General features: G+C 31.7%; 1 protein-coding gene across 1 annotated transcript; it reads left to right on the forward strand.

The window, feature by feature from the left end:
* Positions 1 to 28,142: 28,142 nt before the first annotated feature.
* On the forward strand, positions 28,143 to 92,004 carry LOC139901122 (uncharacterized). Its single transcript, XM_071883860.1, has 3 exons — positions 28,143 to 28,212; positions 28,553 to 28,611; positions 91,414 to 92,004. Exons 1-3 carry the CDS (start codon positions 28,143 to 28,145, stop codon positions 92,002 to 92,004), a joined length of 720 nt encoding a protein of 239 aa, XP_071739961.1.
* The last annotated feature ends 52,175 nt before the right edge of the window (positions 92,005 to 144,179 follow it).

Below are 144,179 nucleotides of genomic sequence, written 5' to 3' on the forward strand. Positions count from 1 at the left end.
AAAGGTTTACAATTGGACGTACCTATAAATAACCATATACATTCGATCGGACACGATGGGCGGGAGATTTATATGTACGAATAATCGTTCAATTAACCGGATACGAGAATGGATTAATAGTTAACAGACTTATTAAAACATGGGTGAAATTATGTACAAGGACACTTGGCATAATTGTTAACAAAGTATTAAAACCTTGGTTTACACGCAGTCGACATCCTGGTGTAATTATTAAACAAAGTATTAAAACCTTGTTACAGTTTAAGTCCCCAATTAGTTGGAATATTTGACTTCGGGTATAAGGATAATTTGACGAGGACACTCGCACTTTATATTTATGACTGATGGACTGTTATGGACAAAAACCAGACGGACATATTAAATAATCCAGGACAAAGAATAATTAACCTATGGGAATAAACTAAAATCAACACGTCAAACATCATGATTATAGAAGTTTAAATAAGCATAATTCCTTTATTTTAATATTTAATTGCACTTCTAATTATCACCTTTTTATTTATTGTCATTGTATTTAATTGCACTTTTAATTATCGTACTTTTTAATTATCGCAAGTTTATTTTATCGCACTTTTATTTATCGCAATTAAATTATCGTTATTTACTTTACGCTTTAAATTAAGTCTTTTATTTATTTAATATTTTACATTAGGTTTTAACTGTGAATAAAGTTTTAAAAATCGACAAACCGGTCATTAAACGGTAAAAACCCCTTTTTATAATAATAATATTACTTATATATATTTGTATTTTTATAAGATAAAACTAATATAGCGTTAAGCTTTGTTTAAAAGATTTCCCTGTGGAACGAACCGGACTTACTAAAAACTACACTACTGTACGATTAGGTACACTGCCTATAAGTTTTGTAGCAAGGTTTAGGTATATCCATTCTATAAATAAATAAATATCTTGTGTAAAATTGTATCGTATTTAATAGTTATTTCGTTGTAAAAATAATACTATTTTCTAGTACACCTCGCACACATCAGTAATCGTATTACTCCTTGGGCCGTTTAATGATAGCTGGGCTTGTGTAGTTGGGCCAAGGATTTAGTTAACGGTTGGGCTCCTTAAAAATGGGTTAAATAGTCTTGGGTAGCATATTAAATCAGATAAGTAGAATCAGATGTATGGTTAAAAGTGTTTGCAAGTTAGCGGGAGGTCGTGGGTTCGAGACCGAGTAGGGGTGTTTATTTCTTAAAAAAAAAAAAAAGCTTGTTTCATGAGGTAGTCTTTTTATTGTAGTTTTTATTTTTATTATTATTATTATTATTATTATTATTATTATTATTATTATTATTATTATTATTATTATTATTATTATTATTATTATTATTATTATTAATTATTATTATTATTATTATTATTATTATTATTATTATTATTATTATTATTATTATTATTATTATTATTATTATTATTATTATTATTATTATTATTATTACTACTACTACTACTACTACTACTACTATACTAATATAAATATTATACTCATTAATATTATTATCATTAAAATGAACATTTGGATTATTATTACTATTATTATTACTATTAATATTATTATTAGTATTATCCTTAAATTGTCATTTTTGAAATTTTTATTATTAACAAAAGTATTTTTTATTAAAATTATCATTTTTAAAATCATTATAAGTATTATTATTTTTTATTGTCATTACCAACATTATTATTATTAGTACTATTATTTTTACCACTTTTATTATTATTATTTTTAGTATTATTATAATTATTAATTTTTTTTACAAACAAATGTTATCTATATAAAATATATTACAAATCAACTAACATTACATACTAATATGTATATTTTTTTTGTTTTTAAACTAATATATTACCATTTATATTGATAAAACTTTAATTAAATTACATATCATATATTTATTATAAGGATAATTAAATTTAAAGATACTAATTTTAATAAATTATAAAATATAATTAAATTTAGTTGATTAAATAGAATATGTGTTAATATATATGCAACTGATATAGGTTCGTGAATTCGAGGCCAACCCTATACTTGTTAAATGTCGTCATATGTATTTTTACTACAAAATACATTAGGTGAGTTTCATTTGCTCCCTTTTTAAATGCTTTTGCAATATATATTTTTGGGACTGAGAATACATGTGCTGCTTTTATAACTGTTTTACGAAATAGACACAAGTACGTGAAACTACATTCTATGGTTAGATTATTAAACCGAATATTCCCCTTTTTATTAAGTCTGGTAATCTAAGAATTAGGGAACAGACACCCTAATTGACGCGAACTCTAAAGATAGATCTATCGGGCCTAACAAGCCCCATCCAAAGTACCGGATGTTTTAGTACTTCGAAATTTATATCATGTCCGAAGGAGAATCCCGGAATGATGGGGATATTCTTATATGCATATTGTGAATGACGGTTACCAGGTGTTCAATCCATACGAATGATATTTTTGTCTCTATGCATGGGACATATGTTTATGAGAAATGGAAATATGAAATCTTGTGGTCTATTAAAATTATGAAATGATTATTTATGTTAAACTAATGAACTCACCAACCTTTTGGCTGACACTTGAAAGCATGTTTATTCTCAGGTATGAAAGAAATCTTCCGCTGTGCATTTGCTCATTTTAGAGATATTACTTGGAGTCATTCATGGCATATTTCAAAAGACGTTGCATTCGAGTCATTTAGTTCATCAAGATCATTATTCAGTCAATTATAGTTGAATGTATTATGAAATGGTACGTATGTTGTCAACTTTCAATGAAATGAAAGTTTGTCTTTTAAAAACAAATGCAATGTTTGTAAAATGTATCATATAGAGGGCAAGTACCTTGCGATGTAATCAACTGTTATGAATTGTTTATAATCGATATGGACTTCATCCGGATGGATTAGGACGGGGCATCACATAATCAACTATTATGAATCGTTTATAATCGATATGGACTTCGTCCGGATGGATTAGGACGGGGCATTTCAAACGGGTCCTTTCATTACTTGCAACCCCAAGAAGAATTTGAGATTATCTAAAATGCTCATTTTGAATTTGTTAGCCATTAGTTTGCCAAATTCTTTGCATAGGGTCGGGGACGTGGAACTAAAAATAATATCATCAACGTTGATTTGAACTAAAAAGATGTGATCATGATGTTTACAGATGAAGAGCGTTGTGTCAATTGTTCCACGGGAGAAGTCATTATCCAGCAGATACTTTATCAAGGTCTCGTACTATGGGCGCGGTGCTAGTTTTAGACCATACAAATCTTTCTCCAAGTAATAGACGTGGTTTGGATGAATCGGATCGAAAAAACCTTTGGGTTGATCAACATAAACTTCTTCTTGAAAACTACCATTAATAAATGTCGTCTTGATGTCCATTTGAAATATTGTAAACTTCTTGTAAGAAGCATAAGCAAGAGAAAGATGAATAGCCTCAATACTTGCTACCGGAGCAAATGTCTCATCGTAATCAATACCCTCTTCGTGTCTATATCCTTTGGCCACAAGTCGTTCCTTGTTTCGAACCACATTTGAAAATCTACTTAACCCTAAGTGGTTGTTGACCCCTTGGTCTCAGAACTAATCACCATACTTTTAAACGGTCGAACTCACCAATCTTTTCTTGCATTACTATCACCCAGTTAAGATTAAGTAAGGCTTGAGCAACCGAAGTTGGTTCAATCGTACAAAGAAATGCAGTATACAAACACAGATTGCGAGTAGCCCTTCGAGTTCTAACTGGACCATTAGCATCACCAAAAATGAGATTAGTTAGACTACTTTTAGTCAATCAGATTAAATATATTCATAGCATTTTTTATTACGTGTTGATGATTTAAGTTGTTAAATTAGCAGTCCAACGTTAGTAGTCCACAATTAGTAGTCCACAGTTATTAGTACAAAATAAATCAATATAATATCTCGAATCAATCCACAACCCAGTGTATACAAGTCTAAGACTCGATCACAACTCAAACTATATATATTATTTTGGAATCAACCTCAACCTTGTATAGCTAACTCGAGCATTACCGCATATTTAGTGTCTATGCTTATTCCAAATAATATATATAGATGACGTCGATATGATATGTCAAAACATTGTATACGTGTCTATGGTCTATCAAGATTACATAATATATGTTAGAATACATGTATAATACAATATAAGTTAGTTAAGTATGGTTAGTATAGATTTGTTATAAAATTTACGTAGCTAAAACTAGTAATTTTTACCAATTATGTTTTACCCATCATTTCTTCGTTTTAAATCCGTTTTGAGTGAATCCAATTGCTATGGTTTTGTATCAAACTTGACTTTATGAAAATAAACAGAAAAACTGATGGTTTATAGACGGAGTTATAGGGTACAAGTCGTTTTTGTAAGAGGTAGTCATTTCAGTCGAAAGAACGACGTTTAGATGACCATTTTAAAAAACATACTTCCACTTTGAGTTTAACCATGATTTTTGGATATAGTATCATATTCATATGAAATATCATTTTCCCAGAAGAAAAAATTTTAAATAAAAGTTTATCATAGTTTTTAATTATCCAACCCAAAACAGCCCCCCGATTTTACTACGACGGCGTATGTCTGATTTTACGGTGTTCTTCGTGTTTCCAGGTTTTAAATCATTAAGTTAGCATATCATATAGATATAGAACATGTGTTTAGTTGATTTTAAAAGTTAAGTTAGAAGGATTATTTTTGTTTGCGAACAAGTTTAGAATTAACTAAACTATGTTCTAGTGATTATAAGTTTAAATTTTCGAATAAGATAGTTATATATATATGAATCGAATGATGTTATGAGCATCATTACTACCTCAAGTTTAGTAGGTAAGACTACTGGAAGTGACAATAAATGATCTAGCTTCAAAGGATCTTGGATGGCTTAAAAGTTCTTGAAGTAGAATCATGACACGAAAACAAATTCAAGTAAGATTTCTACTCGAATTAAGATTGTTATAGTTATAGAAATTGAATCAAAGTTTGAATATGAGTATTACCTTGAATTAGAGAGATAATCTACTGTATATAACAAAGGTTTCTTGATCCTAGATGATTGCTTGGAATGGATTAGAAAGCTTGGAAGTGGACTTGCAAACTTGAAAGTGTTCTTGATGTGTTCTTGAGTAGTTGTTTTGTATGTTGATCTAGGTTAACTAGATTGAGCTAGATTGAGCTAGATTATGAAGAAAATGATGAAGAACACTTTGAACACCAAGAGAAAACTTGAGAGAAAGTAATTTGATTCAAGAAAATTGAAATGAGAATGTGTTTGTGAAGCTTGAAATTCGCGTGAATATGGGGTGGCATATATGGTCACATTAGTTTGTAATTTTGTGTAATCATTCATGCTAGTTGCCAAATTATGGTTCCCACATGTTTAGGTGACTCATTAAGGCTGCTAAGAGCTTATCATTGAAGTGTATATACCAATAGTAAATATATCTAGAAGCTGGGTATTGTACGAGTACGAATACGGATGAATACGAGTAGAATTGTTGATGAAAACGAATGAGAATGTAATTATGACCAACTTTGATAAGTATGAGTGTTTTGATATGTGTCTTGAAGTCTTCCAAAAGTGTATTAATACATCTTAATACACTACATGAATATACATTTTAACTGAGTCGTTAAGTCACCATTAGTCGTTATATGTAAGTGTTGTTTTGAAACTTTTAAGTTAACGATCTCATTTAATGTAGTTAACCCATTGTTTATTATATCTAATGAGATGTTTTTTTATCATATTATCATGATAACATGGTGTATGAATATATCTTAATATGATATATATATATATATATATATATATATATATATATATATATATATATATATATATATATATATATATATATATATATATATATATATATATATATATATATATATATATATATATATATATATATATATATATATATATTAAAACATCGTTACAACGATAATCGTTGCATATATAACTTGTTTCAAATCCTTAAGTTAGTAGTCTTGTTTTACATATGTAGTTCATTGTTAATACACATAAAATGATATATTTAATTATCATTTTATCATGTTAAACATGATGTATTAATATCTTAATATGATACATATGTAATTAGTAAGACGTTGTTATAACGATAGTCGTTATATATATGGTTTCGAGTTTCTCAATTCAATAGTCTCATTTTATGTATATAACTTATTGTTAATATACTTAGTGGGATAATTACTCATCATAATATCATGTTAAATATATATATATATATCTCTATATATTAATATATATATATATATATATATATATATATATATATATATATATATATCTCATCATAATACCATGTCGTTTTTACAAGTTTTAACGTTCGTGAATCGCCAGACAATTTGGGTGGTCAAATGACTATATAAACTCATTTCAATAAATCAAGTCTTAACAAGTTTGATTGCTTAACATGTTAGAAACATTTAATCATGTGAATATAGTTTTTATTTAATATAAACATGGAAAAGTTTGGGCCACTACAACCACCACCAACCAGGCCCGGCCCAATGAGGGTACAAAGTGTGCCTTTGTACAGGGCCCAATAATTATGAGGGCCCAATATTTTTATACCAAGACTTATATTTTTATACCTAAAACTTTTAGAAAAATGAAGATAAACCAAGTCCAAGAAGATCAGGTTCAACCTTTTTTTCAATTTGATTTTTATCCAGGGGTCTTGATTTTATAGAGTATGTTTTCTTGTATGCTTATCGATGTGGGATAGAGAACATAATAAAAACAAACTGAAGGTTAGAGGTGAGTTTCAAATTTGGGTTTGAGATTTAATGATTGCCCACTTGTGGCATCTATAACGTTTTTTAGCTCCTATTCTTTTATAAATGTACAATTTGACCTTTTTTACTTTTACAGATTTACAAGTATTAGTTTAAATCATTAGACTATTAACCTATTTTTTTTATTTATGAATTAAAAACACATACTTATATTTTATATTTATACTCCGTATTAAAAGAAGTAATAAAATAGATTTTCACCTGTAGAAACTCCATAGTCTTTAAAATTTTTTTGACACTATTACCTACTAACTTCATTAAAACTAACGAGCTTAATTATTACGCTTTAACTAATATGTAATCCAAAGTTTATCATCTTCAAGACCGGTCCTGCAACCAACGACCACCAACCACCAACCATCACCACCATCACACCAAACACCACCACCACCACCAACAACCACTACCACCACCCAACACCACCACCAACCACCACCAACACCAACACCCACCACCTACCACCCACCACCGCTCACCACCATGCCCACCACCACAACCACAACCACCACCACCAACCACCACAACCACCATCCACCACCACCACCCACCAACCACCACTACCCACCAACCACCACCCACCACCACCACCACCACCCACCACCACCACTAACCACCACCACCACCCACCACCACCAACAACCACCACCACCCACCACCACCACCAACCACCATCACCATCCACTACTACCCTCCACCACCACAAAACACCACCACCTACCACCACCAACCACCACCATACACCACAACCACCATCCACCACCACCACCACCTACCACCCACCACTACCACCACCACCTTTAACGACCCGTCCTAATCCATCTGGATGAATATATTACATTTGGTTACATCGCGAGGTACTTGACCTTTATATGATACATTTTACAAACATTGCATTCGTTTTTAAAAGACAAACTTTCATTTCATCGAAAGTTGACGGCATGTATACCATTTCATAATATATCCAACTATAATTGACTTAATAATAATCTCGATGAACTGAACGACTCGAATGCAACGTCTTTTGAAATATGTCATGAATGACTCCAAGTAATATCTTTAAAATGAGCAAATGCATAGCGGAAGATTTCTTTCATACCGGAGAATAAACATGCTTAAAAGTGTCAAACAAAAGGTTAGTGAGTTCATTAGTTTATCATAATCAATATTCATTTCCATCATTTTATAGACCACAAGATTTTCATTTCTATTTCTCATAAATATACATCTCTTCCATAGAGATAAAAATCATTCATATGGTGAACACCTGGTAACCGATATTAACAGGATGCATATAGAATATCCCCATCATTCCGGGACATCCTTCGGACATGATAATTTCGAAGTACTAAAGCATCCGCAACAACGAATGGGGCTTGTTAGGCCCGATAGATCTATCTTTAGGATTCGCGTCAATTAGTAGACTGGTTTACTAATTCTTAGGCTACCAAGCTAAAAGGGGCATATTCGGTTTCGATCCATTCAACCATATAATGTAGTTTCGATTACTTATGTCTATTTCGTCAAACATTTATAAAAGCGCATGTATTCTCATTCCCAAAAATATATATTGCAAAATTATTTAAAAAGAGAGTAATGAAACTCACTATACGATATTTTGTAGTAAAAATATTCATACGACGATACTGAAGAATGCAGGGTGGGCCTTGGATTCACGAACCTATATCATGTATATATATTAACAATGTGATATCCCCCATCTTTCAAACGAAAACCTTTTATAAACTAGGGCATGCTCGGAACGTTCTTCGAATGTTCTACAAACTGATTTTGCCATAAATAGTTGGGTCGATGAATTCTGACCGACTCTAGACAAGATTTCATCAATCATGTCTTCGGGTAGGTCTTCTAAAATATTTGGTCGCCTATCCTTAACATCCATTTTGTGTTTTTATAATGTAAAATAGACAAGGATTATATTCATAAAAGATGCTTATTAAACAATACAAGCAATTTTTACATATATAATAAAACACAAGCACACTATATTACATATATTACACCGCATGATTACCACTTACTTATTCCGACTCACTTATTTCTTCTTCTTCGAACTTAGTTCTTTTTGCTAAGTTTCTAGGGATATATGATGTTCCCCTAATACGAGCAGTCGTTTTCCACAATGGTTTAGAAAAACCAGGTGGTTTAGAGGTTCCCGGTCATTGTTACAACTTAAGGAATTCGGGGGGTTGACGATACATATAGAGTTCATCGGGGTTGGAACTAGATTTCTCTATTTTGATTCCCTTTCCCTTATTATTCTCTTTTGTCTTTTTAAATTGAGTTGCGGTAATTTCTATAACATCATTGGAATCCTCATCGGGATCCGATTCATCGGAAAATTGGTAATCTTCCCAATATTTTGCTTCCTTGGTAGAAACACCATTGACCATTAATAACCTTGGTCTGTTGGTTGAGGATTTTCTTTTATTTAACCGTTTTATTATTTCCCCCACCGGTTCCTCTTCTTCTTCTTCCGGTTCTTCCTCCTCCAATTCCTCCTCTTCCGATTCCTCTTCTTCCGGTTCCTCCTCTTCCGGTTCCTCTTCTTCTGGTTCCTCTTCGGGAATTTCTGAATCTTCCCAATATATATTCGACTCTTCATTATTATTAGGTGAGTTAATGGGATTTGTACTAGAGGTAGACATCTATCACGCAATATTAAACACGTTAAGAGATTAATATTTCACATAATATTTACATGTTAAAAATATATAGTTTCCAACAAAATTTGTTAAGCAATCATTTTTCAAGTAAACACGGTCAAAGTCCAGACTCACTAATGCATCCTAACAAACTCGATAAGACACACTAATGCAAAATTCTGGTTCTCTAAGACCAACGCTCGGATACCAACTGAAATGTCCCGTTCTTATTGATTAAAAACGTTCCATATTAATTGATTTCGTTTCGAGGTTTTGACCTCTATATGAGACATTTTTCAAAGACTGCATTCATTTTTAAAAAAAAACCATAACCTTTATTTCATCAATAAAGGTTTAAAAAGCTTTACGTAGATTATCAAATAATGATAATCTAAAATATTCCGTTTACACACGACCATTACATAATAGTTTACAATACAAATATGTTACATCGAAATAAGTTTCTTGAATGCAGTTTTTACACAATATCATACAAGTATGGACTCCAAATCTTGTCCCTATTTTAGTATGTGATAGCGAAAGCTCTTAATAATCACCTGAGAATAAACATGCTTTAAACGTCAACAAAAATGTTGGTGAGTTATAGGTTTAATTTCTACATTTATCAAATCATAATAATAATAGACCACAAGATTTCATTTTTCATAACAACCATCTCATAGCAGGCTTTTCGCATCTTACTTAGAGATAAAAATAATTCATATGGTGAACACCTTGTAACCGACATTAACAGAACGCGTCTGGAATATCCCCATCATTTCGGGACTCTCATCGGACATGATAAAATCGAAGTACTAAAGCATCCGTAACCCGGATGGAGTTTGTTAAGCCCAATAGATCTATCTTTAGGATTCGCGTCAATTAGGGTGTCTGTTCCCTAATTCTTAGATTACCAGACTAAAAGGGTGATATTCGATTTGATAATCCAACCATAGAATGTAGTTTCAATTACTTGTGTCTATTTCGTAAAACATTATAAAACTGCATGTATTCTCATCCCAAAAATATTAGATTTTAAAAGTGGGACTATAACTCACTTTCACAGATTATCACTTCGTCGAGAATTTAGACTTGGCCACGGGTTGATTCACGAACCTATAACAATATATACATATATCAAAATATGATCAAAATATATTCACAATATTTTTTTTATTACGTGTTGATGATTTAAGTTGTCCAGTTAGCAGTCCAATGTTAGTAGCCCATAATTTGTCATACATGAGTAACTTAATATATATCTTGAATCAATCCACGACCCAGTGTATACATATCTCAGTATTGATCACAACTCAAACTATATTTATATTTTGGAATCAACCTCAACCCTGTATAGGTAACTCCAACATTCACATATAGAGTGCCTATGGTTGTTCCGCAATATATATATAGATGGGTTAACATGATAGGTCGAAATATTGTATACGTGTCTATGGTATCTCAAGATTACATAATATACAATATAAGTTGATTAAGTTATGGTTGGAATAGATTTATTACAAATTTTCACGTAGCTAAAATGAGTAGTTTTTACCAATTTTGTTTTACCCGTCATTTCTTCGTTTCAAATCCGTTTTGAGTGATTTAAGCGGCTACGGTTTCATATTGAACTTAAATTTATGAAACTAAATATAAAAAGTGTAGGTTTATAGTCAGAAATACAAGTTACAAGTCATTTTTGAAAGAAGTAGTTATTTACGTCGAAAGAACGACATCTTGATGACTGTTTTGAAAAACATACTTTCACTTTGAGTTTAATCATGATTTTTGGATATAGTTTCATGTTCATAAAAAAATCATTTTTCCCAGAAGTATAGCTTTTAAATCAAAATTTTTCATAGTTTTTAATTCCAAACCAAAACAGCCCCCGGTTGTACTACGATGGCGTATATCCGGTTTTACGGTGTTCTTCGTGTTTCCAGGTTTTAAATCATTAAGTTAGCATATTATATAGATATAGAACATGTGTTTAGTTGATTTTAAAAGTGTAGTTAGAAGGATTAACTTTATTTGCGAACAAGTTTAGAATTAACTAAACTATGTTCTAGTGATTACAAGTTTACAACTTCAAATAAGATAGCTTTTTATGTATGAATCGAATGATGTTAAGAACATCATTACTACCTCAAGTTTTCTGGATAAACCTACTGGAAATGAGAAAAATGGATCTAGCTTCAAAGGATCCTTGGATGGCTTAAAAGTTCTTGAAGCAGAATCATGACACGAAAACAAGTTCAAGTAAGATTTTCACTCGAAATAAGATTGTTATAGTTATAGAAATTGATTTAAAGTTTGAATATGATTATTACCTTGAATTAGAAAGATAACCTACTGTAAGTAAAAAAGATTTCTTGATCTTGGATGATTACTTAGAATGGATTTGCAAGATTGGAAGTAAGCTAGCAAACTTGAAAGTGTTGTTGGTGTGTTCTTGTGTAGTTGTTTTATAACTTGGTTTATGTATGGATTTTTGAACTAGATTGAGCTAGATTTTGTTGAAGATGATGAAGAACACTTAGAACAAATGAAGAACACTTGAGAGAGAGTAATTTGATTCATAAAAATTGCAAAGTGAATGTGTTTATGGTTGGTGTAGAAAACATGATTATGGAGTATCCTTAAAGGCTCCATTAGTTTGTAATTTTGTGAGATATTTCATGCTAGTTGCCAAATGATGGTTCCCACATGTGTTAGGTGACTCACAAGGTCTGCTAAGAGCTGATTATTGGAGTGTATATACCAATAGTAAATACATCTAGAAGCTACGTATTCTATGAGTACATGTACGGGTACATACGTGTAGAATTGTTGATGAAAATGAATGAGAATGTAATTGTAAGTATTTTTGTTAACTGGAAGTACTTTGATATATGTCTTGAAGTCTTTCAAAAGTGTTCAAATACATTTAAATACATTACATGTATATACATTTTAATGAATTCGTTTAGCCATCGATAGTCGTGACATGTAAGTGTTGTTTTGAAACCTTTAAGTTAACGATCTCATTTAATGCTGTTAATCCATTATTTATTATATCTAATGAGATGTTAAATTATTATATTATCATGTTAACATGATATATGAATATATCTTAATATGATATATATACATTAAAATATCGTTACAACGATAATCGTTACGTATATGTCTCGTTTCGAAATTCTTAAGTTAGTAGTCTTGTTTTTACTTATGTAGTTCATTGTTAACACACTTAATGATATATTTACTTATCATTTTATCATGTTAAATATAGTGTAACAATATATTAATCTGGTTCATATATTTATTTAATAAGACGTTGTTATAACGATAATCGTTATATATATCGTTTCGAATTTCTTACGTCAATAGTCTCATTTTTAAGTATATAACTCATTGTTACTATATTTAATGAGATACTTGATTATCATTATATCATGTTAAACATATATATTTATCCATATATGTATCATCATGTCATATACAACTTATAGCGTCCGTGAATCATTGGTCAAACTGGGTGATCAAACATTTACATAATTTCTGTTTCAATTAACCAAGTCTTAACAAGTGTGATTGGTTAACATGTTGGAAAAATTTAATCATGCAAATATAGTTTTCATTTAATATATAATCACAGAAAAGTTCGGAAAATTTCGGGTCACTACAGTACCTACCCGTTAAAATAAATTTCGTCCCAAAATTTTAAGCGGTTGAAGGTGTTGGCTCATCTTCTGGAAATAAGTGCGAGTATTTCTTTTTCATCCGATCTTCACATTCCCAGGTGAACTCGGGTCCTCTACGAGCATTCCATCGAACCTTAACGATTTTTATTTTATTTTGCTTGAGCCTTTTAACCTCACTATCCATTATTTCGACGGGTTTTTCAATGAATTGATGTTTTTCGTTGATTAGGATTTCGTTTAATGGAATAGTGAGATCCTCTTTAGCAAAACATTTCTTCAAATTGGAGACGTGGAAAGTGTTATGTACAGCCGCTAGTTGTTGAGGTAACTCGATTCGATAAGCTACTGGTCCGACACGATCTATAATTTTGAATGGTCCAATGTACCTTGGATTTAGTTTCCCCCGTTTACCAAATCGAACAATGCCTTTCCAAGGTGAAACCTTAAGCATGACCATCTCTCCAATTTCAAATTCTATATCTTTTCTTTTAAGGTCCGCGTAACTCTTTTGTCGACTTTGGGCGGCTTTCATTCATTGTTGAATTTGAATGATTTTCTCGGTGGTTTCTTGAATAATTTCTGGACCCGTAATTTGTTTATCTCCCACCTCGTTCTAGCAAATCAGAAATCTTCACTTTCTACCATAAAGTGCCTCAAACGGTGCCATCTAAATACTCGAATGATAACTGTTGTTGTAGGAAAATTCTGCTAACGGTAGATGTCGATCCCAACCATTTCCAAAATCAATAACACATGGTCGTAGCATGTCTTCAAGAGTTTGTATCGTTCTTTCACTCTGCCCATCAGTTTGTGGATGATAGGCAGTACTCATGTCTAGACGAGTCCCTAATACTTGTCGCAACGTTTGCCAGAACCTTGAAACAAATCTGCCATCCCTATCAGAGATAATAGAGACGGGTATTCCATGTCTGGAGACAACTTCTTTCAAGTACAATCGCGCCAACTTCTCCATTTTGTCATCTTCTCTCATTGGCAGAAAATGCGCTGACTTGGTGAGACGATCGACTATTACCCATATAGTATCATAACCACTTGCAGTCCTTGGCAATTTAGTAATGAAATCCATGGTAATGTTTTCCCATTTCCATTCTGGGATTTCGGGTTGTTGAAGTAGACCTGATGGTTTCTTATGTTCAGCTTTGACCCTAGAACACGTAAAACATTCTTCTACATATTTCGCAATATCGGCCTTCATACCCGGTGCCCAAAAGTGTTTCTTGAGATCCTTGTACATCTTTCCCGCTCCGGGATGTATTGAATATCTTGTTTTATGTGCTTCCTTAAGTACCTTTTCTCTCACATCTCCCAACTTTGGTACCCAAATTCTTTCAGCCCTATATCGAGTTCCATCTTCTCGAATAATAAGGTGTTTCTCCGATCCTTTGGGTATTTCATTCTTCAATTTCCCTTCTTTTACAACTCCTTGTTGTGCCTCCTTTATTTGAGTAGTAAGGTTAGTACGAATAATTATATTCATAGCTTTTATCCGTATAGGTTCTCTGTCCTTTCTACTAAGAGCGTCGGCTACCACATTCGCCTTCCCCGGGTGGTAACGAATCTCGAAATCGTAATCATTCAATAACTCAATCCATCTTCGCTATCTCATGTTTAGTTGTTTTTGATTAAATATATGTTGGAGACTCTTGTGATCGGTATATATAATACTTTTGACCCCATATAAGTAATGCCTCCAAGTCTTTAATGCAAAAATAACAGCGCCTAATTCCAAATCATGTGTCGTATAATTTTGCTCATGAATCTTCAATTGTCTAGACACATAAGCAATTACCTTTGTTCGTTGCATTAATACACAACCAAGACCTTGCTTCGAAGCATCACAATAAATCACAAAATCATCATTCCCTTCTGGCAATGATAATATAGGTGTTGTAGTTAACTTTTTCTTCAACAATTGAAACGCTTTCTTTTGTTCATCCTTCCATTCAAATGTCTTCCCTTTATGCGTTAATGCAGTCAAGGGTTTTGCTATTTTGGAAAAATCTTGGATGAATCTCCTGTAGTAATCAGCCAATCCTAAAAATTGGCGTATATGCTTCAGAGTTTTTGGGGTTTCCCACTTTTCAACGGTATCAATCTTTGCCGGATCTACCTTAATACCTTCTTTGTTCACTATGTGACCTAGGAATTGAACTTCCTCCAACCAAAATGCACACTTTGAAAACATAGCGTACAATTTTTCCTTTCTTAATAATTCTAGCACTTTTCTCAAATGCTCTTCGTGCTCTCGATCATTCTTTGAGTAAATAAGTATGTCATCAATGAAAACAATGACAAACTTGTCAAGGTATGGTCCACACACTCGGTTCATGAGGTCCATGAACACAGCTGGTGCATTAGTTAAACCAAACGGCATAACCATAAACTCGTAATGACCGTAACGTGTTCTGAAAGCAGTCTTCGGAATATCGTCCTCCTTCACCCGCATTTGATGATACCCGGAACGTAAGTCAAACTTTGAATAAACCGAAGAGCCTTGTAGTTGATCAAATAAGTCATCGATTCTCGGTAGTGGATAACGGTTCTTGATAGTAAGCTTGTTCAATTCTCTGTAATCGATACACAATCTGAACGAACCATCCTTCTTTTTGACAAATAACACCGGTGCTCCCCATGGTGATGTGCTTGGTTGAATGAATCCACGCTCCAAAAGTTCTTGTAATTGACTTTGGAGTTCTTTCATTTCGCTGGGTGCGAGTCTGTATGGAGCACGAGCTATTGGTGCAGCTCCTGGTACAAGATCTATTTGAAATTCAACGGATCGATGTGGAGGTAGTCCCGGTAATTCTTTCGGAAATACGTCGGGAAATTCTTTTGCGACGGGAACATCATTTATGTTCTTTTCTTCGGTTTGCACCTTCTCGACATGTGCTAAAATGGCATAGCAACCTTTTCTTATTATTTTTTGTGCCTTCAGGTTACTAATAAGATTTAACTTCGCGTTGCTCTTTTCTCCGTACACCATTAAAGGTTTTCCTTTTTCTCGTACAATGCGAATCGCATTTTTGTAACATACTGTAGTGACCCGAACTTTTCTGAACTTTTCTATGATTATATATTAAATGAAAACTATATTTGTATGATTAAATGTTTCCAACATGTTAAGCAATCAAACTTGTTAAGACTTGGTTAATTGAAACAGAAATTTTGTAAATGTTTGATCACCCAGTTTGACCAATGATTCACGAACATTATAAGTTGTATATGACATGATGATACATATATGGATAAAGATATATGTTTAACATGATATAATGATAATCAAGTATCTCATTAAATATAGTAACAATGATTTATATACATAAAATGAGATTATTGACGTAAGAAACTCGAAATGATATATTTAACGATTATCGTTATAACAACGCCTTACTAAATATATATGAATCATATTAAGGTATTGTTGCATTATATTTAACATGATAAAATGATAATTAAATATATCATTAAGTGTATTAACAATGAACTACATAAGTAAAAACAAGACTACTAACTTAAGGATTTCGAAACGAGACATATACGTAATGATTATCGTTGTAATGACATTTTAATGTATATATATCATATTAAGATATATTCATATATCATGTTAACATGATAATATAACAATTTAACATCTCATGTGATATAAGAAACAATGGATTAATAACATTAAATGAGATCGTTAACTTAAAGGTTTCAAAACAACACTTACATGTAACGACTATCGATGGCTAAATGAATTAATTAAAATGTATATACATGTAATGTATTTAAATGTATTTGAACACTTTTGAAAGACTTCAAGACATATATCAAAGTACTTCCAGTTAACAAAAATACTTACAATTACATTCTCATTCATTTTTATCAACAATTCTACACGTATGTACCCATACATGTACTCGTAGAATATGTAGCTTCTAGATGTATTTAATATTGGTATATATACTCTAATAATCAGCTCTTAGCAGCCTTAATGAGTCACCTAAATATGTGGGAACCATCATTTGACAACTAGCATGAAATATCTCACAAAATTACAAACTAATGGAGCCTATATGGAGACTCCATGATCACGTTTTCATTCACCAACCATAAACACACTTACTTTGCAATTTTTATGAATCAAATTACTCTCTCTTAAGTGTTCTTAATTTGTTCTAAGTGTTCTTCATCTTTTTCTTCATAATCTAGCTCAATCTAGTTCATAAATCCTAAACTAGATCAACATACAAAACAACAACTCAAGAACACACCAACAACACTTCCAAGTTTGCTAGCTTACTTCCAATCTTGCAAATTCATTCCAAGTAATCATCCAAGATCAAGAAACCTTTGTTTCTTACAGTAGGTTATCTTTCTAATTCAAGGTAATAATCATATTCAAACTTTGGTTCAATTTCTATAACTATAACAATCTTATTCCAAGTGACGATCTTACTTGAACTTGTTTTCGTGTCATGATTCTGCTTCAAGAACTTTCAAGCCATCCAAGGATCCTTTGAAGCTAGATCCATTTTTCTCATTTCCAGTAGGTTCATCCAGAAAACTTGAGGTAGTAATGATGTTCTTAACATCATTCGATTCATACATAAAAAGCTATCATATTCAAAGTGGTAAACTTGTAATCACTAGAACATAGTTTACTTAATTCTAAACTTGTTCGCAAACAAATTTAATCCTTCTAACTAGACTTTTAAAATCAACTAAACACATGTTATATATCTATATGATATGCTAACTTAATGATTTAAAACCCGGAAACACGATAAACACCATAAAACCGGATATACGCCGTCGTAGTACAACTGGGGGCTGTTTTGGTTTGGATAATTAAAAACTATGAAGAACTTTGATTTAAAGGCTATACTTCAGGAAAAATTATTTTTCTTATGAACATGAAACTATATCCAAAAATCGTGGTTAAACTCAAAGTGAAAGTAAGTTTTTCAAAGCAGTCACCAAGATGTCGTTCTTTCAACGGAAATGACTACCTCTTTCAAAAATGACTTGTAACTTGTATTTCCGACTATAAACTTATACTTTTTCTAATTAGTTTCATAAAGTTAAGTTCAATACGAAACCATGGCCGCTTAGATCACTCAAAACGGATTAGAAACGAAGAAATGGCGAGTAAAACAAAATTGGTAAAAACTACTCATTTTAGCTACGTGAAAATTGGTAACAAATCTATTCCAACCATAACTTAATCAACTTATATTGTATATTATGTAATCTTGAGATACCATAGACACGTATACAATGTTTCGACCTATCATGTCGACACATCTATATATATATATATATATTGCGGAACAACCATAGACACTCTATATGTGAATGTTGGAGTTAGCTATACAGGGTTGAGGTTGATTTCAAAATATATATATATAGTTTGAGTTGTGATCAATACTGAGATATGTATACACCGAGACGTGGATTGATTCACGATATGTATTAAATTATTCATGTACGATCAATTGTGGACTTCTAACGTTGGACCGCTAACTGGACAACTAAAAACCATCAACACGTAATAAAGAAAATATTGTGATTATATTTTGATCATATTTTGATATATGTATATATTGTTATAGGTTCGTGAATCAACCCGTGGCCAAGTCTAAATTCTCGACGAAGTGATAATCTGTGAAAGTGAGTTATAGTCCCACTTTTAAAATCTAATATTTTTGGAATGAGAATACATACAGTTTATAAATGTTTTACAAAATAGACACAAGTACGTGAAATCACATTCTAGGTTGAATTATCGTACCGAATATGCCCCTTTTAACTTGGTAGCCTAAGAATTGGTGTTTTAGATAATTACCACCAATTGACGCGAATCCTAAAGATAGATCTATTTGGCCCAACAAGCCTCATCCGAGTTCGGATGCTTTAGTACTTCGATTTATCATATCCGATGTGGATCCCGGAATGATGGGGATATTCTATATGCATCCTGTTAAGGTCGGTTACCAGGTGTTCATCATATGAATGATTTTTATGCAGATTGCATGTTATTGAGAAATGGAAATGAAAATCTTATGGTCTATTATTATTGAAATTTGATAAATATATAGGTTAAACCTATAACTCACCAACATTTTTGTTGACGTTTAAAGCATGTTTATTCTCAGGTGATTATTAAGAGCTTCCACTGTCGCATACTTAAATAAGGACAAGATTTGGAGTCCATGCTTGTATGATATTGTATAAAAACTGCATTCAAGAAACTTATTTCGATGTAACATATTTGTATTGTAAACCATTATGTAATGGTCGTGTGTAAACAGGATATTTTAGATTATCATTATTTGATAATCTACGTAAAGCTTTTTAAACCTTTATTGATGAAATAAAGGTTATGGTTTGTTTTAAAAATGAATGCTGTCTTTGAAAAACGTCTCATATAGAGGTCAAAACCTCGCAACAAAATCAATTAATATGGAACGTTTTTAATCAATAAGAACGGGACATTTCACATACAACCTTTGATCTCTCCTTTTTCATCCTGTCCATGCCAATTATTACATCAAAACTCCCTAACTCTACTGGTATCAAATTAATCTTAAACGTTTCACCAACCAGTTTAATTTCACGATTCCGACATATTTTATCTGCTGACATTAATTTACCATTTGCTAATTCAAGTAAAAATTTATTATCCAAAGGCGTTAATGGACCACCTAATTTGGCACAAAATTCTCTACCCATATAGCTCTTATCCGCACCTGAATCAAATAAAACATAAGCAGGTTTATCGTCAATAAGAAACGTACCCGTAACAAGCTCCGGGTCTTTCTGTGCTTCTGCCGTGTTGATGTTGAAGACTCTCCCACGATTTTGCCCATTATTATTTTCCCGATTTGGGCACGTATTTTTGTAATGGCCCTTCTTCTCGCATCCGTAACAAGTAACATTGATATTTTCTATTACATTATTCCTTGGTCCGTAAACTTCACACTTTGCTGCACTATGACCAGTTCTATTACACTTGGTGTAAACTGTCGGGCATAACCCAGTCGGATGATACCCTTCACACCTTTTGCATGGCTGTTTCTGATTCTTGGTATTGTTGTTTGGATAGTTGCTGTTTCGGTTGTTATTGTTGTTGAAACGGTTGTTGTAGTTGTTGTTGTTGTTGTTTAGATGGTTTTTGTTGCGGTTATTGTGGCGAAAAATGGTGCGTTTGTGGTTGTAATTTTGGGGTTGGTTGTTGATACGATAGTTATTGTTGTTGTTGTATTCGTGACCCTTATCACTGGTTTCTTACCACTTTCTCTTGAGTTGTTTCGTGTTGACCTCTTCGGTCGTTTGCTTTTTCATTCTTCCTTCGATCTGGTTTACGAGCTTGTGAGCCATTCGACTTGCCTTTTGTATGGAGGCAGGTTTGTTTGAACTCACATCTTCCTGGATCCTTTCTGGTAACCCTTTTACAAACGCGTGAATCTTCTCTTCTTCATCTTCGAAAGCTCTTGGACACAATAGGCACAATTCTGTGAATCTTCGTTCGTACGTGGTAATGTCGAAACCTTGCGTTTGTAATCCTCTAAGCTCCACCTTGAGCTTATTGACTTTGTTTCTGGGACGGTACTTTTCATTTACCAAGTGCTTGAATGCTGACCACGGTAGTGCGTAGGCAGCATCTTGTCCCACTTGCTCGAGATAGGTGTTCCACCATGTTAACGCCGCACGTGTGAAGGTGTGCGTAGCGTACTTTACTTTATCTTCCTCAGCACACTTACTTATGGCAAACACTGATTCGACCTTTTCAGTCCACCATTTTAATCTGATTGGACCCTCGGTTCCATCTAATTCCAGCGGTTTGCAGGAAGTGAATTCTTTGTAGGAGCATCCGCCACGAGTTCTTGTGGCGTTTGTTCCGTTGCTAGTTTCAGAGTTATTGTTGTTATTATGCATCGCAGCCTGCACTGCGGCTATGTTTGCAGCAAGAAAGGTACGAAATTCTTCTTCGCTCATACTCATGGTATGTCGAGTAGTTGGTGCCATTTTCCTTCAAAAATAGCCAAAAGAAACGAGTTAATCATATAGAATATCAAGAGTAGTCGACAGTATTTCGTAGCATAATATGAACTTATTTATAAAAGCTCTTTCTTCATATTAGCGTTTTATAATTTTTAATTTGGGTAGTACCTATCCGTTAAGTTCATACTTGGTAGCTAATATACCATTTCAACTACTACGATTCTATACGAAAAACTAAAAAAATATTTCATATTCAAACTTTTATACAATATTTTGCAAACTTACAATACCGCTATTTTACATATAGCATGAAATATAGCACATAAAAAAAACTTTGATACAAAGTAGTTGCGAAGATAATTCTAGTTAATGCGTGAGGCGTTCCGTAAAGGCAATAAACACACGTAATTCATACGTCCAGAAACAAGTCATGCATTCTGGTTTTACTAATACCACTTCCCATCCTTGGTCTTGTGGAACATAACCGTTGTGACCGTTAGCAAGACAGCGTGTTGTAACGTCGTCAAAAGGTCGAAGGTTACGTAATGACCAACAGTCTCGTAACAACCTAAAAACCTCGTTTCTTACACCAACTACCGAATCCGTCACTTGTGGGAATGTTTTATTTAATAATTGTAATCCTATGTTCTTTTTCTCATTTTGGTGAGAAGCGAACATCACTAACCCATAAGCATAACATGCTTCTTTATGTTGCATGTTAGAAGCTCTTTCTAAATCATGAAGTTCTATGTTCGGATACGTTGAGTCAAAATAGTTTCTTAACCCGTAGCGTAAAATAGCATTTGGGTTTCCCGCATTATATGCGTTAAAGTAAACACGTCGTAACTTATGGACTTCCCAATGTGATATCCCCCATATTACAAACGAAAGCCTTTTATAAACTAAGGCATGCTCGGAACGTTCTTCGAATGTTCTACAAACTGATTTTGCCATAAATAGTTGGGCCGATGAATTCTGACCGACTCTAGACAAGATTTCATCAATCATGTCTTCAGGTAGGTCTTCTAAAATATTTGGTCGCCTATCCTTAACATCCATTTTGTATTTTTATACTGTAAAATAGACAAGGATTAGATTCATAAAAGATGCTTATTAAACAATACAAGCAATTTTTACATATATAATAAAACACAAGCACACTATATTACATATATTACACCGCATGATTACCACTTTCTTATTCCGACTCACTCATTTCTTCTTCTTCGAATTTAGTTCTTTTTGCTAAGTTTCTAGGGATATATGATGTTCCCCTAATACGAGCCATCGTTTTCCACAATGGTTTAGAAAAACCAGGTGGTTTAGAGGTTCCCGGGTCATTGTTACAACTTAAGGAATCCGGGGGTGGACGATACATATAGAGTTCATCGGGGTTGGAACTAGATTTCTCTATTTTGATGCCATTTCCCTTATTATTCTCTTTTGCCTTTTTAAATTGAGTTGAGGTAATTTCTATATCATCATCAGAATCCTCATCGGGATCCGATTCATCGAAAAATTGGTAATCTTCCCAATATTTTGCTTCCTTGATGGAAACACCATTGACCATTAATAACCTTGGTTAGTTGGTTGAGGATTTTCTTTTATTTAACCGTTTTATTATTTCCCCCACCGGTTCCTCTTCTTCTTCCGGTTCTTCCTCTTCCGGTTCCTCCTCTTCCGGTTCCTCTTCTTCCGGTTCCTCCTCTTCCGGTTCCTCTTCTTCCGGTTCCTCTTCGGGAATTTGTGAATCTTCCCAATATATATATTCGAATCTTCAATATTATTAGGTGAGTCGATGGGATTTTTACTAGAGGTAGACATCTATCACGCAATATTAAACACGTTAAGAGATTAATATTTCACATAATATTTACATGTTAAAAATATATAGTTTCCAACAAAATTTGTTAAGCAATCATTTTTCAAGTAAACACGGTCGAAGTCCAGACTCACTAATGCATCCTAACAAACTCGATAAGACACACTAATGCAAAATTTTGGTTCTCTAAGACCAACGCTCGAATACCAACTGAAATGTCCCGTTCTTATTGATTAAAAACGTTCCATATTAATTGATTTCGTTGCGAGGTTTTTACCTCTATATGAGACGTTTTTCAAAGACTGCATTCATTTTTAAAAACAAACCATAACCTTTATTTCATCAATAAAGGTTTAAAAAGCTTTACTTAGATTATCAAATAATGATAATCTAAAATATTCTGTTTACACACGACCATTACATAATGGTTTACAATACAAATATGTTACATCGAAATAAGTTTCTTGAATGCAGTTTTTACACAATATCATACAAGCATGGACTCCAAATCTTGTCCTTATTTTAGTATGCGACAGCGGAAGCTCTTAATAATCAACTGAGAATAAACATGCTTTAAACGTCAACAAAAATGTTAGTGAGTTATAGGTTTAATTTCTACATTTATCAAATCATAATAATAATAGACCACAAGATTTCATTTTTCATAACAACCATCTCATAGCAGGCTTTTCGCATCTTACTTAGATATAAAAATAATTCATATGGTGAACACCTAGTAACCGACATTAACAGAACGCGTCTGGAATATCCCCATCATTCCGGGACTCTCATCGAACATGATAAAATCGAAGTACTAAAGCATCCGTAACTCGGATGGGGTTTGTTAAGCCCAATAGATCTATCTTTAGGATTTGCGTCAATTAGGGTGTCTGTTCCCTAATTCTTAGATTACCAGACTAAAAGGGTGATATTCGATTTGATAATCCAACCATAGAATGTAGTTTCAATTACTTGTGTCTATTTCGTAAAATATTATAAAACTGCATGTATTCTCATCCCAAAAATATTAGATTTTAAAAGTGGGACTATAACTCACTTTCACAGATTATCACTTCGTCGAGAATTTAGACTTGGCAACGGGTTGATTCACGAACCTATAACAATATATACATATATCAAAATATGATCGAAATATATTCACAATATTTTCTTTATTACGTGTTGATGATTTAAGTTATCCAGTTAGCAGTCCAATGTTAGTAGCCCATAATTTAGAGTACATGAGTAACTTAATATATATATCTTGAATCAATCTACGACCCAGTGTATACATATCTCATTATTGATCACAACTCAAACTATATATATATATATTTTGGAATCAACCTCAACTCTGTATAACTAACTCCAACATTCACATATATAGTGCCTATGGTTGTTCCACAATATATATATATAGATGGGTTAACATGATAGGTCGAGACATTGTATACGTATCTATGGTATCTCAAGATTACATAATATACAATATAAGTTAATTAAGTTATGGTTGGAATAGATTTATTACAAATTTTCACGTAGCTAAAATGAGTAGTTTTTACCAATTTTGTTTTACCCGCCATTTCTTCGTTTCAAATCCGTTTTGAGTGATTTAAGAGGCTACGGTTTCATATTGAACTTAACTTTATGAAACTAAACAGAAAAAGTGTAGGTTTATAGTCAGAAATACAAGTTAAAAGTCGTTTTTGAAAGAAGTAGTCATTTACGTCGAAAGAACGACATCTTGATGACTGTTTTGAAAAACATACTTTCCCTTTGAGTTTAACCATGATTTTTGGATATAGTTTCATGTTCATAAGAAAAATCATTTTTCCCAGAAGTATAGCTTTTAAATCAAAGTTTTTCATTTTTAATTATCCAAACCAAAACAGCCCCCGGTTGTACTACGACGGCGTATATCCGGTTTTACGGTGTTCTTCGTGTTTCCAGGTTTTAAATCATTAAGTTAGCATATCATATAGATATAGAACATGTGTTTAGTTGATTTTAAAAGTGTAGTTAGAAGGATTAACTTTATTTGCGAACAAGTTTAGAATTAACTAAACTATGTTCTAGTGATTACAAGTTTACAACTTCAAATAAGATAGCTGTTTATGTATGAATCGAATGATGTTAAGAACATCATTACAACCTCAATTTTTCTGGATAAACCTACTGGAAATGAGAAAAATGGATCTAGCTTCAAAGGATACTTGGATGGCTTGAAAGTTCTTGAAGCAGAATCATGACACGAAAACAAGTTCAAGTAAGATTTTCACTCTGAATAATATTGTTATAGTTATAGAAATTGATTTAAAGTTTGAATATGATTATTACCTTGAATTAGAAAGATAACCTACTGTAAGTAACAAAGGTTTCTTGATCTTGGATGATTACTTGGAATGGATTTGCAAGATTGGAAGTAAGCTAGCAAACTTGAAAGTGTTGTTGGTGTGTTCTTGAGTAGTTTTTTTATAACTTAGTTTATGTATGGATTTATGAACTAGATTGAGCTAGATTTTGTTGAAGATGATGAAGAACACTTAGAAAAAATGAAGAACACTTGAGAGAGAGTAATTTGATTCATAAAAATTGCAAAGTGAATGTGTTTATGGTTGGTGTAGAAAACGTGAATATGGAGTATCATTAAAGGCTCCATTAGTTTGTAATTTTGTGAGATATTTCATACTAGTTGCCAAATGATGGTTCCTACATGTGTTAGGTGACTCACAAGGGCTGCTAAGAGCTGATTATTGGAGTGTATATATCAATAGTAAATACATCTAGAAGCTACGTATTCTACGAGTACATGTACGGGTACATACGTGCAGAATTGTTGATGAAAATGAATGAGAATGTAATTGTAAGTATTTTTGTTAACTGGAAGTACTTTGATATATGTCTTGAAGTCTTTCAAAAGTGTTCAGTCATTTAGCCAATGATAGTCGTTACATGTAAGTGTTGTTTTGAAACCTTTAAGTTAACGATCTCATTTAATGTTGTTAATCCATTGTTTATTATATCTAATGAGATGTTAAATTATTATATTATCATGTTAACATGATATATGAATATATCTTAATATGATATATATACATTAAAATATCGTTACAACGATAATCGTTACGTATATGTCTAGTTTCGAAATTCTTAAGTTAGAAGTCTTGTTTTTACTTATGTAGTTCATTGTTAACACACTTAATGATATATTTACTTATCATTTTATCATGTTAAATATAGTGTAACAATATATTAATATGGTTCATATATTTATTTAATAAGACGTTGTTATAACGATAATCGTTATATATATCGTTTCGAATTTCTTACGTCAATAGTCTCATTTTTAAGTATATAACTCATTGTTACTACATTTAATGAGATACTTGATTATCATTATATCATGTTAAACATATATATTTATCCATATATGTATCATCATGTCATATACAACTTATAGCGTTCGTGAATCATTGGTCAAACTGGGTGATCAAACATTTACATAATTTTCGTTTCAATTAACCAAGTCTTAACAAGTTTGATTGCTTAACATGTTGGAAATAATAATAATACTAATTATGTTACAATAATATTGTTAATAATACCTAATACTACTAATGATTAATAATAATACTAATTATGATAATAATAATAATGATAAAAATGATAATTTTACTAAGAATATTAATTTTAATAAATTGATTATTTTAATTAATAATAATAATAATAATAATAATAATAATAATAATAATAATAATAATGATAATACTTATCTTCCTAATAATGATAAGATAATAATAATAATAATAATAATAATAATAATAATAATAATAATAATAATAATAATAATAATAATAATAATAATGATGATGATGATGATGATGATAATAATAATAATAATAATAATAATAATAATAATAATAATAATAATAATAATAATAATAAAACTACCTTAAAGTAATAATCCTCCAAAATGAATATGTCACTGCCCGGGCTTGACCCGCGACCTCTCGTTCAACCAATCCCTCCCAAACCACTAAACCACTTTACATTCTTGTAATATTTCGCATTTGTATTTATTTAATATATACCAAACCGATTATTGTTTTTCTCATTTTAACATCATCATTTACTTAGCTAACGCCATCATCATTGTGATCATATGTTTATCATCATCATCATCATGTATCATCCTTCGTGATTCATCATCGAAGCCTTCATCTTTATTATTCTCGATCTTTAACTTCATCATGATCATCGTCGGACAACACCATTATCAACTATCATCATCATTAACATCGAGTTTCTCATTGTCATTATATTAATATCCTATCGTCACCATCATCAATATCAACATAAAATCACAACACTCAATATCTGATCATCATCTTTTGTTATTTCACGTCATCCACAAAAAAAAAAAAAATACAACAGCTCCCACAATTGGTTCTTGGGCTGATCTGGAATTTATTTAGAGTAAGTGGCCCGATAACTAAATCAAGCTTAGCCCAACAACACACAAGCCCAAGTAAAATAGGTGAATTTCGTTGGTGTTTAAAAATAATTGGATGGAAACAAAAAAATACATACAATTCATCACCAGTACGTGTCCACGATCATCCCACATCAATGTCCCCATCATCTCTTTGATATCATCATTATTCGTTTAATTTAATAAATAAAAAAACAGCGGTATGCACTGCAATAGAAACAGTAACGAGTAACAGGTTCGTTGAATTGTGTTTGGTCTTGCTGCGATCGATTGAAAAATAAAGGACTAGTAGTAGCAGGTGTTCGAGAAAACAAAATATACACACAACCGTATGTGGTGGTGTATAAGGATGGTGTTTGATGAAAGTGGTGTTTAAATGGGTGACTCGAATGGAGAGGGTGGTTCAAAAAGGGAAATAGCAGAACAGTTGTAGCAGGTGCCGATTGTAATGATGATTATTATGGTGATCATGGCGGCCAATAGTAGCAGCAGTAGCTAATGGAGATGGTAACCGTGGTTGATGGTGATTGATATGGTTTCCAAGGATGGTGTTTGTGATCATTAAAAGAAGAAATAAACAAAAAATCGATGATGGTGGTTCTCGCCGTACTGGCCGATGGAAGTGGTGGTTTTGTGAGGTGGTTGATCAAGAATGAGGAAGGTGATCATGGTTGTTCATAGTTCTTGATTACAAGGAGAGAAGATGAGATCGATAGGAATGGCGAGGTGGTAACGGTTATAATGGTGATAGTGGTTTGTTGTGGGTTTAAGTGTTTGGGGTGGTGATGATAACATAACGATGGTGAATTGAAGTGGTTTAGTGGTTGCAGGTTTGATGAAGGTATTAGATGGGGTTCGATCATGATTGCAGTAGCAATTATAAGATGATAGAAGTGGTGATTAGATGGGGTTCGATCATGATTGCAGTAGCAATTATAAGATGATAGAAGTGTTGTTCTCGAACTCGGTTCAATAACAACAAATGGTTTTTTTTTCCGAAGGTGTATGGGTGGTGGTGATTCAAGGTGGTGAAGGTGATGACCGGTGGCTCGACAAACAGGTAAGAAACAGAGAAATTGAATACATGAAGTAGAGTGAAGATGGTGAGGTGTGGATGGGATTAGTGAACTCCATTCATACATATATATATAAAGCATCAGTGCATATATTTTTATTCTATTCTTTCAAGTTGGCGAATGATTAGAAGATTTAACGTGTTAAAAGAATAGTATAGCTGCATCCATATTAAACTCTTATGCCGACAGTTTTCTCGGACTGTGTATCGTGCGAAATCAGTAACGGATAAAAGTGTTCAGAAAAATCTCATATTTTTAAATTAACTATATTTATTTATTTTCGTCATTATGGTATAAAATTCAATCACTAATTTGTTAAATAAAAATTACATCAACTATCCCTCTCATTTCTGGATAAAATATAAAAAGTGTTAAAACTTAACAAATAGTTCCTAAATACATTTTTAATAAGCCTAAAATTTATAGAACTCATTTTCGTATCACCGTTTATTTTAAAATTACATAAGTTTGAATTTAACTTGCTTAATATCAATCGAAACATCAAACGAGTATTACAATCATTAATATTTTTTTAATATACTTTATTTATATATAGAGATATATTTTAAATAATAACTATTATAATATCCTATTTTTATTTTATTAATTTTTTATAACAACAACATACAATACTTCAAATTATATTTCGAATTATTATTTATATGTACATACACACATATCTATTTAAAATTAATTGTTTGTGAATCGTCGAGAGCAGTCGAAGGTCAATTGAATATATGAAACAGTTCAAACTTTTTGAGACTCAACCTTACAGACTTTACTTATTGTGTCAAAGATATTAAATCGTATTGAGAGTTTGGTTTAAAATTAGTCAAAATTTTTCGGATCGTCACAGTACCTACCCGTTAGAGAAATTTCGTCCCGAAATTTGAGTGAGGTGGTCATGGCTAACAATAAAAATATTTTCATGACGAATATGAGTTGATTAATTGAGTTTTATCATCATTGAGTAATATGGGTAAAACAATTTGATTATTCGAAGAGTACGAATGAAGCTATCACAAAAGAGTGAAATGAATAAATGCAGATTCGTCTTGTCTGGTGACGTAGTCACGGTTGATTTCCAGAAATCAAGGAATTTAGAGGAAATCTTCGTAATAAAATTTGGTTCTTTGATAATTAAGGAAATTAGGATCCTCTTTGGTTCAATGCGATAATCTGTCTCAATTGCTCTGTCGGATATTTCACTATAAATCCACTCTCTTCGTTTCCTTTATATTTTGGAGTTCCATACTTTGGTTTTCTCTTCCAGACTTTAAGTTAAGCGAATAATGGTCAAGAATTCGTAGATATGAATTTTAGAATGAACATAGTTAATGTTCTAAGAAAGAAATTGAGATAGCAAGATCTTGATTGGTTAAATTACCAGAATTTAAGAGAAAAGATAGAACTATCAGGAAGATATGTTCTTGATATGTTTGGAGATTAGGTAGAATGAAAGAGTCGTATAACATGACACATGATGACGTTATAGTCTGTGAATCATCACGTTTCATTAGAAACTCAGCATGACTTACTGCAATATAATCACGTTGATCAAGTGTCATTATATTATACTAACTCATGCTTCAATTCCCAACACTACTTCAAAAACATTCATATTTTAATTTCATGTTTCTTAGAATTTAGAAACTAAAACCGTTTCCTTTCTGATGTAACACTAATATCGCGAAGAGATGAATGATTTCAGATAAGAATAGTTATGAAAATATCTTCAGAAGTATCGAGGATATTTATAATAAAAGATACGATGATATCTTAGAATTTATAATATCGATTGATGATGATGAAGATTAGTCCGTAAAGGTTTAGAGTCATGAGGAAGGTATTCGATAATGACTTCAGCAGATACTGAATCATTTGGATTCTTTGAAGGCAGGTTTAGTCTTTGTGATTTTTCCACAGCCTCCTTCATGGTTTGCTCAATCCGTTTTTCAGTTCTAAATTTTCTCATCTTTTGGGCTTCTTCAGCCACTATTCTTTATCATCAAACTTTCGACTGTTAAGGTCATTTATAGCTTTCGTTGCTTCATTCAACTTTTTTAAAATTCAGAGCGTTGATTCGTAGACTGGTTGATTTTCAGAATTTCAGAATGGAAGCTCAAAATTTTAAGAGATAGATGTTCTATGTATACATATAACTGTTGATGTAGAAATGCTGCGAGATTTAAAATACTGATTGCTGATTCCCAGTAATTGGTATGGTAAATTCTTGTTATAAGATACGGATGAGTATATGATAGGGTTTTATTGAACATATATAATGGCTTTTTGGAGAGACTTAAGCCAATGAGTAATGAAGTTGCTGATAAGTTTTTTGCTAACATGATGGGATATAAACGGTTTCTCATTAACGATGATGAATGGCAAACTTATATCAAAGTTATAATAGAGTTCATTCGAATGAAAAGTCGAAATTGATTTGCTGAAGCTGTGACAAAATTGGCTACTTTGAAAAAGGATTGCAAAGTTATTTTCAGTAATAACAATGCCAAAGGAGCTAATACAGATACGTTTTTAATGTTTACTCAGGTTCCGAGTATTTTCAGGTTCATAACTATATGCATCAATATTTTCTTCAGTAGATAAAGTGCGGTTGGTTCATCCTCTCGATTGAGGTGTTTTCAAGAATCATGAAAGGTTTGAACGCAGATTGGAATCGTCAAGATACAAATGAGGTTTAAGATGAAGTCAAGTGACAAACTTGAAGAAATGTTTAGTGTCAAATGTTATAATTAATATTTTAATTCATTTTAATTGTCCAATGTTAGTAGTCCACTGTTAGTAGTCCACAGTTAGTAATTCAATAATTCATATGTAGTTTAATATCTAATATTCGAGTTAATTAATACGTATCGTGACCCATTATATACATGTCTCAGACTAGATCACAACTCAAAGTATATATATTATTTTAGAATTTAACCTCGACCCTGTATAGCTAACTCGATCATTACCACATATAGAGTGTCTATGGTTATTCCAAATAATATATATAGATGACGTCGATATGATATGTCAAAACTTTGTATACGTGTCCCAATATTTAAATGCGTAAATAACATTATTTAAATGACGATAAATAAATTGCGTAAAATAAATAACAGAAATTAAATGACGATAAATAAAATTGCGAATATTAAAATTATGACAAATAAATTGCGATAATTAAATTGCGATAATGTAATAGGGAATTAACAGTTAGCTAGGAACAATTAGCTAGGATTTTGTTAGCGTGGATTCTTAACAAAATTTTTCATATTTAATTTGTTTGTTTCTAACAAATTTTATTTTGTCAAATGTTTTCTTCATTATGCCACGTGTTGGATTCTAATAGATTAAAATCCAAATATGAAATTTGAATGAAAATGGTTATTCTGCTGTGAATGGATACGTATATCTTTGGATGTAAGTAGGGTAGTAAATGACCGTTGAATCAGATTTGAAGAATATACATTGTAACTTATTAATGTAGTAAATGACCGTTGAATCAGATTTAAAGAATATACATTGTAACTTATTAATGTGAAATCTAAATATTCCTCGGGTATTACCTACCTGTTAAAATATTTTCACCATTAACAGTTTGTACGAAAGAATTTTTAATTACAATCTTTATGAAAATATACTTACATATATAATTTTTTCAGATGTAATCATGGATTTAATGAGTTAATATAATATTAATCTCATTTGATTTACCGTTAGAACTAGAATACATAATCTATAAAACATTATAGATTACATAATCTCCATGAAGAACGAAGATAATTGATGTAGAACGATACGTAGAACGATGATTATATTCGAGGTACAGAATGAGATGTTGAGGCATGGATTGTTGATGGTACTGGTGCTGTTTATTGATGGTACTATTGGTGCCGATGATGTTGCTGAAGCTGGTAAATTTTGTACCATATTCTCCAAATTGATTATTTGAGCGCGAAGTTCGTTGACCTCTTATATTATTCCGGGATGATTGTCGGTCGGAACGAGCGAATGAATAAGGTTTAGAATTTTAGATAGAATATAATCGTGGCGAGATATTCAGGAAGTGAGGGAGAAAATGGTGTTTCAGACTGGTTCACTGGTAAGTGCTTCAGGTTCTTCGCCAAGAGGGAAATGTGGTGGATGGAAGGAATCACCTTCTTCTTGTCTCCATTGATTAAGTTGACTACGAACCCATCCCTATTTCATCTAAAATTGATGATGGCTGATTGGTTGATCCATTTCAGTCACACTGCTTTCGGAGCTCGAGTGAAATTCCATATCGGAATCCGAGGGACTTGAACTAGTGGCGAATTCCATTTCGTACGATTGAATAAAGGATTTTTCGATATGAAATGATTTCCATCTATCGGATGGTATTCTAATTACATAGAATATATATATATATATAGAACAAAAGATTTCGTAGATTACGGAGGAATTTATGGAATACGTCATGAAAAGTTCACAGTAACAGATACGCTAAATTATGAATCAGCAGATACGCTAAGATATGAATTTTTGTCTATACACTATTCATGCAATCAATGCAGTAAGATGTGTCTAGACTTAAGAATGATACGCAGGTAATTTCCGACTAGGAATGATAAGGAAAACTTTTTGACATGCAGACCAGGTTCAAGTCCAGACTTATTAATGTATCCTAACAACTACTAGGCCGAAGTCCAGACTCATTAATGCTTCCTAACAACTACTAGTTAGACACACTAATGCAAGACCTGGTTCACTACGACCACCGCTCTGACACCAACTTTAACGACCCGTCCTAATCCATCTGGACGAATACATTACATTTGGTTACATTGCAAGGTACTTGACCTCTATATGATACATTTTACAAACATTGCATTTAATTTTAAAAGACAAACTTTCATTTCATCGAAAGTTGACGACATGCATACCATTTCATAATATATCCAACTATAATTGACTTAATAATAATCTTGATGAACTCAACGACTTGAATGCAATGTCTTTTGAAATATTTCATGAATGACTCCAAGTAATATCTTTAAAATGAGCAAATGCATAACAGAAGATTTCTTTCATACCTGAGAATAAAGATGCTTAAAACTGTCAACCAAAAGGTTGGCGAGTTCATTACTTTATCATAATCAATATTCATTTCCATCATTTTTATAGACCACAAGATTTTCATTTCCATTTCTCATAAATATACATCTCTTCCATAGAGATAAAAATCATTCATATGGTGAACACCTGGTAACCGACATTAACAAGATGCATATAGAATATCTCCAACATACCGGGACATCCTTCGGACATGATAATTTCGAAGTACTAAAGCATCCGCAACAACGGATGGGGCTTGTTGGGCTCGATAGATCTATCTTTAGGATTCGCGTCAATTAGTAGACTGGTTTATTAATTCTTAGGCTACCAAGCTAAAAGGGGCATATTCGGTTTCGATCCATTCAACCATATAATGTTGTTTCGATTACTTGTGTCTATTTCGTCAAACATTTATAAAAGCGCATGTATTCTCAGTCCCAAAAATATATATTGCAAAAGCATTAAAAAAGGGAGTAATGAAACTCACTATACGATATTTTGTAGTAAAAATATTCATACGACGATACTGAAGAATGCAGGGTTGGCCTTGGATTCACGAACATATATCATGTATATATATTAACACATATCACATATAATCGACTGAGTTTATTTATATAATATAACGTATTAAGATTATTATCTTTATATATATAGGATTGTATTAAAATATGTTTTTATATAACTAATACTTTATTTGGTAAAATAATATCTATAATAGAAAGTTGAAATATTTTTATAATAATAATAATAATAATAATAATAATAATAATAATAATAATAATAATAATAATAATAATAATAATAATAATAATAATAATAATAATAAATAATAGTAGTGATAGTAAAAATAATGATAGTAATATATAAAAATCTTGATAATGATGATATTACTAATAATAATAAGTTATTTTTATTTTTTATAAAAAAACAATAATATTGTTAATAATACCTAATACTACTAATGATTAATAATAATACTAATTATGATAATAATAATAATAATAATAATGATAAAAATGATAATTTTACTAAGAATATTAATTTTAATAAATTGATTATTTTAATTAATAATAATAATAATACTTATCCTCCTAATAATGATATGATAATAATAATAATGATGATAATAATAATAATTATAATAATAATAGTTATAATAATAATAATAATAATAATAATAATAATAATAATAATAATAATAATATTAATAATTATAATAAAACTACCTTAAAGTAATAATCCTCCAAAATGGATATGTCACTGCCCGGGCTTGAACCCGCGACCACTCGTTCAACCAATCCCTCCCAAACCATTGAACCACTTTACATTCTTGTAATATTTCGCATTTGTATTTATTTAATATATACGAAACCGATTATTGTTTTTCTCATTTTAACATCATCATTTACTTAGCTAACGTCATCATCATTATGATCCTATGTTTATCATCATCAGCATCATGTATCATCCTTCGTGATTCATCATCGAAGCCTTCATCTTTATTATTCTCGATCTTTAACTTCATCATGATCATTTTCGAACAACACCATTATCAACTATCATCATCATTAACATCGAGTTTCTCATTATCATTATATTAAATCATCATCTTTTGTTGTTTCACGTCATCCTTACAAACAAAAAAAATACAACAGCTCCCACAATTGGTTCTTTGGCTGATCTGGAATTTATTTAGAGTAAGTGGCCCGATAACTAAATCAAGCTTGGTCCAACAACACACAAGCCCAAGTAAAAGAGGTGGATTTCGTTGGTGTTTAAAAACAATTGGATGGCAGCAAAAAAATACATACAATTCATCACCTGTACGTGTCCACGATCATCCCACATCATTATCATCTTTATCTTAAACGTCCCCATCATCTCTTTAATATCATCATTATTCGTTTAATTCAATAAATAAAAAAACAGCGGTATGTACTGAAATAGAAACAGTAACGAGTAGCAGGTTCGTTGAATTGTGTTTGGTCTTGCTGCGATCGATTGAAAAACAAAGGACTAGCAGTAGCAGGTGTTCGAGAAAACAAAATATACACACAACCGTATGTGGTGGTGTTTAAGGATGGTGTTTGATGAAAGTGGTGTTTAAATGGGTGACTCGAATGGAGAGGGTGGTTCAAAAAGGGAAATAGAAAAACAGTTGTAACAGGTGCCGATTGTAATGGTGATTATTATGGTGATCATGATGGTGGTTTATGATGGCCAATAGTAGCAGCAGTAGCTAATGAAGATGGTAATCGTGGTTGAGGGTGATTGATATGGTTTCCAAAGATGGTGTTTGTGATCATTATAAGAAGAAAGAAACAGAAAATCGATGATGGTGGTTCTCGCCGTAGTAGCCGATGGAAGTGGTGGTTTTGTGAGGTGGTTGATCAAGAATGAGGAAGGTGATCATGGTTGTTCATAGTTCTTGATTACTAGGAGAGAAGATGAGATAGATAGGAATGGCGAGGTGGTGACGGTTATAATGGTGATAGTGGTTTGTTGTGGGTTTAAGTGTTTGGGGTGGTGATGATAACATAACGATGGTGAATTGAAGTGGTTTAGTGGTTGCAGGTTTAATGAAGGTGATTAGATGGGGTTCGATCATGACTGAAGTAGCAATTATAAGATGATAGAAGTGTTGTTCTCGGTCTCGGTTCAACAACAACAAATGGTTTTTTTTCGAAGGTGTATGGGTGGTGGTGATTCAAGGTGATGAAGGTGATGACCGGTGGCTCGATAAACAAGTAAGAAATAGAGAAATTGAATACATGAAGTAGAGTGAAGATGGTAAGGTGTGGATAGGATTAGTGAACTCCATTCATACATATGTATATAAAGCATCAGTACGTATATTTTTATTCTATTCTTACAAGTTGGCGAATGATTAGAAGATTAAACATGTTAAAAGAATAGTATAGCCGCCTCCATATTAAACTCTTGTGCCGACAGTTTTCTCGGACTGTGTATCGTGCGAAATCAGTGATGGATAAAAGTGTTCAGAAAAATCCCATATTTTTAAATTAACTATATTTATTTATTTTGGTCATTATGGTATAAAATTCGATCACTAATTTGTTAAATAAAAATTACATCAACTGTCCCTCTCATTTCTACATAAAACTTAAAAAGTGTTAAAACTTAACAAATAGTTCCTAAATACATTTTTAATAAGCCTAAAATTTATAGAACTCATTTTCGTATCACCGTTTATTTTAAAATTACATAAGTTTGAATTTAACTTGCTTAATATCAATCGAAACATCAAACGAGTATTACAATCATTTAATATTTTTTTTTAATATACTTTATTTATATATAGAGATTTATTTTAAATAATAATTATTATAATATCCTATTTTTATTTTATTAATTTTTTATAACAACAACATATAATACTTCAAATTATATTTTGAATTATTATTTATATGTACATACATACATATCTATTTACAATTAATTGTTCGTGAATCGTCGAGAGAAGTCGAAGGTCAATTGAATATATGAAACAGTTCAAAATTTTTGAGACTCAACCTTACAGACTTTGCTTATTGTGTCAAAGATATTAAATCTTATCGAGAGTTTGGTTTAAAATTAGTCGAAATTTTTCGGGTCGTCACACCACCACCACAATGAGCACCACCCACCACCCACCACCCACCACCACCCACAACCACCAACCACCACCAACACCCCACCACCACTACAACCACCACCCAACACCACCACTAACCACTACTAACCACCACCAACACCACCAACACCCACCCACCTCCCACCACCCACTACCCACCACCCACCCCCACCACCACCCACCACCATGACCACCACTAACCATCACCAACCACCACAAACCACCACCACCATCCACCTCCATGACCAACACCACCAACCATCACCAACCACCACCAACCACGACAAACCACCACCACCACCCACTACCACCACCACTCACCACCACAACCACTACCCACCACCACCATCAACCACCACGACCACCACCATCAACCATCACCCACCACCATGTAAAGGCCCGTCCTAATCTTCTTGGACGAACACTTCAACATTTAGTCTCATTGCGAGGTACTGACCTCTATATGATAAGTTTTACAAACATTGCATTTGTTTTGAAAAGACAAACTTTCATTTCAACGAAAGTTGACAGCATGCATACCATTTCATAATATATCCAAACTATAAATGACTTAATAATAATCTTGTTGAACTCAACCACTTGAATGCAATGTCTTTTAAAATATGCCATGAATGACTCCAAGTATATCTTTAAAATGAGCAAATGCACAGAGGAAGATTTCTTTCATACCTGAGAATAAATATGCTTTAAAGTGTCAACCAAAAGGTTGGTGAGTTCATTAGTTTATCATAAATATTCATTTCCATCATTTTAATAGATCACAAGATTTCAGATATTTAATTGTACACGTAACCCGAGTACAAAATAATACGCGTAACCCACGAATTAAAAATCATTCATATGGTGAACACCTGGTAACCGACATTAAAAAAAATGCATCTAGAATATCCCCATCATTCCGGGACTCTCATCGGACATGATAAAATCGAAGTACTAAAGCATCTGTAACCCGGATGGGGTTTGTTAGGCCCAATAGATCTATCTTTAGGATTCGCGTCAATAAGGGTTTTTGTTCCCTAATTGTTAGATTACCAGACTAAAAAGGGTGATATTTGGTTTAATAATCCAGCCATATAATGTAGTTTTAAGTACTTGTGTCTATTTCGTCAAACATTTATAAAGCAGCGCATGTATTCTCAGTCCTAAAAATATATATTGCAAAACCATTAAAAAGGGATAAAATGAATTTCACCATACGATATTTTGTAGTAAAAATATGCATACGACGGAACTGAACATTGCTGGGTTGGCCTCGGATTCAAGAACCTATATCATTTATATATATTAAAACATATAATCGTAATCGAACAATTTATATATATTTAGTTATGTATTAATATTAATATTCATATATAATTTCATTAGTACTTATAATATATTATAACATTTATTTGGTATGTAATTTAGTTAACGTTATATCAATATAAATAATATTACATCATAATATTAAGTAATATTAGTAACCTTTTGTATTAAATATATTTTTATATAAATTTCTTTTGTTTGCAAAAATAATATTTATAATAATATTAGATTAAGTATAATAATAGTAATAATGATTTTAATACTAATAATAATAATAATAATGATAGTAATAATAATAGTTTTAATAAAAATGGTAGATTAAAAATAATGATACTTTTAGTAATACTGTTAATGATAATAACTATAATAATAACAATTTACTTACTAATGATAATAATGATAATAAGTTTAAATATAGTAATACTAATAATCATATTAATAATAATAATGATAATTCTAATAATAATATTTATGTCATTACTAATAATAATAATTATTATTATAATACTAATAATAACAATAATAATAATAATCATAATAATAATAATAAAAATTAGAAAGGCTACCTTAATGTATAAGCCTTTTTTAAAAAAAAAACGCCCCTGCCCGGGCTCGAACCCTCAACCTCTCGTATAACACAAACACTCCTCACCATTGATCTGTTAGACCATTCTTGTAATAGCTTGTGCAGTTAAATATTTAACGTATACGCTCAAAAATTCATTAATATCGTCACCCTTTTATTGTAACCTCATAACCATCATTCATCATTTCATCATCATATACTATCGTGTAATCATCACCATGATCATCTTTATCATTCTAACATAATCATCATATCACGTCCCGTGATCATCATTACTTGAATCAAAATCGCCATTTTTCATTAATTATGATTTTCATCATTATGAAATCATCTATTATCATCTTCAATCTAATCATCTAATCAACTTAATTATCTAATCATCTAATCAACTTAATTATCTAATCATCGAATCGTCATAAAATCTATCATCATCATCTTTACAACCTTCGTTCTTGGTTTCGTAAAAACAGAAAAAGGAACTGCAGTTGCAGTTGGTTAATGGAGAACCACACAAGTGGTGATATGGCCCAACAAAAATACATAACTACCCTCGGCCCAATAGCAAGAATTAGAATACGGCCCAACGAAAGAACAATTTGGCTCTCGACCCCCTTCAGTGGCTCGATTAAAAAAATATAGAATAAAGAGACGTTTGAGGAAAGTTTTGTTGGATTTGGAATCCCATACACGTCCCCACATCACATTCCATTATTAATTTTATAACAGGAACATAACAGCTGGAAAAGAAAAAGGATTGCCACCTTTTTATACTTGTGTGATACCCACTTGCGTCCATTTCATTATTATTCAGTCACCATCATTATAATCAGCTTTTAGCAGAAGAAAAACAAGAAAAAAATGCAGCTGTAATAGTAGCTTCAAACGAAGGGTAGCAGTTCACGATGATGGTGTTTGCTCATAGGTGATAGTCGGTTATGGTGGTGTGGTTGAGTGGTTAAGGTGGCGATAGGTTGGGTGGTGATGAAGGTGAAAGGATGAAGTGGTGTTGGTGTGTTTTTGAGTTGACCGAACAGAAACAACAACAAAAATGCAACAATGTTTCGGTTAGCGACAGTTTCAACAGTAATTGGAGTGAGAGAGAGATGAAAGAGTGATATAGTGATTATGGCGGTTCTTGGTGGTTCTAGGGTGGTCGAAAAATGCAAGGGCAATAGTATTACTTTGATGATGGGGTTCTTGATGTTGCAGGTTTGTGATCGATGGAATGTTGGAGCAAAAGAATCGAAGGATAATGATGTTTGAATGATTCCATGTACATGAAGGAAGAGAAGAAAAAAATAGTATATAGACAATAAGAATGATGAAAGTGAATGTTAGAAATTAAATGATTGTGGGAGTAACATGTAGCACTCGTTTGTTTTATAATCAAATTATTGTGGACATATTTCATAACCCGTCCTAATCCATCCGGACGAAGTCCATATCGATTATAAACGATTCACAATAGTTGATTACATTGTGAGGTACTTGACCTCTATATGATACATTTTACAAACGTTGTATTCGTTTTTAAAAGACAAACTCTCATTTCATCGAAAGTTGACAAGTATGCATACCATTTCATAATATCCAAACTATAAATGACCTAATCTGTCATTTACTTAATAATAATCTCTAATGAACTTCGACGACTCAAATGCAACGTCTTTTGAAATATGTCATGAATGACTCCAAGTAATATCTTTAAAGTGAGCAAATGCACAGCGGAAGATTTCTTTCAAACCTGAGAATAAACATGCTTTCAAGTGTCAACCAAAAGGTTGGTGAGTTCATTAGTTTATAGTAATCATTTCATTTTCATCATTTTAATAGACCACAAGATTTCATTTTTCATAACAACCATCTCATAGCAGGCTTTTCGCATCTTACATAGAGATAAAAATCATTCATATGGTGCACACCTAGTAACCGACATTTACAAGATGCATATGGAATATCCCCATCATTTCGGGACTCTACATCGGACATGATATAAATTTCGAAGTACTAAAGCATCCGGCAAGTTCGGTTGGGGTTTGTTAGGCTCATAGATCTATCTTCAGGATTCGCGTCAATTAGTAGACTGGTTTACTAATTCTTAGGCTACCAAGCTAAAAAGGGGCATATTCAGCTTCGATCATTCAACCATAGAATGTTGTTTCGATTACTTGTGTCTATTTCGTAAAACATTTATAAAAGTTGATAATGTATTCACAGCCCAAAAATGTAAAGGGTAAAAAGGCAAATGAAACTCACCATACTGTATTTTGTAGTAAAAATACATATGACTAAACTGAACAATGTAGGGTTTACCTCGGATTCACGAACCTATATCATTTATATATATATTAACACATATAATTGTATTCGAACAAATTTATATATCATTATTAGTAATATAATTGTTATATTTAATATTTTATAAGTTTTATTAATTAACTAAGTATATTTATTTTATATATACTCTAAAAAATATTATATAGTTATGTTATATGTATTAAATATATTTTTATATAATAAATATTTATTTATTATAATATTAATAATAGGATTAGTATTAATAATAACGATACTTATAGTAATAATGATAATACTAATAATAATGTTAGTATTGATAATAAAGATGATCGTATTACTAAAATATATAAAATTATAATAATGATAGTAATAATAATAAGATAAAAAGGTTGTACTATTTTTACAATAAAAACACTAATTTTGATAAAAATTCTTAATTCTAATAATACTTAATAATAATACTTATTAATAAATATATTAATGTTAATAGTAGTAATAATAATAATGATGATAATAATTATTATAGTAATAATAATATTAATGATAATAATAATAAAATGTATTATTTTTATAATTATAATAATAATAATAATAATAATAATAATAATAATAATAATAATAATAATAATAATAATAACTCTAATAATATCAATAATAATAATAATAATAATAATAATAATAATCATATTAATAAAAGTAATAATAAAAGAGTACAACCTTTGAAGAAAGGAGCTCTAAAAATAAAACGCCACTGCCCGGACTCGAACCCGTGACCTCTCGTTCGACAGCAACACTCTTAACCGTTCCTCTATTCGTTCATTTATAAAATATTCCCAGTTTAATTCCTTTTAATATTTCCTGTGTGTTCCTCATCTAACATGCCTATGATCCTCATCAACCTCAATATATCACAATATCATTATCATCATTTAATCATGACCGTATCATTATCAATATCTTTATTATACCCTAATCCTAATCATCATTATCATATATCTATCTTACGATCATCTCCACAATCCATTAACCTCATCACCTCATACAATGTTATCATCATCATCGTGGTCGTCATGCAACCGAAACATTCATAATAGTAGCCGTATCCCATCTTCATCGATTAATTCATTCAGAGGGACGAAGCAGTAATAGAATATCAACAAGTATCAATAGCTAGTGGATTTTGGGCTGATTTATAGCAGATTTAGATTAGATGGCCCAACAACAGAAGGAGGTATTCGGCCCAAGAAAACTGAAGCATACGGCCCAACACTAAATCAAACTCAACAATGGTTTCACGAGCCCAACAACTAAATTTAGGTTTACGGATCCTATTTTAAGCTGTACGCTGGATTGAGGTATGGTAGGGACTTCAATTTATAAAAAAAAAATAAAAGGCAAACGGTATCTTTAATCACTCAATGGTCGGCCATAAAGCAAAGGAAAAAGGAATTTAACCCGTGAGCTGTAGCAAAAGTATGTGCTTGAGTCTGTGATTTAAAAAAAATATACATGATGATAACGATGGTTGGTTGTTTTTGTGCTCGGACAGAAACAATGAAACAAAATAAAATCGCAGGTTTCATGGTTTAAAAGGTGGCTTGGAGTGGTGTTTTACTTGGCGGTTTACGGTGATTGTATTGGTGGTGGTAATCGACAATTAAACAAAAATATGACAGCAACAATTGCTTCGAATTAACATAAATAAAGCAGCAGTTACAGTGGCATTCCAATGGGGTGTTTGGGTTCATGACTTCAACGGAAAGAAAGAAAGAAAAATAAAGTGAAGAGAGAGAGAAGAAAGAGAGATAGCGAGGGTGGCGGTTACATGGTGATGTTATTTAATGGTGGGTTCACGAAAGAAACATCAGACTAGTTGATAGTGAAGAGTGTTCGGCTAACAATCCCAAAGGTGAAGGTGGTGTTGCTGACGAATCCTTAGAAGTAATAAAGATGACTCGAAAATAGTAGCGGTTTACGTGGTTTCTGATATAGGTGATGGTTGTGGAGGTTTGGTGGTCAATGAAGATGTAGGGTGGTGTTAAGGTGGTGATCCGAAGAGAAAACAGAAATATAGCGAAGTGGGTTTGTGTTAATCAAAGGTTTGGTGTGGGTGATGTTTTTGTTATGAGTCTTCGATTCACAGGGACATAAGTCGGATAGCAAGATAATTGTTTTGGGTGATACTAGATTGTGTCGATTGTGAAAGTGGTGACAGTTTAATTGGTGGTGAGTTGTGATGATTCGAAAAGAAACAGAAAATAATATCTTGAGATGATGAAGAAGGTAGCTCGTGTTAATGGGAGATGATCAAGGGGATGGCTAGTTGGTAGATCACGATGGCTTTCATATTGATGAAGGTAAAGAAAATGGCAGATAGTGTGCAGCCGTAAAAAGAAATGAGGATGGTGTTTAAGTCTTGGGTTTTATGAGACTCAATTATATTTATGTTTTGTGCATATGTCTGCGTATCCATATATGCCCATGTATATAGAAATTGTTTGTGGTTTTGATAAGACAAGAAACAGAATTAGATAATGGGAGACAAGGAAAAAATAAATTCTCCTTTAGTGATTTAATCACAGATGAAAGATGAATGAACCAATGGATGTTGATGGTTTGTGTCTGTACGTGTAAATGCACTCTAATGTATATGTATTATATAATATAGATAGTTTGTTTTCTAAATCATATAAGCATGTGAATATGTATGGTATTATATATAAATGGTTATGTTTATATAAAGATAGAGAATGAGTGATTGATTGAAAACTGATCACACTAAATTAATTGAACCTTTTTTAAATAGTAACGAATAATATGGTGTCTATTAATTTCACGGGTGAAAGTGATGAAAGGAAATATATAATATAATTTTAGTATGTAACAATCAATTACATTACATGAATCGTGCATGAAACTTTTCAAAATAGTAAAGCAGATTGAATCTCAATTATAATATTAAATTAACTACTTCTTATGCAGAGTGTGACATGAACTTTAATTCAATAATTTCAGTTCGGTTAAACATTCCATCACATTCAATCTAGAATAATATAATGTAATAATATTAATAACATAATAATAAATTTAATATTTATTTTTTTAATATACATTATTTATATATAGATATATTTTAAATAATAATCATTATAATATCCTATTTTTATTTTATTTTACATAATTAATTTTAATAACAACAACATATAATATTTCAAATTATATTTCCAATTACCATGTATATATATACACACATATCTATTTACAATTAATTGTTCGTGAATCGTCGAAACTGGTCGAGGTTAAATGAATACATGAACACAGTTTTAAACTTTTTGAGATTCAACTTAACAAACTTTGCTTATCGTGTCAGAAACATATAAAGATTAAAGTTTAAATCTGTTCGGAAATTTCCGGGTCATCACAGTACCTACCCGTTAAAGAAATTTCGTCCCCGAAATTTCATAGAGGTCATCATGGTAACAATAAGAATGTTTTCATGACAAATATGAGTTAATAAATAGAGTTTTATCATCATTGAGTAATATGGATAAAACCATTTGATTTTGTGAAGAGTACGAGTGAAGCTATCTCCAAAGAGTGAAATGAGTATGTATGGATTCGTTTTAACTGATGACGTAGTTATGATTGATTTCTGGAATTCATGAGATTTAAAGAAAATCTTCGTAATAAGATTTGGTTCTTCGGCGAATAAGAAAATCAGGATCTTCTTTGATTAAATGCAATAATTTGTTCCGATTTTCTCTGTCGGATATTTCACTATAATTCCATCCCCTTCGTTTCCTTATTTCCATATCTCACATCTTCTATTCTCTCTCCTTACTCCATACTTTATAGTATTTATTAATATGCTCCATCCCGTTTTGATCCTTGATATACTTCTAACCTTCATATCTGTCATTCTTCTCTTTCATCTACCACCAGAGGATTTTATTTACTTCTACTATTACCTTGGGGTTATAGTGTTTTTAATTTTTCCCTTGCCTTTAAGTGGCAATACGTATTGATATGCACGGTTTGTAGTTTATGTGTTACTGTCGAACTTTATATTTTCTTTTATATTCAAGAGTTCCATACTTTTGTCTCCTCTTCCCGACTTCAAGTCAAGTGAATAATGGTCCGGAATTCGTAGGTATGGATTTTTGAAGCGAACTTAGTTAATGTTCAAAGAAAGAAATCGTAATGGCACGATCTTGATTTGATAAATTACCAGAATATCCGAGAAGATAGAACTATCAAGAAAATATGTTCTTACTATGTCTGGAGATTGGGTAGAATGTAAGAGTCGTGTAAATGGAACATGATGACGGCATGTTCTGTGAATCATCACGTTCCATTAGAAACTCAAAATGAATTAATGTAATATAATCACGTTGATCAAGTGTCATTATATTATACTAACTCATGCATCAGTTCCCAACACTACTTCAAAAACATTCATAATTTAATATCAAAGATTTATAGAATATAGAAACTAAAACAGTTTCCTTTTATGAGATAACACAGATAGCGTGGAGAGATAATTAATATTGGACGAGAATATTTATGAAGATATCTTCAGAAATATTGAGGATATTTACAATGAAAGATACGATAATATCTTGGAATGTTAGAACTAAATTGTGATGAAGAAATTCATTCACGATGATTTAGAGCGGTTAAGGAGTAAGGTATTCGCTAAAGATTTCATTAGAAACAGAATCATCAAGATTCTTTAAATACAGGGTTTGGTCCTTGTATTTGTCCTTGGTCTCCTTCATGTTTGCTCGATTCATTTTTCAGAACTCAGAGATCTGATTCGTAAGCTAGAGTGCTTTTCAGAATTTCAGAATGAAAGTTCATAATTCTATGAGATAAATGTTGTATGTATACATATAACCGTTGATGTAGAAATGCTATGAGATTCAAAATACTGATTGCTGATTTCCTGTAATTGATATGGCAATTCTCGTTATAAGATATGGATGAGTATATGGTAAGGTTTCAATGAACATAATGATTCTTCGGAAGTCAGAGATCAATGAAGTTGCTGATAAGTTTACTGGTAATGTGGTGGAATATAAACAGTTCTCCGGTAACAATAAAAGAGTACCCATATATATCAAGGTTATAATAAGGTTGTTTCGAACGAAAAGTCGAAGTTGACTTGCTGGAGCTGTGACAAAATTGGCTAATTTGGAAAGAGATTGAAAAGTTATTTTCGGTAATAATAACGCTAAAGGAAATTAGCACAGCTACGCGTTAAATGTTTACTCAGTTTCTGAGAGTTTTCAGGTACATAACTATACGCATCAATCTTTCCTTCCATAGATGAGATGCAGTTGGTTCATTCTCTAGATTGAGGTGATTTCAAGAATTATGAAAGGTTTGAACGCAGATTGGAATCGTCAAGATACAAATGAGGTTTAAGATGAAATCAAGTGGCAAACTTGAGGAAATATTTAACTGTAGTAGATGTAATTTATTTACGATCTTTTAAGTCGAAATGTGTTATATTTAATATTTCCTACTCTTTTAACACTTTTTAATTGTCCATGATAGTAGTCCAATAATCCAATAGTTCAATAGTTCCACCAAAACTAGTATATTTTAAGGAAATAGTCATATAGGAACAGTTAGCTAGCATTTGGTTAATATAGTTTTAAAGTTTTTACGTAGTTAATTAATTGGTTACTAATCAATTTTTTTTTTCATTATTTTCTTCATTATGCCACTTGTCAAATCTTGACTTGGATTCTGATCGGTCAAAATCCGAATATGAAATTGAACTTGGATGAAAATAGTTGTTCTTTGGTGAACAGCTACGTATATGTGAGGATTTGAGCAATATTGTTAATGACTGCTGAATCTGAATTGAAGAATGTATAGTGTGACATATTAATGTGAAATCTAAATATTCCTCGGGTATTACCTACCCGTTAAAATATTTTCACCATTAACAGCTTGTACAAAAGAATTTTTAATCACAATCCCTATGAAAATATATATACATATATATTTTCTTCAGATGTAATCATGGATTTAATGAGTCAATATAATATTAAACTCATTTGATTTTTGTTTTGAGCTAGAATAAGTAATCTCTAAAACTATTAGGATCCACTTATTCTTCGCAGAATATTAATGAAGTTATAGATCAATACTTCATCGTTCATTGCTGTTGGTACTCCTTGGTATCTATGGTGCGTATGATGTTGATGTTCGTGGAACAGATTGTGATGTTGAGGTGTGGGATGCGGATGTTGCTGTTGGTGATGGTGGTACTGTTGATATTGCTGAAGCTGGTAAGTTTTGCACCATATTCTCCACATTGATTACTCGAGCGTGAAGTTCGTTGACTTATTACTCCGGGATGATTGTCGGTCGGAACGAGCGGATTAATAAGATTTAGAATTTGAGATGGTATATAATCATAGCTAGATATTCGGAAAATGACGGTGAAAATGGTGTTTCTAATAGGTTCACCGGTAAGTGCTTCAGGTTCTTCGCCAAGAGGGGAATGTGGTGGATAGAAGGGATCACCTTCTTCTTGTTTCCAATGATTGAGGAGGCTACGAACCCATCAGATGAATTGGGGATGGCTGATTGGTTGATTCATTCTGGTGCTGTTTCTTTCGGAGCTAAAGTGGGACTCCATATCGGAATTCGAGAGACTTGAACTAGTTGTGAGATCCATTGCGTACGATTGAATAAAGGATTTTTTGATATGAAATGATTTTCGGATATCGTATGATATTCTAGTTACATTGAATACATATACATAGTACAGAAGATCCCGTAGATTACGAAGGGAATTAAGGAAACGTGTCAGATAAAGTCTACAGTAACAGATACGCTAAGATATGAATTAGCGTATACGCTAAGATATGAATTTTGTCTATACACTATTTATGCAATCAATGCAGTAAGATGTGTCTAGACTAAGAATGGTAAGCAGATAATTTTCGACAAAAATGATAAGTAAAACTTTTGACATGCAGACCAGGTTCAAGTCCAGACTCATTAATGAAACCTAACAACTACTAGGTCGAAGTCCAGACTTACTAATGCATCCTAATAACTACCTGTTAGACACACTAATGCAGACCAAGTTCGCTAAGACCACCGCTCTGATACCAACTTTCATAACCCGTCCTAATCCATCCGGACGAAGTCCATATCGATTATAAACGATTCACAATAGTTGATTACATCGCGAGGTACTTGACCTCTATATAATACATTTTACAAACGTTGCATTCGTTTTTAAAAGACAAACTCTCATTTCATCGAAAGTTGACAAGTATGCATACCATTTCATAATATCCAAACTATAAATGACCTAATCTGTCATTTACTTAATAATAATCTCTAATGAACTTCGACGACACGAATGCAACGTCTTTTGAAATATGTCATGAATGACTCCAAGTAATATCTTTAAAGTGAGCAAATGCACAGCGGAAGATTTCTTTCAAACCTGAGAATAAACATGCTTTCAAGTGTTAACCAAAAGGTTGGTGAGTTCATTAGTTTGTAGTAATCATTTCATTTTCATCATTTTAATAGACCACAAGATTTTATTTTTCATAACAACCATCTCATAGCAGGCTTTTCGCATCTTACATAGAGATAAAAATCATAGAGATAAAAATCATTCATATGGTGAACACCTGGTAATCGACATTTACAAGATGCATATGGAATATCCCCATCATTCCAGGAATCTACATCGGACATGATATAAATTTCGAAGTACTAAATCATCCGGCAAGTTCGGATGGGGTTTGTTAGGCCTATAGATCTATCTTTAGGATTTACATCAATTAGTAGACTGGTTTACTAATTCTTAGGCTACCAAGCTAAAAGGGGGCATATTCAGTTTCGATCATTCAACCATAGAATGTAGTTTCGATTACTTGTGTCTATTTCGTAAAACATTTATAAAAGTTGCGCATGTATTCTCAGCCCAAAAATGTAAAGGGTAAAAAGGCAAATGAAACTCACCATACTGTATTTTGTAGTAAAAATACATATGACTAAACTAAACAATGCAGGGTTATCCTCGAATTTACGAACCTATATCATTTATATATATATTAACACATATAATTGTATTCGAACAAATTTATATATCATTATTAGTAATATAATTGTTATATTTAATATTTTATAAGTTTTATTAATTAACTAAGTATATTTATTTTATATATACTCTTAAATATATTATATAGTTATGTTATATGTATTAAATATATTTTATATAATAAATATTTATTTGTTATAATATTAATAATAGGATTAGTATTAATAATAACGATACTTATAGTAATAATGATAATACTAATAATAATGTTGGTATTGATAATAAAGATGATAATATTACTAAAATATATAAAATTATAATAATGATAGTAATAATAAAAATAAGATAAAAAGGTTGTACTATTTTTACAATAAAAACACTAATTTTGATAAAAATTCTTAATACTAATAATACTTAATAATAATACTTATTAATAAATATATTAATGCTAATAGTAGTAATAATAATAATAATGATAATAATTATTATAGTAATAATAATAACAATAATAATACTAATGATAATAATAATAAAATGTATTATTTTTATAATTATAATAATAATAATAATAATAATATAATAATAATAATAATAAAAATAATAATAATAATAAAAATAATAATAATAATAATGCTAATAATAATACTTTTATAATAATAATAATAATAACTCTAATAATATCAATAATAATAATAATAATAATAATAATAATAATAATAATAATAATAATAATAATAATAATCATATTAATAAAAGTAATAATAAAAGAGTACAACCTTTGAAGAAAGGAGCTCTAAAAATAAAATGCCACTGCCCGGACTCGAACCCGTGACCTTTCGTTCGACACCAACACTCTTAATCGTACCTCTATTCGTTCATTTATAAAATATTCCCAGTTTAATTCCTTTTAATATTTCATGTGTGTTCCTCATCTAACATGCCTATGATCCTCATCAACCTCAATATATCACGATATCATTATCATCATTTAATCATGACCGTATCATTATCAATATCTTTATTATTCCCTAATCCTAATAATCATTATCATATATCTATCTTACGATCATCTCCACAATCCATTAACCTCATCACCTCATACAATAGTATCATCATCATCGTGGTCGTCATGCAACAGAAACATTCATAATAGCAGTCGTATCCCATCTTCATCGATTAATTCATTCAGAGGGACGAAGCAGTAATAGCATATCGACAAGTATCAATAGCTAGTGGATCTTGGGCTGATTTATAGCAGATTTAGATTAGATGGCCCAACAACAAAAGGAGGTATTCGGCCCAAGAAAACTGAAGCATATGACCCAATACTAAATCAAACCTAACAATGGTTTCACGAGCCCAACAACTAAATTTAGATTTACGAATCCTATTTTAAGCTGTACACTGGATTGAGGTATGGTAGGGACTTCAATTTATAAAAAAAAGGTAAACGGTATCTTTAATCACTCAATGGTCGGCCATAAAGCAAAGGAAAAGGAATTTAACCCGTGAGCTGTAGCAAAAGTATGTGCTTGAGTCTGTGATTTCAAAAAAATATACATGATGATAACGATGGTTGGTTGTTTTTGTGCTCGGACAGAAACAATGAAACAAAATAAAATCGCAGGTTTCATGGTTTAAAATGTGGCTTGGAGTGGTGTTTTACTTGGCGGTTTACGGTGATTGTGTTGGTGGTGGTAATCGACAATTAAACAGAAATATGACAGCAACAATTGCTTCAAATTAACAGAAATAAAGCAGCAGTTACAGTGGCATTCCAATGGGGTGTTTGGGTTCATGACTTCAACGGAAAGAAAGAAAAAAAAATAAAGTGAAGAGAGAGAGAAGAAAGAGAGATAGCGAGGGTGGTGGTTACATGGTGATGTTATTTAATGGTGGGTTCACGAAAGAAACATCAGACTAGTTGATAGTGAAGAGTGTTCGGCTAACAATCCCAAAGGTGAAGATGGTGTTGCTGACGAATCCTTAGAAGTAATAAAGATGACTCGAAAATAGTAGCGGTTTACGTGGTTTCTGATATAGGTGATGGTTGTGGAGGTTTGGTGGTCAATGAAGATGTAGGGTGGTGTTAAGGTGGTGATCCGAAGAGAAAACAGAAATATAGCGTAGTGGGTTTGTGTTTATCAAAGGTTTGGTGTGGGTGATGTTTTTGTTATGAGTCTTCGATTCATAGGGACAAAAGTCGGATAGCAAGATAATTTTTTTGGGTGATACTAGATTGTGTCGATTGTGAAAGTGGTGACGGTTCAATTGGTGGTGAGTTGTGATGATTCGAAAAGAAACAGAATATAATATCTTGAGATGATGATGAAGGTGGCTCGTGTTAATGGGAGATGATCAAGGGGATGGCTAGTTGGTAGATCACGATGGCTTTCATTGTGATGAAGGTGAGGAAAATGGCCGATAGTGTGCAGCCGTAAAAAGAAATGAGGATGGTGTTTAAGTCTTGGGTTTTATGAGAGTCAATTATATTTATGTTTTGTGCATATGTCTGCGTATCCATATATGCCCATGTATATAGAAATTTTTTGTGGTTTTGATAAGACAAGAAACAGAATTAGATAATGGGAGACCAGGAAAAAAAATAAATTCTCCTTCAGTGATTTAATCACGGATGAAAGATGAATGAACCATTGGATGTTGATGGTTTGTGTCTGTACGTGTAAATGCACTCTAATGTATATGTATTATATAATATAGATAGTTTGTTTTCTAAATCATATAAGCATGTGAATATGTATGGTATTATATATAAATGGTTATGTTTATATAAAGATAGAGAATGAGTGATTGATTGAAAACTGATCACACTAAATTAATTGAACCTTTTTTAAATAGTAACGAATAATATGGTGTCTATTAATTTCACGGGTGAAAGTGATGAAAGGAAATATATAATATAATTTTAATATGTAACAATTAATTACATTACATGAATCGTGCATGAAACTTTTCAAAATAGTAAAGCAGATTGAATCTCAATTATAATATTAAATTAACTACTTCTTATGCAGAGTGTGACATGTGATGACCCGGGAATTTACGACCAAATTTAAACTTTAATCTTTATATGTTTCCGACACGATAAGCAAAGTCTGTAATGTTGAATCTCAAAAATTTTGAAATTTTATGTAATCAATTATCCTTTGACTACGCCGAACGATTCACGAACAATTATGTGTAAGTAAAATATATATATATATATATATATATATATATATATATATATATATATATATATATATATATATATATATATATATATATATATATATATATATATATATATATATGTATATAAATAAATATAAAAAAAAGTATATATATAATGATTTAAAAAAATAAATTATAATTTAAACAATAGAATTAATTATGTAAATAAAGTACAAAATAATTATGTTGTAATTTAAGATGAATCTATATATAAATAGATATAATTCTGTGTGTAATTAAATGTATATGTTGTAATATATATAGTGTATAAATATCCAATTATATAATATATAATTTGTAAACATTGAATAAATAAATTAATATATTAAAAGTATGTACGAGATAGAATATGGTTATTAATATTATTATTACTTTATTTATGATTAAAAATAAATATTAATATCAATATTAATATCAGTATTATTAATATTACAAAATAACATAGATATAAAAATTGACACATGTAACTTGCTACATTATCATTATTATTATTATTGTTTTGGAATTATTATCATTATCACTAAAAATCATTATATTTTTTTATATAGTTATCATAATAAACAATACATTATGTTATTATTATCATAAATAATATTATTATTAGCATCTTTATAATTATAATTATCGGTATTATTATTAGTCATTATTATTATGATTAATAATATTATTGTTATAAATCTTATAGTTAATATCAACATTATCATTAATAATGATACGATTATTATTATTAATATATATTATTATAAATTTTTAATATAATTATAATTATTATTTATAATCATTATTATTATCCTTTATTATTATTAATACTAATAAAAAGTATTATTATTAACATATTTATATTATTAACTAATTAAAATACAGTAAATAAATCAATTAAAGAATCAAAACACAGTTAACATCACAATCGACTTTTTACACTTTTGACTTCTGTCTCTGAATTTGTACTAACTTGTAATCAACTCTCAATAAGAAAACAAATTCTGTTAGGATAGTTTGGAATTTTCTAATTTTTCTTTTGATTTATTTATTCAAATCGTACCAATTAGACTAGCAAACAAATGTTAAATGATTTACACTAACTGTAATCATATCTGTTTACTTTTACATAAAATCCTACTTGTGCAAATCGAATGAAAGCAGTAAAATCATAATTCAATTTGAAGTAACACAACGAAATATCTCTGTTCTTCACTTTTTAGTCAAAATGTCAAATTAAGGTTTTATTTAAAAATCTGTAAATGCATAGTTGTTAGAAAACCTCCGTTTAAACTACTTGCAAATTCTCAAATGCCAATTTTTCTTATTGAATCCGAATTTGGAGGTCAAAGTTCTAAGTATAAAAAGTCAACCTGTCGTTCATCATCAAATTTGGATTCAAGAAGATGTTTTAGCTTCAATTAAGATTACAGGAAGTTTATAGGTATGATTTAAAACTTTTTTTATGAAGGAATCATGAACTAAAACGTTCTAGAATTCAAAGTCCAATTTTTTTTTAAAAGTAGCAGCGACAGCAGGAAGGTTTTAAATTTTTTTTTTATTTTTTTTTTCGTTTATTAAATGATTCAAATACAGCATAAAGGTTCTGTTTTGATTTTAAACTCTAAACTTAACTGGTAACAAAATATTTGGTTGAGGAATTGATTTTTATCGATTTGAACTGAGAATGAAGAAGATGAACTTAGTTATACGGGTTAAAAGAAATAAAAAATCACTTTAAATCAGAAACTGGGCAAACAGCTCGACGGTTCAGAGTGTTAAGGTTATTCGAGAGGTCTCGGGTTCGAACCCGGGCGCGAGCTATTTTCTTTTTGGAACTCATTTCTTTTGAGGTAGTCTTTTGTATTATTATTATTATTATTATTAGTATTATACTTATTATTATCATATTTACATTTAAAGTATTATAATTATTGTATCATGAAAATTATTATCATTTTAGTATCATCCTTAGGTATTATTATTATTGTTATTATCATTAATTACTATAAGTATTATTAATACTATTGTTATTTAATGTTACCATTTTAGTGTTAATATTATTATTATGATTATCGATATTATTATTATCATCACACTTATCATTTTTGTTATTATTATTATTATTATTATTATTATTATTATTATTATTATTATTATATTATTATTATTATTATTAAGTGTTATAATTATTAATATTATTAGTATTATTAATATTAGTTATTACTATTATTATTATTAAATCATTATTATTATCAAAACTATCTCTTTAACCAGACAAATATTTTGTATATAAAATATACTTATTACATATACTGTAATTATATTTCTCATAACTATATACATATATCAAACCTATCAATATCATATATATATTATATATATATATATATATATATATATATATATATATATATATATATATACTTACATATAACCAACTAATGATTTTAAATATAATACAGATCATATAATATATATAGATATATTGATACAACTAAATATATAATATTAATCATTTTAAATATATCTACAAATATATATATATATATATATATATATATATATATATATATATATATATATATATATATATATTTGTAGATATATTTAAAATGATTAATATTATATATTTAGTTGTATCAATATATCTATATATATTATATGATCTGTATTATATTTGTAGATATATATATATATATAATGTAAGATATAAAAATTGTAAATGTTTTAATGGATTTTTAGAATAAATTCTATATAACTAAAATATATAAATAACAAATAATAATAATAAATGAAATTATGTGAATCCATTATATATTTTAATAATTATACAAATGATATAGGTTCGTGAATCTGAGGCCATCCCTGCATCGTTTAGTTGTTCAATGTCATTATATGTATTTTTACTACAAAATACAATACGGTGAGTTTCATTTGCCTTTTTACCCTTTATATTTTTGGGCTGAGAATACATGCGAACTTTTTTATAACTGTTTTACGAAATAAGCACAAGTAATTGAAACTACATTATATGGTTGAATGATTGAAATCGAATATGCCCCTTTTTATTAAGTCTGGTAATCTAAGAATTAGGGAACAGACACCCTAATTGACGCGAACTCTAAAGATAGATCTATCGGGCCCAACAAGCCCCATCCAAAGTACCGGATGCTTTAGTACTTCGAAATTAATATCATGTTCGAAGGAGGATCCCGGAATGATGGGGATATTCTTATATACATATTGTGAATGTCGGTTACCAGGTGTTCAATCCATATGAATGATATTTTTGTCTCTATGCATGGGACGTATGTTTATGAGAAATGGAAATATGAAATCTTGTGGTCTATTAAAATTATGAAATGATTATTTATGTTAAATTAATGAACTCACCAACCTTTTGGTTGACACTTGAAAGCATGTTTATTCTCAGGTACGAAAGAAATCTTCCGCTGTGCATTTGCTAATTTTAGAGATATTACTTGAAGTCATTCATGACATATTTCAAAAGACGTTGTATTCGAGTCATTGAGTTCATCAAGATTATTATTAAGTCAATTATAGTTAGATATATCATGAAATGGTATGCATGCCGTCAACTTTTGATGTAATGAAATATTGTCTTTTCAAAAATGAATGCAAATGTTTGTAAAATGTATTATATAGAGGTCAAGTACCTCGTGATGTAATCAACTATTGTGAATCGTTTATAATCAATACGGAATTCGTCCGAATGGATTAGGACGGGTCCTTTCAGTTGGTATCAGAGCGGTGGTCTTAGTGAACCAGGTCTTGCATTAGTGTGCCTAACTGATAGTCATTAGGATGCTTTAGTAAGTCTGGACTTCGACCGTGTCTGCATGTCAAAAGTTTTACTTATCATTTTTTGTCGGAAATCATCTGTTTATCATCCTTAGGAAATTACCTGCTTATCATTCTTAGTCTAGACACATATTACTGCAATGATTGCATGAATAATGTATAGACAAAATTCGTATCTTAGTGCATCTGCTAATTCATATCTTAGCATATCTGTTACTGTAGACTTTGCCTGACAACTTCCGTGGATTCCTCTGTAACTTATGGGATTTTAGTATTATATATACATATGTAAATTATGTATTGCAGGGTACTAATCTATATCCTATAATCTATTTCTTATCAAAAATCCTTCATCTGATCGCACGAGATGAATCCCTCAACAAGTTCGACCCCTCAGATTTCGATAGCTATTCCGATAGTTATTCCGATAGCTATTCCGACATGGATGTTCACCTAAGCTCCGAAAGCAGTGTCACCAGAATGAATCAATCAATCATCCATCCCCAATTCATCTGATGAGTTCGTAGTCTACCTAATCAATGGAGACGCAAAAAAAGGCGATCCCTTCCACCAACCAAATTCACCTCTTGACAATGAAGCTGAAACGTTTACCGGCGAATCTATCCAAAACACCATTTTCAGCCTCATTTCCATAGTAGTCGACACGATTATATTCTATCCACAATTCTAAACCTTATTCATCCACTTGTTCTGACCGACAATCATCCCGGAGTAATACAAGAAGTCAACGAACTTCGCACTCGAGTAATCAATTTGAAAAATATGGTGCAAAATGTACCAGCTTTAGTAACAACACCATTACCATTAACAATCCATGCCTCAAAAATATCTCATTCTGTACCTCGAGTATAATTATCGTTCTACTAATTGTTCTACATCAGTTATCTTCGTTCGACATGGCGATTATGTAATTTCTAATATTTTAGAGATTATATATTCTTATTCTAACGGTAAATCAAATGAGTTTAATATCATATTAACTCATTAAATCCATGATTACATCTGAAGAAAATGTATATACATATATGTTTTCATAAAGATGGTAATTAATAATTCTTTTGTACAAACTGTTAATGGTAAAAATATTTTAAAGGGTAGGCAATACCCGAGGAGTATTCAGATTTCATATTAATAAGTTACACTGTACATTCTTCGAAACTGATTCAACAGTCGTTTGCTATCCTATTTACGTCCACCGATATACAAATCCGTTCACCACAGAATAACCATATTCATCCAATTTCATATTTGGATTTTGATTTAAAAAAAAAAAACAAGTGGCATAATAAAGAAATAATGGACACAATAAAAATTGATTAGAAACAGACTAATTGACAATATGAAATTTTGTTAAGAAACCACGCTAACAAAATCCTAGCTAACTGTTCCTAGCTAACTGTGGACTAATCAACTGAGGACTACCAATAGTGGATAATTAAAATGAATTAAAATATTGATTATAACATATGAAATGATGTGCAGCGGGGTGTATATAAAATAGCTTATATTTTACTAGGAAAAACTATTAAATACGATACAATTTTACACAAGATATTTATTTATTTAGAGAATGGATATACTTAAACCTTGCTACAACACTTATAGGCAGTGTACCTAATCGTACAGTAGTGTAGTTTTTAGTAAGTCCGGTTCGTTCCACAGGGAATCTTTTTTAAACAAAGCTCAACGCTATATTAGTTTACTTTTATAAAAATACAAACATATATATATAAGTAATATTATTATTATAAAGGGGGATTTTTACCGTTTAATGACCGGTTTGTCGATTTTAAAACTTTAGTCGCAGTTAAAACCTAATGTAAAATATTAAATAAATAAAAGACTTAAATTAAAACTTAAAGTAAATAACGATAATGAAATTGCGAATAATAAAAGTGCGATAAAATAAACTTGCGATAATTAAAAAGTACGATAATTAAAAGTGCGATTAAACAACAATAAATAAAAGTGCGATAATTAGAAGTGCAATTAAATATAAAATAAAGGAAATTAAATATGAAATAAAAGAATTATGCTTATTTAAACTTCCGTAATCATGATGTTTGACGTGTTGATTTTAGTTTTATGCCCATGGGTTAATTGTCCTTTGTCCTGGATTATTTAATATGTCCGTCTGGTTTTTGTCCATAACAGTCCATCAGTCATAAATATAAAGTGCGAGTGTCCTTGTCAAATTATTATTATACCCGAAGTTAAATATTCCAACTAATTGGGGATTCGAATTGTAACAAGGTTTTAATACTTTGTTTAATGAATACACCAGGTTATCGACTGCGTGTAAACCAAGGTTTTACTACTTTGTTAACAATTACACCAATTACCCTTGAATGTAATTTCACCCCTGTTTTAATTATTCTAGTGGCTATTAATCCATTCCCGTGTCCGGTTAAATGAACGATTATTCGTACATATAAATACCCCGCCCATCGTGTCCGATTGAGTGTATATGGTAATTTATAGGGACGCCCAATTGTAAATCTTTATTTAACATTAACAAACTATCATTTAGTTAAACAAATATAAAGCCCATTAATAGCCCATATTCTAATTTCCACAAGTGTCGTTCTTTTGTCCAAATCCCAATTATGGTACAAAGCCCAATTACCCAATTTTAGTAATTAGCCCAACATCATGATTACTTCGTTTTAAATAAGCATAATAATAACTTAGCTACGAGACATTAATATAAAAAGGTTGAACATAACTTACAATGATTTAAAAATAGCGTAGCGTTACACGGACAGAATTTCGACTTACACCCTTACAACATTCGCTAACATACCCTTATTATTAGAATTATAATTAAAATTAAAATTAAAATATAAATTATATATATATATATATATCGTATATATGAGAGAAGAGAGAAATAGATTATGAAAAATGATCAGAATTCGGTTTGCTTTATAGGCAGAGTCGTTTTTTGGGGCTCCGCGACTCGCGGCAAAATCCTCTTCAAACTCCGCGAGTCGTGGAGAATGAATTTACAGCTCAGTCCTTGGAGTCTTTCTCTGCCGACGGTTTTTTATTTATAAATATAATATATATATAATTAATATAATTAATTATATATTATATTATATTTATATACATAGTTAACTTGTAATTTTTAGTCCGTTGCGTCGAGCGTTAAGAGTTGACTCTGGTCCCGGTTCCGGATTTTCGAACGTCCTTGCGTACAATTTTATATTTTGTACTTTGCGTTTTGAATCTTGTACTCTTGTAATTTCGAGACGTTTCTTATCAATAATTGGAACCTCTTTGATTGTCTTTTGTTCTTTTGAGCTTTTTGGTCGTTTGCGTCTTCAATTCGTCGAATCTGTCTTTTGTCTTCACCTTTTATTATTTAAACGAATATCACTTGTAAATAGAACAATTGCAACTAAAAGCTTGTATTTCTTGAGGAATAATGCTATGAAATATATGTTCGTTTTTAGCATTATCAAATATTCCCACACTTGAGCGTTGCTTGTCCTCAAGCAATATTGTCTTGAAATACTAGAATCACTTCTTTATTCTTCACACTTTGTACATCAGTGATTTCTATATGGCGGTATAAACAATGGTAGTAACGATATGGTTTACAGTACCACATGACTATAAAAAATTAGATCCATTAAGGAAATTGGATCTTTATGAAAACATTTGATCTAAATTAAATCTAGTTTTTTTACCCTAGATAAGTTTTCCGGAATAACCCTTTACCGGTGTTTGCAAAATATTTTTGTGGGTTTGGTGGGTTTTAGATTTGAAAATTTTAGCTCAAAACTTGCGGTTTTGTGTCACCCACTTGCTAACCTTGTATTAGGAAAGCAACACGTCCAGTTTACTTGTTCCGTATATTACCTTTCGGCAAACTACCGTCCGGTTGTAAAGGAAAGCGTTGAACAAGCAACTGTTAAGGCAATGTCCCGTGACATGCTTTTGATTATGGTCTATAACGTGTCGGACGCAATTACTATCCTTGGTAGGAGCAATAGTAAAGCTCACCCTTATAATTTTTCGGTATGGCACAAGGTCCTGTCTTTGACCACTATGCAACCACCGTTCTTACGGTTGACACCCGATTTAGTTCAGGTGACCTAATGAATTCCAGGTGAATTCCTAGGATTTTACGTTCAATGGTAATGAACGCATTGAAAATAGGGTTTTCAGAAAACAAATCGGTTTGTAATTTTGATCAAAATATTTTCTCGTTTAAGCTCGAGTTTAGATATCATCGAATTCCATGAGTTTGTAATTCTCAATCTTTAAGGTCAATCTCTAGGATTGAGTAATATCAGTCTTAAAAGCTGATTTTTAATCTTTAAGGAGATTATCCTTTCTGGGGATCTGATTCATTAGTCTTATGAAGCTAATTTGCACGGTGCCCCCCCATTATACGAGATAAATCCTTCTCATGGTTAGGATAAATCCGACCACTTGGCGACCCTGTTTAATGCTGAGGTCCGTGGATTTCCTGCTGATTTTAGTGATGACTTTTCTAGATTTTTCGTCAACCTACAGCTGGTCTGGACGACAACTTCATGACCTAAATCAAGAAGCGCGTGTCTTTTTCGGAAGACTTTACTTCCTTTTAATGATGGAATTGATTCATCGTGTAGATCCATCTCTTCTTTTCTTTCATCGGGTAAAACAGTTTAGTTTAGTCCAAAGCAAAAGTATTTTCAGTTATTTGTTACAGATATATGTGACATATGTTTAAGATAACTTGGTAAATTTTCCCACACTTGGCTTTTATTTTCCTTTTTATCGTCCTCTATTCCATTTTAAATGAATTTTAACATTTTGGTTTGTTTCTCAATTTATGTCCTTTCCGAGGTAACAATAATTTCGGTGTTAAAACCTAGTTTTATCGTTCATAAATATGTATAAACATGATTTTGAATTCATTTAATTGAAAATTTTGAAAATTTTTACTAGAATTGGGTAGTCAGTATATAAGACTAGGGCTGTTCTTTTTTATCAGAGAGCACTAGATTCTAATACAACTACTGCTTTACTAGTATTTTTTAATGGTAACCAAGTGTATAAAGTAAAAAATTTTAAAATCCGAAAGAATTTAACCCCTTCCCACACTTAAGATCTTGCAATGCCCTCATATGCAAGAAATCAGTAACAATTTAAATTATTGAGGGCGATTTGTGTGAAAATGATTAAATTTTACCAAAGTTTCCAAATATATTGGCGTTTGTTTGCTGAATGATAAATGGTGAATATCATTTGTTCATTCCGTCTTGTTGTTATTTCACATATATTTTGCATCTTGTCGTCAAAATTAGTTGCTTTTGCTGAACTTAATGCCAGTCTTTGAAAATGCGTTGTTTTACCCTGTTGTGTACATAAGATAAACTGCAAACATATATATATATTTTTGAAGTTTGGTATATTACCCCACATTCAAAAATTATTAAAATCTAAGAATAAAAGTTAGACAATTATAAAAATGATTACAATATTAACAAAAGTATTAAACGTATCAATAATTACAAATTACAAAATAAAATAAAAAATAATAAGTAAACTAAGGATGATATTGGTACCAATAGGGGTTCCAGGCATAACCATAAGTGTTATAGAATGCTTCGGCAGGGTCATACGTAGGATATGGTGGCTGCATCTCTATAGACCAAGGAGGGAAGATGGGTTTCGGTGTAGGAATATAGTTTCTACCTATATGTTGGTAATGAGCTATGATTTGGTTCTGATGAACTTGCCAATCTTCAAATGCTCTCTGTCTAGCATTTTCGTATTCCTGAGAAGCTATAAACCTATGCATTTCTTGCATCTCATTCCCCCCTCCTACATTACCTTGCTGCTGGTTTCTCTCCACCTGTGGATGTCTACCATGGTATCGTACTGCGGCGTTATTTCGCTTCTTCAAAACTTTCGCACCATGGTATACATTTAAACCTATAGTATCGCGGGGTTCCGGCTCTTCTACTAATAATCCCCCCCGACTTATATCCACACCGAGATATTCACCAATCAAAGTAATAAAAATTCCACCTCCTATTATGCTATGTGGTCGCATCCCCCGAACCATAGCTGATAAATAATAACCCACACAATATGGTATACTTACAGCGCTTTGTGGGTCTCGAATACACATATGGTAAAACAAATCCTGTTCATTTACTTTTTCCTTGTTCTTACCCCTTTGTGTAATCGAATTAGCTAAAAACCTATGTATCACTCTTAATTCGGCTCTATCTATATCCAAATAAGAGTAATTTCCCCCTTTGAAACGGTGATGGCTTGTCATTTGACTCCACACACCGTGTGTATCAAAATTTTCATCTATCTTTCTACCATTTAGTATCAATCCTCTACAATCGGCAGACGCTAACTCCTCAGGCGTATATATACGTAAAGCCTGAGCCATGTCCAGTAAAGACATGTGGCGCATCGAACCGCCTAACAAAAATCTAATAAAAGAACGATCGGTTAAACTAGCTACCCGATCATTCAACTCTATACTACATAACAATTCTTCACACCATACTTGATATACAGGTCTACGTATGGTGAATAAACATATCCAGTCATTAAAAGAAGAATTACCATACCTCTGTACAAGTAATTCCCTAATTGGCCCGGCCAATTCTACAGCTTTTAAGGGTCCCCATTCTATGACCCTCGGTACCTCAACAACCTTAGAATGAAGAGTATGCAAACCCCGTTGATATTTTGGATAATCTATCCAAAGTCTGTCAAATCTCAGGTTCGGGTGCAACTCTTCCAAGTGCATATCGGAAAAGGTCATGACTGGATGAGGTATATCCTGCTTGTAGTAGTTATCCACCTCCTGTTGTTCCAAATTCTCAGCAGGAGCATTGCGGGCTTGGGATGAAGATTCACCCCTTTCATTCTGCAAAACACATCAAACACAATTTTTGTGCATCCAAATATGCATTAGTGTCAGCAAAATCATCAATCAAAATAATTACAATGACATTATCAATTTATATCAAACTTAAGCTTATTTTCACATTTTTATCAAATCTACACTTTTTCAAATAAGCATATACGAAAATTTTCGCCAAGTTCATAAGCATTCAACTCAAATAACATGTCAAAATAATCATTACTAGCAATTAAACAAGTCTCAAATGGCATTATCTTTCAAAAATCAAGTTCATGAATTTTAGACTTGAAAAAGTCCACTTTAATTCTCAAAATCATGTTTAGGCTCAAAGTTTGGATCATTTAACTACCTAGACATGTTACACTACTTAATTTAGCAACAATTCATGACAAAAATCGGCCATAACCTGTTTATATCAAAAAGCCCCAAATTTGCTCAAGAACACAAACCCTAGATTACTCAAAATTTGAAGTTTAAGGCTTCTAATCATGTTAAACAGCATCAATGTAGGTTATACAAGCATAATACATAAACAATTTAAGCTTAATTACACTAAAAAGCATCAAAATCAAATTGGGGAAAAAATAGCTCAAGAACATCAAATTTCGGATTAAATGGTGTTTAGGTGTAGAAATTTACCGTTTTTCTTGAGTAATTCTTAGATAGCATCCTTCTCAACATCATTTTAGCAAAAAATTTGGTGATTAACGGTTAAAAATTGGTATTTTTGGGGTTGTTTTTCGTGTATTTTCGGGGTTATGTTCGCAGTATTTTTGGGTGTGGAGTGTGAAACTGAGCTGTTGCAGCTCTTATTTTTTTTCTGTAATCCGGTCTCTCCGCGAGTCGCGGGGATTAACCCTCCAAACTCCGCGACTCGCGGAGTTTGGTATTTTTTTTTTTTTTTATAATCATTAACTTATTAAAACAATTAAGTAATTAATTTTAAAATTTTGTTTCCCTTGTTATTTAGGACGAGGTCATTTCGGATCGATGTCCTAGTCCGTCCTTCGACAAAATTTTAAAATTTGTCTTTTTGTAGCGATTGTTTTAAAAGCTAAGATTTTTTTGGGTTTTTTCAATGTTTTTGGCATACTTTAAATCAATAAGATTAAAAATAATGATAATAAAAGTTCTCGTCCCTCCCTTGGGTAAAGCAATTTCGGTTCAAAGACCTAGTCTTCAACTTACGACGAATTTTAAAAATCATATTTTTAACTTAATGAGATAAAGTAAATTTTTGTTTTTAAATTCACACAACTTAAATATAAAATTCAAAATTATTATTAAAAATTCACACCAAACTTAAAATTTAAAATGCATAAAATTAAAAATTTATATTTTAAAAATTCATAAATTCATATCAAACTTATATTAATTTTTCAAATATTTATAATTTTAAATATATTGTTTTTACAAAATTTACAATATTAATTTAAGATTTAAATATTAATTTTAAAAACATGGTAAAAATAAATTTAAAAATCTTTTTGTCTTTTTATCCCACTTTAATCAATCAAATATTATCAAAAATATGCGCCCCTCTTTTCGGTAAAGTAATTTCGGTTCCAAGACCTAATTTAACTCATGACGAATTTTTGAAATATTTTGGGTTGATTGATTAAAGATATTTATACCTTAAGAATAAACGTTAAATTTCGCAGTGATGTAATAAATTTTTGAATGATATCAATAATTTCGGTCGCCAAACCTAATTTTATTTAATACCAATTTAATACTTTTTAGCGAACAAATTAGCGTTTATTATCAAAAGGTTAAAAATAAAAATAAAAATAAAAACTGTACAGACATACCTGTGAAATAGATTTCTTAGTTATATGATCTATTCCATTCATAAGATAGTCGGTTTAATTGATTTTCCATGGCTACATAGGCGTAACCTCGAGCATTCAGTGTCTTTTCTTCTAAACATATGAACGGTCCGTCTCTGCATAAAGTAACAAATTCGGTATTTGAATAGGTTTGATTATTTGAACATTTACCTCCATGTGACCATTTTCCGCATTTGTGACATCTTTCTAGGTGTCGTGCTCTTCTTTTCGCTGCGGATTTTGATTTTCCTTTACCAAATTGTAACTTATTATCTTCGCATCTGGATTCTTTTCTAACTCCGTCCATTCTTTCTCTGATTACTGATACTAATTCACTCGGTAGTATGTCATTATTACGTTTAGTGATCAAAGCGTGTAGCATTAGACCATGGTTTAGTTCACATGCAGTCTTCATTTTGTAAAAACCTAAAAAAAATAAAAATTCAGAATGGGGGGAGAAGACTAGTTCTTTAGGGTCTGCTAGGGAAAGACCATTCGGGTTCCATTTTCGAGAACTACACGAAAACAGACAATCTAACTCTAACAGAAATACATATTATCCTTTAAAGACTTGATTCTCCCCACACTTAGTTAGCTGTGGTGTCGAAATTGTGATTAACTTCGTTGTCGACTTCCATCGGACCATGTATGTAATGTTTAACTCTGTGACCATTAACTTTAAATTCAATCCCATTTGAATTTATCAATTCTATCGTTCCGTATGGGAAAACTCTTTTGACTATGAATGGTCCAGACCATCTTGATTTCAATTTTCCAGGAAATAGCTTGAATCGTGAATTGAAAAGAAGAACTCTGTCTCCTTCTTTAAATTCTTTTGAACTTCTGATTCTTTTATCATGCCATTTCTTCGTTCTTTCTTTATAGATTAACGAATTTTCGTATGCTTCATGTCTTAATTCTTCTAATTCATTTAGTTGACTTAATCGTAGACGTCCGGCTTCATGTAAATCAAGATTACATGTCTTCAAAGCCCAAAATGCTTTGTGTTCAATTTCTACTGGAAGATGACATGCTTTTCCATAAACAAGTCTAAAAGGTGTGGTTCCAATTGGAGTTTTGTAGGCTGTTCTAAAAGCCCAGAGTGCATCCTCCAATTTAATGGACCATTCCTTCGGATTTGATCCTACGGTTTTTTCTAGAATACGTTTTAAAGCTCGGTTGGTATTTTCAACTTGTCCACTTGTTTGTGGATGATATGCGGTGGAGATTTTATGAGTTACTCCATATCTTTTAAGAACTTTCTCAAGTTGATTATTACAGAAATGAGTACCCCGATCACTTATTAAAGCTTTCGGTGTTCCAAACCTTGCAAAAAGACGTTTTAAAAAGTTGACTACAACTCGTGCATCGTTAGTTGGGAGAGCTTGTGCTTCCGCCCATTTAGATACATAATCAATGGCTACGAGTATATATAGATTATTATGAGATTTTGGAAATGGACCCATAAAGTCAATACCCCAAATGTCAAATACTTCACATACTTGGATGACATTTTGTGGCATTTCATCACGTTGACTTATTTTTCCGGCCCTTTGACATGCATCACAGGATTTGCAAAGAAGGTGTGCGTCTTTGTAAATTGTAGGCCAATAGAATCCAGCTTCATAAACTTTTCTTGCTGTTAGTTGAGGCCCATAATGCCCTCCTGTTGGTCCTGTGTGACAATGGTTTAAAATTTTACTAGCTTCATCTCCAAATACACATCGGCGTATTATGCCATCGGGACAACTTTTAAACAGATGTGGATCTTCCCAGAAATAGTGTTTTATATCACTGAAGAATTTCTTTCGTCTTTGGTACGATAATCCTTTTTCAAGGAATCCACAAACTAGGTAGTTTGCATAGTCTGCAAACCATGGGATTTCTTTATAATCTATCTTCAATAGATATTCATCAGGAAAGTTGTCTTGTATTGCCGATTCATTTAGAACTTCTAATTCGGGATTTTCAAGACGAGAAAGATGATCAGCGGCGAGATTTTCTGCTCCTCTTTTATCTCGGATTTCAATATCAAACTCTTGTAAGAGTAAGATCCAACGGATTAATCTTGGTTTAGCATCTTGTTTTGAAAATAGGTATCTAAGAGCAGAATGGTCGGTATAGACCACCGTTTTTGCTAGAACAAGATATGATCGAAATTTGTCAAAAGCAAAGACAATAGCAAGGAGTTCTTTTTTAGTAGTTGTATAATTTGTTTGTGCTCCTTGTAACGTCTTACTAGCATAATATATAGGTTGAAATCGTTTTTCAATCCTTTGTCCTAAAACGGCTCCCATTGCAAAATCACTTGCATCGCACATTAGTTCAAATGGTAAATTCCAATTTGGTGTTATCATGATCGGCGCATTAGTGAGTTTCTCTTTAAGAATATTAAAAGATTTGATACATTCATCTGAAAAGATGAATGGCGCATCCTTTTCTAGGAGTTTATTCATAGGAGTGGCAATTTTAGAAAAATCTTTTATGAAACGTCGGTAAAAACCGGCATGCCCTAGAAAACTCCTAACTCCTCTAACATTGGTGGGATGTGGAAGATTAGAAATTACATCTACTTTAGCTCTATCCACTTCAATTCCTTCTTTTGAAATTTTATGACCAAGAACGATGCCTTCTTTAACCATGAAATGGCATTTCTCCCAATTAAGTACTAGATTTGATTTTTCGCATCTAATTAGCATTCGTTCCAGATTAACTAGACATGATTTAAATGTATCACCGAAGACTGAAAAGTCATCCATGAATACTTCCATGCATTCTTCTATCATGTCGTGAAAAATCACCATCATACACCTTTGAAAGGTTGCAGGGGCGTTACAAAGTCCAAATGGCATTCTTTTGTAAGCAAAAGTACCATAAGGGCACGTGAATGTGGTTTTCTCTTGGTCCTCGGGTGCTATTGGAATTTGAAAATATCCGGAAAATCCATCTAGAAAACAATAGTAACTATTTCCGGCTAATCTTTCCAACATTTGATCTATGAAAGGTAAGGGAAAGTGATCTTTTCTGGTAGCGTCATTTAATTTTCTATAATCAATACATACACGCCATCCTGTTACAGTCCTAGTAGGAATAAGCTCATTTTTCTCATTTGTAATGACAGTCATGCCACCCTTCTTAGGTACGCATTGAACTGGGCTTACCCATGGACTATCAGAGATTGGATATATCAAACCTGCATCTAGCAGTTTAATAATCTCTTTCTTAACTACATCTTGCATATTCGGATTTAGTCTTCGTTGGCGTTGCACATACGTTTTATGACCTTCTTCCATAAGGATTTTATGTGTGCAATACGAAGGACTTATTCCTTTAATATCATGAATCTTCCATGCAATGGCTGGTTTATGAGCTTTCAACACAGAAATGAGTTGTGATTTTTCATTTTCAGTAAGAGAAGACGATATTATTACAGGTAATTCAGATTCACCATGTAAATAAGCGTATTCCAAATGGTTTGGAAGTGGCTTTAACTCTAATTTCGGAGGTTCTTCTATCGATGATTTATATCGATATCTGTCTTCTTCTTTTAGCATTTGAATTTCTTCTGTTGTTGGTTCATATCCATTAGCTATAAGTGTAGCTAACATTTCAGGTTCATCAATTGGTTCATTACCTTCTCCTAAAGAACATTCTCCTGTTCCTTGTAATTCTGGAAATTCTTCTAATAATTCTGCATGTGCATCTATAGTTTGAATATAATAACATGTATCATCTGCAGATTGTGGTTGTTGCATTGCTCTATCAACTGAAAAGGTAACACTCTCATCCTCTATACTTAGGGTCAATTTCTTACCGAACACGTCTATCATTGCTTTAGCCGTGTTTAAGAATGGTCTTCCTAATATGAGAGGAACTTGAGAATCTTCTTCCATGTCTAAAACAACAAAATCTACTGGAAATACTAAAGTACCAACTTTAACTAGCATGTTCTCCATTATCCCTCTAGGATATTTTATTGATCTATCGGCTAGTTGTATGCTTATTCTGGTTGGTTTCAATTCTCCAAGGTCTAGTTTAGCGTATAGTGAATACGGCATTAGATTTATACTAGCACCTAAGTCTGCCAATGCTTCTATTGAACTAAGACTACCCAGAAAACATGGAATTGTGAAACTTCCTGGATCAGATAATTTTTCTGGTATCTTATTCAACAGCACTGCTGAACAATTAGCATTCATAGTAACAGCCGAGAGTTCTTCCATTTTCTTTCTATTTGAGATTAGATCTTTCAAGAATTTAGCATATCTTGGCATTCCTGAAATCACATCAATGAAAGGAAGATTTACATTTATCTGTTTAAACATATCCAAGAATTTGGATTGCTCGGCTTCAAGTTTCTCTTTCTTCATTTTACTCGGGTAAGGAAGTGGTGGTTGGTATGGTTTAACATAAGGTTTATCCTTAACTGTGCTATTTTCATTAACCTTTTCAACTACCGGTTCTTTTTCCTTATCTTGATCAGGTTGTGGTTCTTGTGGAGTAGGAATAGTTTCATCAGAAGTTACAGGTATTTCAGGTGGTTTAAGTGTTGTACCACTTCTTGTGGTAATAGCTTTAGCTGTTTCATTCCTGGGGTTAGCATTTGTATCACTAGGTAGACTTCCTGGTTTTCTTTCACCTATTAACCTTGCTAGGTTACTTACTTCTTGTTCCAGATTTTGAATAGAAGCTTGTTGATTTCTAAATGCTTGAGCATTTTGTTCATTACTTTGTTTTTGAGATGTGAAAAACTGTGTTTGAGTTTCAACTAGCTTCGTCATCATATCTTCTAAATTCGGCTTTTTATCATCGGTTTGTTGTGGTGGTTTGTTTTGAAAATTAGGTCTTTGCTGATTATAAGTATTATTGGATACTTGTTGATTGCTAGGACCTTGTTGGTTGTTGTATGGAATATTTCGGTTATAATTCTGGTTTTGATTGTAAATCGGTCTTGGCGGTTGATAATTATTCTGATAATTATTTCCAGGCCTTTGGTTTATGTATGAAATATTCTCTCTTTGTTCCATTGTTAATTCAATACTGAGACAATCTTTTGTCAAATGTGGTCCTCCACACTGCTCACAACTAATTCGTATTGAGTGAATATCTTTAGTCATCTTTTCCATTCGTCTCTCCACAGCATCTATCTTTGCGGAAATGGAATCTAAGTCATGGCTAGAATCAGCTCTAGCTGCTTTAGATGATCTAATGATATCTTTTTCTTGGTGCCACTCATGTGAGTGGGAAGCAGTATTATCAATAATTTTGTAAGCATCAGTTTCGGTTTTCTTCATAATAGAACCACCAGCTGCTATATCTATGCCTTTTCTTGTAGTGATGTCGCATCCTTGGTAGAATATTTGTACTATTTGACAGGTGTCTAAACCATGTTGCGGACATCCTCTTAATAACTTTCCATATCTAGTCCACGCCTCATATAGAGTTTCATTTGGCTTCTGTGTAAACGTAACAATTTCTGCTTGAAGTCTTACGGCTTTAGATGCAGGAAAGAATTGTTTAAGAAATTTGTCAACTAAAACGTCCCATGTATCAATCGCCCCTTCAGGTAACGATTCCAACCAATCTTTGGCTTCTCCCTTTAAAGTCCAGGGAAATAACATGAGATATATCTGTTCATCCTCCACTTCTCGGATTTTAAATAGTGTGCAGATCCTATTAAAGGTACGTAGATGTTCATTTGGATCTTCCTTCGGCGCACCACTAAATTGGCATTGATTAGTCACCATGTGTAGAATTTGTCCTTTGATTTCATAATCTGGCGCATTAATGTCTGGATGAGTAATTGCGTGACCTTGGCCAGTGCGTTTAGCTCTCATTCGGTCTTCCATACTTAAAGGTTCCAGATTCTCCATAATTGAATTTGTTGAATCGGTATCACTAGATGATTCTGTTTTAATGGTTCGTTCCTCAACAATCTCTGTTTGAATGATTGGTGGCTCCGGAGGAAAGTTTAGTGGTTCAGGATCTACGAACCGTTCCTGAATATTCTCCGGATTCTCAATTGTGAGGTTGGGTTCAAAAAATGGATTATCGGAAATTTGAACTGAAGTACTTGGTCGACTGGATGACGATTCTAAAGAAAAATCAACGGCGGTTATATTTGCTAAATGTCTTGATCTAGTTACAGGTGGTGAACGTACAAAAGGTGATGAACGTCTTGCTCGGTGCATTCACTGAATATCCTATTAGTTTTTAAAAAGGAAAGAAAAATTATAATAAGTTATCCAATCAATAGACTTTTCTGATTTTGCCCATGTTTCGAATAGCCAAAAGATGCAGCAGAGGGGCATGATTCGTTTGGTCTCAATATAATTGAGGACTGTTTGGCTCCAATAACCCGGTCCACGTACAAATCCAACTATTACTACGAACCAGAAAATTTTGATGTCTATTAATTTAACCACTTAAAATAAATTTTCGTAATTTTAAGAAATTTAGATAAGAAGTAGAAAAAATTCTAAGTCCTAAAAACTAGAATGGCGAGAAATGAGAAAGAAAAAGAGTTCGTCGAAAAAGGTCGAAAAAGAAAAAAATGGTTGAAAAATAAAAGGTGACGGAAAAATAAAAGAAACTTATAAAAACTTAAAAATACTTAACTAACCTAACCTTATTACTACAACTAACTTAAAATTATAATCGCAAATTGAAATTACTAATTGGAATGATAATTGATACATAGTAAAAGGTCTAAAAATATTAAAGCTTACAAGGAAAAACTAAATCCCAAATGGAAATAACTTAAAAAGAAACTAAAACTTAAAATGGCGTCGCAAAATTCTAAAGTACCTAAATCTTAGTCTAAAGAAAAAGCACTTAAGGAATTCTACGGCAAAGCCTAAAAATCTAGGAGTAAAAATAACTATAGCAAAAACTAAGTTTAAAATTAAATATGAGAGAAAAATACAAATATTATGCTACAACGATTAAAAAGGGACAAAATATAAAAATATACAAAAAGTTGTAAAAAGTACAATTTTTATAAAAATATTATTTTTTATATTATTTATTTAATAAAACTATTAATTTTACAATTTAATTAAACTAATTTAACTAAATAAAACAAATTAAATAAAAAGTAAATCTTAAAATAAAACTAATAATAATAATAATAATTATTAGGGTTAAATAATAATAATAATTAATTAATACCCGTAATTAATGCTGAATTAGGGCTTTTGTCCGTGTGTCAGGTACCCTCCGCGAGTCGCGGTAATTATTGCATCAAACCCCGCGAGTCGCGGGGTTTCAAATTTCAGCTGACAGGTTTCAAATTCGACGCGTTTTTTCTTTATTTATTTATTTTTTTTTTATTTTCTGTTTTCTGTTTTTTTCTATATATAAAAGATATTTAATAAAATTTATATTATTATAAACTAAAATAAAGATAAAGAAACTTATAAAACTTTTAACAAACTCTTAAAAATATATAAATTTTTGTTTTTCTTTTTATATTTTCGAATTTTTAAAACGTATTTTTATAAAAACGAATTTTCATAAAAGTTAACTAAAAATCTTTTTTTTTATATTAGCGTTGCGCTTCCGGCGTTTAAGAGTGTCCCCGGCAGCGGCGCCAAAAATACTTGATGTGCAGCGGGGTGTATATAAAATAGCTTATATTTTACTAGAAAAAAATATTAAATACGATACAATTTTACACAAGATATTTATTTATTTAGAGAATGGATATACTGAAACCTTGCTACAACACTTATAGGCAGTGTACCTAATCGTACAGTAGTGTAGTTTTTAGTAAGTCCGGTTCGTTCCACAGGGAATCTTTTTTAAACAAAGCTCAACGCTATATTAGTTACTTTTATAAAAATACAAACATATATATATAAGTAATATTATTATTATAAAGGAGGGTTTTTACCGTTTAATGACCGGTTTGTCGATTTTAAAACTTTTGTCGCAGTTAAAACCTAATGTAAAATATTAAATAAATAAAAGACTTAAATTAAAACTTAAAGTAAATAACGATAATGAAATTGCGAATAATAAAAGTGCGATAAAATAAACTTGCGATAATTAAAAAGTACGATAATTAAAAGTGCGATTAAACAACAATAAATAAAAGTGCGATAATTAGAAGTGCAATTAAATATAAAATAAAGGAAATTAAATATGAAATAAAAGAATTATGCTTATTTAAACTTCCGTAATCATGATGTTTGACGTGTTGATTTTAGTTTTATGCCCATGGGTTAATTGTCCTTTGTCCTGGATTATTTAATATGTCCGTCTGGTTTTTGTCCATAACAGTCCATCAGTCATAAATATAAAGTGCGAGTGTCCTTGTCAAATTATTATTATACCCGAAGTTAAATATTCCAACTAATTGGGGATTCGAATTTTAACAAGGTTTTAATACTTTGTTTAATGAATACACCAGGTTATCGACTGCGTGTAAACCAAGGTTTTACTACTTTGTTAACAATTACACCAATTACCCTTGAATGTAATTTCACCCCTGTTTTAATTATTCTAGTGGCTATTAATCCATTCCCGTGTCCGGTTAAATGAACGATTATTCGTACATATAAATACCCCGCCCATCGTGTCCGATTGAGTGTATATGGTAATTTATAGGGACGCCCAATTGTAAATCTTTATATTAACATTAACAAACTATCATTTAGTTAAACAAATATAAAGCCCATTAATAGCCCATAGTCTAATTTCTACAAGTGTCGTTCTTTTGTCCAAACCCCAATTATGGTACAAAGCCCAATTACCCAATTTTAGTAATTAGCCCAACATCATGATTACTTCGTTTTAAATAAGCATAATAATAACTTAGCTACGAGACATTAATATAAAAAGGTTGAACATAACTTACAATGATTTAAAAATAGCGTAGCGTTACACGGACAGAATTTTGACTTACACCCTTACAACATTCGCTAACATACCCTTATTATTAGAATTATAATTAAAATTAAAATTAAAATATAAATTATAAATATATATATCGTATATATGAGAGAAGAGAGAAATAGATTATGAAAAATGATCAGAATTCGGTTTGCTTTATAGGCAGAGTCGTTTTTTGGGGCTCCGCGACTCGCGGCAAAATCCTCTTCAAACTCCGCGAGTCGCGGAGAATGAATTTACAGCTCAGTCCTTGGAGTCTTTCTCTGCCGACGGTTTTTTATTTATAAATATAATATATATATAATTAATATAATTAATTATATATTATATTATATTTATATACATAGTTAACTTGTAATTTTGAGTCCGTTGCGTCGAGCGTTAAGAGTTGACTCTGGTTCCGGTTCCGGATTTTCGAACGTCCTTGCGTACAATTTTATATTTTGTACTTTGCGTTTTGAATCTTGTACTCTTGTAATTTCAAGACGTTTCTTATCAATAATTGGAACCTCTTTGATTGTCTTTTGTTCTTTTGAGCTTTTTGGTCGTTTGCGTCTTCAATTCGTCGAATCTGTCTTTTGTCTTCACCTTTTATTATTTAAACGAATATCACTTGTAAATAGAAAAATTGCAACTAAAAGCTTGTCTTTCTTGAGGAATAATGCTATGAAATATATGTTCGTTTTTAGCATTATCATGAAACTAAACAATTCTTCAAGTTTGCCACTTGATTTCATCTTAAACCTCATTTGTATCTTGACGATTATAAACTGCGTTCAAACCTTTCGTAATTCTTTAAAACACCTCAATCGAGAGGATGAACCAACCGCACTTCATCTATTGAAGAGAAGATTAATGCATATAGTTATGCACCTGAAAACAATCGGAACCTGAGTAAACGTTTAACACGTAGCTGTGCTAATTCCTTTAACGTTGTTATTACCGAAAATAACTTTGCAATCTCTTTCCAAATTAGCAAATTTTATCACAGCTCCAGCAAGTCAATTTTGACTTTCATTCAGATTAGCCTTATCATAGCCTTGATATATAAGTCTGCCTTTCGTCATCGTTGTCGGGGAACCTTTTATATTTCACTACATTAGCAGTAAAATTACCATCAACTTCAATAAATTTGGACTTTACGAAAAATCATTATATTCATTGAAACCCCATCTTGTGTTCATCTATACCCTGTAACAATAATTGTCATACCAACTACCGGGAATCAGCAATCAGTATTTCGAATCTCGTAGCATTTCTACATTAATAGTTATATGTATATATATAACAATTATCTCCTAGAATTACGATCTTCAATTCTGAAATTTTGAAAAGGCACCCAGTTTACGAATTGATACTCTGAATGTTGAAAAAGCTGAATGAAGCAGCAAAAACTGTAGGCAACCGTAAACGACCTTAGTCATCGGAAGTTCGATGATAAAGAATAATATGTTGGAAAAGCTCAGAAAAGTTAGAACTAGAAAACGGATAGTGTTAAACATGAAGAAGACCAAGGACAAATACAGGGACCATACCCTATATTCAAAGAATCCAGATAATTCTGGATCCGTTGAAATCTTTAGAAAATATCTTGCTCCGAATTCATGTTAAAATATTGCGGAAAATCTTTCTCCATCAACCATCGAACTTAGAAATTCCAAAATATCATCATCAATATCTTCGATATTTCAGAGGATATTTTCATAAATATTTTCGTCCGAAATTATATACCTCTTCATGCTTCCTGTGTATCATTATATTGGAAACATTCAATAGAAAATTTAGTACCGAAAAGCAGATTATGCGAAACTATGAAGAAAGCCGTGGACAAATCACAAAGAATAAGTTTGACTTCAAAGAATCCAAATGATTCAATGTCTGCTAAGGTCTTTAGTGAATATCTTGCTCCTTACTCTAAACCCTTGCAGACAATAGTTTCTATCATCCTCTGATCTTAGATATTCCGAGATATTATCGTATCTTTCATTATAGATATCCTCCATATTTCTGAAGATATTTTCATAACTATTCTTATCTAAAATCATTAATCTCTTCGTGCTATCAGTGTAACATCATATAGAAACTGTTAGTTTCTATATTCTGTAAACTTTCGAGTTTAAAATACGAATGTTTTGAAGTAGTGTTGGGAACTGATGCATGAGTTAGTATAATATAATAACACTTGATCAACGTGATTATATTACAGTAAGTCATGCTGAGTTTCTAATGGGACATGATGATTCACATATCATAACGTCATCATGTGCCATGTTACATAACTCTTTCATTCTGCTTAACTTCTGAACATATCAAGAAAGTATATTCTTGATAGTTCTATTCTCAGTGATTCTGGTAATTTGATAAATCAAACCGTGCTATCATGTTCCTTCCTGCTTAAAATATTATAATCATTCGAAACTCTATATCTACAAATTCTGGACCATTATTTGCTTGACTTGAAGTCAGGAAGAGAAAACAAAAGCATAGAGCTTTGAAATATAAGGGAGAATATAAAGCCCGATAACAACACATAAATTACAAACCGTGTATATCAATGTTTATCGCAACATAAAGACACGGGAGAATTAAAAACATTATAATCCCGAGGGCGAAGTAGAAGAAAGCAAATTCCTCTGGTGGAAGTTGGAAAAGAAGAATGATTGTTGCAATAGTTAGGATGAGGACAAGGATCAGAACTGGACTAAGCATTTTCATAATCGTTTGGATGTATGAACTAAGAAAGAAGGTATAGGAATGATGAGAATAATAGAATGAAAGAATTTAATTTATAATGGAAATAGCAGACAGAGTAATCGAGGCAGATCACCGTATTTAATTATAGAGATCTTAATTTCCTTATTCGCCGAAGAATCAAATCTTTTAGATTTGGAAAATTTTCTTAAAATCCCTTGAATTCCGGAATTCAACCCTCCACGTCAAAAGTTAAGATACATCTTATTTTCTAAATTCAAACATGGCTACGTCAAAAGTTATGACGCACCTTATTTTCTAAAATCAACCATGGTTACGTCAAAAGCTAAGGAAAATCTTATTTTTCTTCAATTCATTTTTTTGCGATAGCTTCATTCGTATCCTTACAATAATCAAATTATTTTATCATTATTATTCAATGATGATAAACCTCTAATAATCAACTCATATTGGTCATGAAAACATTTTTATTGTTAGCCATGACCGCCTCACTCAAATTTCGGGACTAAATTTCTTTAACGGGTAGGTACTATGATGACCCAGGAATTTCCGACCAAATTTAAACTTTAATCTTTATATGTTTCTGACACGATAAGCAAAGTCTGTAATGTTGAATCTCAAAAATTTTGAAATTTTATGTAATCAATTATCCTTTGACTACGCCGAACGATTCACGAACAATTATGTGTAAGTAAAAATGTATGTATATATATATATATATATATATATATATATATATATATATATATATATATATATATATATATATGTATATATGTATATAAATAAATATAAACAAAAGTATATATATAATGATTTAAAATAATAAATTATAATTTAAACAATAGAATTAATTATGTAAATAAAGTACGAAATAATTATGTTGTAATTTAAGATGAATCTATATATAAATAGATATAATTCTGTGTGTAATTAAATGTATATGTTGTAATATATATAGTGTATAAATATCCAATTATATAATATATAATTTGTAAACATTGAATAAATAAATTAATATATTAAAAGTATGTACGAGATAGAATATGGTTATTAATATTATTATTACTTTCTTTATGATTAAAAATAAATATTAATATCAATATTAATATCAGTATTATTAATATTACAAAATAACATAGATATAAAAATTGACACATGTAACTTGCTACATTATCATTATTATTATTATTATTATTGTTTTGGAATTATTATCATTATCACTAAAAATCATTATATTTTTTTATATAGTTATCATAATAAACAATACATTATGTTATTATTATCATAAATAATATTATTATTAGCATCTTTATAATTATAATTATCGGTATTATTATTAGTCATTATTATTATGATTAATAATATTATTGTTATAAATCTTATAGTTAATATCAACATTATCATTAATAATGATACGATTATTATTATTAATATATATTATTATAAATTTTTAATATAATTATAATTATTATTTATAATCATTATTATTATCCTTTATTATTATTAATACTAATAAAAAGTATTATTATTAACATATTTATATTATTAACTAATTAAAATACAGTAAATAAATCAATTAAAGAATCAAAACACAGTTAACATCACAATCGACTTTTTACACTTTTGACTTCTGTCTCTGAATTTGTACTAACTTGTAATCAACTCTCAATAACAAAACAAATTCTGTTAGGATAGTTTGGAATTTTCTAATTTTTCTTTTGATTTATTTATTCAAATCGTACCAATTAGACTAGCAAACAAATGTTAAATGATTTACACTAACTGTAATCATATCTGTTTACTTTTACATAAAATCCTACTTGTGCAAATCGAATGAAAGCAGCAAAATCATAATTCAATTTAAGTAACACAGCGAAATATCTCTGTTCTTCACTTTTTAGTCAAAATGTCGAATTAAGGTTTTATTTAAAAATCTGTAAATGCATTGTTGTTAGAAAACCTGCGTTTAAACTACTTGCAAATTCTCAAATGCCAATTTTTCTTATTGAATCCGAATTTGGAGGTCAAAGTTCTAAGTATAAAAAGTCAACTTGTCGTTCATCATCAAATTTGGATTCAAGAAGATGTTTTAGCTTCAATTAAGATTACAGGAAGTTTATATGTATGATTTAAAACTTTTTTTATGAAGGAATCATGAACTAAAACGTTCTAGAATTCAGAGACCAATTTTTTTTTTTAAAAGTAGCAGCGACAGCAGGAAGGTTTTAAATTTTTTTTTTATTTGTTTTTTTCGTTTATTAAATGATTCAAATACAGCATAAAGGTTCTGTTTTGATTTTAAACTCTAAACTTAACTGGTAACAAAATATTTGGTTGAGGAATTGATTTGTATCGATTTGAACTGAGAATGAAGAAGATGAACTTAGTTATACGGGTTAAAAGAAATAAAAAATCACTTTAAATCAGAAACTGGGCAAACAGCTCGACGGTTCAGAATGTTAAGGTTATTCGAGAGGTCTCGGGTTCGAACCAAGGCGCGAGCTGTTTTCTTTTTGGAACTCATTTCTTTTGAGGTAGTCTTTTGTATTATTATTATTATTTTTATTAGTATTATACTTATTATTATCATATTTACATTTAAAGTATTATAATTATTGTATCATGAAAATTATTATCATTTTAGTATCATCCTTAGGTATTATTATTATTGTTATTATCATTAATTACTATAAGTATTATTAATACTATTGTTATTTAATGTTACCATTTTAGTGTAATATTATTATTATGATTATGGATATTATTATTATCATCACACTTATCATTTTTGTTATTATTATTATTATTATTATTATTATTATTATTATTATTATTATTATTATTATTATTAAGTGTTATAATTATTAATAGTATTAGTATTATTAATATTAGTTATTACTATTATTATTATTATTAAATCATTATTATTATTATCAAAACTATCTCTTTAACCAGACAAATATTTTGTATATAAAATATACTTATTACATATACTGTAATTATATTTCTCATAACTATATACATATATCAAACCTATCAATAGCATATATATATATATATATATATATATATATATATATATATAACCAACTAATGATTTTAAATATAATACAGATCATATAATATATATAGATATATTGATACAACTAAATATATAATATTAATCATTTTAAATATATCTACAAATAAATATATATATAATATATAATGTAAGATATAAAAATTGTAAATGTTTTAATGGATTTTTAGAATAAATTCTATATAACTAAAATATATAAATAACAAATAATAATAAATGAAATTATGTGAATCCATTATATATTTTAATAATTATACAAATGATATAGGTTCGTGAATCTGAGGCCATCCCTGCATCGTTTAGTTGTTCAATGTCATTATATGTATTTTTACTACAAAATACAATACGGTGAGTTTCATTTGCCTTTTTACCCTTTATATTTTTGGGCTGAGAATACATGCGAACTTTTTTATAACTGTTTTACGAAATAAACACAAGTAATTGAAACTACATTATATGGTTGAATGATTGAAATCGAATATGCCCCTTTTTATTAAGTCTGGTAATCTAAGAATTAGGGAACAGACACCCTAATTGACGCGAACTCTAAAGATAGATCTATCGGGCCCAACAAGCCCCATCCAAAGTACCGGATGCTTTAGTACTTCGAAATTAATATCATGTCCGAAGGAGGATCCCGGAATGATGGGGATATTCTTATATACATATTGTGAATGTCGGTTACCAGGTGTTCAATCCATATGAATGATATTTTTGTCTCTATGCATGGGACGTATGTTTATGAGAAATGGAAATATGAAATCTTGTGGTCTATTAAAATTATGAAATGATTATTTATGTTAAATTAATGAACTCACCAACCTTTTGGTTGACACTTGAAAGCATGTTTATTCTCAGGTACGAAAGAAATCTTCCGCTGTGCATTTGCTAATTTTAGAGATATTACTTGAAGTCATTCATGACATATTTCAAAAGACGTTGCATTCGAGTCATTGAGTTCATCAAGATTATTATGTAGTTAATTATAGTTAGATATACCATGAAATGGTATGCATGCCGTCAACTTTTGATGTAATGAAATATTGTCTTTTCAAAAACGAATGTAAATGTTTGTAAAATATATCATATAGATGTCAAGTACCTCATGATGTAATCAACTATTGTGAATCGTTTATAATCGATACGGAATTCGTCCGGATGGATTAGGACGGGTCCTTTCATGACATGAACTTTAATTCAATAATTTCAGTTCGGTTAAACATTCCATCACATTCAATCCAGAATAATATAATTTAATAATATTAATAACATAATAATAAATTTAATATTTATTTTTTTAATATACATTATTTATATATAGATATATTTTAAATAATAATCATTATAATATCCTATTTTTATTTTATTTTACATAATTAATTTTAATAACAACAACATATAATATTTCAAATTATATTTCCAATTACCATGTATATATATACACATACATCTATTTACAATTAATTGTTCGTGAATCGTCGAAACTGGTCGAGGTTAAATGAATGCATGAACACAGTTTTAAACTTTGTGAGATTCAACTTAATAAACTTTGTTTATCGTGTCGTAAATATATAAAGATTAAAGTTTAAATCTGATCGGAAATTTCCGGGTCATCACAACATAAGGAATCAATCAGCAACAGAAAGTGGAGAGAAAAAAATAAAAAGAGAAATTGATATGTAACTGAATTTGTTTATATTCAGTTATTAGATTTTGATTGGTACTAGTTTAGAGACAATAAAACAAATTTTATACAGTTTGATTGCTACTGGAAACGGATTCTGATTCCTATTTAATATATTTATGATTTTATATAAATAATATTTATAAATATTAACATTAATAATAAAAAATAATAATAATAATCATATTAACAACAATAAAATGTATTATTATCTAATGAATATTAATCATAACACTAATAATAATTACTTTAATAATAACTATAATAATATTAGATAAATAATAAAAAAATAAAAAAATAATGATAATAATAATATTATTTATAATACTAATAATAATACTAATTATAAAAATAATAATTTTATTAATGATAAATAATAATAATAATAATAATAATAATAATAATAATAATAATAATAATAATAAAAATAATAATAATAATAATAATAATAATATAACAATTTCTATATGTCAAATACCATATTATAGTTTTAATGATACTTATAATACTAATAACAACAATATTTATATAAATAATAATTATAATCTTAGCAATAATGATAATAATAATTATTAACAACAATTTTAAAATTGATGTTACTAATGATAATAATAAATTGTGTTATTTTTTATATTAATATTTATATTATTAATAATGTTTTTAATGATAATGGTAATTAAAAATAATAATAAAAGTCTTAATAATTAAAATCATAAATTTTACTACTATATATAATAATACTGATATTAATAATGATAAAAATAATATTATTAATCAAATTTTATGTGTTTAATTGTTATGTTTAAATTATATTCTATATTTACAATTTATTACATATATATATATATATATATATATATATATATATATATATATATATATATATATATATATATATATACATATTTATTTACAACCAATTGTTCGTGAATCATCGGGAATAGTCAAAGGTTAAATGTTTTCCATGTAAACAGTTCAAGATTTTTGAGACTCAGTTTAATAGACTTTGCTTATCGTGTCAAAACCATATAAATATTAAGTTTAAATTTGGTCAAAAATTTTCGGGTCGTCACAGTACCTACCCGTTAAAGAAATTTCGTCCTGAGATTTGATTGGGATTGTCATGGCTGACAATAAGTATGTTTTCCTGACGAATATGAGCTGATAAATAGAGTTTTATTACTATTGAGTAATTTGGATAAAATAATTCGATTACTCGAAGAGTACGAGTGAAGCTATCACAAAAGAATGAAATGAGTAGATGCAAGTTCATCTTATCCAGTGACGTAGTCACGGTTGATTTATGGAATTTAAAGATTTAGAGAAAATCTTCTTAATAAGATTTGGTTTTTCGGTAATTAAAGAAATTAGAATCCTCTTTGGTTAATGCGATGATCTGTCTTGATTGCCCTGTCTGATATTTCATTATAATTCCATTCCCTTCGTTTTCTTGTTTCCACATACCTATCTTCTATACTTTCTTTCTTAATTCATACTTCTAAAACATTCGTCAATATGCTCCATGCTTTCGTTTTCTCTTCTCAACTTTAAGTTTAGCAAGTAATGGTCCAGAATTCGTAGGTATGGAGTTTCGAATGAACATAATTAATATTCTAAGAAATAAACTGTAATAGCACGATCTTGATTGGTTAAATTACCAGAATAAAAGAAAAAAGATAGAACTATCAAGAAATTATGTTCTTAATATGTTTATATATTATATAGAATGTAAGAGTTGTGTAACATGGCACATGATGATGTTATGGTCTGTAAATCATCATGTTCCATTACAAACTCAGTATGACTTACTGTAATATAATCACGTTGATCAAGTGTCATTATATTATACTAACTCATGCTTCAGTTCCCAACATTACTTCTAAAACATTCATAATTTAAATTCGAATATTTTTTCCAGAATTTAGAAACTAAAACAGTTTCCTTTCCGATGTAACACTGATATTGCGAAGAGATTATTGATTTCAGATAAGAATAGTAATGAAGATATCTTCAGAAGTATCGAGGATATTTATAATAAAAGATACGATGATATCTTAGAATTTCTAATATCGATGGATGATGAAGAATATTTGTCCATGAAAGTGTAGAGTCAGAAGCAAGGTATTCGTTAATGACTTCAGTAGATACTGAATCAGTTAGATTCTTTGAAGGCAGGTTTAGTCTTTGTAATTTATCCACGGACTCCTTCATAGTTTGATCAATCCATTTTTCAGTTTCAAACTTTTTCTGAGCTTTGTCAACACACTATTCTTTATCATCAAACTTTTGACTGTTTTGGTTGCCTACAGTTTCTGCTGCTTCATTCGGATTTTTCAAAGTTCAGTGTATTGATTCGTAGGCTAGGTACTTTTTAGAATTTCAGAATTGAAGATCATAATTCTAGGAGATAAAGGTTATATGTATACAATATAACTGTTGATGTAGAAACGCTGCGAGATTCAAAATACCGATTGCTAATTTCCGGTAGTTGGTATGGTAATTCTCGTTACAAAATGCGAATGAGCACATGATAGGGTTTTGATAAATATAATGATTTTTCAGAAAATCAAAGATCAATGAAGTTGCTGGTAAGTTTACTGCGAATGTGGTGAGATATAAACGGTTCTCCGGTAACGATGATGAAAGGGTAATCGTATATATCAATGTTATAATAGAGTTACTCTGGAGGAAAAGTTGAAGTTGTCATGTTGGAGCTGTGACAAAATTTGCTACTTTGAAAGGGGTTACCAAGTTATTTTGGGTAATAATAATGCTTATAGGATCTGATACGGATTCGAGTTAAACTTTTACTTAGTTTCCGATAGTTTTTCCAGGTGCATGATTATTGCTCAAATCTTTCTTCTCGTAGATGAAGTGCGGCTGGTTCATCTTCTCGATTGAGGTGCTTTCAAGAATCATGAAAAGTTTGAACGTAGATTGTAATCGTCAAGATACAAATGAGGTTTAAGATGAAATCAAGTGGCAAACTTGAAGAAATGATTAGTTTCATATGTTATTGATATGCCACTAACGGACGGTTTTTATTTGTACGGTGTCGTTAGGTCGCAGGATGTCCGATTTGGTAGCACACAGTGTCTTCATTTATTTATATTATGCGGGGCCTAAATTTACTTTTACTTTCTGAGGTGTAGAAGGTGTAAGTTAACCTAGTGTTGAATTTTATGCTAATTAACGAATTGAAGATCAAGTGGATAATTGTCTTTTAGTTAAATTACCTGGATAAAAGATAGTAGTTGATTTTAGCTAAAGGTCCTAAATGCAGAAAAGTAAATAAAGTGGAAGGATATCCGGAGTATGCAGATCAGGGAAATGTTGACCAAGATATCTGTATTGGGTTAGGGAAAGGTAATTATGCTTATGTTAAGACTATGCTTGGATTGATGTAGATCTTGTTGGATGAGCCAATTACACAGACCTACTTATCTCTGAACTCTCGGAGTTCTCTTTGAGCAGTGAGAAGTATGTCACTTGGTCGTATAACTGAAGTGTAACAATACCTCGAAGGTTATCCTCAGTAAAGTACTAGGTTTATTAGTGAGTTAAGCTCTAATCCTAACCCTCGTTATCAGTTTAGGTAACTGAATAACAACGTGTCGTGTTGATTAAACACTGATCACAAACGGAAGGAGTTCGTTGGTTTAAGTTGGCAAAACCTTAAATGAAATCTAACAACCATTCCATCATACTTATGAGATCACAAAAAAATCAAACATTATACCGCATCACATTTAATATACTGATAGTAAAGCAGATAGAAACCTAATGAATACCTAAACAGTTGATATGACTAAGACCTAAGGCAACAATCAGACAAGAACATACAATAGGCTTGGATCATAGAGTAAAGGCACTAATTAGAACTTAACAGCTCCTAAGAGGTCTCTTCGGAATAGTCAATAGGCATACTAGGTCATTCATGTCTCAATTCCTAAGTTCCGTGTCTTAAAAGTGCATTAAATGCCTCTCGGGAACTCTGGCCATACCGAGTTTATAGAATCTTCAGATACAGTATAACCAGGGGTCTTAATCCTATGAAGTAGCTAATTTCATATAGGTGGACAAGTCTTGATCACAACCTAGGTTGGTCAATCCTTAAGATGCTAGCATACAAATCTATGAGACTTCCTAGTTCAGTATTATAACAGTAATCGTACTATATTAACATAATTACGCTAACCCAAACTTCTATCATGGCAACTTACAGATAAATTAAGCTATCATGGCAATATCGGAATACATTATTAAACATAAAAAGTAAGAATACATGTTTAATACAAAAGACAAGCGTTTCGAATAAAAACCTGAAAAGGCCGAACAAATCTGCCCGAGATCGCAGGGACTCGCCGGGATATCCTCCAGAAAATAAAAGCTAAGCTAACTACTACTAAAACTAACTAAAAAGATTGAAAATATAAAATGAATTGCAAGTTGAGTGTGTGTTGGAATGGATGGAGAAGGCCCTTTAAATAGACCAGATTTTTGCCAGAATACGGCTGGCAGGCCGTATGGCAGCCCGTTTGGTGGCCCGTATTTGGCATGCCGTTTGCATGGCAGGCCATTTTAAGGGGCCGTTTGCTGGACCGTTTGGCAGGCCGTACTCCATACTGGCAGGCCGTATCTGGTGCTGGTCAACCTTGATTCACTGGATCGTAACTTGATTTCTTGTCTTTCACCGTTTTCGCTCTAGAATCTTCGTTTTAGCACCATTTTGCTTGATTTTTTTGCATCGCCTTTGTAATTACTTAATCTACAAAATCAACCGAAAAAGCGATAATTTTGCCGACAAAGTTTTAATCTTTATTATTTAAGGGCTTAATTTAGGGGGTAAAAATGTGACTTTTTGCCCGATATCAAATACCCCACACTTACCTTTGCTTGTCCTCAAGCAAGAAAGCGGGAATATAAGGATCTTTCTAATAGATTCTCCCTTGCCCCACCCGTAGATATTTTTATTATGCCTTCATCAGAAGTTGGCACATCTTTCGAAAGTATTAGAAAAAGTTTCGAGCTTCGATGATTTGGTCGCTAGATTTCAATTGCGTCCATAGTGGAAAAGGCGTACTTTCCAACTATCGGATGTAGAGTATACATGATCAGGCTCCTCACTGACGGATCACTCGTATCACTCAAGTGTTTAGGGTGTCCTTTTCTAATTGTATTGTCGCTCAGAAGACAGTCGTGTAACAGTTCTCATCATAAGCTTGGTAAAGCATCGATATCTCCACCGGTTAAGTAAGGACGGAACTGATCTTCTTCCTAAGCATTCTTTCAAGAGGAAGACGGGTTATAGGGTTTGGTTGGAAATTTATGAATTTCGGTGAAAGGTATCCAGATCGTTTGATTTTTTTTTGAGAGAATTGATAGACTTTGATTCTTCAGAGTATCCATTTTGGATAGATAATGGCTTAGAATTCCGTAAAGTTTTCTTCGGAAGAGGCGGATTTTAATAAGACTTTGTCTAGAATTTTTCTTTTGCTCTTCCATCATTCTTCTTTAGGGCATCTCCTCGGGTTTCTTTTTGCCTTATTAGAGACTTTGCTCTTAGAGACTTTGCTCTTTCATAATCATAATTTTTTTTTTTGGCATACCCTTTCTCCATAACTTTTGTCTTTCGTTCCTAGTGCCCAGAGAGGAAGTGATAATTCACTGAAAATAGGTCTTTAACCTATCAAAAACAGTCAGGGGTTCAGAATCTTTCAACTAGTGCTTTTGAAGCGAATTTGATCGATCTATCGCTTTATTAATCTATGGATCTTTGGATGAATGGAAAGGGGAGTGAATGTTATATGGTGTATTTTGGGAGTGAATTTGGGGTGAATATTTCTGATTCATCAACTCTTTATGTGAGTTGGTCAGTTTAAATTGCGTGGAGTGGAAATGGAAACGGATGGCTTTTTGTCTTCTCTATTCAGAATGATTTCGGAAGGAGTATCGCACCTGCACCACGTATGGCGCTCACTAACCATTGGTCTCGAAACGTATGTTGGAACTAAGTTCTAACTTGAACCGTACACCGGCACGCTCATCAATTGAAATAACAAAGTACTGTAGATTTGATGGGTCTTACAGATACTTTTGGTCAAAGATTCCTCACTTTTTTAGAGTAGGGGTAGTGCTTGATCATGCGTAGCCTTTTACATATTTTCTTAAAAGAAATCTTTTGACACAAAACATTAGTTTCAGCTTAATCGTTCCGTTCTATTAAATGTTCTGAAAACCGATTTCTAGCAATTTTATTAGATCTTTTGGGCAAAAACAAGGTAAGAATTTTTCAAAATCACCCAATATCCATTGCTTAATTACTTTTTGGACAAAAGAATTTTTCAAAACTTGGCGTTTTATGGTTACTTAACTTTAAAACTTCGACCTTCAAAAACCTTACCCATTACCCTACACTTAGAAGAACAGTGTCCCTAATGTTCTCTAGAAAGAATATTTTGATAATTTATAAATTAAGGACGTTGACTTCTAAAATTCTAAGTTAGTTGTGGGGGTTACCCCACACTTAGAGATTTTAGTGCGTTATAATTGAAATAGGTTTGAGGAAGGATTACTTCCCTATGGTCGTGTTACTTTCCTAGTGATGGGCCTTCCTACCGTCAATCTCCTACGTACTAGTCTCTTTTAATAATATTTCTGCATGAAGAACAAAAAGAGAAAGGCAGCATTTCCACTATATATAACTTTTTTAGTACAATGCTAAAAAAAACTAAAAGATAAAATAAAGATAAAGTAGTCTATGGGATACTATCCTGGTCAATGCGCTGTGTTGGCTCTGCGAAGTATATGAAGATCTCATCATCCTCTAGGTTCGGCAAGTACTCGAGAGGTTTCCCTATATCCAACTCAGGGCCTAGTAATGAATCCAGACATAAGTCTGACGGCATCTCCAGGTGGGATAAGTCTGGGAAAGGCTCCTCGTCAGGTATGCTCCCAGTGATCTCAAATGCCTGGGCCGTTGGCAGCTCCACTGAAATAGGAATAGTGACTAGGTGACAACCCTCTGGTAACTCAGTGACTACAACTAGCTCGGTGACTGGAGCAGGCGGTGTGATGGGAATAGGAGTAGCGTGTGCAGGCATAGCAGCTGAGACAACTGAGTGAACTGAGGCCGGTGTGGAATGCCTGGGCGTAGCTCGTCGTGTCGGCTGAACACGGCATGCTAGCCTAAATGAAGATAGGCCTAGAGTAGTGTGTGGCATCCCCTAACATTGGAGGTATGCTCTCAGAGCTCTGTAGAGTCTCTGCTGATCTCTGAGTAGTGCCCATGTAACATCAGGGTCACTCAAAGTGGCTCCGTAATGTATCACTATCTTTGGCTCATGCGTATCTGGCAACTATGTATGCTCGGCTGGTCTCCTGGCTAAACGTCTAAATCGTCGAACGGGAGGAGCTGGAGGTGCTGTGCCGATATCCTCCTCAACGCTCTCTAATATCAATCGTCTTGGGCCTAATTGCCCTGTTGATGGCCTGTTCTGATCAACACTGCTTCCGGAAGAGTAAACTACAGGAGTCCTCCTCCTGTGAACGAGAATATAAGCTGAAGCTCCTGAACTTGGCATTTTGCCTGAACACATTCAACAAACTTGTAAGTACTAAGCGCAAGTATGGCGTTTAGTTATTAGTACTGAGATAATATCTTAAGACTGAAAATAATTGAAAAGAAAACAATAATAAGTAATAAAAAGGATAAACAAGGGGTGCCGCCCAAGAGCGCTTTGTTTATCAAGTCATTACAGCTTGACTTTTCCTTGTTAGATCTTCAGAATGGATCAAAGGAGAAGACGTGCTCCTCCTTATCATGGTCTTCTAGATAAGCTTTTAACCGGTGGACATTAACTTTGAAATTACCAGTAGGTCCTTCCAATTCCACGGCTCCGTGTGGAAAAGCATGTACAACTTTGTATGGGCCACTCCATCTTGATCTAAATTTTCCCGCGAACTTCTTGAACCGAGAATTCAAGAGAATAACTTTATCTCCAGGGGCGAACTTTGTAGGGATCAATTTTGCATCATGCGTAAGCTTTGTTTGTTCCTTGTAGATGTATGACGTTTCATATGCTTGGTCTCTCAATTCGGCGAGTTCGTTCATTTGCATTTTCCTATGTCTTCCGGTAACTGAGGGATCGAGGTTGCAGGTCTTCAGCGCCTAGAGAGCTTTGTATTCGATTTCTAGCGGAAGGTGACAAGCTTTTCCATAGATCATTCGGTAGGGTGTAGTTCCTAGAGGATTCTTGTAAGCAGTCCGGAATGCCCACAGAGCATCATCTAGCTTCTCGGCCCATTTATTTCCATGATGGCCGACAGTTCATTCTAAGATTCTTTGGAGTGCTCTGTTCGTGACCTCTGCTTGTCCATTAGTCTGCGGATGATAGGAAGTGGACATCTAGTGGGTAACTCCGTATTGTTGCATCACGTTCATAAACTGAGTATTACAGAAGTGTGTACTTCTATCACTTATTATCCTACAGGGAGCTCCAAATCTACAGAAGAGTCTCTTCAGGAAATTTGTGACGACTTTGGCATCATTAGTCGGAAATGCTTGAGCTTCGACCCATCTGGAGACATAATCTACTGCTACGAGAACATATTCTTTTCCGTTAGACTTTGGGAATGGGCCCATGAAGTCTAATCCCCATATATCGAAGATCTCGCAAGCTTGGATATTAGTCCGAGGCATCTCGTTTTTCATAGAGATAATACCTTGCTTTAGCATGCATCGCAATGCTTTACAAGCTCTTGCACATCTCGGAATATAGATGGCCAGTAGAATCCTGATTAGTAGACTTTCCTCGCGGTTAAGTTTGCTCCATGATGACCTCTAGTTGGTCCATGGTGACATTGGTGAAGAATCCCTGCTGCTTGCTTTTCATCTACGCACCTCCTGATTATCTGATCAGGGCAAATTCTAAACAGGTAAGGATCTTCCCAGTAGTAGTACTTGGCATCCCTGAAGAACTTTCTTCTTCGGGAGGTACTCATTCCCTTTTGTACTACTCCGGCAACTAAGTAGTTGGCCATGTCGGCATACCAAGGAGTGTCAGTAAATTGTGATCCTATGTGAGTTTGTCCTAAACTCATAAGCTGTTCTTCCGAAAATTTCTCTTTGATATCTTGTTCAGCAAGTTTTTCCATCGTTGGGTTCTCCAAACGACTAAGATGATCTGCTGCGACGTTCTCTGCTCCTTTTTTATCTTTAATCTCAACGTCGAATTCTTGAAGGAGTAAGATCCATCGTAGGAGTCTTGGTTTCGCGTCTTGCTTTGTGAATAGATATTTGAGGGCTGAATGATCTGTATAGACTGTAGTCTTGGACAGGATGAGATAGGAATGAAATTTTTCGAAGGCGAATACTACTGTTTGCAGCTCCTTCTCCACGATGGTTAAGTTGTTAACGAAGGATGTACATCATAGCATATTAGTAATATGAATTTAACCGAGTAGTATCTACACTTTTTCAATTCATACATAATAGCTTAGTACCAAAGAGATTTATTTTGGTGCTCCTCGTTTATTTTACCGGATGCCATAATTAAGGAGATTGAGAAGTTGTTGCGGGGGTTTTTATGGTGTCAATGAGAGCTAAAAAGGGGCAAGGCGAAAGTGAAATGGGATGATGTTTGCTTGCCAAAAGAAGATGGTGGTTTGAGTATTAAAAGGCTCAAACTTTGGAATGTGGCTCTTATGGCTTTTCATCTTTGGATAATACTAACTCTTAAAAATTCGTTATGGGTTAAATGGATCCATACATATAAACTTAGTAGCCATAATATTTGGGAAGTTTCGATTGTTGCTGGGTCCTCATGGAGTTGGCGTAAATTGCTTCAAATAAGACCAATGGTAAGGAAATTTTTTATTTATCGGTTGGGCAATGGCAAAACGGCCTCCGCTTGGTTCGATGAATGGTGTGTGTTGGGTCCTTTATGTGAGCTCATTTCCTTGGTAGACATCAACAATGCAGGTTTCTCCAAACAAGCTAAGGTTAGTGATATTGTGGTGAGTTCTGGATTTAATTGGCCTCATAATTGGTTAGCAAAATACCCTCTTCTAGCTACTGTCCAGGCTCCTTATCTTAACAATATGGAGGATAAATTGGTGCGGAGAGGTATTGATGTAATTGACTGCAATGCTTTTGTTTCTTGCATATGGGAATCGATAAGACCGTGTGCTTAAGTGGTAAGTTGGTTTGATGTAGTGTGGTTCACACAATGTATTTCGAAACATGCATTTGTTATTTGGTTATTGATGGGTGAGCGGCTCAAAACACAAGATAGATTGAAGCCATGGGAGATAAGAGCTAATCCGGTTTTGAAGTGTTTATTGTGCAACGACACCATGGACTCTCACGAACACCTCTTTTTTCAATGTACTTACTCGAAAAAAGTTTGGAAAAAAGTAATGGGTCTGATTCGAGTAGACTTGGGGGGTTATGAATGGAAGTTGTGTCGAGATGCGATCACTAGAGGAGATAGAAGAAGGTCTGCGATTGGATTGTGGTGAAGCTTTACTTTGGGGCCAGTGTATATTCTATTTGGCAAGAAAGAAATTCGAGACTTTTCAACAAAGGCAAAAAGACAGAAGAGCAGCTATTTGAGTCTGTTCGATCGAACATTGGGTTGAAACTGATGGCGACTAATTTCAAGAGCTCAAAAAAGGTGGAGCAAGAGTCACTTGTAGCAGCTGTGCTTCTTTGCGTTGTAATCCTTTGTTATCATTTATAGCATTTGCCGGGGTAACCCTTTACCCAAAAAGATTTATTTTGATCTCAAAATTCATATATATATATATATATATATATATATATATATATATATATATATATATATATATATATATATATATATATATATATATATATGTATATATGTATATATGTATATATATATATATATAATATATAAAATTTCTTCAGAGGGAATGAGTTAATGCTTCATAACTCGTTGATACAATATACGCGTTGTTGATTTGTGATGATGTTGGTGATTATGAAATTAGCGGTGCTTGTAGTGCTACAGGTTTTGCCGGTGTTGGTGATACTGATGGTGATGCTGGTGGTACTACCAGTGGCACTTGTATAACCAGTCTAGCTTGTAAATCACGCACCATCTTTGTCAGGGTTTCTACTCTTCCTTCTATCATCTCTATTCATTCCACTCATCTGATTTACGGTTAGAACTATAAATAGTAATCTTTAAAACTTTTAGAAACTACATATTCTCTGCAGAACATTTCTTCAATGAAGTGATAAATTAATACTTCATTGTTTGTTGTTGTTGGTACTTCTTGGGATCTACGATGCGTATGACGTTGATGCTCGAAGTACAGATTTAGAAGTGATATTGAGGTGTGGGATGCGGATGCGGTTGTTGGTGGTGGTAATGATCCTGTTGATGTTGATGATGGTGGTGCTGTTGATGCCGGTAATGCTGCTGGTGTTTGTGGTATTGAGGCTTACGATGTGGATGTTGCTGACGGTACTGGTGTTGTTGATGGTGCTTGTAATCTTTGCACCATATGTTCCAAAGCCACTACTCGAGCGCGAAGCTCGTTGACTTCTTCTATTATACCGGGATGATCGGTGGTTCGGACGATCGGATAAATAAGATTTATGATATGGGATAGTATATAATCGTGATGAGATACTCTGGAAATGAGAGAGAAAATGGTGTTTCGAATAGGTTCGCCGGTAAGTGCTTCAGGTTCTTCACCAAGAGGGAAATGTGGTGGATGGAAGGGATTACCTTCTTCTTGTCTCCTATGATTAAGTAGATTACGAACCCATCCCCAATTCATCCAGAATAGATGATGGTTAATTGGTTGATCCATTCCGGTTACACTGCTTTCGGAGCTCAGGTCAAATTCCATATCGGAATAGCTGTTGGAATCTGAGGAATTCGAACTAGATGCGGGATCCATCTTGTGTAATCGGGGAAATGAATTTTTGGTATGAAATAGATTATAGGTCTTAGATTTGGTATTCTTCAATACATAATTTACAATTGTATATATAATACCACAATCCCATAAATTACGGAGGAATCTTTGAAAGATGTCAGGCAAAGTTCACAGTAACCGATATACTAAGATAGGAATTCGTCTGTACACTATTTATGCAATAAATGCAGAAAAACGCGTCTAGACTTAAGAATGATAAGCAGGTAAGTTTCGACAAGAAATGATATGCAAAACTTTTGACATGCAGGCACGGTCGAAATCTAGACTCACTAATGCATCCTAACAACTATCAGTTAGACACATTAATGCAAGACCTGGTTCGCTAAGACCACCGCTCTGATACCACATGTCGTGACCCGTCCAAATTCATAAGGACGAATACAATAACATATGATTACATTGCGAGGTATTGACCTGTATATGATACGTTTTACAAACATTGCATTCCTTTAAAAGACAAACTCATTTCAAAATATAACCTTTCAATACGAATGATATATGTTTCCCCTAATATGAATGACTAATCTGTCATAATAGCCTTTTTGAACTCAAATGATTTGAATGCAACGTCTTTTATAATATGTCATGAACGACTCCAAGTAATATCTATAAAATGAACAAATGCACAGCGGAAGATTCTTTCAAACCTGAGAATAAACATGCTTACAAGTGTCAACCAAAAGGTTGGTGAGTTCATTAGTTTATCATAATCAATCAATTCCATAATTTTAATAGACCACAAGATTTTCATTTCCATTTCTCATAAAAATCATTCATATGGATTGAACCCCCTGGTAACCGACATTAACAAAATGCATCTAGAATATCCCTAACACATATCCACTCGTCTGTAGAGTTAAATCGAAGTACTAAAGTAGTTTAAAATCTCTGACTGGGGCTTGTCAAGGCCCACAGATCTATCTTTAGGATTCACGTCAATTGGTGGCAATTATAATAAACACCAATTCTTAGGTTACCAAGTTCAACAAGGGCGATATCCGGTATAAAAATTCAACCATAGAATGTAGTTTCGATTACTTGTGTCTATTTCGTCAAACATTTATAAAAACGCATGTATTCTCAGTCCCAAAAATATATATTGCAAAAGCATTTAAAAAGGGAGCAAATGAAACTCACAATACTGTATTTCGTAGTAATTATGCATATGACGGCACTGAACAAGTGCAGGATTGGTCTTGGATTCACGAACCTATATTAAGTATATATATTTATATGTTGGTCAATATCCAACTAACAATTTAGGTCAAGACGTAGTGTATCACAATCCTAATGCTCGAGATTATCATGCAAAAGTCAACAAAGTAAATTTGACCAAAATGACTTCCAAAATCTATACGTGATTATTATATAACTTAAATATAGTTGTTTTATATATTTAAATATATTTAACAAATTTTATTAAAGTAATTAATAAAAGTCATTTATTAATAAAGATTTATATTAAAATATATATATGATAAAAATATACTTTTATATATCTTAAATAATAAAATTTATAAAGTTTGCTTAATATCATAAAAATATAGTGGTATATATTATTAATGTAATTATATAACGTGTGATGAAAATATATTTGTATCACATATTTAAATACTATAGATAATAATAATAATAATAATAATGAATAAAAGTGGTATTATTTTGAAATAACAATAATTATTATTATTTTACTAGTAACAGTAATAACAATATTTATTTACTAATGATGATATTAATTCTTAAAAAAATATAATTCTAATAATGATAATTTTAATAATAACGATACTTTTCAATAATAATGATATTTCTATTAAAATGTTAATTTTAATAAAAATGATAGTTTTAATATTAATGATGCTTTTAATAATAATAATGACGATAAAAAATAATAAATTGATAGTTTTGATAAAAATATTAATTATTTTAATAATATTAGTAATAATAACAATAATAATAATAATAATAATAATAATATTGATTATTAAATAATAATAATAATAATAATAGTGATGATAACGACGATAAGGATAACGATAACCATAACGATAACGATAACGATAACGATAACGGTAACGATAACGATAACGATAATCATTTTAACAATAATACTTTAAAATTATATATAATTCAGTTGTCTATATCTTTTAATCCGTTCATTGAAACCATTCGCTTTCTAAATGAAAAGTTATTAATTTTTCGCCAGCTTTCCAACGACATGCATATCATATACCTTATATCAGTAATATATGTATTAAATTCGTGATTCAACATAAACTATCTAACGACACAATTAAGCATACAAGCATGCATGATCATATATACTCGAGCACTAGTCCGGGATACACTATTAATATATAAAAGATATAATAAGAATGCTCACGTATCAATATTGAGATTCAATATTGCAGAAAAGTATGTAGACGTAACGGAAAAGATAAACACTAGTGTGACTCATGAGCAAAACCCCTGAACCATACCCATAACCTCCATAGCTATAACCCATAATTTCCTTAGCTCTATCCCACTCATAAAACCCGATTTGAAAACACGTGAGTAGAACCTCGTCTAAGTATTTTATGTATAATAATACTAATAATATTAATACTCATACTACTACTAATAATAATAATGTAATTAATAATAATAATAATCTTAATAATATATAATATATATGTGTGTGTGTGTAGTGAGATCGAAAGATAGATTGAAAATGAATCAGAAATGAAAAATGCTCGAGCTTTTAAAGACTTGGCCTGTCTCCCATTTCCATGCGATCGCATGGTTCCAAAGCCCATTGGCCATGCGATCGCATGAATCCTGAATCCAGCTCACAATGTTTTAACTCTTCTTTCCGACACTCGTATAATATTATTATATAAATAATATAATTAAATCATATAATTAATTATATGTTATATTCTATTTACGTGCATAGTTAAATTGAAATTTTAGGTTTACTGACTCGTACGTGGCCGTTCGACTAATGTCCCAGTTCTAGTTTATCGAACGTTGTTTCGTACGCTTTAAAAATCATGTACTTTACATTTCGTGTATAGTACCTTTATTAATGACAAGACTCAAATCAATAAAAAACTATCTCACTCAAAGTGTAACTTATTCATTCGAGTGTTTTGGACATTTACGTTCTTAAATCAAAGTCTTGTTATTTATCAAAGTATATTTTTAAATCAAAACGTTTTATATCAAGGTTAATATTTTATTTTATCATTTTGTAATATATATATATATATATATATATATATATATATATATATATATATATATATATATATATATATATATATATATATTCATTTTGAAATAAAATTTATATATATTAGAAATATCTATTTAAATATATATTTAGTTTTTCAAAACAAATTATATTTCAAAGTATATTTTAAGATCGTTTTCATAATCGAAAATATTATATCATATAAGGTTTACGCTTTAAAACATAATTTGATATAATTCCTTTATGCGCCAGCATTTATTTTAATTTCCTTAAACTTTCTAATTAATATAACTTGATGTCAATCGAATCAAATAAACAAGTGTTACTATTGTTTACATAACTAATTTGAAATCATATATATTTTAATATACATAAACACGTTTTAAATACATGTTGCAAGTTATTTATATATCTAACAACCAATATTCCAACTTACGTTATTTAAACAAAGACATTTTAATAAACGAGTTATATTATATCGAAAAATTTTTTCGCACATTTGAAAATAGATCAATCAAGTATTATGAAATTCAATACTCCACTAACTTTTGTCTAACCATCGTCAATTGACACCTTTGTTCTTACTTGTAAATCACTTTACCATTTATTCCGAATACCGTTAAAAAGAACAGATTTCTTAAATCAAATTGGACCTTACTACAGAGATCCGTAATCATATCACAATGTATCTGATAATTCAATCATTTGATATTATCTTTTAATTTCGTCAATAACTACTTTGAACAAATATCGAAACAAATACATTCATGTAAAGTATTATACATCTAATACTTTGTTAACATTTCAATTAATAAGTATATATTATATATACATATCTATATACACATAAATGTTCGTGAATCGTTGAGCACAGTTAAAGGGTAATTGATTACATGAATATAATTTCAAAAATTTTGAGACTCAACATTACAGACTTTGCTTATCGTGTCGAAAACATATAATGATTAAGTTTAAATTTGGTTGGAAATTTCTGGGTCATCACACGCTCATATTATTATCAATTTCCTCAACTAACTCGAAATCACCAATTTTTAAGTTACTTACACTTTCACCCAAACCATAAACCCCCAATTTCACACCCATTTAGGGTTTGGCTACTTAGCATGAACCAAATATGAACACTAACACAATTAACTTACAAAATTTGGTTTAAAGACTTACCACACACTTGATAAGATGATAGAAGGTAGAAACATGAAGGATTGGACCCGATCTAGCAAAAACCCACTTGGAAAGCTTCAAGATCTACTTTCTCTCACTACTCTCTCTACTTAAAGTGGAAAATGATAAGGTTGGTGAATGAGGTTAATGAGCCTCATCCACCCTTTTGATAGCCTTAAAACCAGCCTTAAATGAAAAGTCCACAATACCCTTCCTTAAAATTTAAATAAAGCAAAAGAATCAACATCAGACGCTGGTCGCGTCGCGGCCTCCTGCTTGAACTGATGCTGGCCGCTTTTATCATACACACAATTATGTACCATTCGAACTTGGGTCTTACATGGTGGTAATAAGGTTGATCAGACATCATTACCATCACGAGTCATTAGAACTTTGATATGACTTACCGTAATATAACCACGTTGAACAGCCATCATTATATTACATTAACTCATACCTCCATTCCAACATCACTTCATAAGGTTTAAGAGAATATAATCATGGAGAATGAAAGTGCACAAGGCATAATGTTATCTCGAATAAAATCTTGTATTTAGTCAAAAAGAGTTTGTGCCAATCTTCCAAACGTAAGTGTCTCTCAAAGAACGAATGAATTGTAATTCATGTCAATGTGTTCAAAGACGATTGGTAATGTCTTTAATGAGTAGTGAATAATTATTATCGCAGTGGATAGTAATAAAATTAAGTGTAGTGAAGACGAAGAACACATGTATATGTACACCTATATGGTCATGCAAACAGTATAACAGTTATCAGTCGGGTTGTAGTCTAGACTCACTAATGCATCCTAACGACCCAGACAGATACACTAATGTAATTCCTAGATCCCTACAACCATTAGCTCTGATACCATCTGTAACACCTCACCAAAATCGCCATTGACGCGGATGTTAACTCTGGTCCCAGTGCTTAGCTTGACCCCTAAGCAATAGCGAAGTTCTTGCGGAAGCAATAAATACCTGACAATAAACATGCTAAAGCGTTAACACAAAGGTTGGTGAGTTCATAGGTTTTTGTACAAGGTATAATATTTACGAATGTTTCACAGTGATATGGCTGAAACGGACGGTTTTTATTTGCGCGGTGTTATCAGGCCGCGGCTCGCCAGAATCAGCCACTCGTGGGAGAGGGGTACTATTTTGAATTAATATTTAGCGGGGCCTAAATCTTACTACTCCTTATAAGTAAGGGAAGTATGACCTAGGGTCATATTTTTGATATATCAGTAGAATCGAACTTATATTTAAGCCTAAGATATTTAGGGAGTAGTGAATATTTATTTTTTTGGACTTTCTAATTTAATAAGACGGATAAAGTAAATGCGATAAAATTAGTAATTCAGATAAGGTTAAAGTGAGTGCATACTATGACTTCATCAGTTATCCTGTCGGGATTATGGAATGCTGGCTCATGAATAGGCAGAGGCCTTGTATTCATTACACTGGTCTAAACGCCCCTGTCATAAGACATGTCACTGGGTACTGTGTTAGGGTTGAAGATTCTGAATAGACAGCAACGTCCCATACCCCCGATGCCCGTGCAGTTTGACTACAGGCATACACGTTCAGACGGCTCATCCAATTGAGCGACTTGGTTGGGTGACGTATTAACATTCCAAGATGGTCTAAACTTTCTAAAGCATAATAGAATACATGGTTTACCATATCCGAGAGACATGATGTGTTTCAATGCTTTCGTTAATGATTGGTAAAAGATAGTTAGGCCCTTAAAAAGAGTTCAACCATAAAGAACACCATGGCCAAGTCGAGCTGACTTCCAAGAACACGTTCGGTTATCCTAACGGTCCAATCCTTTATGTGTCTAAACAAACAGTTCCTTAATTAACTAAGAATCCCTCAAGCGAGGTGCAATGCTTGAGACCGCGTTATGGTGCAGTGTACTGGTCAATATTAATCGTGCTCCATGGCCTTACTTAGAAGAGGTATAGCTTACAACAACCGCTGTGCTTCGGCGTGCACGTACGAAGCTTATATGCTTGGTGACTACACTAGCATGGTCTAGGACCGACAATGTACTAAGGGTCTAGTCAGATGTTTCACTACAAAAGAGTCCTCGGTCGGAATCCAAAGCTTGATAGACTTACTACAACCGGTGTACCTCAGTCGATCTTACGTTGTATCCGATAGACTTCTCTTACCAAGGGGTGACACAGATAGTGTACTCTGAATCGGGATTCGCGACTTCCCAATAACAGAGCCTATAACTACGTTCTATTAGTTGGAAAAGCTATTGAGTTTAAAGCATAATCGGAAAGCATTTCGACAGCAGACACAAACCATAATATTATTTCGGCATTATAACTGCTTATATCATAGCATACACTAAAGATAACTACACGCTAATCATAGCAACAATATCATAAAACATTATATAAGATAAAGGATAGAAGTACCAGTAGATTAAACGAGTTCTGAATACAAAAGTGACAACTTCAAGACTCCAGACCGCTCCTAATACAATCTTTAGCGTTCTTCTCCGGGTACAAGGTTTCCCGCACAGAGTCGAAGGCCTTGAGAGTATGACTAATATTGTACAAGAGAGAGAAAAAAGTGAATTAAAGTGTGTGTTGGAATGAATGACAAAGACCCTTTAAATAGACTAGAAATTTTCCAAAATACGGCCGGCAGGCCGTTTGACAGGTCGGATGGTGGCCCGTATTTGGCAGGCCGTATTGCTGACATCCCGTTTCTTGGGGTCATTTGCTGGGCCGTGTGGCAGGCCGTATCCCATACAGGTAGGCCGTATGGCAGGCCGATTCTGATGCTGGTCAGCTTTGATTCCCTGGATCATAACTTGATTTCTTGTCTTTCACCGTTTTTGCTCTAGAATCTTCGTTTTAGCTCCGAGTTCTCTTGATTCTTTTTGCACCGCCTTCGTAATTACTTGTTCTTCAATTCTAACCGACGAAGTGGGTATTTTTTTGACAAAGTTCGAATCTTTCTTGTTTTTGGGGCTTAATACCGGGATCAAATATCCCACACTTAGACTTTTCTTGTCCTCAAGCAAACTCTCATTTTCTTAAGAATCTTTTCGGTGTTTTTTTTCTAATAGCCTAAGCAGTTTGCTTTTATTATAAGAGCAAAAAGATAAGGTGAGTCATCTATGTTAGGATTGAAATTATCTCTGCAAGCATGCGAGGAGGTTACATGACATAGGCTAGCTTTCACGGGTCACTCAAATCACTCAAGTGTTTAGGGTTCCCTATAGATCTAAGAAATGAATACACTCATAGCCAGTCATGCTGCACCCATCGTCATAAGCTTGATAAAGACTCAAATCCTTGCTGCTAATGCGAGAACATTAGTAATCTCAGCTTTATAGGTCATTTGTCAATGATGGGAAAGGAATTTTAGAGTGGTTGTTTTTGAGGGGTGAGATGCAGTCTTTATACAGACTTTTATTCAGATAGATAGGAGTGCTGAAACATTTTGAGAAGCACTTTTGAACTTTTCTTCATTTGATAATCATTTTCGGTCGAGTTCCCTTTAGAATTTCTCTTATTTTGTTCTGCTCCTTTTTCAGAAATAATTTTTTTTTTTTGAGATTTCATCTCGAGAAACTTTTTGCCGGTAAACTTTTTCAAGATCTTTGCCATGATACTTGAGAGGTTTATAACATCGGGTTTTCGAAAGGAATCTCTTTTTCTAGATTTTTTGAGAAACAATAAAGCTTATATGGATGAGGTGGTGGAGTAGAAGTAGTGGAGGTGCGGAAGGCTTATGTTTGACAAATGGCTAGCTATTTCAATTACAACCGAATCATGTTTCGCTGCTTGGAGATGTAGATCTAAAGCAAGTTCTAATTCTGAGTACAGACATCAGCACTCTCAACGAAAAATAGTAAAGCATTAAAAATGAATGCTGGTCTTATTTAGGGTGCCTCACCATAGTCAATTTAGGTCGATAATGCCTTAGTCATGCAATGCTCTATTAGAGATTTCAATCTAACAAGATTTCCACTTTCTTAAGCCTTATTTTTATTGACAAACGTTTTAGGTTTTCAAAAATACTCTTTCGAAAAGGGTTACTTTTGCAAAAATTTTAAAATTTGGCTTAAGGATTTGGAATCTTTGTAATGGGTTATTATAATATAGTATAAAAAGATACCAATATCCCACACTTAGACGAACATTGTCCTCAATGTTCCTAGTGTATCCCACACTTAGGAGTTTTAGTTGATGATTTTGGGAGTATTTGTCAAGTGTTTTAATTGGGTGTTATCCCACACTTAGTGATAAGCTAGGATATGGCATATTTTGAATCTTGAGCTAGTAGCGAAAAGAAAGAAAACCCCTAGCAGATGTGGCTGCTTCCAATCCTTGCGTCTTTATCGGCTCATTTTTCATCCTTTATTCTTCTACTCTACTTTATTGCACGGGTTGCCTCCCGAGAAGCGCTTTTGTTTAAGGTTGTTGGCTCGACCATAGTGATGCTTCAAAAGGCAAACATTCCTCGTTGATGGTTGTGATCTTGGTCTTCTCGAGAAAATGTGAGTCTTGGTGGATAGACTCTGAGAAAGTGTCTGACCAATAGTGATAAAAGATCCGGTACTTCTCTTGAAGATCTTCTGAAGGATAAGTAGTGCGCAGTTTTAGCTCTTGACAAGTCTTAAAGTCCGATGAGAATATGATCCACAGCTCTGCTGGTTGACCCATGAATGTCGATCATAGAAGTAGTGCTGGTGTTGATTATTTCTCTGACGGGATGCTCATTTCGGAGGTCTTCAAATAATGTCAGAAACTGTATCTTTAGAATCTCGAAGTCTTCTGAGCGGTAATATCCACAGTAGGAGTCTGTAGCTTTGCACAGATTAGTTAAGAGACGAAGCTGGAAAGAAGTGAACAGCAATCCTGATCCGAGTATTAATTTCACCGTCTTTGAGTATATCTCCCGACATCCAGCTTTAAATGTGAAACTAGGATCGTGAATTCGTGGAAGATACGTGATAGCTGCTTCGTAACATAGGTGGCAATGTTGACTCGATCTGGTTCAAGATGAGAGAATGGATTGTTTCGCCTTGCTTCCTCCATAACAACGTCTTGTAACTCTTTAATAATCAGATCAGCGTGGTGATCAATTGTTACGTAAATCACTCGTCTGCCTGGGGTTCTTTCAAAATTATCTCTATCCAAGAGAGCGAAAAGGCTGTGAATATCCTCGATCATTTGCAAATCAGAGTGATAAGTTGGGCGTCTGGTGGAAAGATCCATATACTTCTGGATTAGAGTCAGTAGGGCTCGTTGGTTTCGTGAGAACGGAAGTGCAGATCCGACTAAGGCGTTATAAACCCTAAAGTAAATGATCTTCTGATCTCGACAGAATCTTGTCTTAAGAATAGTGCAAACCACTGAATTATGATCTCGTTGCCTTTCTTCGTGATAGATATGATCGTGAAGAGAATTGATAAAGTCTTAAATGTGTTCTTCTAGGATTTCAACATCATTGTCTTCTCTTCCGAGGTAGAGGTGGTGTTCTTCTTGGATAGCCATGATTCGTTCTGTTAAGCATAGCGAAAAATCAATGGTTAATTTTCGGATGGCTTCGAGAATGTCTTCAAATTCATCGGTATCATTGATGAAGGTTATCATGTCTACATGTGTGGATATAACTGGAATTCGATCTGAAGAAGAGTCCCGCTCCCCTTGATCTGGTTCGGTTAGAGAGTGTGAGTTATTCAGAATGTCTTCATGATTCTCTTCCTTGTCATCATCGGTATCTTGTTCGTCTGAGGATGCGTCTGATGAACGGGTTTCTTCAGTATTCTAATTCTCCACTTTGATACTTGCAGGATCAATTTCTATATCCTTAACCTCAGCCTTGTCGGTCTTCTTTTTGAAGCGAATGATTAAAAAGTGATCTTCCGTCTCAAGCCTCATTATTTCTTCATGACGCTCTGTGTTAGAACGGGTATTGTTGCAGTTTCTTTTACGTCTTCCATTTCCTCTTCCTCTTCAGATTCCTCTTATTCCTCTATTTCTTTGCTGGGATCCTCTTCTTCCATTTCTGGGTCATCTACAGACTGTGATTCGACACCCATCTCGATATCATTGGCTGGTGGTGAAGACTCATCATCGGAAGTAATCCTTCTGGTGAAAATAGCAAACATCTCTGCCTGTCCAAAAAGATCGGTTGGTCGGTCAATTTTGAAGGTAACGCTCTCCCCATTTGATCGTAAGATCAAGGTTTGATTTTACACATCAATGACAGTCCTAGCCGTATTCATGAAAGGTCTTCCTAACACTATTGGGGTGTGTAGGTCTTCCTTAATATCCATCACTACGAAATCCGCAGGATACAAGAATTTATCGACTTTCACCAAGACGTTCTCCACTATGTCCTTAGGATATCGAATTGTATGATTGATAATGCTAAAAACGAATATATATTTCATAGCATTATTCCTCAAGAAAGACAAGCTTTTAGTTGCAATTGTTCTATTTACAAGTGATATTCGTTTAAATAATAAAAGGTGAAGACAAAAGACAGATTCGACGAATTGAAGACGCAAATGACCAAAAAGCTCAAAAGTACAAAATACAATTAAAGAGGTTCCAATTATTGATAAGAAACGTCTCGAAATTACAAGAGTACAAGATTCAAAATGCAAAGTACAAGATATTAAATTATACGCGAGGACGTTCGAAAATCCGGAACCGGGACCAGAGTCAACTCTCAACGCTCGACGCAACGGACTAAAAATTACAAGGCAACTATGCACATAAATATAATATAATATTTAAATAATTCTTATAATTATTTATATATTATATAAATAAATAAAAATCGTCGGCAAGAGAGACTCCAAAATGGGTGAGCTGTAATTTCAAACTCCGCGACTCGCGGAGTTTGAAGGCAAAATTGGCCGCGAGTCGCGGAGCCCCAAAATTTAAAACTCCCTATAAAAGCAACCGAATTCTGAGCATTTTATATCCATCTTTTTCTTCTTCTCTCATAATACGTAAATATTTATATTTATATTTTAATTTTAATTTTAATTTTGATTATAATTCTAATAATAAGGGTATGTTAGCGAATATTGTAAGGGTGTAAGTCGAAATTCTGTCCGTGTAATGCTACGCTATTTTTAATCATTGTAAGTTATGTTCAACCTTTTTATATTAATGTCTCGTAGCTAAGTAATTATTATGCTTATTTAATCCGAAGTAATCATGATGTTGGGCTAATTACTAAAATTGGGTAATTGGGCTTTGTACCATAATTGGGGTTTGGACAAAAGAACGGCACTTGTGGAAATTAGACTATGGGCTATTAATGGGCTTTATATTTGTTTAACTAAATGATAGTTTGTTAATGTTAATATAAAGATTTACAATTGGGCGTCCCTATAAATTACCACATACGCTTAATCGGACACGATGGGCGGGATATTTATAAGTACGAATTATTGTTCATTTGACCGGACACGGGGATGGATTAATAGTCAATGGACTCATTAAAACAGGGGTGGATTACATTCAAGGGTAATTGGTGTAATTGTTAACAAAGTAGTAAAACCTTGGTTTACACGCAGTCGATAACATGGTGTATTCATTAAACAAAGTATTAAAACCTTGTTACAATTCGAATCCCCAATTAGTTGGAATATTTAACTTCGGGTATAAGAATAATTTGACGAGGACACTCGCACTTTATATTTATGACTGATGGACTGTTATGGATAAAAACCAGACGGACATATTAAATAATCCAGGACAAAGGACAATTAACCCATGGGCAATAAAACTAAAATCAACACGTCAAACATCATGATTACGGAAGTTTAAATAAGCATAATTCTTGTATTTCATATTTAATTTCCTTTATTTTATATTTAATTGCACTTCTAATTATCGCATTTTTATTGTTATTATATTTTAATTGCATTTTTAATTATTGTACTTTTTAATTATCGCAAGTTTATTTTATCGCACTTTTATTATTCGCAATTTCATTATCGTTATTTACTTTATGCTTTAATTTAAGTCTTGTATTTATTTTTAATATTTTACATTTGGTTTTAACTGCGACTAAAGTTTTAAAATCGACAAACCGGTCATTAAACGGTAAAAACCCCCCTTTATAATAATAATATTACTTATATATATATATATATATATATATATATATATATATATATATATATATATATATATATATTTGTATTTTTATAAAAGTAAACTAATATAGCGTTAAGCTTTGTTTAAAAAGATTCCCTGTGGAACGAACCGGACTTACTAAAAATTACACTACTGTACGATTAGGTACACTGCCTATAAGTGTTGTAGCAAGGTTTAAGTATATCCATTCTCTAAATAAATAAATATCTTGTGTAAAATTGTATCGTATTTAATAGTATTTCCTTGTAAAAATAATAGCTATTTTATATACACCTCGCGAAACATCAAGCTATTTTTGGCGCCGCTGCCGGGGAATCTCTTAAAAGCCGGAAGCGCAACGCTAATATAAAAAAAAGATTTTTGGTTTACTTTTATTAAAATTCGTTTTTATAAAAATACGTTTTAAATATTCGAAAATATAAAAAGAAAAAAAAAACAAAAATATAAGTATTTTTTTTAGAAGTTTGTTAAATATTTAAGTTTTATAAAGTTTCTTTAGTTTGTAAAAATATAAGTTATATTTAATTTATTTTATAAATATATTTTATAAATAAAAAAAACCAAAAAATATATATATATATCTAGCTTTAAGATTTTTATTTATAAAATTATAAAGTATTCTATTTTTTATTCTAGTTTTGTTTTAAATATAAGTTTTTATTATACACATATTTTTTTATATAAACAGAAAAATTATAAACAGAAAAAAAAACGTCAAATTTAAACTGTTCCAGAGTTGAAAACTGGAACCCCGTGACTCGTGGGGTTTGAAGCTTCGATTACCACGACTCGCGGAGCCGTCTGACACGGGCACACAGCAACCCTAATTTGGCATTTATTACGGAATTTTAATTATTATTATTAATTAATTATTATTTAGGGTTAATTAATTTATTATTTAGTTTAAAGATTTAATTAATTTGTAATAATTATTTTTAATTAGTTTAATTAAAATATAAAATTAATAGTTTTAATAAATAAATAATATAAAAATAATATTTTTATAAAAATTGTACTTTTTACAACTTTTTGTATATTTTTATATTTTATCCCTTTTTAATCGTTTTAGCGTAATATTTGTATTTTTAGCTCATATTTAGTTTTAAACTTAGTTTTTGCCATAGTTATTTTTACTTCTAGATCTTTAGGCTTTGCCGTAAAATCCCTTAAGTGTTTTTTCTTTAGACTAAGATTTAGGTGCTTTAGAATTTTGCGACACCTTTTTAAGTTTTAGTTTCTTTTTAAGTTATTTCCATTTGGGATTTAGTTTTTATTGTAAGCTTTAATATTTTTAGACGCCTTTTACCTATGCATCAATTATCATTCCAATTAGTAATCTCAATTTGCGATTATAATTTTAAGTTAGTTGTAGTAATAAGGTTAGGTTAGTCAAGTGTTTTTAAGTTTTATAAGTTTCTTTTATTTTTCCGTCACCTTTTATTTTTCAACCATTTTTCTTTTTCGACCTTTTTCGACGAACTCTTTTTCTTTCTTTTTTCTCGCTATTCTAGTTTTTAGGACATAGATTTTTATTCTACTTCTTATCTAAATTTCTTAAAATTACGAAAATTTATTTTAAGTGGTTAAATTGATAGACATCAAAATTTTCTGGTTCGTAGTAATAGTTGGATTTGTACGTGGACCGGGTTATTGGAGCCAAACAGTCCTCAATTATATTGAGACCAAACGAATCCTGCCCCTCTGCTGCATCTTTTGGCTATTCGAAACGTGGGCAAAATCAGAAAAGTCTATTGATTGGATAACTTATTATAATTTTTCTTTCCTTTTAAAAACTAATAGGATATTCAGTGAATGCACCGAGCAAGACCTTCACCACCTTTTGTACGTTCACCACCTGTAACTAGATCAAGACATTTAGCGAATATTACTGCCGTTGATTTTTCTTTAGAATCGTCATCCAGTCGACCAAGTACTTCAGTTCAAATTTCCGATAATCCATTTTTTGAACCCGACCTCACAATTGAGAATCCGGAGAATATTCAGGAACGATTCGTAGATCCTGAACCACTAAACTTTTCTCCGAAACCACCAATCATTCAAACAGAGATTGTTGAGGAACGAACCATTAAATCAGAATCCTCTAGTGATTCCGATTCAACAAATTCAATTATGGAGAATCTGGAACCTTTAAGTATGGAAGACCGAATGAGAGCTAAACGCACTGGCCAAGGTCACGCAATTACTCATCCAGACATTAATGCGCCTGATTATGAAATTAAAGGACAAATTCTACACATGGTGACTAATCAATGCCAATTTAGTGGTGCGCCTAAGGAAGATCCAAATGAACATTTACGTACCTTTAATAGGATATGCACACTATTTAAAATCCGAGAAGTGGAGGATGAACAGATATATCTCATGTTATTTCCCTGGACTTTAAAGGGAGAAGCCAAAGATTGGTTGGAATCGTTACCTGAAGGGGCGATTGATACATGGGATGTTTTAGTTGACAAATTTCTTAAACAATTCTTTCCTGCATCTAAAGCTGTAAGACTTCAAGCAGAAATTTTTACGTTCACACAGAAGCCGAATGAAACTCTATATGAGGCGTGGACAAGATATGGAAAGTTGTTAAGAGGATGTCCGTAACATGGTTTAGATACCTGTCAAATAGTACAAATATTCTACCAAGGATGCGACATCACTACAAGAAAAGGCATAGATATAGCAGCTGGTGGTTCTATTATGAAGAAAACTGAAACTGATGCTTACAAAATTATTGATAACACTGCTTCCCACTCACATGAGTGGCACCAAGAAAAAGATATCGTTAGATTATCTAAAGCAGCTAGAGCCGATTCTAGTCATGACTTAGATTCCATTTCCGCAAAGATAGATGCTGTCGAGAGACGAATGGAAAAGATGACTAAAGATATTCACTCAATAAGAATTAGTTGTGAGCAGTGTGGAGGACCACATTTGACAAAAGATTGTCTCAGTATTGAATTAACAATGGAACAAAGAGAAAATATTTCATACATAAACCAAAGGCCTGGAAATAATTATCAGAATAATTATCAACCGCCAAGACCTATTTACAATCAAAACCAGAACTATAACCGAAATGTTCCATACAACAACCAACAAGGTCCTAGCAATCAACAAGTATCCAATAATACTTATAATCAGCAAAGACCTAATTTTCAAAACAAACCACCACAACAAACCGATGATAAAAAGCCGAATTTAGAAGATATGATGACGAAGCTAGTTGAAACTCAAACGCAGTTTTTCACATCTCAAAAACAAACCAATGAACAAAATGCTCAAGCATTTAGAAATCAACAAGCTTCTATTCAAAATCTGGAACAAGAAGTAAGTAACCTAGCAAGGTTAATAGGTGAAAGAAAACCGGGAAGTCTACCTAGTGATACAAATGCTAACCCCCGGAATGAAACAGCTAAAGCTATTACCACAAGAAGTGGTACAACACTTAAACCACCTGAAATACCTGTAACTTCTGATGAAGCTATTCCTACTCCACAAGAACCACAACCTGATCAAGATAAGGAAAAAGAACCGGTAGTTGAAAAGGTTAATGAAGATAACACAGTTAAGGCTAAACCTTATGTTAAACCATACCAACCACCACTTCCTTATCCGAGTAAAATGAAGAAAGAGAAACTTGAAGCCGAGCAATCCAAATTCTTGGATATGTTTAAACAGATAAATGTAAATCTTCCTTTCATTGATGTGATTTCAGGAATGCCTAGATATGCTAAATTCTTAAAAGATCTAATCTCAAATAGAAAGAAAATGGAAGAACTCTCGGCTGTTACTATGAATGCTAATTGTTCAGCAGTGCTGTTGAATAAGATACCAAAAAAACTATCTGATCCAGGAAGTTTCACAATTCCATGTTTTCTGGGAAGTCTTAGTTCAATAGAAGCATTGGCAGACTTAGGTGCTAGTATAAATCTAATGCCGTATTCACTATACGCTAAACTAGACCTTGGAGAATTGAAACCAACAAGAATAAGCATACAACTAGCCGATAGATCAATAAAATATCCTAGAGGGATAATGGAGAACATGCTAGTTAAAGTTGGTACTTTAGTATTTCCAGTAGATTTTGTTGTTCTGGACATGGAAGAAGATTCTCAAGTTCCTCTCATATTAGGAAGACCATTCTTAAACACGGCTAAAGCAATGATAGACGTGTTCGGAAAGAAACTGACCCTAAGTATAGAGGATGAGAGTGTTACCTTTTCAGTTGATAGAGCAATGCAACAACCACAATCTGCAGATGATACATGTTATTATATTCAAACTATAGATGCACATGCAGAATTATTAGAAGAATTTCCAGAATTACAAGGAACAGGAGAATGTTCTTTAGGAGAAGGTAATGAACCAATTGATGAAGCTGAAATGTTAGCTACACTTATAGCTAATGGATATGAACCAACAACAGAAGAAATTCAAATGCTAAAAGAAGAAGACAGATATCGATACAAGTCATCGATAGAAGAACCTCCGAAATTAGAGTTAAAGCCACTTCCAAACCATTTGGAATACGCTTATTTACATGGTGAATCTGAATTACCTGTAATAATATCGTCTTCTCTTACTGAAAATGAGAAATCACATTCATTTCTGTGTTGAAAGCCCATAAACCAGCCATTGCATGGAAGATTCATGATATTAAAGGAATAAGTCCTTCGTATTGCACACATAAAATCCTTATGGAAGAAGGTCATAAAACGTATGTGCAACGTCAACGAAGACTAAATCCTAATATGTAAGATGTAGTTAAGAAAGAGATTATTAAACTGCTAGATGCAGGTTTAATTTATCCAATCTCTGATAGTCCATGGGTAAGCCCAGTTCAATACGTGCCTAAGAAGGGTGGCATGACTGTCATTACAAATGAGAAAAATGAGCTTATTCCTACTAGGACTGTAACAGGATGGCGTGTATATATTGATTATAGAAAATTAAATGATGCCACCAGAAAAGATCACTTTCCCTTACCTTTCATAGATCAAATGTTGGAAAGATTAGCCGGAAATAGTTACTATTGTTTTCTAGATGGATTTTCCGGATATTTTCAAATTCCAATAGCACCCGAGGACCAAGAGAAAACCACATTCACGTGCCCTTATGGTCCTTTTGCTTACAAACGCATGCCATTTGGACTTTGCAACGCCCCTGCAACCTTTCAAAGGTGTATGATGGCGATTTTTCACGACATGATAGAAGAATGCATGGAAGTATTCATAGATGACTTTTCAGTCTTCGGTGATACATTTGAATCATGTCTAGTTAATCTGGAATGAATGCTTATTAGATGTGAACAATCAAATCTAGTACTTAATTTGGAGAAATGCCATTTCATGGTTAAAGAAGGCATCGTTCTTGGACATAAAATTTCAAAAGAAGGAATTGAAGTGGATAGAGCTAAAGTAGATGTAATTGCTAAACTTCCACATCCCACCAATGTTAGAGGAGTTAGGAGTTTTCTAGGGCATGCCGGTTTTTACCGACGTTTCATAAAAGATTTTTCAAAAATTGTCACCCCTATAAATAAACTCCTAGAAAAAGATGCTCCATTCATCTTTTCAGATGAATGTATCAAATCTTTTAATATTCTTAAAGAGAAACTCACTAATGTGCCGATCATGATAACACCAAATTGGAATCTACCATTTGAATTAATGTGCGATGCAAGTGATTTTGCAATGGGAGCCGTTTTAGGACAAAAGATTGAAAAACGATTTCAACCTATATATTATGCTAGTAAGACGTTACAAGGAGCACAAACGAACTATACAACTACTGAAAAAGAACTCCTTGCTATTATCTTTGCTTTTGACAAATTTCGATCATATCTCGTTCTAGCAAAAACGGTGGTCTGTACCGACCATTCTGCTCTTAGATACCTATATTCAAAACAAGATGCTAAACCAAGATTAATCCGTTGGATCTTACTCTTACAAGAGTTTGATATTGAAATCCGAGATAAAAGAGGAGCAGAAAATCTCGCCGCTGATCATCTTTCTCGTCTTGAAAATCCCGAATTAGAAGTTCTAAATGAATCGGCCATACAAGACAACTTTCCTGATGAATATCTATTGAAGATAGATTATAAAGAAATTCCATGGTTTGCAGACTATGCAAACTACTTAGTTTGTGGATTCCTTGAAAAAGGATTATCGTACCAAAAACGAAAGAAATTCTTCAGTGATATAAAACACTATTTTTGGGAAGATCCACATCTGTTTAAAAGTTGTCCCGATGGAATAATACGCCGATGTGTATTTGGAGATGAAGCTAGTAAAATTTTAAACCATTGTCACACAGGACCAACAGGAGGGCATTATGGGCCTCAACTAACAGCAAGAAAAGTTTATGATGCTGGATTCTATTGGCCTACAATTTACAAAGATGCACACCTTCTTTGCAAATCCTGTTATGCTTGTCAAAGGGCCGGAAAAATAAGTCAACGTGATGAAATGCCACAAAATGTCATCCAAGTATGTGAAGTATTTGACATTTGGGGTATTGACTTTATGGGTCCATTTCCAAAATCTCATAATAATCTATATATACTCGTAGCCATTGATTATGTATCTAAATGGGTGGAAGCACAAGCTCTCCCAACTAATGATGCACGAGTTGTAGTCAACTTTTTAAAACGTCTTTTTGCAAGGTTCGGAACACCGAAAGCTTTAATAAGTGATCGGGGAACTCATTTCTGTAATAATCAACTTGAGAAAGTTCTTAAAAGATATGGAGTAACTCATAAAATCTCCACCGCATATCATCCACAAACAAGTGAACAAGTTGAAAATACCAACCGAGCTTTAAAACGTATTCTAGAGAAAACTGTAGGATCAAATCCGAAGGAATGGTCCATTAAATTGGAGGATGCACTCTGGGCTTTTAGAACAGCCTACAAAACTCCAATTGGAACCACACCTTTTAGACTTGTTTATGGAAAAGCATGTCATCTTCCAGTAGAAATTGAACACAAAGCATTTTGGGCTTTGAAGACATGTAATCTTGATTTACATGAAGCCGGACGTCTACGATTAAGTCAACTAAACGAATTAAAAAAATTAAGACATGAAGCATACGAAAATTCGATAATCTATAAAGAAAGAACGAAGAAATGGCATGATAAAAGAATCAGAAGTTTAAAAGAATTTAAGGAAGGAGACAGAGTTCTTCTTTTCAATTCACGATTCAAGCTATTTCCTGGAAAATTGAAATCAAGATGGTCTGGACCATTCATAGTCAAAAGAGTTTTCCCATACGGAACGATAGAATTAATAAATTCAAATGGGATTGAATTTAAAGTTAATGGTCACAGAGTTAAACACTACATACATAGTCCGATGGAAGTCGACAACGAAGTTAATCACAAGTTCGACACCACAGCTAACTAAGTGTGGGGAGAATCAAGTCTTTAAAGGATAATATGTATTTCTGTTAGAGTTAGATTGTCTGTTTTCGTGTAGTTCTCGAAAATGGAACCCGAATGGTCTTTCCCTAGCAGGCCCTAAAGAACTAGTCTTCTCCCCCCATTCTGAATTTTTATTTTTTTTAGGAAATGAAGACTGCCTGTGAACTAAACCATGGTCTAATGCTACACGCTTTGATCACTAAACGTAATAATGACACACTTCCGAGTGAAATAGTATCATTAATCAGAGAAAGAATGGACGGAGTTAGAAAAGAATCCAGATGCGAAGATAATAAGTTACAATTTGGTAAAGGAAAATCAAAATCCGCAGCAAAAAGAAGAGCACGACACCTAGAAAGATGTCACAAATGCGGAAAATGGTCACATGGAGGTAAATGTTCAAATAATCAAACCTATTCAAATACCGAATTTGTTACTTTATGCAGAGACGGACCGTTCATATGTTTAGAAGAAAAGACACTGAATGCTCGAGGTTACGCCTATGTAGCTATTGAAAACCAATTAAACCGACTATCTTATGAATGGGATAGATCATATAACTAAGAAATCTATTTCACAGGTATGTCTGTATAGTTTTTATTTTTTTTATTTTTAACCTTTTGATAATAAACGCTAATTTGTTCGCTAAAAAGTATTAAATTGGTATTAAATAAAATTAGGTTTGGCGACCGAAATTGTTGATATCATTCAAAAATTTATTACATCACTGCGAAATTTAACGTTTATTCTTAAGGTATAAATATCTTTAAACAATCAACCCAAAATATTTCAAAAATTCGTCATGAGTTAAATTAGGTCTTGGAACCGAAATTACTTTACCGAAAAGAGGGGCGCATATTTTTGATAATATTTGATTGATTAAAGTGGGATAAAAAGCCAAAAAGATTTTTAATTTTATTTTTACCATGTTTTTAAAATTAATATATAAATCTTAAATTAATATTGTAAACTTTGTAAAAACAATATATTTAAAATTGTAAATATTTGAAAAATTAATATAAGTTTGGTGTGAATTTATAATAAGAATTTTTAAATTAAGTTTGGTATGAATTTTTAATTTTTAAAATATGAATTTTTAATTTTTATGCATTTCAAATTTTAAGTTTGGTGTGAATTTTTAATATTAATTTTGAATTTTATATTTAAATTGTGTGACTTTAAAAACAAAAATTTACTTTATCTCATTAAGTTAAAAATATGATTTTTAAAATTCGTCGTAAGTTGAAGACTAGGTATTTGAACCGAAATTGCTTTACCCAAGGGAGGGACGAGAACTTTTATTATCATTATTTTTAATCTTATTGAATTAAAGTATGCCAAAAACATTAAAAAAACCCAAAAATCTTAGCTTTTAAAACAATCGCTACAAAAAGACAAATTTTAAAATTTTGTAGAAGGACGGACTAGGACATCGATCCGAAACGACCTCGTCCTAAATAACAAGGGAAACAAAATTTTAAAATTAATTACTTAATTGTTTTAATAAGTTAAAGATTATAAAAAAAAATACCAAACTCCGCGGAGATATTGGATTACAGAAAAAAAAATAAGAGCTGAAACAGCTCAGTCCACACACACCACAAAACACAAACTGCGAAATAACTGCACGAAAAACTGCGAAAATACACCCCCAAAATCATAATTTTTAACCGTTAATCACCAAATCTTTTACTAAAATCATGTTGAGAAGGATGCTATCAAGGAATTACTCAAGAAAAACGGTAAATTTCTACACCTAAACACCATTTAATTCGAAAATTAGTGTTCTTGAGCAATTTTTTTTCCCAATTTGATTTTGATGCTTTTTAGTGTAATTAGGCTTAAATTGTTTATGTATTATGCTTGTATAACCTAGATTGATGCTATTTAACATGATTAGAAGCCTTAAACTTCGAATTTTGAGTAATCTAGGGTTTGTGTTCTTGAGCAAATTTGGGGCTTTTTGATATAAACAGGTTATGGCCGATTTTTGTCATGAATTGTTGCTAAATTAAGTAGTGTAACATGTTTAGGTAGTTAAATGATCCAAACTTTGAGCCTAAACATGATTTTGAGAATTAAAGTGGACTTTTTCAAAGTCTAAAATTCATGAACTTGATTTTTGAGAGATAATGCCATTTGAGACTTGTTTAATTGCTAGTAATGATTATTTTGACATGTTATTTGAGTTAAATGCTTATGAACTTGGCGAACATTTTCATATATGCTTATTTGAAAAAGTGTAGATTTGATAAAAATGTGAAAATGAGCTTAAGTTTGATATAAATTGATCATGTCATTGTAATTATTATGATTGATGATTTTGCTGACACTAATGCATATTTGGATGCACAAAAATTGTGTTTGATGTGTTTTGCAGACTGAAAGGGGTGAATCTTCATCCCAAGCCCGCAATGCTCCTGCTGAGAATGCGGAACAACAGGATGTGGATAACTACTACAAGCAAGATATACCTCATCCAGTCATGACCTTTTCTGATATGCACTTGGAAGATTTGCACCCGAACCTGAGATTTGACAGACTTTGGATAGATTATCCAAAATATCAAAGGGGGTTGCATACGCTTCATTCTAAAGTTGTTGAGGTACCTAGGGTCATAGAATGGGGACCCTTAGAAGCTGTAGAATTGGCCGGGCCAATTAGGGAATTACTTGTACAGAGGTATGGTAATTCTACTTTTAATGACTGGGTACGTTTATTCACCATGCGTAGACCTGTATATAAAGTATGGTGTGAAGAATTGTTATGTAGTATAGAATTAAATGATCGGGTAGCTAGTTTAACCGATCGATCTTTTATTAGATTTTTGTTAGGCGGTTCGATGCGCCACATGTCTTTACTAGACATGGCTCAGGCTTTACGTATATATACGCCTGAGGAGTTAGCATCTGCTGATTGTAGAGGGTTGATACTAAACGGTAGAAAGATAGATGAAAATTTTGATACACACGGTGTGTGGAGTCAAATGACAAGCCATCACCGTTTCAAAGGGGGAAATTACTCTTATTTGGATATAGATAGAGCTGAATTAAGAGTAATTCATAGGTTTTTAGCTAATTCGATTACACAAAGGGGTAAGAACAAGGAAAAGGTAAATGAACAGGATTTGTTTTACCATATGTGTATTCGAGACCCACAAAGCGCTGTAAGTATACCTTATTGTGTGTGTTATTATTTATCAGCTATGGTTAGGGGGATGAGACCGCATAGCATAATAGGAGGTGGTATTTTTATTACTTTGATTGCTGAATATCTCGGTGTGGATATAAGTCGGGGGGGGGGGGGGGGATTATTAGTAGAAGAACCAGAACCCCGCGATACTATAGGTTTAAATGTATACCATGGTGCGAAATTTTTGAAGAGGCGAAATAACGCCGCAGTACAATACCATGGTAGACATCCACAGGTTGAGAGAAACCAACAGCAAGGTAATGTAGGAGGGGGAAATGAGATGCAAGAAATGCAAAGGTTTATAGCTTCACAGGAGTACGAAAATGCTAGACAGAGAGCATTTGAAGATTGGCAAGTTCATCAGAACCAAATCATAGCTCATTGCCAACATATAGGTAGAAACTATATTCCTACACCAAAACCCATATTCCCTCCCTGGTCTATAGAGATGCAACCACCGTATACTACGTATAACCCTGCCGAAGCATTTTATAGCACCTATGGTTATGCTTGGAACCCCTATTGGTACCAGTATCATCCCTAGTCTACTTAGTTTTATTTATTTTGTAATTTGTAATGTTGATACGTTTAATACTTATGTTAATATTGTAATAATTTTTATAATTTTCTAACTTTTATTCTTAGATTTTAATAATTTTTGAATGTGGAGTAATATACCAAACTTCAAAAATATGTATATATGTTTGCAGTTTATCTTATGTACACAACAGGGTAAAACAACGCATTTTCAAAGACTGGCATTAAGTTCAGCAAAAGCAACTAATTTTGACGACAAGATGCAAAATATATGTACAAGACGGAATGATCAAATGATGTGCACCATTTATCATTCAGCAAACAAACGCCAATATATTTGGAAACTTTGGTAAAATTTAATCATTTTCACACAAATCACCCTCAATAATTTAAATTGTTACTGATTTCTTGCAAATGAGGGCATTGCAAAATCTTAAGTGTGGGAAAGGGGTTAAATTCTTTCGGATTTTAAAATTTTTATCTTAAACACTTGGTTACCATTAAAAATACTAGTAAAGCAGTAGTTGTATTAGAATCTAGTGCTCTCTGATAATAAAGAACAGCCCTAGTCTTATATACTGACTACCCAATTCTAGTAAAATTTTTAAAAAATTTTCAATTAAATGAACTCAAAATCATGTTTATACATATTTATGAACGATAAAACTAGGTTTTAACACCGAAATTATTGTTACCTCAGAAAGGACATAAATTGAGAAACAAACCAAAATGTTAAAATTCATTTAAAATGGAATAGAGGATGATAAAAAGGAAAATAAAAGCCAAGTGTGGGAAAATTCTCCAAGTTATTCAAAACATATGTCACATATTTTTGTACAAATAAACTGAAAATACTTTTGCTTTGGACTAAACTAAACTGTTTTACCTGATGAAAGAAAAGAAGAGATGGATCTACACGATGAATCAATTCCATCATTAAAAGGAATTCCGAAAAAGACACGCGCTTCTTGATTTAGGTCATGAAGTTGTCGTCCAGACCAGCTGTAGGTTGACGAAAAACCTAGAAAAGTCATCACTAAAATCAGCAGGAAATCCACGGACCTCAGCATCAAACAGGTCGCCAAGTGGTCAGATTTATCCTAACCATGAGAAGGATTTATCTCGTAAAATGGGGGGGCACCATGCAAATTAGCTGGATAAGACTAATGAATCAGATCCCCAGAAAGGATAATCTCCTTAAAAGATCAAAAATCAGCTTCTAAGACTGATATTACTCAATCCTTGAGATTGACCTTAAAGATTGAGAATTACAAACTCATGGAATTCGATGATATCTAAACTCGAGCTTAAACGAGAAAATATTTTGATCAAAATTACAAACCGATTTGTTTTCTGAAAACCCTATTTTCAATGCGTTCATTACCATTGAACGTAAAATCCTAGGAATTCACCTGGAATTCATTAGGTCACCTGAACCAAATCGGGTGTCAACCGTAAGAACGGTGGTTGCATAGCATGGTTAAAGACAGGACCTTGTGCCAGACCGAAAAATTATAAGGGTGAGCTTTACTATTGCTCCTACCAAGGATAGTAATTGCGTCCGACACGTTATAGACCATAATTAAAAGCATGTCAGGGGACATTGCCTTAACAGTTGCTTGTTCAACGCTTTCCTTTACAACCGGACGGTAGTTTACCGAAAGGTAATATACGGGACAAGTAAACTGGACGTGTTGCTTTCTAAAGACAAGGTTAGCAAGTGGGTGACACAAAACCGCAAGTTTTGAGCTAAAATTTTCAAATATGAAACCCACCAAACCCACAAAAATATTTTGCAAACACCGGTAAAGGGTTATTCCGGAAAACTTATCTAGGGTAAAAACTAGATTTAATTTTCAAAAGATCAAATGTTTTCATAAAGATCCAATTTCCTTAATGGATCTAAATTTTTATAGTCATGTGGGACTGTAAACCATATCGTTACTACCATTGTTTATACCGCCATATAGAAATCACTGATGTACAAAGTGTGAAGAATAAAGAAGTGATTCTAGTATTTCAAGACGATATTGCTTGAGGACAAGCAACGCTCAAGTGTGGGAATATTTGATAATGCTAAAAACGAACATATATTTCATAGCATTATTCCTCAAGAAAGACAAGCTTTTAGTTGCAATTGTTCTATTTACAAGTGATATTCGTTTAAATAATAAAAGGTGAAGACAAAAGACAGATTCGACGAATTGAAGACGCAAATGATCAAAAAGCTCAAAAGTACAAAATACAATCAAAGAGGTTCCAATTATTGATAAGAAACGTCTCGAAATTACAAGAGTACAAGATTCAAAACGCAAAGTACAAGATATTAAATTATACGCGAGGACGTTCGAAAATCCAGAACCGGGACCAGAGTCAACTCTCAACGCTCGATGCAACGGACTAAAAATTACAAGGCAACTATGCAAATAAATATAATATAATATTTAAATAATTCTTATAATTATTTATATATTATATAAATAAATAAAAACCGTCAGCAAGAGAGACTCCAAAATGGGTGAGCTGTAATTTCAAACTCCGCGACTCGCGGAGTTTAAAGGCAAAATTGGCCGCGAGTCGCGGAGCCCCAAAATTTAAAACTCCCTATAAAAGCAACCGAATTCTGAGCATTTTATATCCATCTTTTTCTTCTTCTCTCATAATACGTAAATATTTATATTTATATTTTAATTTTAATTTTAATTTTAATTATAATTCTAATAATAAGGGTATGTTAGCGAATATTGTAAGGGTGTAAGTCAAAATTCTGTCCGTGTAACGCTACGCTATTTTTAATCATTGTAAGTTATGTTCAACCTTTTTGATATTAATGTCTCATAGCTAAGTAATTATTATGCTTATTTAATCCGAAGTAATCATGATGTTGGGCTAATTATTAAAATTGGGTAATTGGGTTTTGTACCATAATTGGGGTTTGGACAAAAGAATGACACTTGTGGAAATTAGACTATGGGCTATTTATGGGCTTTATATTTGTTTAACTAAATGATAGTTTGTTAATGTTAATATAAAGATTTACAATTGGGCGTCCCTATAAATTACCACATACGCTTAATCGGACACGATGGGCGGGATATTTATAAGTACGAATTATTGTTCATTTGACCGGATACGGGGATGGATTAATAGTCAATGGACTCATTAAAACAGGGGTGGATTACATTCAAGGGTAATTGGTGTAATTGTTAACAAAGTAGTAAAACCATGGTTTACACGCAGTCGATAACCTGGTGTATTCATTAAACAAAGTATTAAAACCTTGTTACAATTCGAATCCCCAATTAGTTGGAATATTTAACTTCGGGTATAAGAATAATTTGACGAGGACACTCGCACTTTATATTTATGACTGATGGACTGTTATGGACAAAAACCAGACGGACATATTAAATAATCCAGGACAAAGGACAATTAACCTATGGGCAATAAAACTAAAATCAACACGTCAAACATCATGATTACGGAAGTTTAAATAAGCATAATTCTTGTATTTCATATTTAATTTCCTTTATTTTATATTTAATTGTACTTCTAATTATCGCATTTTTATTGTTATTATATTTTAATTGCATTTTTAATTATTGTACTTTTTAATTATCGCAAGTTTATTTTATCGCACTTTTATTATTCGCAATTTCATTATCGTTATTTACTTTATGCTTTAATTTAAGTCTTGTATTTATTTTTAATATTTTACATTTGGTTTTAACTGCGACTAAAGTTTTAAAATCGACAAACCGGTCATTAAACGGTAAAAACCCCCCTTTATAATAATAATATTACTTATATATATATATTTGTATTTTTATAAAAGTAAATTAATATAGCGTTAAGCTTTGTTTAAAAAGATTCCCTGTGGAACGAACCGGACTTACTAAAAACTACACTACTGTACGATTAGGTACACTGCCTATAAGTGTTGTAGCAAGGTTTAAGTATATCCATTCTCTAAATAAATAAATATCTTGTGTAAAATTGTATCGTATTTAATAGTATTTCCTTGTAAAAATAATAGCTATTTTATATACACCTCGCGAAACATCAATGATCGGCAAGTTGGATTGTCATTTTGGTTGGTGACAAGTCTCCTCACTCTAATCTCTGGTAGAGAGAGTAGGGAATTAGGTTGATACTTGTGATGACCCGGAAATTTTCGATCAAATTTAAACTTTAATCTTTATATGTTTCCGACACGATAAGAAAAATCTGTAATGTTAAGTCTCAAAAGTTTTGAAATCTATATTCATGTAATCAATTACCCTTTGACTATGCTCAACGATTCGCGGACATTTATGTGTATATTGATATGTATATATAATATATATACTTATTAGTTGAAAACGTTAACAAGTATTAGATATATAATACTTTACATGAATGTATATTGTTTCAATATAAGTTATTATAGTTATCGACGAGATTAAAAGATAATATCAAATGATTGATTTATCAGATACATTGTATGATCATGAGTCTCTGTTACGAGGCCCACGTTGATTTGAGAAATCTTTCTATTTTAACAATATTCAGAAAATAGTAAAGTGATTTACATGAAAGAACGAATGTGTCAATTAACGAGAACTAGACAAAAGTTAGTGGAGATTCCCGTTAAATTTTCAACGCATGCTTTACAATATTTTCCTCGTGACTTTGATAAGATAACTATTTTAGCTTTCAAATTATTTAATGAGAAAGTAAGAACGTGGAATGTAAAATAATAAATAGAATAATTAAGTTACTAATAAAATGAATATATATAAATATATGTATATATATATATATGTATATATATATATATATATATATATATATATATATATTTATAATTTATAATTTATAACTATTTGTAATATATAAATATTAAATAAATGTTATCACATAATATAATATTGTATATTACATTAAATATAATTACAAGTATAGTTATTATGTTATTACATTCAATATTAATAATATTATTAAAATTTATAATATGAAATTTGATACATTTGAGTTATATATTTACTAATATTATTGTTATCATTGTTAACATCATCATTATTATTATAACTAGAAGTAAAGTTGCAATTTTAAATATTAGAATTAATATTAGTAATATTATTAGATATAATTATTATATTGAACATTAAAAATAATTAATATTATCATTAATAAGATTATTATTATTATCATTGTTATAATTATTATTATAGTTTTTATTACTTATTATTAATGTTAGTATTAATATTATTATTATTATAATTATTGTTATTACTACTATTATCAGTATTATAATTACGATTTTAGTTATTAGTATGATTGATATTATTGTTAGTAATATTTGATATTATTAATTTATATCCTTACTATTAGTTATATTATTATTACTAATTATTTAATTAAATTATAATTATTAAGAATTAATTACTAAAAGTAAGTTAATTTATATAGAAGCAACTATGAATTGAATTCAGTCCCCATATCCATCGAAACTGTACCCCATTTCTTGTTTTTATCTTCAACCAGTTAGATGAATATATCCAATTGGCATTACAATACAAATTCAATATCAGAATCGTACGCATAAATCTTCTTTTCCTATCTGTTTTATTTTATTTTATATTTTTGTATCTCCTTTCTTATCTAACTCGTCCTTTCTGTCTGCCTTCGAAGTATATGTCGATTTCAATTAACAGTAAGATCAATTATAACAGATAAATTCATTATATAATCATTCAATATGAGTTCTTTCTGCAAATCATAAAAGAAAACAAGAAATTTTAAGAAAAAAAGGCATGTACCCTGCTCATCCAACTTTATGGTCATATTTCAATCTCAAACGAATTTTCAAAATGTAATAATGAAAAGTTGTTAGGAATCGTTTACTCAAACGTTCTGATGAAAATTCTCAAATCCCAATTTCTAACAATGAATTCGAATTTAAGAGTCAAAGTTATTTTGTCAAAAGTCAAACCTGTGTTCATCAATCAAATTGAAGTTTTAAAAATCGTTTTTGTTGAAATTAGTGATTGAAAAAGCTTTTACGGATCATTTGAAACTTGTTTCATGTTATAACAATTAGTTAAAACCTTATAAATTATGAAAAAAAAAAATTTGTTTATGATGTTCGACGAGCAGAAGCATTGCTTCTTTTTATTTTATATTTTTTCTTATCAAAAGATCACTAGTATATGTTCTTATGTTGAATATTAATTCCTAAAACTAAATTAGTAAACTTATTATGGGTCGGGATTGATCTCTGGTCTACTAGCTCAATGGAGAAGGAAATGAAAACTGATAAATACGGGTTATATGAATTAATTTAGGGTATAAATCAGAAAGACGGGCAACAGCCCAATGGTTAAGGTGTATTGAGGGTGAGCGAGAGGTCTCGGGTTCGAGCCCGGTTCATGGCATTTTTTTAGAAGGCTTCTAAGGTAGTTACTATCATTTTTATTATTATTATTATTATTATTATTATTATTATTATTATTATTATTATTATTATTATTATTATTATTATTATTATTATTATTATTATTATTATTAGTGCATCCCTGACTAGTGCTCGAGTAGATATGATTATGCATGCTTGTATGTTCAATTTTTGTCGTTAAATAGTTTTGATGAATTATGAATTAGATACATATGCGATTGAGATTAGATATATGATATGTGTGTCGTTGGAAAGCTGGCGAAACACTATAAACTTTTCATTTAGATATCGAATGGATTCGATGAACGGATTAGAAGTTATTGTCAATTGAATTTTAGTATTATTATTAAAAATGATTATTATTATCGTCGTTCTAGTTTTTATCTAATTATTATTATTATTATTGTTATTATTATTATTATTATTATTATTATTATTATTATTATTATCTTTATTAATAAAAAATATTATCATTAAAAATTGTTATTTTTATTATTATTACTATCGTTATTATCGTTAAAGTTATAATTAGTATTATTATTATTTTTATCATTAAAATAGTTATTAGTATTACCATTATCATAATATTTATTATTATTAATATTATATTAGTAACACTCACCTATTATGATTACTATTATTATCATTAAAATGAACGCGATATAAAAGATGATTTAAAAGCTATTAACAAATTGATTAGGAAATAATGAGTATGAGTTTTATGAGGAAATTTAAAGATGTTGATTTAAATAAAATTATCATTTTTTCATTATTTTTATCACTATTATTATTGAAAGTATTATTATTAATATTAAAAATATCATCTTTACAAAAATTATTATTTTAAATAGGAATGTCATTGTTAATATAAAATTTTATTATTAATAAGAATTATCGTATTGTTATAATACCATTTTTGTAAATATAAATATTGTTATTATTATTAGTAGAATAATAATAATTATTAATACAAAATAATACAACTTTTACTTATTATAATTATCAACGTCATTTTATCAAATAAAGATGTAATACAATAATATAATTACCTTAATAAAACCTATCATAACATTTTTAAGATATTCAATAAACTTTATAAATATTATTATCTAAGATATATAAAAGTATATTTTTATATGAAGTTTTATTTATTAACAAATAAATTATATTATTTACTCTAATAAATCTTTGAAAAATATTTAAAAATATAAAACGACGATATTTAAACTATATAATAACCATGTATAAATTTGGAAATCATTTTGAGTCAAATTGACTTCTGCATATCAGTCTCGAGCATTAGGATTGTGGTACACTATGACTTGACTTAATTTGTTAGACAAATATTGACCAACATATAAATATATATAATTAATATAGGTTCGTGAATCCGAAGCCAACCTTACACTTGTTCAATGATGTTATATGTATTTTTACTACAAAATACAGTATGGTGAGTTTCATTTACCTTTTTACCCTTTATATTTTTGGGCTGAGAATGCATGTGCAACTTTTATAACTGTTTCACGAAATAGACACAAGTAATTGAAACTACATTCTATGGTTGGATTATCGAATCGAATATGCCCCTTTTAGCTTGGTAGCCTAACAATTAGGTAACGGAAATGGCCCCTAATTGACGCGAATCCTAAAGATAGATCTATTGGGCCCAACGAGCCCCATCCAAAGTATCAGATGCTTTAGTACTTCGAATTTATCATGTCCGAAGGGTTTCCCGGAATGATGGGGATATTCTATATGCATCTTGTTAAGGTCGGTTACCAGGTGTTCACCATATGAATGATTTTTGTCTCTATGCATGGGACGTATATTTATGAGAAATGGAAATGAAATTCTTGTGGTCTATTAAAATGATGGAAATGAATGATTATGATAAACTAATGAACTCACCAACCTTTTGGTTGACACTTGAAAGCATGTTTATTCTCAGGTTTGAAAGAAATCTTCCGCTGTTCATTTGCTCATTTTAAAGATAATACTTGGAGTCATTCATGACATATTTCAAAGGACGTTGTATTCGAGTCGTTGAAGTTCATTAGAGATTATTATTAAGTAAATGACAGATTAGGTCATTTATAGTTTGAATATTATGAAATGGTATGCATACCTGTCAACTTTTAATGCAATGAAAGGTTGTCTTTTAAAAACAAATGCAACGTTTGTAAAATGTATTATTTATAGGTCAAGTACCTCGCGATGTAATCAACTATTGTGAATTATTTATAATCGATATGGACTTCGTCCAGATGGATTAGGACGGGGTGTTTAAGTTGGTATCATAGCGGTGGTCTTAGCGAACCAGGTCTTGCATTAGTGTGTCTAACAGATAGTCGTTAAGATATATTAGTGAGTCTGGACTTCGACCGTGTCTGCATGTCAAAAGTTTTGCTTATCATTTCTAGTCGGAAATCATCTACTTACCATCCTTAGGAAATTACCTGCTTATCATTCCTAAATCTATACGCGTTTTCCTGCATTTATTGCATAATAGTGTATAGATGAATTCTTATCTTAGCATATCTGTTACTGTGAACTTTGACTGACATCTTTCAAAGATTCTTCCGTAATTTATGGAATTTTGGTATTATATATACATATGTGAATTATGTATTAAAGAATACCAAATCTAACTTCTATAATCTATTTCATACCAAAAATTCATTTCCCCAATTATACAAGATGAATTCCGCATCTAGTTTGAATTCCTCAGATTCCGACAGCTATTCCGATATGGATATCTACCTGAGCTCCGAAAGCAGCGTCACCGAAATGAATCAACCAATTTCCCATCATTTATTCTGGATGAATTGGGGATGGGTTCGTAATATACTAAATCATTGGAGACAAGAAGAAGGCGATCCCTTCCATCCACCACATTCTCCTCTTAGCGATGAACCTAAAGCACTTACCGGCGAACCTATTCGAAACACCATTTTCTCTCTCATTTCTAGAGTATCTCGTCACGATTATATACTATCCCATATTATGAATCTTATTCATCCGCTCGTTCCAACTGCCAATCATTTCGGTGTACTAGCAGAAGTTAACGAACTTCGCGCTCGCGTGACGGCTTTGGAGAGTATGGTGCAAGGATTACAAACACCATCAGCAGCACCAGCAGCATAACCAGTACCGCCAGTAACATCAACATCGCAAGCCTCAATACCCTAAGCACCAGCAGTATCACCGGCATCAACGGTATCACCATCATCAACACCAACAGTATCATTACCACCACCAACAATCACATCCACATCACACGCCTCAACATCACAATCTATACCTCGGATATCAACATCATACGCCATAGATACCAAGGAATACCAACAACAACAAACGATGAAGTATTGATTCATAACTGCATCGGAGAAACATTCCGCGGTGATTATGTAATATCTAAAGTCTTAGAGATTATCCATTTCAAGCCTTAACCATAAATTAGATAAGTGCACAGGTATGATAGAGAGAAGAATCGAATCTCTGACAAGAATGGTGCGCGATTTACAAGCTAGACTTGTTTTACCAACAAATTCACCAGCACCGTCAGTACTATCAGCATCATCAGCACTAGCAGCACCTATAACATCACAAGCTCCGCCAGTTCAAGAATCGTCGTGGACATCATCACTGATCAACAACGAGTATTTTGTATCAACGAAGCACTAACTCATTCTTTCTGAAGAATTTATATATATATTTTAATATATATGAATTCTGAAACTATAATAAATCTTTTTGGTACTAAGCTATTAAGTATGGATTGAAAAAGGGTAGATACTACTCGGTAAAATTCATATTACTAATATGCTATGATGTACATCATTCGTTAACAACATAACCATCGTTAACTACAATCTCTGTTTTAATTAAATGAATTCGGTTTCATAATAAATCAAGTGTATCATTCAATAACATGTTTGATTTTACACTTTCATCTTCGATGTACTCGAAACTTACTGGAAAACAACATTCGTATCTTGCGAAGTTAGTAAGAGTTCTATGAGCATCAGCATGATTCACTAAGGAAATATCTATAAGAATAAATATTGAAGTATTTATTACATTAGCGAAAAACTCCGCGAAGATTATGTAATCTCTAATGTTTTAGAGATTATTCTTTACTAGTTCAAGCCGAAAATCAAATGAGCTTAACATGATATTAATCATTAAATCTGTATTACATCTGAAGAAAATGTACATACATATATTTTCATAAAGACTGTAATGAAAAATTCTTGTTCAAAATATTATTTGTGAAATTTTTTTTAACGGGTAGGTAATACCCGAGAGTTATATAAATTCACAATTAGTATATTACATTCTTCGATTCTAATTCAGTAAATCATCAACTATACTCCCTATTTTCACAACAGTATACCTTCTTTTATAAGAAATCAAAACAACCATATTCATTCAAATTCAATTACATATTCTGATTTTGAAATCTCAGAATGCAACTCGAGATATAAGCAAAACCATCACTCTTAGATCCTTACAATTTTCAAAGCTATACTTTGACTTCAAAACTTTGATAGAACATCACTTTTATTTGTAACACTCAGATGGATATGAGAATCAATCGAGATTCATGACGAGTTCATCCTTTGGATATTGACAATGACAAGCTGCATTTAAAACACTTCAAAATTTCGAAAGACACTTCAAATAATGAACAATCGAGATGATGATCTGAAATGACCCGTCCTTATCCATCTGGACGAAGTCATCAACATCTGGTCCCATTGCACGGTACTGTCCTAAGTATGCCATGTATGACTCCAAGTAATATCTTTCAATTGAGCAAATGCACAGCGGAAGACTTAATTCGTACCTGAGAATAAACATGCTTAAAAGTGTCAACCAAAAGGTTGGTGAGTTCATAGGTTTATCATAACAATCATTTCAATATATTAATAGACCATAAGATTTCATAATCATAAACATAATACACTCGCAAGTGTATGTAAAGCATTTTAAGTGGTTGAGCACTTGGTAACCATACTTAACAAATAATCAACGTTACATATTCCCTTTATTATGAAATCTCACTACACTGTACTAAGTGTAGTCACGAAATAAAGTACTGTGCAACCGTTGAATACTGGTTGTCCAGCCCGATTGGGGTTGTCAGGCCCGATAGATCTATCAACAGGATTCGCGTTTACAATACCACATGTAAATGGTAGTTACCAAGCTACAGGGAAGTATGCCAGTGGTACAACTCAACGTAGAATGTATTTTAAGTACTTATGTCTATTTCGTAAAGCATTCATAAAAGCAGTGCATGTATTCTCAGCCCAAAAATATATATTGCAAAAGCAATTAAAAAGGGAGCAAATGAAACTCACCATACTGTATTTTGTAGTAAAAATACATATGACGTCATTTAACAAATACAAGGTTGGCCTCGGATTTATGAACCTATATCATTTGTATATATATATATTAACACACATTATTGTAATCGAACAAATTTATATTATTAGTGATATACTTGTTATTTTAATAAATTATATGTTATATGTTTTAAATATAGTGTTATGTACTAATTGTTATTTGGTAAAATAATACTACTACTAATAATAAAAAGTTGTAATCTCTTTATAATGATATTAATGATATCAATAATGTCAATTCAAATAATGATAAAAATGATAATCTTATTAATAATGTTATTTTTAATAAAAATATAGTTTTAGTAAAAATGATAATTTTAACAATAATGATAATAAAATAAAAAGTTGTATTATTTTTACAATAAAAATCATAATTTTGATAATAATTCTTAATACTAATAATACTTATTAATAATATTTGGTAATAATTAATGTTAACAATAAAAATAATATTTATGATATTAATAGTTATGATAATAATAATAATAATAATAATAATAATAATAATAATAATAATAATATTAATAATAATAATATGTATTAGTAATACTACCTTCAAAGAAAAGCTCCATAAATATAAACTGTCTTAGCCCGGGCTCGACCATTATCCTGAAAACCCTCTAACCATTCCACTACCATTCATTTATGTTTTAATTCATAGCCCAATTATAATTAATCCGATTATTTCTGTTAACATAATCATAAGTTTTAGATTCATTTTATCATCACTTAATCATCATAACATCATAATCGTCATCATTCATATCATCTTCTTCACTTATCATTACGTTCATCATTATTATTTATAATTATTATCATGATCCATATTTTTTTTTATCATCATCACGATTTTCATCATCATACCGGGTTATCACCATCATTCTAATCACTATGATCAGGAACAGAATTGAAAAGGTAGCAGCCTGGTCCCGTTTTACTTTGGCCCAATAAAATATGACAGCCCAACTTGCAAACACAAGCCCAAAAGTATAATTATCCAAGCCCACGAAAGCCAAATTTGTATTTTGTTAGGTTCTGTCGACATCAAGAGAATCCTAGGCGTGTGTTTTGTATTCTTTTCTTTTGAGTTGACAGCCACAGCAACAATGTCATCATCTTCAATATCTATCAAATGGGTTTCGATACAGGTGTTTGGGGTTCATAAAAACAGAAAGGAAGGAAAAGGGAAACGCAGCTGCAGGTCCGTTAATGGTGATGATTGTGGTGGTCTTGCGGTGGCAATGGTGGTTTAGTGATCAACTAAAGGTAAAAAAAATATGTGGTTTCGATCATATAACAACAACAACAATAGGAGGTTCCGAGTTGGTTTATAAACGAAATAGAAAAACTTGGGCAACAGTAGGATACAAGTTGTTACTTAACAGAAAAATAGAACGAAAGAAAAAAATAGCGGTGGTGGTTTTATAGGTTTCGTTGTTAATTAAACAAGAAACACAGGAGACAAAATTTAATACATATGTTGATAGGTTTTTGGGTCTTGGTGGCGAAGACATGAACAGAAACAATGATTTTACAGTTGTACTTGCAGTCTTAAATGGGGTGATAACGGGTTGTGGAGCTCAACAATACAAGGAAAAACAGAAAAATTTAATACGCAGGTGGTGTATCATGATTGTGGTTAAATGAGTGTTTGATGGTGGAATCATGGTTAGTGAGGGTGGCGTTTGTTCGTTGGTAACATGAAACAGAAACATGAAATAGTAACGAGTCATCTAACGATGGTGATTCATGTTAGTGATAGGGTTTTGATTGTGGGTTGATAAAGGTGGTGGTAGGGTTCATGAAGGAGTGGTGACAAAATGGGTTTCGTTCTCAATAGAACCCGATGAGTAGTAACTCAAGTGGGTTCGTTTTAGTGGTTGTGATGGTAGGATGGCCGGAGTGAAAGGTGAAGATTGTAGTGATGTGTCAAGGATGGTGATTGAGTTTGAAGATGATTCACAAGTAGCATAATCAAGTTAAATGTAATTGTGGTTTGTAAGTGGGTTTCATCTTGTAAACTTATAAGCATATAAATATATGAATATGAAGTCTGTGATATGAATTAGACAAAAAAAAATACAGTGACTTCAAAATAATAATTCATGCATAGTGCCTAATAGGATAACAGCCCGTGAATTTTGTATGTACTCTACCGACAGAATTACACGGATTGTTATATCGGGTCCATTGCTAAACAGTTAACGTATAAAAGTGTTCCTAAAAATCCCAAATTTTTAGATTAAATATATTTAGTTATTTCACTCATTTACTGTTTGAAACCTGATAAAAAAAGGTTCGATAATTATTTATTTTCTGTACCAAATACTATATACGGAGTACTAATATTTAAACTTAAAGAGGTAAAAATATTTTTAACAAATCTAAAATCTTCGTAATCAATTTACAATGCAACTTTTATTTTAATCTTTCATGAACATGTATTATATCTATATTAAAACTAACGAAACGTCAACCGAGTGTTTCTGACGTTTACTAATTAAGTCTGAAATCATTCATTTTCAATATACTATATATATGTATATATATACATTATAAATAACAAATTTTATTACATAAATGAATTTACTAATTATATATTTTTTTAAACAAATAACTTTAATATTATTATTCATATATGTATATATAATAATTTCATTACTTAGTATTTTATTTCACATAATTATTTATAACAACAATTTAATTCAATAGATAAATATCAGTTCAAGTTATTATATAAATATATTTATTTATATATATCTATATACATATCTATTTACAAATAGCTGTTCGTGAATCGTCAAGAACAGTCGAAGGTCGATTGAATATTTGAAACAGTTCAAAAATTTTGAGACTCAACTTAACAGACTTTGCTTATCGTGTCAAAGATATTAAATCGTATCGAGAGTTTGGTTTAAAATTAGTCTAAATTTTCCGGGTCGTGACAGTACCTACCCGTTAAAGAAATTTCGTCCCAAAATTTGATCGAGGTGGTCATGGCTAACAATAAGAATATTTTTCTGACGTATATGAGTTGATAAATAAATTTTTATCACCATTGAGTAATATGGATAAAACAATTCGATTACTAGAAGCGTATGGGTAAAGCTATCACAAAAGATCGAGATAGAGATTTAACTTTTGACGTAGTCATGGTGAATTTCCGGAATTCAAGAAATTTAAGGATAATCTTCGAAATCTATATAAGATTCAGTTCTTCGGTGAATAAGGAAATATGGATCCTCTTTAATTAAATGCGGTCATCTGCCTCGATTGCTATGTCTGATATTTCACTATAAATTTACCTCTTTCGTTCCATTATTTTTACCACTCCAATATTTTCTTTCTCGATCCATACTTTCAATGATTGTGAATATGCTTAATCCAACTCTGATTCTTAACCTCATTCTGACTATCGAAACAATCATTTTTCTATTCCAACTCCCATCAGATGAATCTTTTTATTTCTACTTCGCTCTTGGGGTAATTGTGTTTTTAATTCTCCCATGTCTTTGTGTTGCGATAAACATTAACATACACAGTTTGTAATTTATGCGTTGTTATCAGGCTTTATATTCTCCCTTATATTTCGAAGCTCTATGCTTTTGTTTTCTCTTCCCGACTTCAAGTCAAGCGAACAATGTTCCAGAATTCGTAGATATAGAATTTCGAATGATTATAATGTTCTAAGCTGGAAGGAACGTGATAGCACGATTTGATTTTCAAATTTATCAAAATTACTGAAGATAGAACTATCAAGAATATATTCTTCTAGATATGTTCGGAGGTTATGTAGAATGAAAGAGTTATGTAACATGACACATGATGATGGTATAATCTACTGTGAATCACCATCACATTTCATTAGAAACTCAGCATGACTTACTGTAATATAATCACGTTGGCCAAGCGCATTATATTATACTAACTCATGCTTCAGTTCCCAACACTTCTCCACAATTCATTCATATTTTATACTTAGACTTTACAAAAGTTCTGAAATATCGGAATACAAATAGCACAAAGAGGTATATAATTTCGGACGAGAATATTTATGAAAATATCTTCCGAAATATCGAAGAGATTTATGATGATATTTTGGAATTTCTATGTTCGAAAGTTGATGAAAAAAAATTTCCGCAAGATTTTAACATGACTTTGGAGCAAGATATTCTCTAAAGATTTCGGCGGATCCAGAATTACCAGGTTTCTTTGAATACAGAGTTTGATCCTTATATGTAACATCCCGCATTTTTCCGTTAAATTATTTTAACGCCCGTCTTTTTATTTTAATAATATCCTTCGTATCTAGATTCGTATCCTCCGTTAGCTAACATTCTTAATATTTTCGTTATTGGATTATAACGTATCCCGTACTCTCGTGTAATTCAAAATATTCGTTCGGCTAATTCCCGCACCCGACTACAAACTTGAGGGACTAGTTTTGCCATTTAACCAAAAAGATGACTAGTGGTTGACTAAGTCAACCACCTCCCACCATTTTCCACCATTCATCTCTTTCTCTTTTCTTTTTCCATTTTCTAAATACTTCCTCCAAAACTCTCTCAAACACCAAAACAAGAATTCATTATCTAAATTCGGATTTGGGAGCTAACATCAAAACAAATTACATATTTGGAATCCTCTCTTCATCCTCTACAACTTGATACCAATTTCATCTCATTTGGGTAACTTTCTAAAACCACTAGATTTTGTGTTCTTGATATTTTTGATTTATAAAGTTGTTAATTAGTGTCTATGGCTCAAGTCTAACATGAATATATGATTTATATGCCCGATTTGTTGTTTTGGAGTAACTAGCATGAACTTGAAAATGGGTATGCTTAATCTTTGATTTTGGATGAGTTAATGTTGTTAAATTATTTAAGTTGATGTTTTAATTGTGTTACTAGTATAATTGATGTCTAAACCTATTCAAGTAAAGAAGAAAACGAACGACATCTCCGTCTTACGCTCGAACTCTTGAGAAAAGAGCAACTCTATGCCAAATTATCCAAGTGAGAATTTTGGTTAAACGAAGTCCAATTTTTAGACCATGTTGTTAGTGGACAAAGTATTTCAATGCATCTCATAATCGGAACCACACGTAATTGGGAAACCCTCACGACTCGGACCTATAATCGTAAAATCTTAGATCTCGCCGGTTATTACCGAAGATTCATTTCTGACTTTTCTCGTGTTGCACGACCTTTAAACCTCTCCGTGTCCGATCTTTGAACATGATCTTTCACACAAACCTTACTAGCTAAATTCGTTTAGCACACTGGAACTCAAATATGGAAATATTTCTACTTGAACGCCCGAAAGGCATACTCTCTCGACTCGAAATTAAGGAAACTGAAATTCGTTAATTTGCTCAAAAAATCTGAATACTTAATCATGGACCTGATCAACTTTCTCGTCAACACGTGCCACATTACATAGCTCTGTTATTTCACCATTTTCCGCCTGATATTACGGGAACTTAAGATAACACCCAATCCAAGGATACTTCACTCTTCTTTGACTTATCATACAACTACGTGTACTATCTCGTTATCTCACCAGGCCTCAACATTCGACCACTAAGTGCGTGACATGGTTACCTCAAGGTGTGAACTCATCCTGTTCTAAGTCCTCATTTCACTCCTATCTTTTTCGCTCGTACTTTCGTATAAGGAAATCTTTTATTCTAAATTTCCCCATGGAGGGAGAGACTCATCACGTTACACTGGTATTCTCCATAAGGGTGAATAGTCCTAACCAACATTTTCCAGAACCCGATAAGAAACTTGCTGTAGCGAACGTTTTCAAAAATCGATAAATCTTCCGCGGCGCGGGAGTCCTTGAGAAACAAAAACTTGTCCCAATCAACATTTTCGAACCCTAACCAACTTGTTCGAACATATCTTAAGAAATTCTACTCCCACACGGTGTACCATTGTCAACTACCTCGGATCGAAATACTCGTTTCACTTCTAGTGTTACAAGAAGCCTTAGAGACACGTTTAAACATGAGTACCGCGTATCATCCACAAACTGACGGAACAAGCAAACACACGATTCAAATCTTGGAGAGAAAGATTACCAACTCGTATTGTCGTTTTAGTTGATTCCTCTTGCTACGGTAATTACCATTCGTGTATTAAAGCCGCACTCCCAAAACCCTATATGACCGCAAATGTCATACACCTATTCGTTGGACCAAAGCATGTGGCAAGCAAATCACCGGATCCGAACTCATACAAGAAACAACAGTCAAGATCGTTCAAGTCCGAGAAGGACTCAAGACGACCCGTAGTCGCCAAAAGGGCTATACCGATACTCGACGTAAAGCTCTCGAATCCCAAGTCAGTAACCGTGTAATATTGAGAACCCGCACCTTGGGAAGGTGTAATCCATTTCGGGAATTAGGGAAAGTTAAAACCGCGATATATTAATCCTTTTGAATCCTTGGGGCGTATTGGAACCGCTCCTACCGTTTAGAACTTCCGACTCAATTAAGTTTCCGTTTACCCTATGTTCCATGCAACAAACTTAGAGACGTGTCCTACGGAACGGGAACGTGCTATTCTCCTAGATAAACTTACTATTGATGGCAAACTCCCCTTCATGGGAAACTGGTTGAAATTGTGGATCGTAAAACCAAGTCTTAATACAAACTGAAATCTCGACTGTCAAAATTGGTGGGAATGCCCAAGGACGTATCTTCACTTATTCATAGCATTGACAATGCAAGGTCTCGAGGAAGAGACATCGACTATTACTTCTAACTAAATTTCGGGACGAAATTTCTTTTAAGGTGTGGGTAATGTAACATCCCGCATTTTTCTGTTAAATTATTTTAACGCCCGTCTTTTTATTTTAATAATATCCTTCGTATCTAGATTCGTATCCTTCATTAGCTAACATTCTTAATATTTTCGTTATTGGATTATAACGTATCCCGTACTCTCGTGTAATTCAAAATATTCGTTCGGCTAATTCCCGCACCCGACTACAAACTTGAGGGACTAGTTTTGCCATTTAACCAAAAAGATGACTAGTGGTTGACTAAGTCAACCACCTACCACCATTTTCCACCATTCATCTCTTTCTCTTTTCTTTTTCCATTTTCTAAATACTTCCTCCAAAACTCTCTCAAACACCAAAACAAGAATTCATCATCTAAATTCGGATTTGGGAGCTAACATCAAAACAAATTACATATTTGGAATCCTCTCTTCATCCTCTACAACTTGATACCAATTTTATCTCATTTGGGTAACTTTCTAAAATCACTAGATTTTGTGTTCTTGATGTTTTTGATTTATAAAGTTGTTAATTAGTGTCTATGGCTCAAGTCTAACATGAATATATGATTTATATGCTCAATTTGTTGTTTTGGAGTAACTAGCATGAACTTGAAAATGGGTATGCTTAATCTTTGATTTTGGATGAGTTAATGTTGTTAAATTGTTTAAGTTCATGTTTTAATTGTGTTACTGATGTGTGAAAGCTAAGGGGTATAAAATACTATTAAATTTTAGCAGGAAATACTATTAAATACGATACAATTTTACACAAGATATTTATTTATTTAGAGAATGGATATACTTAAACCTTGCTACAACACTTATAGGCAGTGTACCTAATCGTACAGTAGTGTAGTTTTTAGTAAGTCCGGTTCGTTCCACAGGGAAAATCTTTAAACAAAGCTTAACGCTATATTAGTTTAAATTTATAAAAATACAAATATATATATAAGTAATATTATTATTATAAAGGGGGGTTTTTACCGCTTAATGACCGGTTTGTCGATTTTAAAACTTTAGTCACAGTTAAAACAAAATGTAAAATATTAAATAAATAAAAGACTTAATTTAAAGCGTAAAGTAAATAACGATAATGAGATTGCGATAAATAAAAGTGCGATAAAATAAACTTGCGATAATTAAAAAGTACGATAATTAAAATTGCAATTAAATACAATAACAATAAATAAAAGTGCGATAATTAGAAGTGCAATTAAATATAAAATAAAGGAAATTAAATATGAAATAAAAGAATTATGCTTATTTAAACTTCCGTAATCATGATGTTTGACGTGTTGATTTTAGTTTTATGCCCATGGGTTAATTGTCCTTTGTCCTGGATTATTTAATATGTCCGTCTGGTTTTTATCCATAACAGTCCATCAGTCATAAATATAAAGTGCGAGTGTCCTCATCAAATTATCCTTATATCCGAAGTCAAATATTCTAACTAATTGGGGACTTAAACTGTAACAAGATTTTAATACTTTGTTTAATAATTACACCAGGATGTCGACTGAGTGTAACCCAAGGTTTTAATACTTTGTTAACAATTATGCCAAGTGTCCTTGTACATAATTTCACCCCTGTTTTAATAATTCTAGTGGCTATTAATCCATTCCCGTGTCCGGTTAAATGAACGATTATTCGTACATATAAATATCCCGCCCATCGTGTCCGATTGAGTGTATATGGTTATTTATAGGGACGTCCATGAAAGGACCCGTTCATATATATTATAAACGATTCACAATAGTTGATTACATTGTGAGGTATTTGACCTCTATATGATACATTTTACAAACATTGCATTCGTTTTTAAAAGACAAACTTTCTTTACATTGAAAATTGACAGTCATGCATACCATTTCATAATATCCACTATCCAACTATAAATTGATTTAATAATAATCTTTGATGAACTCAATGACTCGAATGCAACGTTCTTTGAAATATGCTATGAAAGACTCCAAGTAATATCTTTAAAATGAGCAAATGCACAGCGGAAGATTTCTTTAACACCTGAGAATAAACATGCTTTAAAGTGTCAACCAAAAGGTTGGTGAGTTCATTAGTTTATCATAATCATTTATTTCCATCATTTTAATAGACCACAAGAATTTCATTTCCAGTTCTCATAAATATACGTCCCATGCATAGAGACAAAAATAATCATTCATATGGTGAACACCTGGTAACCGACATTAACTAGATACATATAAGAATATCCCCTATCATTCCGGGATCCTCCTTCGAACATGATATAAATTTCGAAGTACTAAAGCATCCGGTACTTTGGATGGGGTTTGTTAGGCCCAATAGATCTATCTTTAGGATTCGCGTCAATTAGGGTGTCTGTTCCCTAATTCTTAGATTACCAGACTTTAATAAAAAGGGGCATATTCGATTTCGATAATTCAACCATAGAATGTAGTTTCAATTACTTGTGTCTATTTCGTCAAACATTTATAAAAGCGCATGTATTCTCAGTCCCAAAAATATAAAGGGTAAAAAGGCAAATGAAACTCACGCATATAGATATTTTAAAACAATTAATAAACCATTTGCATGTATTCTCAGCCCAAAAATGTAAAGAGTAAAAAGGGCAAATGAAACTCACCATACTGTATTTCGTAGTAAAAATACATATAACGTCATTGAACAAGTGCAAGGTTGGCCTCGGATTCACGAACCTAAATTAATTATATATAATTAAGTGTTGGTCAATATTTGTCTATAGGTCAAGTCATAGTGTACCACAATCCTAATGCTCGAGACTAATATGCAAAAGTCAACAAAAGTAAATTTGACTCAAAATAATTTCCAAAAATCTATACATGATTAATATATAGTTTAAATATCGTCATTTTATATTTTTAAATATTTTTAAAAGATTTATTAGAGTAATAATATAATTTATTTATTAATAAATAAAATTTTATATTTAATTTATGTAATAAAATATACTTTTATATATATTAAGTAATAAAATTTATAGGGTTCATTTAATATCATAAAGATAATATGATAGGTATTATTAAAGTAAGTTATTACACGTAGTAAAATATGTTTGTATCACATATTTATTTGATAAAATAATATCTATAATGATAGTAAGTAAAAGTTGTATTATTTTGTAATAATAATTATTATTATAAAAATATCAATATTTATAATTACTAAGATGACATTATGATAAAACGATAATTCTAATTATGATAACTTTAATATTTACGATAATTTTTAATATTATCTTTAAAATAATAATTCTATTTAAAATAATAATAATAATAATGATATTTTATAGTAACAATGACATTTCTATTAAAATGATAGTTTTAATACTAACGATACTTTTAATAATAATAGTAATGATAAAAATAATAAGAACGATAATTTTATCTAAATCAATATCTTATAATATTTTAATTTCATCATGATACTCTTACTCATTATTTCCTAATCGTTTCGTTTCGTTTAATAGCTTTTAATCGTCTTTTATATCGTGTTCATAATAATGATAATAATAGTAATCAAAATAATTAGGTGTTACAAATATTTGTTTTAATTACACTAATATTAATAATGATAGTTACTATAACATTATTAACGATAATACTAATAATTATCTTAATGATAATATAGTAATAATAATAATAACAATAATAATAACTATTTTTAAATAATGATATATATATTAATAATGATAATAATAATAATAATACTAATAATAATTATAATAATAATAATAATAATAATAATAATAATAATAATAATAATTGGATAATAATAATAATACTAATTATAACTTTAACGATAATAACGATAGTAATAATAAAAAAAAACAATTTTTAATGATAAATCCCTTTTATTGATAAAGATAATAATAATGATAAAATAAGATAAAACTAGAACGACGATAAAAACGACGATAATAATAATCATTTTTAATAAAAATATCGAAAATTCAATTGATTATAACTTCTAATCCGTTCATCGAAACCATTCGATATCTAAAGGAAAAGTTCTTAATTTTTCGCTAGCTTTCCAAGGACATGCATATCTTATACCTTATCTCAACCGCAAGTGTAACTAATTCAATATTCTACCTAACCTGTCTAAGGGCAATATCAAAAGTACAAGCATGCATAATCCTAAATACTCGAGCACTAGTCGGGAATACACTATTAGTATGTAAAAGTTAAATTATGAGTACTCACGTATCAATATTGAGATTCAATATTGCAGGAAAGGTACGCAGACGCAACGGAAATGATAAACACTATATTGACCTCACGAGCATACCCATGAACCATACTCAATCACCTCCATAGCTATAACCCATAATTTCCTTAATCATATCCTACTCGAAAAACAATTTCGAAATCACTCGGACAGCACTCCGTCAAAATATTTTATGTATACTAATAATATCTTGAAATAATATGGAGTAAATATATATATATGTAAATCGATTGAGAGAGTTTAGAGAAAAATATTTTCAAGTTTCTATGAAATAATGAAACCTATTGAATTCTATTTATAATAGATTTTTGAATTATTAAAGTGAATTATTAAAGTATGAATTATTAAAGTGAATTATTAAAGTATGAATTATTAAAGTGAATTATTAAAGTATAAATTATTAAAGTGAATTATTAAAGTATGAATTATTAAATTGAATTATTAAAGTATGAATTATTAAAGTGAATTATTAAAGTTAAAGTAAAGTAAAAATAAAGTAAATGTAAAGTTTAAGTATAGTAAAAGTATAAAACTATGTACGTATAATACGCGTATAAATATATATAATATTAATTTAAATCGTTATATATATTTAATAAAATAAAATATAAATATCGTTATCTTTATCATACTAGTTAAGTAATGAGTTGTCAAAAGTGGTTCTAGATATTTATAAAAGTTATATACGTTTTAATAATAAAGTTCTTTTTAAACTGAAAATGTTTTTGTACGTTTGAAACTAAATAGATCAATTGAGTCTTTATGAGATTCAGTCTTCCACTATCCTTTGTCTAGTTCTCAATGATTGACAATTTGTTCTTATTTATAAATCACTTTACCATTTTCCGAATATTGTTAAAATGGAAAGATTTCTCAAATCAACATGGGCCTTTCAACAGAGACTTGTAATCATAATTCAATATATCTGATAATTCAATCATTTGATCTTATCTTCTAATTCCATTGATAAACATTTTGAAACAGATACAATCATATAAAGTATTTAATCTAATATTTTGTTTACGTTTCAAGTTATAATATATATACACATATACATATATAATCATATTCATTTAATGGTTCGTGAATCGTTGGAACTTGGTCGAGGTTGAATGAATGTATGAACATAGTTTAAAATTCTTGAAATTTAACTTAACAAATATTGCTTATCGTGTCGGAAACATATAAAGATTAAAGTTTAAATTTGGTTGGAAATTTCTGAGTTGTCACAGTACCTACCCGTTAAAGAAATTTCGTCCCGAAATTTGAATAGAAAGGTCGTGAATGATAATAAGTATGTTTTCATGATGCATACGGGCTGAAAATTAGAGTTTTATCATCAGCGAATAATTTGGATAAACAATCCATTTATATGAAGAGTACGAATGAAGCTAACATAGAAGAGTGAAATGAGTAAGTGTAGATTCATCTTATCATTTGACGTAGATATGATTGATTCCCAGATTTCAAGGGATTTAAAGAAAAACTTCTTAATAAGATTTGACTCTCTGGTAATCAAGGGAATTAGGATCCGCTTTAAATGCGATCGTCCATTTTAATTATTCTGTCGGATATTTTCTTATAAATTCACCTCCTTCATTTCCTTACAACTCACACCTTCTGTTGATGCATTTTATGCAAGTCCCTAGACATCTACCTACGTCCATTGCAGGTACAACAGTTTATAGGCCACCATGATTGCTCATTATTATCCCATCCGTGTTTGTATGTGGTTACAGGAACTGTAGGAACGAGATTTAGATGTTTGACTATGTTAGACTTAGTCAGACATACGAGTGAAGCCTCACTAGTACGACTGACAGGCTCATACGTACGGTTGATGTTAAGCTAAGTCACAATTACAACCTAAATGAGAAGACACGAGTGAGTGATCACCCGTACGGCTGATGAAGCTAACTCATACGTGTGATGAATGATTCGTATGGGTGAGTCAACAACAGGGGTATATAAAGTCTTATGTTCTTCATTTTAGGTTAAGCCTCTCATTTGTTACACACACTCAGATCTAGTGAGCTCCTCCGATTCTCTCTCAGTCCAAATCACCCAGGGGGTGAATAATAGCTCTAGGTGTTGATCTAATCACACTTGATTTAGTTGTGGTTTAACTAAATTAATCAAAAAAAACTTAACCTATTCACTAGAGGGTTTGATTCACTTATTCCGCCATTGTGTGAGTTAAATCTGTTGATTTCTAAGTTCCTAGTCATGTTTCATCACCTTCTATTCTTTCCCCTTCAACTCATATTTTAAAGTATTCATCAATATGCTCCATCCAGTTCTGATTCTTGATATACTTCTAACTTTCATATCGGTCATTCTTCTTTTTCATCTACCGCCGGAAGAATCTATTTACTTCTACTATACTCTTGGGTTTATAGTGTTTCTAGTTCTCCCGTGTCTTTATATTGCTATATGCATCGATATATATGGTTTATAATTTCTGGTTTGTCGTTGGGCTTTATATGTTCCCTTATATTTCAAAGTCTCTGCTTCTGTCTTCTATAATCATTATCATTCACAGTTAATGCTCTCTTTTATTTGCTGCAATTTATACCCCAATTTCTATTTCGGAGTTTTGTCCTTTCGTTTCTTCTTCTTGCGATTAAGCACCGCTTGTAATGGTCCAGAATTCACAGATATGAATTTCGGAATGAACATTGTTAATATTCTAGGAAGGAAATTGTGATGGCACGATCTTGACTTGTCAAATTACTAGAATACCTTGGAAAAGGCCGAATCATCAAGAAATATTTTCTTGATATTTTAGAGGTTAAATAAAATACAAGAGTCGTATAACATGGCACATGATGATGTTATGATCTGTGAATCATCACGTTCCATTTAGAAACTCATCATGACTTACTGTAATATAATCACATTGATCAAGTGTCATTATATTATACTAATTCATGCTTCAGTTCCCAACACTACTTCAAAATATTTCTATTTTAAACTTGAATGTTTAAGAATTTAGAAACTAAAATAGTTTCTTTTATGTTGTAATACAGATAGTGCGAAGAGGTAAATGATTTCAAATAAGTAAAATTAAGAAAATAACTCAGAAATATGGAGGATATTTATAATGAAAGATATGATGATATTTTAGAATTTCTAATATCAGAGGATGATGAAGAATATTGTCCGTAGGGGTTTAGAGTTAGGAGCAAGGTATTCGTTAATGACTTCAGCAGGTACTGAATCATTTGGATCCTTTGAAGTCAGGTTCAGTCTTTGTAATTTGTCCACAGCCTCCTTCCTACTTTGCTCAATCCGTTTTCCAGTTCCAAAACTTCTCTTTTTCTGCGCTTTGCCAGCACATTTCATCATTATCATCCAGCTTTTAAACGTTTAAAGTCGTTTATAGTTTTTGCTGCTTCATCAGCAATTTTTCCATTTTCGGAGAACCAATTCGTAGTTCGGAGTGTTTTTCAGAAACTTCACATTCAAATTAAGTTCAGAAGATAGACGTTATATATACACATATAACTGTTGGCGTAGACATACTGCGAGATTTCAAAATACTGATTGCTAATTCCCAATGATTCGTATGGCAATTCTAATTACAAGATGCGAATGAGTAAATGATGGGGTTTCAATGAATAATTATAATGACTTTTTGGAGAGGCTAAAGTCAAAGGGTAGTGAAATTGTTGGTACATCTGCTAATAATGTGGTGGAATGTAAAAGGTTCCCTGGTAACGATGGTGTATATCTCAAGGTTATAATAAGGTTAGTCTGACTGAA

Source organism: Rutidosis leptorrhynchoides, chromosome 3, assembly GCF_046630445.1.
Source record: "Rutidosis leptorrhynchoides isolate AG116_Rl617_1_P2 chromosome 3, CSIRO_AGI_Rlap_v1, whole genome shotgun sequence".
Lineage (NCBI taxonomy): Eukaryota > Viridiplantae > Streptophyta > Magnoliopsida > Asterales > Asteraceae > Rutidosis > Rutidosis leptorrhynchoides.

Coding starts and splice junctions, on each gene's coding strand:
- LOC139901122 (XM_071883860.1), top strand. CDS start 28,143: ATGGTGGTTCTCGCCGTACTGGCCGATGGAAGTGGTGGTTTTGTGAGG. Junction 28,213..28,552: donor GTTGATCAAGAATGAGGAAG/GTGATCATGGTT, acceptor TTTTTTCCGAAG/GTGTATGGGTGGTGGTGATT. Junction 28,612..91,413: donor ACCGGTGGCTCGACAAACAG/GTAAGAAACAGA, acceptor TGTCAATGAGAG/CTAAAAAGGGGCAAGGCGAA.